We start from the raw sequence: 144,179 nt of genomic DNA on the forward strand, positions 1-144,179 counted from the left end.
ACTCTGCCCCATCTGTGTCCAGCACTCTGCCCCATCTGTGTCCAATCCTGCCCCATCTGTGTCCAGCACTCTGCCCCATCTGTGTCCAGCACTCTGCCCCATCTGTGTCCAGCACTCTGCCCCATCTGTGTCCAGCACTCTGCCCCATCTGTTTCCAATCCTGCCCCATCTGTGTCCAGCACTCTGCCCCATCTGTGTCCAGCACTCTGCCCCATCTGTGTCCAGCACTCTGCCCCATCTGTGTCCAGCACTCTGCCCCATCTGTTTCTAATCCTGCCCCATCTGTGTCCAGCACTCTGCCCCATCTGTGTCCAGCACTCTGCCCCATCTGTGTCCAATCCTGCCCCATCTGTGTCCAGCACTCTGCCCCATCTGTTTCCAATCCTGCCCCATCTGTGTCCAGCACTCTGCCCCATCTGTTTCCATTCCTGCCCCATCTGTGTCCAGCACTCTGCCCCATCTGTTTCCAATCCTGCCCCGTCTGTGTCCAGCACTCTGCCCCATCTGTTTCCAGCACTCTGCCCCATCTGTGTCCAGCACTCTGTCCCATCTGTTTCCAGCACTCTGCCCCATCTGTGTCCAATCCTGCCCCATCTGTGTCCAGCACTCTGCCCCATCTGTTTCCAATCCTGCCCCATCTGTGTCCAGCACTCTGCCCCATCTGTGTCCAGCACTCTGCCCCATCTGTGTCCAATCCTGCCCCATCTGTGTCCAGCACTCTGCCCCATCTGTGTCCAGCACTCTGCCCCATCTGTGTCCAGCACTCTGCCCCATCTGTGTCCAGCGTTCTTCCCTGGGCCCTCCAGATCGCCGCTCTCAAGAAAAAAAAAAAAAAAGTTCTTCCTTCCTGGCCGTGCTCATGCGGCGGGCGAAGTTCTCCGTCTCCACGCAGCTGCAGCGTGCACTCGCCGGCGACTGACAATGATGTCAGACACCGGCGACATGCACGCACGCTGCGGCTGACGTCAGCTGCCAGCCTCAGATTGGCTGGCGGCTGTTAACTATTGATGTGCAGGCCCGCGCCCGCACGTCAATAGCTTTAAACAGCTGCAGCGTCGGCGCTAAGGGCCCGGTTAGCCTGCGGCTGCCGGTAGGGACCCGGTGAGCAGGTAAGAGGGGGCCCGATGCGGGCCCCCTCTGCCCACCGGGCCCCATACGCCATTCACGGCCGTCATGCCCTGATGGCGGCCCTGTAAAATGCTCACATATATACATACAGTATACCAGTATATGACGTCTTCTCACGCATTATAGGTGAGGTGTGTTATTAAAGATAATTCATAAAAATACACACATGCATTGTGTGCTGGCATTAGGGTACTGAGTGCAGCAGTCCTCTGCAGACATGGCATGTCTACACTGATAGAACTATAATATATATACATACACATATATACACACACACACACTGTACACTATACATTATGTACAATATATACTACAGATACAAGGATCATATATATATATATATATATATATACACACTGTACGCTATACATTAACTACACTATATACTGCAGATACACTATTACATATACAAGGATCATCTCCAGTATATCCATACACTTATTTACAAACAAGAAAATACATATACTGCACACTATATATTGCATACACTATATACACATAGTATCATACGCACACTATTATATATACTTACCTATGCTGCAGGGCCTTCACCACCTGGACCATTATCCCAGGCCAGCAGACAGCCAGGGCAGAAGTCAATAGGAGCCCCCAGCACAGCAGGAGACTATAATAAGAGCGGCTGCTGTCTCTTCCAGTGCACACTCTTGGTCACCCCCTCCCCCCCGTCCCGTCCCGACTGCAAGTGATGAGTACAGGGAGACTTCCTACACAGCAGTTTCCTAGCACTGGTGTTATGGAGGGACAGTGTAGTGTAGCCTAGTGCACTAGTGCCGGCAGCTTGATCCCACAGGAATAGTGGGGCCCCGGGGTCCCTCCGGCAGCCCAGTGAGAAGCCCTAGTTCTGGAGCCACTAGGAGGCAGCATCACAGAATTGCTGACCTTTACTGGCTTCAATCTCTTCCTGCAGACTCAGAGCTCCGGTCACTGCTGCTGTTATGTTCTGGAGTAGGTGAGGGTGAGAGATGATGGAGGCTGCACCGAGCTCTGCACAGAGCAAAAGCCCAGGTCCTTGTGCAGCGTCTGCTGCAGTGAGTGCGGCCACATCAGGCAGGAGCGATGCAATCACCTCATAATGCCTCCAGACCGGCAGGAAAAGAGGTGGGGCCCAAAGTGTATGAGAGTGCTGACTGCGTGTCTGGTCAGTCCGGGCCATCCCTCCTTGCCTTTCCTCACCGGGCCCCTTACACATGTAATGGTTGTAATGCCCTGATGGCGGCCCTGACCACGTAGCTTGACAGACAGGTGTATCTTTCTTTCAAAAAGATTTTTTTACCGGTGTGAGGATGATAAAAAAATTCACCTTTAAGCATGTTATTATAACAGGCACAGCCCAAACATGGAAAATTACAATGTCTGGCTGTGCTCAAAGTCCGTTGAACTAAAGTCTTCTCTGTATCAATATCCGATTTCACTAATTTATCTTTCAAATTCTGTCCCCTCCTAAATGACATCATTGGATATGATCTAAAACCTAGGACAGACGGTAGCCCCCGTTGCAAAAAAGCCCAATGTTTTTTTAAAACCCTGCCAATCTGATTACTAGCAGAATTATAAGTTGACACAAAGGGGATGCGTTCACATGGCTGTCTAATAGACGTCTTGTTACGAATACTCGCACGTGACAAATTGCGAGCCCTTGTTTTGTACCTTTCCACTTACGCTCTCGGATAACCTCTCGTCATGAATTTAGTACAGATCTCATCTAATCGTAGATCGACCCTCCCCTCATCCGATACTATCCGCCGGACCCTTAATAGCTGACTCCTGGGTAAAGAACTAACCATCTTCCTTGGATGATTACTATCAAACAACAGAAGGTTATTTCTATCAGTTTCCTTTATGTAAATATCAGTCTTCAATTCCATCCCATCCTTATACACCAAAGTATCCCAAGAATTGTATTTGAGTTGTCTAATAGGTCAGAGTAAATTGTAATTCTGGGTATATACTATTAAGTTCTCCCCAAAATTCCTCCAGTGCCTTAGGGTACCGTCACACTATAACATTTCGATCGCTACGACGGTACGATTCGTGACGTTCCAGCGATATCGTTACGATATCGCTGTGTCTGACACGCAGCAGCGATCAGGGATCCTGCTGAGAATCGTACGTCGTAGCAGATCGTATGGAACTTTCTTTCATCGCTGGATCTCCCGCTGTCATCGCTAGATCGGTGTGTGTGACACCGATCTAGCGATGCGATCCAGCGATGCGTTCGCTTGTAACCAGGGTAAACATCGGGTAACTAAGCGCAGGACCGTGCTTAGTTACCCGATGTTTACCCTGGTTACAAGCGTTAAACTAAAAAAAAACAAACAGCACATACTTACATTCTGGTGTCCGTCAGGTCCCTTGCCGTCTGCTTCCCGCACTGTGACTGCCGGCCGTAAAGTGAAAGTGAAAGCACAGCGGCTGTGCTTTCACTTTCACTTTACGGCCGGCAGTCAGTGAGTGCGGGAAGCAGACTGCAAGGGACCTGACGGACACCAGATGTAAGTATGTGCTGTTTGTTTTTTTTTAGTTTAACGCTTGTAACCAGGGTAAACATCGGGTAACTAAGCGCGGTCCTGCGCTTAGTTACCCGATGTTTACCCTGGTTACCCAGGGACCTCGGCATAGTTGGTCGCTGGAGAGCTGTCTGTGTGACAGCTCCCCAGCGACCACACTACGATTTACCTACGATCACGGCCAGGTCATATCGCTGGTCGTGATCGTAGGTAAATCGTATAGTGTGACGGTACCCTTAGGGACACCCTCCCATATCAAGAAAACATTGTCAATATAGCGCCACCAGGCTCTGACGTGGCGCCAGAGGATGGAATTGTACACAAACCTGTCCTCGAATACCGCCATGTAGATGTTGGCATACGTGGGGGCCACTTTGGACCCCATGGCGGTACCCCTTAACTGCAGGAAATATTCATCCCCAAAGAGGAAATAATTCCTCCTGAGGATGAATTCCAACAGTGCGAGGACAAGCTGTGCACACTCGGGGGCCACGTAAGAGCCCGATAGCACACAAGACACAGCCTCAAGGCCCTTATCGTGCTCAATCGATGTGTATAACGATACCACATCGAATGAGGCCAAAATAGTAGATTCAGTAATTGTTACATCATTGATTTTGTCAAGAAAGTCATTGGTATCCCTGATATATGATCGTGCCGCTACAGTATAGGGACGCAGCACCTTATCCAAAAAGATGGCAGTCTTATTAAAAAGGGAACCCCTACCAGACACAATTGGTCTACCCGGAGGGTTAAACAAGTCTTTATGAATCTTGGGTAATACATATATCACAGGAACAATTGATACGTCCACAATCAAATATTCAGACAACTTATGGTCATTGAGTCCCATAGTCAGGGAGTCACTGACCATAAGTTGTAGCTCCTTCTGAAAGCGAGGAGTTGGATTACATGACAGTTTTTCATATATTAAATGATCCCCCAACTGCCGCTGAATTTCAGCCTTATACTTAAGGGTGTCCATCACCACCAACGCCCCACCCTTGTCGGCAGGTTTAATAGTTAAAGCAGTATTATTTGCCAGTACATCCAAAACTAATCTCTCCGTTGCCGTCATATTACAACTCGACCTAGGTTTAAAGGTAGTTTTTATTTTGTCAATATCTCTCTGGACTAATTCAATATAGGGCTCCACAAAGTGGTTCCTATTCGGTGGTTGAAATTTACTCCTATTATAAAGTCCAACCTTCTGTAGAGAAAAACCACATGTTGATTCTCCAACCTCAACACTGCTATCAGCAACCTTGTCAGAAAAATAAGATGACAGCCTTGACCTCCTATAGAATGACTGTAAATCAATCTCAACACCGAACCAGTCTGAGTTGTTGGAAGGACAAAAAAGATAAACCCTTTGATAGAACCCTAAGTTCAACTTCTGCAGTGATCCTCAACCTACTGAACCGCCGCACAACCAGCTCTACCCTCTCCTAGTGTATCCTCACCCATCCCCTGCAGACTGTGAGCCCTCACGGGCAGGCTCCTCCCTCCTTATGTGCCTGTCTGCCTTGTTTTTTTGCTCATTGTGACGGGGTGTACGGCAGAGCAAGAAGGGACTACAGGCCGAGGGATGATTCCACAGATTTATTATCAAGAACGCTGGAACAACACATGCAGGTAGATCTACAGAGTCCACAATTAGTCCAATGGAACAGGTTCGGGGGCACCTCCCGATAATCCTTGTGCCAGGTAACAAAGCAATAGTCCACAATTAGTCCAATGGATTGGATCCCAAAACAATCTCACGAACGACGAGATATGTCCTCAGCTCAAGTCTCGCCCTGTTCGCTTCCGCAGTCACAGCTGGACGTGGGGTCTTGCCTCAGCTAAGAATCCCCACTCTCCTTCAAGGAACAACTCACATCTGATCTCAAAATAAGAATGGATTGTCTGAGCTCCTGGGATCCGCCCATGAAGGGGGGTAGGGGTCACACCTTCTATTCAATGGTTGGGTCCACCAGAAGATTCTAGACTGGTCGGCTCCGCTTAGGCTATCTAGTATGTACATATGACTAGCCACCTGCTGTGAGGAAGAATGGCTATTCCTCCACTAGTGATGTTGACAAAGCTTAATTACATTAGAGCTTAGGGCTGCAAGTATTGGGGGAAGGAGACATATTGTTACAGGTGAACTCCCAGCCCAAGAAAATACATAAATTACAGCTAATAGAAACCAGAGAACAGTTACATACATCAAATGGCATATTATTCAAATACAGGACAGGGCAAAAGTACATATCATGACACTCATGTTTAATGTATTTGTCTAGATTTGCCCCGTATTCACATGTAAAGTGCCATGGAATAAAATGGCGCTATAAAAATGTATAATAATGATAATTGGTGCTAGACTGTGGGCAACGGTCCAAGAAGAACATGTTGCAGTGCTGGCTGGTCTGAGCCAGAGGAGTGAACGGTCTGACATCCGTGAGTAATACTGACCAGGGTCAGTGAGAACTGTTTGTGGAATACCTCTGAGGAGAAGAGGGATCCGAAAATGTGTGTGGCTGACACCAATAGGTAACGGACAGGAGTCCATGTTATGCTGACCGGTGTCAGTGAGAAACTGTGTTTAGGCTGTAAAGCTGAGTGTGTAACGGACAGGAGTCCGTGTCATGCTGACCGGGGTCAGTGAGAGACTGTTTTTTTACCTATAATGCACGTGTGCAGGTGTTTCTTTTCCTTCAAGTCATCTTGCTGTGGCTGGGCAGGGCCACGAAGACTAAAGGCATCTGGCGGTAACTCGGCGGGGTTACGAAGGTGGTCTATATCCTCAACGTAGAGTCGTGTGGAGGTCCGCAAAGCCGTCTGGAGGTTTGCAGAGCAGTTGCAGCAAAATGTTCTGCAGCCACAGGAGCTGCAGTATCAACCGCAGGAGCCTTGCTGTGAGGAGAGGAACTATTGGGGCCTGAGAGTGCCGTGGGGGAGTCCACGAGGTGTACCCCAGAGTGGGATGGTGTTCCTAAAGGGAGAGTCCCAAAACGGAGAGGTGACCCCAAATAATTATGGTTGGCCAAAAAGGGGCTGCATCCCAAAAAGGGGTAGTTTCCCAAATGGGGGTTGAGTCCCTAAAGGTGTGGTGGCCCTAAAGGAGAAAATGGCCCACAAGGGGGGCGGCGACCCAAAAGGGATGGAGTCCCCAAAGGTGGTGGAGCACCAAATGGGGATATTGCCCCAAAAAGGCAGAGCTTTCAAAAGGGGCGGCACCGGTTACCTCAGTGGACATGTCTGGGGAACAGCGGTGTTTGTGTTTTGCTTATTCCGAGTGCGGCATAGACTTCCCGATTGACAACAGGCCGCAGGTGTGTACTGTGATGTTACACCATGAAGGAGTCTCTGGATGGCTGGGCTCAAACAGGTGACTCTGACGGGAACTCCTCTCGTTCTGTGTCTGCCTGAGAAAAAGATCAAGGTTCGCGGCATCCATGGGGTCACTGTGGACTACACTTCCTGACAGAAGTTATGTCGCTTATCCATGTTATGTAAATAAAAGCTTATAACCTGATGTTAAATTCATCCGTTGTATAAATTATTCTTTTGAAAGCTGAAACCCTCTGAAATGTGGTTTAGATAAAGAAAATAAATTGGCATCAATGCAGAAATATTGATCAGTTAATGGACACAGAATGGTCTCAGGACCTGGTCTCCTGCTGCCTATGCAGCATCAATAGTAAAAAGATATAACGTTAACAAAAAAAATCTTGATATTCTCACCTTCCGGCGTCCCTCGCAGCCTTCCCGATGCTCGCGATGCTCCCGTTCCGAGTAATACCTTGCAAAATGACCCGATGACGTAGCAGTCTTGCGAGACCGCTACGTCATCACAGGTTCTAAATTATAAACATAGTAAAAAGAGAGAGAGTGTGAGAGAGAATTTCCCTGACTGGAAATTCTTCCACGCATGCTCAGTTTCAAAAGACAGAACCCGTCGCTGGATTCTTGCTTTCGACACACAGCGATGGATCCTGCGTCCATAGGCTTGCATTATAGCCATTGATGGATGGTGCAGGATCTGTCGCTGCCCGATTTTCCGACGTGCACAAAAAATGTTTCTATGTGCGTTGTCTCTGCCCGACAGACAGCAATTTTACGACTGATCCAGTGCACGACGGATGAAATGGAAGGCCATCCATCACAATCCATCGCTAATACAAGTCTATGAGAAAAAAACGGATCCAGCAGAAACATTTGCTGGATCTGTTTTTTTCACAAAACGACGCATTGTGATGGAAAAAGAAAGACAGAAGTTTGAAAGAGGCCTATGGAGGCATGCAGATTGCACGTTAAACTGCGTCCTTACTCCTCTGGAGATGAGGAGCAACAAGTAGGAATTGTTATTTCACTGTCGCAAGGGGAAACTCAGTCCTGGTCGTTTTCTCTACTACAGGATTCTATGTGTCCGCAGTCTGTGAAAGAGTTTTTTAGGACCCTAGCCCTCATCTATCATGATCCTGACCATATTTCTTTGGCTGAGTCCAGGCTGTGTCACATTCAGCAAGGAGATCGTTCAGTGGAGGCTTATAGCTCTGAATTCCGCAGGTGGTCAACTGATACCAGATGGATTGACCCGGCTCTCAGAAGCCCTGCAGGGCATCACTGAATGGTTAAAGGCCACTTTTGTAGTATGTGAAACTAAACTCCTGTGTCATTGGAGGCTGCGATGTCCTTAGCTATTTGGGTGGATAGACGCCTGCGAGACAGATGGGTAAGACGACCTACTTATCCCGCTGTTGGAGGAAAGGTCTGGGGGTGAATGTCTACTTGCTGAGTCAGAGGAACCCATGCAGTTGGGATGTACATTCCCCCGATATTTGCAAAAAGAAGGGACATTTTATTGGGGCATATCCTGCAATCCCAATGCAAAAAGAGATTTGATTAACCCTTGGGAGCCTTGAGCTTGATAATCAAGGGGTGTGTTCATTGTCAACCTGCAATTCTCATTGTTTCCTGACAGCAGAGGTGGTGTTAGAGGGCAGGTCTGAAAAAATATCTGTATTTGTAGACAGTGGAGTTGGAGTCAGTATGGTGGATGCTGAATTTGCTATAACTCATGGTTTTGTCTGCTCTAACTTGGCTAAGCCTATTCCTATTTGTGCCATTGACTCAGCACCACTTGCACAGAGAACACTGACACAAATTGTTCTTAACATAAGACTGAAGGTGGGGTCTTTTCATTATTAAGTAATCCCTTGTTATGTCCTGAAGGGTCTCCACACTCCAATGGTTCTGGGTTTGCCCTGGTTGGTGAAGCATAATCCAACTGTGGATTGGCAATCCAGAGAGATTGTGAACTGAGGAGATTATTGTCATGGTAGTTTCCTAAACATTTCCCCTTCTGTTATATCTACAGGGATCTTACCAACATTTTTGTCTGGCTTCGAGGAACCTGCCCCAATTTTGCAGAAGGGGGTAGGCATCGCGACCTTGTTCATTGACCTGGAGGGTGATGTGTTCGAGGCTCAGGGGGACGCCCCTGCCTCCTGCCCTTCAGGGAGGTTATTTGTGTCGTCTAAGTTGTGCCGCAATGTAATGAGAGAATTTTATAACTCTGTATTTGTTGGCCACGCAGGTGGTAAGGCAACCGTGGATCTCCATTCTCGGCGTTTTTGGTGGTGGGGGTTGCATTAGGATGGGGTAGAACAAGTGTCTACTTCCAATGTTTGCACAAAGAAAAGAAAAAGAGGCGCCAAAGATGTGTACACACAACTCCTAAGTAGTGAAAAAGGCTTTTATTGAAAAAACAAACTGCATAAAAACATTAACACAGATAAAAAGATACCCAAGAAACACCTTTTGTATATAAGGATGCACACAAGCAGGCTCAAAGGGGTTGAAATAGCCCCAAACAGTTTAGCTACTCCAGTGAATGAAAATTATCACATATATACAAAGCACAACCAGGAGCTGAAAATGCAGGAAAACCTATGAATATATAATAATCATATTGCACATAGAACTCAAATTTTTAGTGCATTTGAGGGCATTTAAGAGTATTTATAAATTAACAAGTTCTATAGATCTCTATGTAAAAAAAGGCATCAATACCCCACATCAAGCTTGTGGTGTGCACTAATAAGATAGAAAAAACTAAAAAATATATATATACACTTACCACTAAGGGCAGGTACGGACTGGGACTGAAATTCAGTCCTGGCATTTGAAATCACACAGGCCCATGTTGTCCCGTCCCCATGAGCCAGATGGGAAATATCACTAATATTACCCTGGATGGAGGAAAGGAAGATCTTCTACGAGATCAATATTTCTAATGATATCCATGGCCTGCTGGGGTAAGTGATGGAGTCAGCGACTTTGTGCTCCATCATAACTCTTAACAGTATAGGTGTCTTAAGAACACTGATTCTGTTAACAACGTAGCAGACAAGGCAGCCCATGACCAGAGAGGACCTTCTGGCATTTGCCAGAATTTCCAGATGGCCAGTCCGGCCCTGACTAAGGGTGTTTCTTGGGTATGTTTTTATATGTTTTTAAAGTTTTTATGATTGTATGCACTTTGTTTTTTCAATAAAAGCCTTTTTCACTACTTACGGGTTGTGTGTGCACATCTTTGGCGCCTCTTTTTCTTTTATGTTTAGGCACAACAGTAGCACCCCCCGTTATTTAGTATATAATTTATGGTGGTGCCCACTTTATTCTTTCTTCTACTACTCTGTTTTCCCATTGGCTTGGGTTCTTAATGGTGGCACGCCTGTATTTGTTTATAATATTGGGAATATTAATTAATTAACTTATTATTTGTTTATACTAGTTTATCTAGATAATGGCTTTTTGAACGCCCGTGAGGCGATGTAGAACAGCCATAATGGACACACGTTCTTTGAGGTGGCAGAAGTGGGCAGTACAGATTTTGATAGGCTTACCAGGGAACTCATCTATACACACAAATCCATCACCAGGGTGTGGTGGAATGTACGCTGTTTGGCAGAGTATCAGAAAGTATCTATTTTTACTTGGGGATTACGTGTACAAATTTTCCCTGCATGGGAGGTCACTCCAGCTTTTAAAACAACGTGGGAATCAGGCCTAGCCCAATGTTAAAGAATAATTATTAACCTCTTATTACAACATGATAATGAATTATTGACAACATTAAAACAAAAAATTAAGAACCTTGAGTCACAATTGGGGAATTATGATTCCGTGACCCAGGTTCAACCATTTCAGGAGAAACTTAAGGACATTATCACCAAATTTGAAAAAGATGTTGTTGAAGGAAAAAAGAAAAAACTTCAACCTGACAAACAAGATTTTGAAAAAGGTTTGGCCTGTAAGTGGAAACATACGGGTAATAGGAGGTTTACACCTACTCAACCTATGACTAGTGCTGGAGCTCAGGCTGACCATAGTCTGAGTGATTTTTTAGCATCAGACACAAGCGATACAGACACAGGACAAGGCGGGGTAAACGAAAGGCGAAATGCCAGACAACCACGCCAATATCATGTGCAGGGACCCAGGAAGAGTGCCAGCTGTCAGAAATAGTGGATAATCAATTGAAGATCATCAATCTTTCTACGCATACTTTAACAGTTGCTGAAACGTCAGTGCTCTAAAGGGGTCTTACTTTTTCTCCAATGTTAATAACAAGCTTGAGCGATTACTTGATAGGGCTTTTTCTGAGGGGAGTATAAAGAAACAGGAGAGGGATTACATCTTCATGAAAAAAACAGTGATACCAACTTTTTATCTTGTGCCAAAAGTCCACAAAGACCTTGTCTGTCCCCCTGAAAGGCCCATAGTATCTGGTATTGGTGGTCTTGGCAAGAGAGCCTGTACTTACATTGATTTTTATTTACAGCCATTAGTACATGATTTGCCATCCTTTATTAGGGATCCTACACATTTGATTCAAAAATTGGAGGGTCTGAAATTATCAGATAATGTGCTGCTGGTGACAGTTGATGTTGAATCACTGTACACCAGCATGATGTTGGCATTACAGCTGTTGAAATATTTATACAACATAGTGAATCTCAGGATCCTCCACACAATGCCTTTCTCTTGAGCCTGTTGAGATTTGTGCTTACACACAATTATTTTGTTTTTGATTTTCTTTTTATCGTCAGGTGTCTGGTACGGCGATGGGTGCCCGCTGTGCCCCCTACTTCTTCATGGGTTGGTGGGAGGAGACCTGCATGTACCCATCGCCAGACTTTAAGAGGCACATTTTACGTTGGTTTCGGTTTATCGACGATATTTTTTTAATTTGGACGGGCTCGGCATAGGGATGTGAGGAATTCCTTCGAATGCTAAATAGCAATTCACTTAACATCCGATTGACTTATATAGTAACATAGTAACATAGTAACATAGTTAGTAAGGCCGAAAAAAGACATTTGTCCATCCAGTTCAGCCTATATTCCATCATAATAAATCCCCAGATCTACGTCCTTCTACAGAACCTAATAATTGTATGATACAATATTGTTCTGCTCCAGGAAGACATCCAGGCCTCTCTTGAACCCCTCGACTGAGTTCGCCATCACCACCTCCTCAGGCAAGCAATTCCAGATTCTCACTGCCCTAACAGTAAAGAATCCTCTTCTATGTTGGTGGAAAAACCTTCTCTCCTCCAGACGCAAAGAATGCCCCCTTGTGCCCGTCACCTTCCTTGGTATAAACAGATCCTCAGCGAGATATTTGTATTGTCCCCTTATATACTTATACATGGTTATTAGATCGCCCCTCAGTCGCCTTTTTTCTAGACTAAATAATCCTAATTTCGCTAATCTATCTGGGTATTGTAGTTCTCCCATCCCCTTTATTAATTTTGTTGCCCTCCTTTGTACTCTCTCTAGTTCCATTATATCCTTCCTGAGCACCGGTGCCCAAAACTGGACACAGTACTCCATGTGCGGTCTAACTAGGGATTTGTACAGAGGCAGTATAATGCTCTCATCATGTGTATCCAGACCTCTTTTAATGCACCCCATGATCCTGTTTGCCTTGGCAGCTGCTGCCTGGCACTGGCTGCTCCAGGTAAGTTTATCATTAACTAGGATCCCCAAGTCCTTCTCCCTGTCAGATTTACCCAGTGGTTTCCCGTTCAGTGTGTAATGGTGATATTGATTCCCTCTTCCCATGTGTATAACCTTACATTTATCATTGTTAAACCTCATCTGCCACCTTTCAGCCCAAGTTTCCAACTTATCCAGATCCATCTGTAGCAGAATACTATCTTCTCTTGTATTAACTGCTTTACATAGTTTTGTATCATCTGCAAATATCGATATTTTACTGTGTAAACCTTCTACCAGATCATTAATGAATATGTTGAAGAGAACAGGTCCCAATACTGACCCCTGCAGTACCCCACTGGTCACAGCGACCCAGTTAGAGACTATACCATTTATAACCACCCTCTGCTTTCTATCACTAAGCCAGTTACTAACCCATTTACACACATTTTCCCCCAGACCAAGCATTCTCATTTTTTGTACCAACCTCTTGTGCGGCACGGTATCAAACGCTTTGGAAAAATCGAGATATACCACGTCCAATGACTCACCGTGGTCCAGTCTATAGCTTACCTCTTCATAAAAACTGATTAGATTGGTTTGACAGGAGCGATTTCTCATAAACCCATGCTGATATGGAGTTAAACAGTTATTCTCATTGAGATAATCCAGAATAACATCCCTCAGAAACCCTTCAAATATTTTACCAACAATAGAGGTTAGACTTACTGGCCTATAATTTCCAGGTTCACTTTTAGAGCCTTTTTTGAATATTGGCACCACATTTGCTATGCGCCAGTCCTGCGGAACAGACCCTGTCGCTATAGAGTCCCTAAAAATAAGAAATAATGGTTTATCTATTACATTACTTAGTTCTCTTAGTACTCGTGGGTGTATGCCATCCGGACCCGGAGATTTATCTATTTTAATCTTATTTAGCCGGTTTCGCACCTCTTCTTGGGTTAGATTGGTGACTCTTAATATAGGGTTTTCATTGTTTCTTGGGATTTCACCTAGCATTTCATTTTCCACCGTGAATACCGTGGAGAAGAAGGTGTTTAATATGTTAGCTTTTTCCTCGTCATCTACAACCATTCTTTCCTCACCTTTCCTTTCCTCTTTCCTTTATATGTCTGTGTCCACAACTGATTTTTTAGATCTCAGGCTCTCTCGCCAGGATGACCTTATTTACATAGATCTTTTCCGTAAAAACACGGCTACCAATGGTCTCCTGGACTTTAGGAGTTTTCATCTGCATCACCTGAGAAGAAATATACCAGTTGGGCAGTTCTACAGGCTTCTACGGAATTGCACTTGACCTTGTGATTTCCACTCTCAGGCCAAATTGCTCACTGGACGTTTACGTGCGAGGGGCTACCCGAGATCTGTTATTTCAAGAGCTTTCCAGCGTACGAATTCTATTTCAAGGGACACCCTGCTTAAGTCAACTTATAGATGTCCTGATGATAGCTTAAGATTTATTACTACGTACCATACTCATTGGAATCAAGTTTCTGATTTATTTAAACAACATTGGTGTATTTTGAAAACTGACCCCAAGGTGTCGGACTTGTTACCAGCATCTCCTCTTTTGACAGCAAGACGAGCACCGAATTTATGGGACTCCTTGTCTAGGAGCCCTTTTATAAGGCCAACCATTAGAACTGGCAGAAGTCTAACATTGTGCGGTATGCATCCTTGTGGTGATTATAGTATATGTGCCTTCTTGGAAAGTTGTTCTGCTTTCACCAATCCTGGGGATGCCACTGTTCATGTATTGAGAGACTAAATCAACTGTAAGACTGCCAATTTAGTTTATGCACTTGTGTGCCCCTGTGCAGGCGCACTGTTGTGAATTCTGCTTTTGAGCTCCCTCTGGTGGTAGCAGATGGTAATGCAGTTGTTCCTGGGCTGCAGTCTTGGACAGGTGTATCTGCTAATTGCAGTTCTGACTGGGGTATTTAGGCTTGCAGGACTCATTAGTCCTTGCCAGTTGTCAATGTTTTTTGGGATATGATGGATCTCTGCCTGGCTTCTCCTGCTTGGCTGCCATTTCAGCAAAGATAAGTGTCTGTTTCTTTTTCTGTGGCACACAGGCTGTGACGAGGTGTCTAGGATTGTTAGGTACACTCCACGGCTACTTCTAGTTGTGGTGTTAAGATCAGGATTTGCGGTCAGTATAGTGACCACCTACTCCAGTGAAAGTTTTCATGCTGCTCCAAGGTCACCGGATCATAACAGCGCACACAGCAACACATTGAACCCAAACAAAAAAAGAAGAAAAACTTTAGGCTATGTGCACATGTTGCGGATTAGCCTTAGGAATTTCTGGTGCGGATTCTGTCTCTCCTGGCAGAAAACGCACCTGCGGATTTGTCGCGTTTTTGCTGCGGTTTTCTTGCGGATTTGCTGCGTTTTTTACCCCTTCGGTTTTCTATAATGGAATGGGTACAAAAACGCTGCAGATTCACAAAAAATAAGTGACATGCTACTTCTTTTAAACTGCAGCGTTTCTGCAGTGGATTTTCCGCAAAGTATGCAGAGCATTTTTTTTTTTCTCGTTGCTCTCATGGCTCTCTACAGCAATCTGTTCATCGCATGTTGCATGCTATATTGCTTTCATGTCCATGTGTTTTGATATGCTATATGCAATTTCTTAATTATAATATGTACATCTGTTGATATAATATATGATTTTTAGCTATATGATTTACCACATTGTGTGTCATAATAAAATGCATCTCCTCTTTACATTGTTTTGGTGGTCAGTGTAACTCGACATGTTGATATATTATTATTATTATCGTTTATTATTTAATATGGTTACCATTTGCATGAGTGTTCGCTGACATACATATGTTATTTATAATAAATCTTGCCACATGTGTTCTCATGAGGTGTTACGTATATGCTATTCGTTCTATTGTATAATATGGACATCATTAAGAGAGAGCGTGAGATATATATATATATGTGGTTTTCCTCAATAATTGTATGATCTAGTCACATATTCTGCTACAATAAACATGTTCTCTTTTTTATATTCTTTACATTTTTGTGCCCAGTTTGTGATATCTATAGTTTTGATTATTGTTTGACTTGCACATAGGTTATTCATGGTTTTTGTTTTACATTTCGATAGTTGCGGGCACTTTCTTGTATTAAGATTGCTACATTGCGATCTGCATGGATGTGCCGCTTGTGTGTATGTCCTAGGCACTTATTTGCTTTCATATGTATGGGCACTTTGTTCCCTATACCAAGATGGCCGCGTCATGTTTTTTGCGCATGCGCAAACCGCTATGTGTGCCGGATCTCATTCTCTTCCGGCCGTCCTCTGACGCTTGGTTACATGGGCCCGTGTGTACCAGCGTCATCGGACGTGATCTAGCTGCGACTGCTGATTGGCACTCTTATAATCGCGGTAACTATAAAAGGATGGGACATTTTAACTTTGGCATGCCCCCCTTGAGGAAGGTTGATCCGAAACGCATGTCGGGAGGGTGGGAGACAGTGCGGCACATTGCTCATTACTACTAGGTATGTGATTTGATATACTAAATGTATGCCCTGTTGATATCTGGCTACTTATAATGTTGTTGACACGGGGTGGAATGTTCTTTAGACATTGCATACTGCTATTGTGTATTCAATATATGGCACCTGGGTTTTGGTATCTTACAATGTCTAATTATGATTGATTGGGTATTTGTGCCGCTCTGTTCCCCTACTGCAGCTTGCAGGTGGTTGCCGATTTTAGCCATTGCTGTTATTTAAGACTGGTTATATGTATATTTCCAATAAAAATTTATTTTGTCATGATTTTGGACTAGTACACTATTTTCTTGGTGGTTTTCTATTTTGAGCTCTTGGTTGTGCGCTGCAGATATGTAATAATTTTCACTCACTGAACCAGCTAAACTATTTGGGGCTGTTTTAACCGCTTTGAGCCTGCCTATGTGGGACCAGGTGGGCTCTCTTATCCCAGTGAGTGATAAGTGTATATATATTTTTTCTATCTTATTAGTGCAAACCACGAGCTTGATGTGGGGTATTGATACCTTTTTTACATAGAGATCTATAGAACTTGTTAATTTATAAATACTCTTAAATACCCTCAAATGCACTAAAAATTTGAGTTCTACGTGGAATATGATTATTATATATTCATTGGTTTTCCTGCATTTTGAGCTCATTTCATTCACTGGAGTAGCTAAACTGTTTGTTGCTATTTCAACCCCTTTGAGCCTGCTTGTGTGCGTCCTTATATACAAAGGGTTTTTCTTGGGTATGTTTTTATATGTTTTTATGATTGTATGCACTTTGTTTTTTTCAATAAAAGCCTTTTTCACTACTTACGGGTTGTGTGTGCACATCTTTGGCGCCTCTTTTTCTTTTCTTTGTGCATTCTATGTTTAGGCGCAACGCTAGCACCCCCCCCCCATTATTTAGTATATTATTTATGGTGGTGCCCACTTTATTCTTTCTTCTACTACCTACAATGTTTGTGCACGTTCTAAACTACCACATACCTGTCCATCTGGTCCTGTTTTGCCACTTCCTGTTCCTAACAAGGTCTTGGGAGACAGGTACAGTATAAACGTATCATTGTCAGTAAAGAGATATGTGGAACTTCTTGAGCCCTCATCCCTACCGACTCCCCGAATAATGGTTGATGGAAACCAGGAGTTTCACATTTTGAGGATTGTAGATTCTTGCCTCCGACATTGTTCCTTACAATACTTGGTGCATTGGAGGGGTAATGGCCCAGAGGAAAGGATGTGGGTTTCTGCATCAGAGCTGACTGTCCCCAGGCTGGTTCATTCATTCCACACCTCTTATCCTGAGAAACCTGGTCTTGAGTGTCCATAGGCCACTCAAAGAAAGGGTAATACTGTCACGGATATGTCAGAGGCTGTAGACCGTTGCACTGCATATTGCTGCCGAAGGTCTCAGCAGGTTGCTTTGCTGACTAGTAGCCACCTCCCCCGGCTGATGGTGTCACCTGGATCTGGGGGTTTATAACACCCAGCTTCCTGTTGGGAGTTGCAGTGTTATTTCTATTCCTCCCTTGTGAAGGCTTGGAGCTGCAGCTGTCGGTTACCTTCCTTTCTGGTGTCTGGAGGACACCTGCTGTTACCTTTATGAGTCTGCTAAAGATTAGAGTCCCCCCCCCTTCGTCTATCCCACTTGTCTGCAGTGTAGTGGGGATTGACTCATGCTCATGCCTATGCAGGGATTACTGCTAGGGCCTGACAGGGCTTAGGTATCCTGCTCGGCGATGGGTGCGGAACCTATTTAGGGTCTTAATGCAGACAGTGTGACGTTAGTTCTGCCTAGGGGTCTCCACTCCCTGCTTCCTTAGTGTTGGGCTCCCCTTCCCCTTATCACTTTGCATTGCATTTAGTCTGTCTAAGGGTATGTGCACACGTGGAAATGGTCCACTGCGGATTTTTCTGCAGCGGATTTGATAAATCTGCAGGGCAAAAACACTGCGGTTTTATCGTGGATTTACTGCGGTTTTTGTGCGGATTCCACTGTGGTTTTACACCTGCGGTTTTCTATTATAGAGCAGGTGCAAAACCGCTGCGGATTCTGCACAAAGAATTGACATGCTGCGGAATGTAAATCGCTGCGTTTCCGCGTGTTTTTTTCCGCAGCATGTGCACTGCGGATTGTGTTTCCCATAGGTTTACATTGTACTGTAAACGCATGGGAAACCACTGGGGACCCGCAGATGCGGATTCGCAGCAAAATCCGCAGCGTGTGCACATAGCCTTACACCTTGCGTGACAATGGCCGTATATGAGCCTTAGCCAGACTCCAAAAGGTGGTAAATAACCGAGATTTCAGCATTTTAGCTCCTGGTTTGAAGTCAATAGCACAATCATATGCCGCCATATAATAGACGTCCGGTAACTGGTGATAATTCCCTCATGTGTGGGGTCTATTTGTCTCCAGAGAAATCACACGTTACATTCCACACATAACACTGTGTAGAAAAGGCGGCGCGGGGTAATTGTGCCAGTTGTGAGGGGAAATGATGGCGGAAACGTCACTGACTGAGGAGAAGTTTCCATGTAGCGTCTTCACTGCGGATATCATTCCCTGAGGCCCCTGATCATGTGACCCCTGACTCCTCCCCTCCTGTGACCTCATCACAGGTCCTGTGCGCACAGAGCAGCCATATATGTGGAGTGCGGCTCTGCAGGTGGAGGTAGGTGGTGGAGATTCCCCATTACTAAGCGCGGGGGTCAGTAACCCCTTCAGCACTGAGACTCTTGGTGTTTTTGTTGGCACTTTATACGAATCATTATGTTTTTGTACTATTTCCTGTAATAGATACATAGGACCGAACTATGGAAGACAGGAAGTGAGGGAACGGATTGTTCTCATAGTACAGGGCCCCTTTCTTGGCCCCCACACAGTGTAATGCCCCCATTATGCCCCTGTAAGCAGGGTTCTGCCCCACAACCAGCTGCCTCTGGCACTTTACCATGAGCTGGTACCTCAGATTCTTCCCCGCACCCCTTTCCTTTGTTTGGCGCCAAATCTGTTCTGCCTTTGGGGCTATGGCCTTTATAATATCAGTAACTGCGTCATCAAGGTCTCCTGACCAGGTGCACCCTCTAGATTCTTCCTTCCTGAAACCTCCCTCTTCCCATTGATGTCACATGGTCCCGTCTGGACGGCAGATGGCAGTCTTTTTGTACAAATGCTGCACGTGATGCCCCTCACACAGTATAATGTTTCCGCAGTACTGTCATCTCACACAAAAGATATTTCCACACTACAACCATCCCAGCACACAGTATAATGTTTCCGCAGTACTGGCATCTCTCACACAAAATATATTTCCACGCTACAACCATCCCAGCACACAGTGTAATGTTTCCATCCCCCTCACTGACCACCAACAACTAATTAATAAATATTCAGCCTCATTCTTGGTGCAGATACTAATGGACTCAGGACCTATGAGATATTTACCATGCGATAGTTGGATGGGCAGGAGTGTATCATCCATAGCGGCAGCCCACTCAGTCACTATTATGCCTTTGAATTGAAAGGGTAGAAGAAAAAATACCGCACACTCGAAACTGGTATGATGCAAAAAGGTATATGCCAGATTTATTCACGAAAACAAGTCAACAATTGCCACTGTAATAATTCGTAGATAGAAACCCGACGTTTCGACCCTCCCGGGTCTTATTCATGGGGTTACTTAACTCTTTTGATACACAGACATAGGAGTGGCAGTGATAGAAGACAAGACAATGGTCCTTTTAAGGCATAACCTTATAGTGGGTCCAATAATTGCTCCTGTAGTGTAGGTAGAGGGGTCCTGTTTAGGGTGAGCCACAGCATATAAAGAAGTGCTTATAATGGGTCCAGTGAATGCTCCTGTGGCATAAATAGAGGGATCCTGCTTAGGGTGGGCCGCAGCATGTGGAGCTGTCCTGCTCTGTCCTGTGTCCGGGGGTCAGTGGCGCATCCCGCGCCCAGCTGTGTTGTCCTGTGTTGTCCTGTTGTCCTGGACAACACAGCTGGGCGCGGGATGCGCGGGGGAGAGTTTTTAGCATGGATGCGTCCAATTGAGTTGCCGCAGCCGCAATACCATGTAAGTGTTCCTTAATGCGTATCTTAAACTGTCGTGTGGTCAAACCCACATAGATTGTGTTACAAGGGCACCAGGCATGGTAGATCACATTTTTATCTGTACATGTAATACTCTTTTTAATTTCAAACTGACGAGATCCACTGGCATTCTCAAATGTATTGCAGCGGTCGATGTTAGGACACGCCACACACCGACCACAAGGGACGCAGCCATGTGCCCCCGCCATTGTATCCAAGAAAGTAGTTTTAGGCTCACTAACATAATGACTGTGGACCAAATGGTCCCGCAGATTTTTTGATCGCCTTGCTGTGACAGCTGCCCTCTCTGTAAGAAATCTTGAAATTATTTGGTCGGCTTTTAGAATATGCCAGGACCTGTCCAATGCCCTACTCATATGTAAGAAGTGGGAATGAAATTTTGTTACAAAACAGACTATATCCTGATTTTAATGACGCTTGCTCCGTATAATAGTGCGAGTCTAGATGAAAACCTCGCCCTATTAAAGGCTTTTTTTAATTTTACGGTTGCTGTACCCCCGCTCGATCAAACAACCCTTTAGGTCTTCAGCTTGTCTCATAAAGTCATCGTTGGTTGAGCAAAGCCTACGGAGCCACAAAAATTGTCCAGTAGGGATGTACTGAATCATATGTCCAGGTGGGAGGAATAGCATATAGGTTGAAGTGGGTTTATGGAAAATATCCGTTTGTAATTCATCACATTTGTCCCTCTTGAGTGTCACATCCAGGAATTCAACGGTGTCACTATGATATTTGTACGTGATGTAGATGTTCAAATCATTATCATAGAGTGACACCATGAAATCGTGGAGTCGTTCCTTAGGCCCCTGCCAGATCAGCAAAATGTTGTCAATGTACCGCGTCCATGAGAGGATGTGGCCCATTGATGACAACTGATCCGGCAGGGAGAGGACCCTTTCCCACAGCCCCAGGAACAGGTTGGCATAAGCTGGGGCAAAAGATGCCCCCATCGCTGTCCCCTGGAGCTGCAGGAAAAAGGACCCCTTAATTTTTTTGTTTTTATGTGTCAGAGTGAACCTAAGTAACTCGATCACCAGATCACTGATGTCCCTTGGTAAATTAGATGTAACCAGAAAAAATGTCACTGCTCTTAGGCCATCATCATGCCTGATGCTGGTATACAGGGACTCTATGTCCGCTGTCACCAGCATCGCATCCCTGTCAAAAATAGACCGCCCACCCGTCTTAATAAATCTCCTGTATATTTAATGAAGGATGGGAATGCTTCTACTAAGGGTTGTAATTTTCGAATCTATCCATTTGTTGATATTTTCCAAGAAGTTCCCCCAACCTGAGATGATAGGATGCCCGGGGGCTTCCGCGTGTCCTTATGGATTTTTGGCAATAAATAGAAGGTGAGGATGGTGGGTTCAGTCACCCCAAGGGCCGTGGCCAATTCCTTGGTGATCGTCCCCACCTCCCTAGTATTGTTAATGATGGTCTGTAACTGTGTGGAATAGGCGGAGAAGGGGTTAAAGGTGAGTTTTCTATAGCAAGTTGGGTTGTTTAATTGGTGGAGGGCCTCTTTTTCATAGAGGACCTTAGGCCACATTACAATATTACCCCCTTGTCCGCCGGTTTGAATTCCACATCAGATAACTCCTGAAGGGCGCGCAGACGCTCCCTTTCTTTTTTGGACAAACTGTCATGATGGATATAGCGTGGAATCTTAAGGAATTCCTTAGTCACAATTTTGGACAAACAGTTCCACATTTGGACATGAAGACAGGGGAGAGAACTTCTTGGACTTAGGGCGAATAGTTAGTTGCACCTTACCTCCCTCAGAGGTATTATGTTCGATGGCCAATTCCTCCAGAGCGCGTAGCGCTATCTGTTCTTACTCTGTAGGAAATAATTCAACAATTTTACCGTCAAAGAAATATTTTTAAAAAATCAATGAGCGTTCAAACATCTGTAGATCTTTTACAGCCGTAAAGGCATCAAATGGCACAGCTGGTGCAAAGGATGGACCCTTTTCAAGGAGTGCCAAATCCATATCCGTAAATCTATATTGACTAAGTGTATTACTTTATTGTCACGTCTTTGATATTCGGGTGAACGGTACTCATGCCGTCTATATGGGTGAAAGTTGTGATCTTTCTGCCTCCTCAGGGATATTCCTGACCTAGTAGTCATAGATGGACCAGATATTTCAGAATGGGCACTCACTGATGAGACAGACGACAGCGATATTGGGGCGGGATTTAAACATCGCTTCACTTTTTACTATTGATGCTGCCTATGCAGCCCTATGCTACGTGGGCTGTGTTAAATGCTATGTGGGCTGTGTGAAATGCTATGTGGGCTGTGTGAAATGCTACGTGGGCTGTGTAAAATGCTACGTGGGCTGTGTTAAATGCTACGTGGGCTGTGTTAAATGCTACGTGGGCTGTGTTAAATGCTACGTGGGCTGTGTTAAATGCTACGTGGGCTGTACTATATACTATTTGGCTGTGTTACATACTACTTGGCTGTGCTATATACTATGCAATATACTACGTGGCTGTGTTATATGCTATGTGGCTGTGTTATATGCTACGTGGCTGTGCTATATGCTACGTGGGCTCTGTTATATGCTATGTGGGCGTGCTATATGCTACGTGGGCTATGTTATATACTACTGGTGCGACCTATGCCAGCAGGGTATCTGATAACTGGCAGGGCGCATGTATTGATAGCGCATTATATTTTATTCTTAATATTGAGCTGGCTCTTCAGAACCTGTCTTACCCTTTAATGGTATTTGGATGTTGCTGCTTTGGTTGCCTCCTTATCATGGTTTTAGCATCTTGTTGGTTGTATTAGGATTTTCTGCATTGATGATTGTGTTATGAAAAAGCTGCAGAATTATGGTTCATTTGTAATAATTAGATTAAATATTTTACATATATGGGTGGGGCTACGTGCAGTGGGCGTGGCTTGATATACATGCATACATACACTGTTTTATATACAGCTCTGGCAAAAATTAAGAGACCACTGTACAATTTTATAAAAATCAGCTTCTCTACATGCCTGACAGCCATTCCATTCCAGTGTCAGTTGAATTCCAACCAGAATACATCTCATTCTACTTAATGTGCTTCTGATTAGGTGATCACCTGAACCAAATCTTATTTAACAACGGAAAGTATAAAAACAAAAAACACTAAAAAAACACTGCTGTGGAGTTCACAATCCTCTTGCAATAGGACAAGCTGGATGGCAAAACAAGTGCTAGAAATATCCCAAAAGTAATAGGAATGAAAAAATAACTTTTAACCATGCCAAAGGAGTTGAAAAGAAAAGTCTTTAGTGAGGAAAAGAAGGGCTCAATTCTGGCTTTACAAGCAGAGGGATACAGTAAACGTCATGTTGCATCCATCCTTAAAATTTCTAAGACGGAAGTCCATTACAACAAGGTCAAGCAGCAGACATTGGGGACAACAAAGCTACAGATCGGCAGAGGGCAAAAACAACTCTTCACTGACCGGGATGACCGTCATCTTATTCGAATGTCACTCACCAACCACAGGATGACATGGAGTGACCTACAAAAGGAATGGCAAATGGCAGCTGGGGTGAAGTGCACAGCAAGAACAGTTCATAACAGGCTCCTGGAGGCAGGCCTCAAGTCATGCAAAGCTAGAAAAAAGCCTTTCATCAATGAGAAGCAAAGGAGAGCCAGGCTGACGTTTGCCAAAGACCATAAGGATTGGACCATAGAGGTCTGGAGTAAGGTAATCTTCTCTGATGACAAACAAACTCTTTAGGACAGCATACATATTCATAGGGGTGGCCTCAGGCCTGAGTAACCCAACCACCACACGCAATAGCCATGGAACTACTCCCAACAGTATTGTATACAAACAAGTAAATATAGTACCAAAATCCCCCCAAAAAGAAGTAAAATCAAGATAATTTTATTTTACTAATAAATATAAGGCACCAAAATAACATAAAACATGGTCAAATCATAAACGTTTTTAGCAAGACAAAGATTCAGGTGCAGCAGAACACAAGAAGACAAACAGCACAACCAAGGAAGATCATTTAAGAAGATATACCATTTCTAGTAAAGTGACAATGCTTCAAGTATATCCAGAGTTAAATAGTGATAAGGGTAGCCATGTCATAATACAGTGTGGTCAGTTTAGCATATAGTTAAAATGTAAAGCCGATCATATTATCACATGGCATCCACTAATGCTCACATAAGTTGAATAATTCTTACCCATAGTTGTGATGCCTGTCACCTATAATTTGACATGGCTACCCCATCATCACTGTTTAACTCTGGATATCCTTGAAGCACTGTCACTTTACTAGAAGAGGTATATCTTCTTAAATGATCTTGCTTGGTTGTGCTGTTTGTCTGCATGTCTTCTGCTGCACCTGAATCTTTGTCTTGCTAAAAACTGTGTATGATTTGACCATGTTTTAGGTTATTTTGGTGCCTTATATTTATTAGTAAAATAAAAATTATCTTGATTTGACTTTTTTTGGATTTTGTTTGTATACAATCTTCTCTGATGAGTCTAATTTTCAGTTTTGCCCAACACCTGGTCCTCTAATGGTTAGATGGAGACCTGGAGAGGCATACAAGCCATAATGTCTTGCATCCACTGTGAAATTTGGTGGAGGATCGGTGATGATCTGGGGATGCTTCAGCAAGGCTGGAATTGAGCAGGTTAATCTTTGCGAAGCACGTATTAATCAAACCGCATCCAAGGTCATCCTGGAAAAACAGTTGATTGCTCCTGCTCAGGCAATGTTCTCCCAACTCTGTGGACTGTTTTTTTTCCAGCAGGACAATGCACCATGCCACACAGTTAGGTCAATCAATGTGTGGATGAAGGACCACCACATCAAGACTCTGTCATGGCCAGCCCAATCTCCAAACCTGAACCCCATTGAAAACCTCTGGAATGTAATCAAGGGAAAGATGGATAGTCACAAGCTATCAAACAAAGAAGAACAGCTTACATTTTTGTAACAGGAGTGGCATAAGGTCACCCAAAAGGAGTGTGAAAGACTGGTGGAAAGCATGCCAAGACGCATGAAAGCTGTGATTAAAAATCATGGTTATTCCAGAAAATATTGATTTCTGAACTCTTCCTGAGTTAAAACATTACAATTGTTGTTTATAAATGATTATGAACTTGTTTTCTTAGCATTATATTTGAGGTCTGCAAGCAATGCATTCTTTTTGTTATTTTGACCATTTCTCATTTTCTGAAAATAAATACAAAATGTATTGCTTGGAAATTCGGAGACATGTGGTCAGTAGTTTATAGAATAAAAGAGCAACTTACATTTTACTCAAAAATATACCTATAAAGAGATAAATCAGACAAAATGAAAATTTTTCAGTGGTCTCTTAATTTTTGCCAGATATGTACAGTGCAGACAAAGTTTGGACAAACCTTCTCATTTAAAGATTTTTCTGTATTTTCATGACAATGAAAATTGTAAATTCACACTGAAGGCATGCAAATTATGAATTAACACATGTGGAATTATATACTTAACAAAAAAGAGTGAAACAACTGAAAATATGTCTCATATTCTAGGTTCTTCAAAGTAGTCACCTTTTGCTTTGATGACTGCTTTGCACACTCTTGGCATTCTCTTGATGGGCTTCAAGAGGTAGTCACCGGAAATGGTCTTCCAACAATCTTGAAGGAGTTCCCAGAGATACTTAGCACTTGTTGGCCCTTTTGCCTTCACTCTTAGGTCCAGCTCACCCCAAACCATCTCGATTTGGTTCAGGTCTGGTGACTGTGGAGGCCAGGTCATCTGGCGTAGCACCCCATCACTCTCCTGCTTAATCAAATAGCCCTTACAGCGCCTGGAGGTGTGTTTGGGGTCATTTTCCTGTTGAAAAATAAATGATGGTCCAACTAAACGCAACTGGATGGAATAGCATGCCGCTGCAAGATGCTATGGTAGCCATGCTGGTTCAGTATGCCTTCAATTTTGAATAAATCCCCAACAGTGTCACCAGCAAAGCACCCCCACACCATCACACCTTCTCCTCCATGCTTCACGGTGGGAACCAGGCATGTAGAGTCCATCTGTTCACCTTTTCTGCATCACACAAAGACACGGTGGTTGGAAACAAAGATCTCAAATTTGGTCTCATCAGACCAAAGCACAGATTTCACTGGTCTAATGTCCATTCCTTGTGTCCTTTAGCCCAAACAAGTCTCTTCTGCTTGTTTCCTGTCCTTAGCAGTGGTTTCCTAGCAGCTATTTTACCATGAAGGCCTGCTGCACAAAGTCTCCTCTTAACAGTTGTTGTAGAGATGTATCTGCTGCTAGAATTCTGTGTGGCATTGACCTGGTCTCTAATCTGAGCTGCTGTTAACCTGCGATTTCTGAGGCTGGTGACACGGATAAACTTATCCTCAGAAGCAGAGGTGACTCTTGGTCTTCCTTTCCTGGGGCGGTCCTCATGTGAGCCAGTTTCTTTGTAGCGCTTGATGGTTTCTGCAACTGAACTTGGGGACACTTTGAAAGTTTTCACAATTTTTCGGACTGACTGACCTTCATTTCTTTAGTAATGATGGCCACTCGTTTTTCTTTACTTACCTTTACTTGCCTGCTTTTTTCTTGCCACATTACAAATTCTAACAGTCTATTCAGTAGGAATATCAGCTGTGTATCCACCAGACTTCTGCACAACACAACTGATGGTCCCAACCCCATTTATAAGGCAAGAAATCCCACTTATTAAACCTGACAGGGCACACCTGTGAAGTGAAAACCATTTCCGATGACTACCTCATGAAGCTCATCAAGAGAATGGCAAGATTGTGCAAAGCAGTCATCAAAGCAAAAGGTGGCTACTTTGAAGAACCTAGAATATAAGACATAATTTCAGTTGTTTCACACTTTTTTGTTAAGTATATAATTCCGCATGTTAATTCATAGTTTTGATGCCTTCAGTGTGAATGTACAATTTTCATAGTCATGAAAATACAGAAAAATCTTTAAATGAGAAAGTGTGTCCAAACTTTTGATCTGTACTGTATATACAATGTTTGATTTCATTATGTATTTTATGTGCATTATTTCTTTCCATTGTTAGACACTGATGAAGGTCAGGATACTGTACTACAGTTTTGACTGCATTAAAATTACCTCAAATCTTCAAAAGTTGAGTGCCAAGTTTCTTTATCACAGACACCATTATTAGGCATGTAAGTATCGTAGACTAGGCTGCCCCATTCTATTGAGTACTTGGGGGAGGAGGGGCATTCAGCAGCAAGTGGTTAAACTGACAGGTTTCTTGTTGCAGCTTCCCCTGCACCGTCCCTGCGGTGTACATCGATGTTCTAGGGCCCAAAAGAGTTATTTTTTTTAAAACAATTGTTTATTGTATGAAAAAATAAAATGTGTATTTTCTTTTTACAAGAATTGTTGGAGTCAATTTTTTTAGAAACATTTTAATATCTGTTTTTTTTCCTGGTGTTTTTCCTGTAATATAGGAAAGCTTAAGGCCAGAAATAAACCCCATAAATCACTGTACATGGAGACTTTGGGATCAGATCATTTCTGTCCGCGGTGTTTGTGCAAACAACAAAACCTTTTCTAAAAGCCTTAGGGTATGTGCACACGTCAGGATTTCTTGCAGAAATTTTCCTGACAAAAACCGGACATTTCTGCCAGAAATCCGCATGCATTTTTACCGCAATTTTACCACGTTTTTCACGCGTTTATGATGCATTATTGACGCGTTTTTGGTGCGTTTTTTTATGCGTTTTTTCCCAAATGCATAGAATAGCGGGAAAAGCGCAGAAAATCCGCAAGATTAATGAAGATGCTGCTTTTTTTACCGCAATGTGGTTTTTTCGCGGGAAAAAAAACGCATCATGTGCACAAAACTTGCAGAATGCATTCTAAATGATAGGATGCATAATGCATGCGTTTTTAATGAGTTTTTATAGCGTTTTTACCGTGAAAAAACTAAAAAAAAAAGTGAAAAAACCTGAACGTGTGCACATAGCTTAAAACTTCTGTGTGTGAATCAGACCTGAGATCTAACGTGATAGAAGATTACAGTGCGGGGAAGACGGGAAACCTTCATATAGACGGCCGGTGGTTATGAAGTCAATGACCGACTCTGGACAAATCTGTTTCTAGAGCCGTAGTAGAAGATGAAGATGTCGTCCTCATCATGAAGTAGTTATTTCTCCTGTCACGTGTAATGAATATCTCCTGCAATATTGCTAATGCCGATTCCAGTGTTGGTAAATGAGACGAGAATTAGCGTTATGGAAGATGAGTCTATGAGGAACGTATTCAGCTGCCGACTCCGAGGAAGAAACTGCTTGTTGTCTGTGGCCTAAAATATATGGGTTTTATTACTGGATGTAAAGAAGGAAACTAAATACTGTAAAATAATAAATCTCCTCATATGTTTCCCTTATTATCTCCAGTAATTGTATTATTACACAGGATTTTTATGATGTTACATCGGCTCATCTTCTTCTCATTCAGGTCTCTACAATATCGGATCCTCTCAATGAAGATCTTATACAAAATAGAATTTTCCTGATTTACCAATCAAAGATGGATTTTACCAGAGACAAGATGGCGGAGAGGATATTACACCTCACCCTAGAGATCCTCTTCCGGCTTACTGGAGAGGTGAGAGATTGTGATTTTGTCACATTACATCATTCTTATCTATGGGAATAACAGATGGACTGGAGAGGTGAGGACTAATGAGATCTAATGAGATTTATTAATGTGTCTCTCCATAACCAGGATTACACAGTAGTGAAGAAGACCTCTAGTGAACGCTGTCAGGACCCTGCGTCTGAAGAATGCAGAAGACCCCTGAGCCCAATCACGGGGCCTCCACCTCACCCCCTGATACATGAGGACATCAATGACCAGAAGATCCTAGAACTCACCTACAAGTTGATTGAGCTGCTGACTGGAGAGGTGACACTGCTGGGAATGCTGGGACATTATACAGTAATGCTATGAAGGGATCAGAGAATGACAGTATCATTGTATGTGTCAGGTTCCTATAAGGTGTCAGGATGTCGCTGTCTATTTCTCCATGGAGGAGTGGGAGTATTTAGAAGGACACAAAGATCTGTACAAGGACGTCATGATGGAGGTTCCCCAGCCCTTATCGCCAGGTAATAGACAGGACTAAATACACACGGCCTATAATTATCTATATGTAAATAATGAATTCAGTCCCTGTATGTGTTTCCTCCAGATCTATCCAGTAAGAGGACAACACCAAAGAGATGTCCCCGTCCTCTTCTTCCACAGGACTGTAACCAAGAAGATCCCATTGTTCCTCAGGATCATCAGGTAGATGCAGAGAAGGTGTCATGAGATCTCCCCTATGATGTGTAGACAGCTGTGAAGATCTTGTGCTCAGTTTTGTTTTATCCACCAGTATTATATGTTTTATACTTGAGTAATGAGAACGGTGGAGATGGCAGGATTAGAGCTGATGATAGATGTGACTTCTCCATCTGTCTGTGACTTTTACAATATTTGTTTCAGGGTGAAGATCTGACCCGTATTAATACTACAGAGACATATGCGAGGGGTGATGAGCGGTGTAAAGAGGAGATTCCTACATATGACTACCCAGGTGAGTAGTAATCACTAAATGCAGAGAAGTCACAGATTCTTCTCGGTCACCATCTGTGGCTGCTTTATTGGTGGTGTACATTTCAAAAACCTGACCGTCACATCCAAACATAGACTAAGTGTGAACAGGTGCTGAACCTAAAGTTGCCAACTCGTATATAGTTAAGTAAATAAGATAGCACACTGCAGCGCTAAAACATGCAAACATGAAACACAAAAATTGAACTGCATTACTGCACTAGAAATATGAAAAATGAGGGCGTTTAGCGCATAAAAATGGCCAATTTTATGTGTACCTGGTAGCCACATTAGGGCATCTCTCTTATACCAGGTCCTAAACTTGCCTTTCCTCGCTGACAATAAACGTCTCCATCTGAATGGGTACCTGTGAAACCTACTGAAGCCTCCGCCTCGAAAAACGAGAATCCAAAATCTTCTCAACCTCATATTCCAACTCTCCCTCAACCAACACCGGGGCAGGAGGGTCAACCGAGGGAACAACAGGCACCACATATCTCCGCAACAAAGATCTATGGAAAACATTATGAATGGAAAAAGAGGCAGGAAGAGCCAAACGAAAAGACACTGGATTAATAATTTCAGAAATTTTATAAGGACCAATAAACCGAGGCTTAAATTTAGGAGAAGAAACCTTCATAGGAACATGACGAGAAGACAACCAAACCAAATCCCCCACACGAAGCCGGGGACCAACACACCGACGGCAGTTAGCAAAACGTTGAGCCCTTTCCTGAGACAACGTCAAATTGTCCACCACATGAGTCCAAATCTGCTGCAGCCTGTCCACCACAGAATCAACACCAGGACAATCAGAAGGCTCAACCTGCCCAGAAGAAAAACGAGGATGAAAACCAAAATTACAAATGAAAGGTGAAACCAAAGTAGCCGAACTAGCCCTATTATTAAGGGCAAACTCGGCCAACTGCAAGAAAGACACCCAATCATCCTGATCAGCAGACACAAAGCATCTCAAATAGGTCTCCAAGGTCTGATTAGTTCGCTCAGTTTGGCCATTAGTCTGAGGATGAAACGCCGAAGAAAAAGACAAATCAATGCCCATCCTAGCACAAAAGGCCTGCCAAAATCTAGAGACAAACTGAGAACCTCTGTCAGACACAATATTCTCCGGAATGCCATGCAAACGAACCACATGCTGAAAAAATAATGGAACCAGATCTGAGGAGGAAGGCAACTTAGGCAGAGGTACCAGATGGACCATTTTAGAGAACCGGTCCCCAACCCAGATAACAGACATCTTCTGGGAAACAGGAAGATCCTAAATAAAATCCATGGAAATATGCGTCCAGGGCCTCTCAGGGACCGGCAAAGGCAAAAGCAACCCACTAGCGCGGGAACAGCAAGGCTTGGCCCGGGCGCAAGTCCCACAGGACTGCACAAAAGCACGCACATTGCGCGACAAGGAAGGCCACCAAAAGGACCTAGCAATCAAATCTCTGGTACCAAAAATCCCAGGATGACCAGCCAACACTGAACAATGAACCTCAGAAATTACCTTACTTGTCCATCTATCAGGAACAAACAGCTTCCCTACTGGACAGCGGTCAGGCCTATCAGCCTGAAATTCCTGAAGCACCCGCCGCAAATCAGGGGAGATAGCAGAAAGAATCACCCCCTCCTTAAGAATGCCAACCGGCTCAAGGACTCCAGGAGAATCAGGCGAAAAACTCCTAGAGAGGGCATCAGCCTTAACATTCTTAGATCCCGGAAGATACGAGACCACGAAATCAAAACGGGAGAAAAACAGGGACCATCGAGCCTGTCTAGGATTCAGCCGCTTGGCCGACTCGAGGTAAATCAGATTCTTATGATCGGTCAGGACCACAACACGGTGTTTAGCTCCCTCAAGCCAATGTCGCCACTCCTCAAACGCCCACTTCATAGCCAACAACTCCTGATTGCCGACATCATAATTGCGTTCCGCAGGTGAAAACTTTCTGGTAAAAAAAGCACATGGTTTCATCAAAGAACCATCAGACTCCCTCTGAGACAAAACGGCCCCTGCCCCAATCTCAGAAGCGTCGACCTCAACCTGAAAAGGAAGAGAAACGTCCGGTTGACGCAACACAGGGGCAGAAGTAAATCGGCGCTTAAGCTCCTGAAAGGCCTCAACAGCCTCAGAGGACCAATTTGTCACATCAGCGCCTTTCTTCGTCAAATCAGTAAGGGGCTTAACCACACTGGAAAAGTTGGCAATGAAACGGCGATAGAAATTAGCAAAGCCCAAAAATTTTTGAAGACCCTTCACAGATGTGGGTTGGATCCAGTCATGAATAGCCTGGACCTTAACAGGATCCATTTCTATAGACGAGGGAGAAAAAATAAAACCCAAAAGAGAGACCTTCTGAACTCCGAATAGGCACTTAGACCCCTTCACAAATAAAGCATTATCACGAAGGATCTGGAACACCATCCTGACCTGCTTCACATGAGACTCCCAATCATCGGAAAAAATCAAAATATCATCCAAATATACGACCATGAATTTATCAAGATAATTGCGGAAAATATCATGCATGAAAGACTGGAACACAGATGGAGCATTAGAGAGCCCAAATGGCATCACAAGGTATTCAAAATGGCCTTCGGGCGTATTAAATGCAGTTTTCCGTTCGTCACCCTGTTTAATACGAACAAGATTATATGCCCCTTGGAGGTCAATCTTAGTAAACCAACTAGCCCCCTTAATCTGAGCAAACAAATCAGTAAGCAAAGGCAAGGGGTATTGGAATTTGACCGTGATCTTATTAAGCAGACGATAATCAATACAGGGTCTCAAGGAGCCATCCTTCTTAGCAACAAAAAGAAACCCGCTCCCAATGGTGACGAAGAGGGCCGAATATGCCCTTTCTCCAAAGATTCCTTAACATAGCTCCGCATGGCGGCATGCTCTGGCACAGACAGATTGAAAAGTCGGCCCTTAGGGAACTTAAAATCAGGAATCAAGTTAATAGCACAATCACAGTCCCTATGTGGAGGGAGGGAACTGGACTTGGGCTCATCAAATACATCCTGGAAATCCGACAAAAACTCAGGGACCTCAGAAGAGGGGGAAGAGGAAATTGACATCAAAGGAACGTCACTATGTACTCCTCGACAACCCCAACTAGTCACCGACATAGTTTTCCAATCCAGCACCGGATTATGTTCCTGTAACCATGGAAATCCCAGTACAACAACATCATGCAGGTTATGCAACACCAGAAAACGGCAATCTTCCTGATGTGCAGGAGCCATGTACATAGTCATCTGTGTCCAATACTGAGGTTTATCCTTGGCCAAGGGTGTAGCATCAATGCCCCTCAAAGGAATAGGGCTCTGCAAAGGCTGCAAGGAAAAACCACAGCGCCTGGCGAATTCTAAGTCCATTAAGTTCAGGGCAGCGCCTGAATCCACAAATGCCATGACAGAAAAGGACGACAATGAGCAAATCAGGGTCACAGATAAGAGAAATTTAGGCTGTATTGTACTAATGGTAACAGACCTAGCGACTCTCTTAGTACGCTTAGGGCAATCAGAGATAACATGAGCCGAATCACCACAGTAAAAACACAGCCTATTCTGACGTCTGAATTCCTGCCATTCTATTCTAGTCAAAATCCTATCACATTGCATAGGTTCAGGACTTTGCTCAGAGGATACTGCCATATGGTGCACAGCTTTGCGCTCGCGCAGACGCCGATCAATCTGAATGGCTAGAGACATAGATTCGCTCAAACCGGTAGGCGTAGGAAAGCCCACCATAACATCTTTAAGGGTTTCAGAAAGACCTTTTCTGAAAATAGCAGCCAGAGCCTCTTCATTCCATTTAGTGAGCACAGACCATTTTCTAAATTTCTGGCAGTATAACTCTGCCGCTTCTTGACCCTGACACAGGGCCAAAAGTGTTTTCTCAGCATGCTCTACAGAGATAGGTTCGTCATACAATAATCCGAGCGCTTGAAAAAATGCATCTACATTCAATAATGCCGGATCCCTGTTTCAAGAGCAAAAGCCCAGTCTTGAGGATCACCACGCAGCAAGGATATGATGATTTTTACTTGCTGAATGGGATCACCAGAAGAACGGGGTTTCAAAGCAAAAAACAATTTGCAGCTATTTTTAAAGTTCAAAAACTTGGATCTGTCCCCAAAAAACAAATCAGGAGTAGGAATTCTAGGCTCTAGAGCCGGAGTCTGGAGAACATAATCTTGGATACTCTGGACTCTTGCAGCAAGTTGATCCACATGAGAAAACAAACCCTGAACCTCCATGCCAGAGCATATATCCTGCACCACCCAGATATCAAGAGGAAAAAAAGACAGAACAGAGCACAGAAAAAAAAATGGTTCAGAACTTTTTTTTTTTCCTTCTTTTGAGATGCATTTAATTCATTTTTGGCCACTTGTACTGTTATGATGCGGTGGTTTAGGAGCAACATGGAACGAGCTCTGAAGGAAGTGGTATCTGTACTGACCGCAGTCCCTAAGCTCAACACCACACTAGAAGTAGCCGTGGGATGTACCTGTCACTCCCTAGACATCTCGACACAGCCTAAGAGCTAACTACCCCTAAAGATAGAAGCAGGAAAACTATCTTGCCTCAGAGAAAATCCCCAAAGGATAGATTAGCCCCCCACAAATAATGACTGAGTGGAGAGGGAAAAGACATACACAGAATGAAACCAGAATGAGCACAGGAGTCCAGTCTAGCTAAATAGATAGGACAGGATGGAATACTGTGCGGTCAGTATAAAACACTACAAAAATCCACGCAGAGTTTACTAAAAACTCCACACCTGACTAAAGGTGTGGAGGGTAAATCTGCTTCCCAGAGCTTCCAGCAAGACAGAATTAATTCATACTGATAAGCTGGACAAACATAGAAAACACAGAACGGATAAGTCCACAATCTGTGGACAGAAAAGCGCAAGCAAGAACTTAGCTTAGCTGAACTGGTCAGGATAACAGGGAAATCCAAAGAGATGTGAATCCAACCAGAAACAATTTACAAGTGGCACAAGCTGAAGGAAAAGCCAGGCTTAAATAGCCGAGCAGAAACGACGATCAGGTGGAAGCAGCTGAAGACAGCTAACTCCAAGGAGCAGCCATACCACTAGAAACCACAAGAGGGAGCCCAAGAGCAGAACTCACAAAAGTGCCACTTACAACCACAGGAGGGAGCCCAAGAGCGGAATTCACAACAGTCTATGTTTGGATGTGACGGGAGGGTGCCCAAGAGCGGAATTCACAACAGTCTATGTTTGGATGTGACGGTCAGGTTTTTGAAATGTATTCTTTAGCCTTCTGATTGAGCACTCCCGCCTCCTAGCCACATGTGTTTTAATTACAGCAGGTCCAATACCCCTCCACAGAGAGAGAGAATTTTAGTCTAGGAAGAGGTTTCACATGTACCCATTCAGATGGAGACATTTATTCTCAGCGAGGAAAGGCAAGTTTAGGACCTGGTATAAGAGAGATGCCCTAATGTGGCTACCAGGTACACATAAAATTGGCCATATTTATGCGCTAAACGCTCTCATTTTTCATATTTCTAGTGCAGTAATGCAGTTCAATTTTCGTGTTTCATGTTTGCATGTTTTAGTGCTGCAGTGTGCTGCCTTATTTATTGGTGGTGTAGTCCGGCAGTATCACAATCGTGCGATCACCATTTGGCCTCCCGACCACAACATTCTCCTCCACCCAAAACTGTTCAAATGACTTTGTGCATTGAAAGCCTTTTTATATAGAGCTTACAACCTGGAGGATCCACCTACCCCCTGAGATTAGAAGATGCTGGCCGTTACCTGCCCAGTTCTGTAAACTACAAAGCCAAATGACAACGTACAGTAGAATGTGCTGACAAGTTAGAAAATCACTTGAAGGAAAATATTATGAAGGGCCTGTAAGAGAAAGCAGAGCGCAATGATGCTGTTGGCTTCCTAGAATCCTGATATCTTATTGGATGAATCTACCTTCTCCCCCTTCTGTGCTGCTGAATGTGTTCATATGGTCCCTACAAGACCAGGTCCAGTCTTTCTGACCATAGTTACATAGTTACATAGTTATTAACGTTAAAGGAAGCCTATAAGTCCATCTAGTTCAACCCATAGCCTAACCTAACATGCCATAACATGTTGATCCAGAGGAAGGCAAAAAACCCCATGTGGCAAAGAGTAAGCTCCACATTGGGGAAAAAAATTCCTTCCCGACTCCACATACGGCAATCAGACTAGTTCCCTGGATCAACGTCCTATCAAGGAATCTAGTGTATATACCCTGTAACATTATACTTTTCCAGAAAGGTATCCAGTCCCCTCTTAAATTTAAGTTTAAATTTAAATTTACAACATCATACGGCAGAGAGTTCCATAGTCTCACTGCTCTTACAGTAAAGAATCCGCGTCTGTTATTATGCTTAAACTTTTTTCCCCCAAATGCAGAGGATGCCCCCTTGTCCCTGTTTCAGGTCTATGATTAAAAAGATCATCAGAAAGGTCTTTGTACTGTCCCCTCATATATTTATACATTAAAATAAGATCACCCCTTAGTCTTCGTTTTTCCAAACTACATAGCCCCAAGTGTAATAACCTATCTTGGTATTGCAGACCCCCCAGTCCTCTAATAACCTTGGTCGCTCTTCTCTGCACCCGCTCTAGTTCAGCTATGTCTTTCTTATACACCGGAGACCAGAACTGTACACCGTATTCTAAGTGTGGTCGAACTAGTGACTTGTATAGAGGAAAAATTATGTTCTCCTCATGAGCATCTATGCCCCTTTTAATGCATCCCATTATTTTATTTGCCTTTGTAGCAGCTGCCTGACCCTGGCCACTGAATATGAGTTTGTCATCCACCCATACACCCAGGTCTTTTTCATTGACGGTTTTGCCCAGAGTTTTAGAATTAAGCACATAATTATACATCTTATTACTTCTACCCAAGTGCATGACCTTACATTTATCCCCATTAAAGCTCATTTGCCATTTATCAGCCCAAGCTTCTAGTTTACATAAATCATCCTGTAATATAAAATTGTCCTCCTCTGTATTAATTACCCTGCAGAGTTTAGTGTCATCTGCAAATATTGAAATTCTACTCTGAATGCCCCCTACAAGGTCATTAATAAATATGTTAAAAAGAAGAGGGCCCAATACTGACCCCTGTGGTACCCCACTGCTAACCGCTACCCAGTCCGAGTGTGCTCCATTAATAACCACCCTTTGTTTCCTATCCCTGAGCCAGCTCTCAACCCACTTACACATATTTTCCCCTATCCCCATTATTCTCATTTTATGCATCAACCTTTTGTGTGGCACCGTATCAAAAGCTTTTGAAAAGTCCATATACACTACATTCACTGGGTTCCCTTGGTCCAATCCGGAACTTACCTCTTCATAGAAACTGATCAAATTAGTCTGACATGAACGGTCCCTAGTAAACCCATGCCGATACTGGGTCATGAGGTTTTTCCTCCTCAGATACTCCAGTATAGCATCCCTTAGAATTCCCTCCAGTATTTTACCCACAGTAGAGGTTAAGCTTACTGGCTGATAATTTCCGAGTTCAGTTTTTGTCCCCTTTTTGAATATTGGCACCACATTTGCTATACGCCAGTCCTGTGGTACAGACCCTGTTATTATGGAGTCTCTAAAGATTAAAAATAATGGTCTATCAATGACTGTACTTAATTCCTGCAGTACTCGAGGGTGTATCCCATCCGGGCCCAGAGATTTGCCAATTTTAGTGATTTTTAGACGCCGCCACACTTCCTGCTGGGTTAAGCCGGTGACATTTAATTGGGAATTTTTATCACTAGTCATTTTTTCTGCCATGGGATTTTCTTGTGTAAATACTGATGAAAAAAAGTCATTTAGCATATTGGCTTTTTCCTCATCCTCATCCACCATTTCATCCAGACTATTTTTAAGGGGGCCAACACTATCATTTTTAGTTTCTTACTATTTATGTAGTTAAAGAATATTTTAGGATTATTTTTACTCTCTCTGGCAATGAGCCTCTCTGTCTCAATCTTTGCTGCCTTGATTTGCTTTTTACAGAATTTATTTAATTTTCTGTATTTATTTAATGCCTCCTCACTACCTACTTCCTTTAATTTTCTAAATGCTTTCTTTTTGTCACTTATTGCGCCCCTTACAGCTCTATTTAGCCATATTGGGTTCCTCCTATTTCTAGTATGTTTATTCCCATACGGTATACACTGTGCACAGGTCCTATCCAGGATGCTAATAAACGTCTCCCATTTTCTTTGTGTATTTTTATGTCTCAGGATATCGTCCCAGTTAATTGCACCAAGATCCTCTCTCATCCGTTGGAAATTTGCCCTCCTGAAGTTTAGTGTCCGTGTAACCCCTCTACTACACATCTTATTAAAAGATACATTAAAACTTATTATTTTGTGATCGCTATTTCCCAAGTGACCCCCAACCCTTATATTTGATATGCGGTCTGGCCTGTTGGTTAATATTAGGTCTACTTTGTTTTTATCCTCAACACCATTAAATGTGCAGTGAGGCCAAGTGTGAATTTCCCTTTATCCTGATTTATCAATTTGTATTAAAACTAACTAGGAAAACTATTACGTTTGGGCCATGATCTATCTCTAAGCTGTGTGTGGCTGACGGCTGTAATATACATTTATTCACACCTGCAGGAGATGTGTTGCCTCGAGCCCTGGTTTCATGGATTCACATTGCGTCATAAATTCCATTATGTTTTCAATCCTAAGAAATTCAGATTACTGCACAATTTCTCCTGAAATGGGGACCAATATTATTTTCTCTAATCTTCTGTTCAGGATTCACAGTAGCTCCAATGGTCCACCATGAATGAATGTAACTCCGGTTTACTGTTGGAGTTCTCCCCTCGTGCATATGTTGTTGTTGCTGGGGATGTAACATAGAATCATTTTTTTGTTCATTCTGTATAATAATTTGATTGTGGTGGGATTGTCCTGCCTCACTTATGTGAGTCTATAACTCCCTGATAGTCCTGGTGATGAAATCTGTCTTGTGGTTGTTGTTTAATCTGTATTTGTAGTTTTCAGTTAATGAGATACTCGTGCTCAGGAGTCAAGGCTGTGGGCGGGGCTGCGGTGGTCTGTGGGCGGGGCTTTATGTGGTGTTCTGATTACATATACATCTGTATTGGTTTATGACAGGTCACTGATCCCTCACTGACCTGCCCCCTATTTTACATAATGCATATAATAGCGTTGATATTATTGTTGATAATGCCATTAATATTGTGGCTATTGTGAGGCTTAGAAAAAAAAATTACATCCAGCAAAATAACACCGGCAACACCTGTCTAGTATCGTCTATTTCTTATTATCGAGGATACTGCTCAGGTGCCGCCATCGCCGGTGACATTTTGCTGGATGTAATTTTTTTTCTAAGCTTCACAATAGCCACAATATAATAGGCATTATCAACAATAATATCAACGCTATTATATGCATTATGTAAAAGTGGGGGGCAGATGACTTAGGGATCAGTAACGTGTCTTAAGCCAATACAGATGAATATGTAATCAGTGCACCACATAAAGTCCCGCTCACAGCCCCTCCCCGAAGCAGGAGAATCTCATTAACTGAAAACTACATATACAGATTAAACAACCACAAAACAGATTCCATCTACCAAGGTATCATTGTAATCAGTATAATGGCGCCGACCTGTCAGTGTCTGTAGGTTACTGTGCACAGGTTCCCTGTAAGACATCTCAGCTCTGCAATATTGTACACAGTTCTCTTTAAATGCCTAATATTTCTTCTTGAAACTCATTTGGCAAAAAAATTGGATCTTATAATAGTTTAGATTGTTAAGTCACCACGACCCATACGCTAATTACACCAGACGTCTCACCACTAGTTACTCATTTATTACTGACTAGATGGTGGCCCGATTCTAACGCATCGGGTATTCTAGAATATGTATGTATGTGTGTATGTATATAGCAGCCACATAGTATATAGCACAGGCCACATAGTATATAGGAGCCATGTAGTATATAGCAGACAAATAGTACGTGTGCTATATACTATGTGGCTGCTATATACATACATACATATTGTAGAATACCCGATGCGTTAATACAGGCCACGCAATATACAACAGTGGCCACGCAGTATATAACACAGCCCAAACAGTATATAACACAGTCCACGTACTATATAACACAGCCCACGCAGTTTATAGCAGCCACGCAGTATATAACACAGGCGACGCAGTATATAACACAGCCCACGCAGTATATAACACTGGCCACGTAATATGTAGCACAGCCCATGCAGTATATAGCAGCCACGCAGTGTATAACACAGTCCACGAAGTATATAACACTGGCCACGTAATATATAGCACAGCCCACGCAGTACAAAACACAGCCCACATAGTATCTGACACTGGCCACGTAGTATATAGCAGCCACGCGGTATAAAACACAGTCCACGTAGTATACAGCAGTTGAGGGGTTCAAAAGAGGAATGGATGTCTTTTTGGAGCATAACAATATTGTATCTTACAGTTATTAGATTCTTTAGAAGGACGTAGATCTGGGATTTATTCTGAGTGAGTATAGGATGAACTGGATGGACAAATGTCTTTTTTTGGCCTTGCTAACTATGTTACTATGTAATTATCAAACTCAACAGTCTTCATCCATATAATTGTCTAAGGGGTACTTCCCTCTTTCTGTCTGCAACTTCCGTAACGGACATCCCGCGTCGCTGATTTGTTTCGCCAGCTGCCTGTCATGGCTGCCGCGATCAATCAGCGACAGACACAGTCCAATTAGTCCCTCCCTACTCCCCTGCAGTCAGTGCCCGGCGCCCGCATACTCCCCTCCAGTCACCGCTCACCCAGGGTTAATGCCAGCGGTAACGGACCGCGTTATGCCGCGGGTAACGAACTCCGCAATCGCTGCTATTAACCCTGTGTGTCCCCAACTTTTTACTATTGATGCTGCCTATGCAGCATCAATAATAAAAAGATGTCATGTTAAAAATAATAAAAAACCTGCTATTCTCACCTTCCGACGCAGCGCGCGCGGCTGCCACCAGCTTCCGTTCCCAGAGATGCATTGTGAAATTACCCAGAAGACTTAGCGGTCTCGCGAGACCGCTAAGTCATCTGGGTAATTTCGCAATGCATCTCTGGGAAGGGAACATGGCGGCAGCCGCGCGCGCATCACCAGAGCTTCGCTGGATCCCGGCGGGTGAGTATATATCTATTTTTTATATATCTATTTTTGGCACGCGCTAGCGATGTGCCGGTGTTTTGTGATGCGCCTCGGATGCTGCTTGCAGCGTCCGCGGCGCGCCCGAGGTCCGTTCCCCGCTCTCGCAGATCGGGGATCTGCGAGAGTGGGGACGTTAAACGCGACCCTGAAAAAGACATTGCGTTAGCGCAATCTGCTTAGCGCTAAACGGATTGCCCTAACGCAATCTGAACCTAGCCTTATAATCTATACACACGTGGTCAAAATTGTTGGTACCCCTTGTTTAATGACAGAAAAACCCACAATGTTCACAGAAATAACTTGAATCTGATAAAATTAATATTAAAAAATCTATGAAAATGAACAAATGAAACTCAGGCATGGCTTTTCAACTATGCTTCCACAGAATTAAAAAAAAATTTGTCATGAAATAGGCCTGGACAGAAATGATGGTACCCCTGAAAATAATGTGACAAAATGGACATGTTAAATCAAGGTGTGTTCACTAATTAGCATCACAGGTGTCTACAATCTTGGAATCAGTGACTGGGCCTATATATAGGGCGTCAGATGCTCACTATGCTGTTTGGTGACATGGTGTGTATCACACTCAACATGGACCAGAGGAAGCAAAGGAAAGAGTTGAAAATTATAGACAAACATGTTAATGGTAAAAGTTATAAGGCCATCTCCAAGCAGCTTAATGTTCTTGTGACTAGAGTTGCACATATTATTCAAAAATATATTATCCATGGGACTGTAGCCAACCTCCCTGGACATGGCCACAGGAGGAAAATTAATTACAAATCAAAGAGACTGGTAATACGAATGGTACAAAAAAAAAGAGCCCAGAAAAACTTCTAAACAGATTAAAGGTGAACTTCAAGCTCAAGGAACATCAGTGTCAGATCGCACCATCCGTCGTTGTATGAGCCAAAGTGGAATTCATGGGAGACAACCAAGGAGGACACTATTGTTGAAAAAAATTATAAAAAAGCCTGACTGGAATCTACATGTTGACAAGCCACAAAGCTTGGGAGAATGTCCTATGGACAGATGAGACAAAAATTGAACTTTTTGGCAAGGCACATCAGCTCTATGTTCAAAGAGTGGAAAAATGAAGCATATCAAGAAAAGAACACTGTCCCTACTGTAAAACATGGAGGAGGCTCTGTTACGTTCTAGGGCTGCTTTGGTGCATCTGGAACAGGGTGTCTAGAATCTGTGCAGGGTACAATGAAATCTCAAGACTATAAGGGGATTCTAGAGGGAAATGTGCTGCCCAGTGTTAGAAAGCTTGGTCACAGTCACAGGTCATGGGTCTTGCAATAGGATAATGACCCAAAACACACAGCTAAAAACACCTAAGAATGGCTAAGAGGAAAACACTGGACTATTCTGAAGTAACTTTCTATAGAGCACTGACTAAAATCCTATTGAGCATCTTTGGAAAGAGCTGAAATATGCCATCTGGAAAAGGCAACCTTCAAACACGAGACAACTGAAGCAGTTTGCTCTTGAGGAATGGGCCAAAATACCTGTCGAAAGGTGTGGAATTCTCATTTTCAGTTACAGAAATCGTTTGATTGCAGTGATTGCCTCAAAAGGTTGTGCAACAAAATATTACGTTTAGGGTACCATCATTTCTGTCCAGGCCTATTTCATGAGGTTTTTTTGTTAATATTTAACAATTCCCCCTTTTGAGGGTGACAGACATTAATTGGAACCATTAAAGTAGATAATTTAATCATTAGAATAATAAGATTTTTTTTCCTTTTCTTTTTCTTTGGCAAAATAATGTCCATAATAATAATATCAGATTATTATTATATGTACTCAATAACATAATGATGTGAATTCATGTTATGGTAAGCCGTGACCAATATATATATAAAATGTATAATTATACTCCCCTAAATCTAAATCGAAGCAACACAGGTCTGATCATCATCTGATGTCATCTGGTCTTCAGTCTTCTCCTTAGTTCTTTTAAAACACAGTCTTTTGATGATAATTCCTTAAAAAAATAAAATGTAACATGTAGATATTGTAGAGACCGTGTGTCATGTGTCAAAGTCCATAAATTCAAATGTTGATAAGAAAAGAAAGTAAGAAAAACAAAGAAAACTAATCTATCCAATAAACTTTATTAAACAAAATAAGGATAAAAGACTGACACAACACCCAGACCCCTCTAAATGGGGGTGGGTCAATTAAAAAACCTGGCCCAAAAAGATTATAAAGGGCAAAGGGTGGGAGGGACAACGGGGCCGATAGCAAAAACCCTACACGTCCCTACAAATATTCCCTGCCTGTCTGCGGAGGTTGGCACCCTCTTGGACGCAATATGGCGCCCCCGCTCACCGTCGACTCACCCTTAAGGCCCTATAAGTCCCTCTACATGTATAAAGATACTATACCACAAACAACACCCAATACATGGCCTAACCAAACTCGGGACCAAAAAAAGAGAAAAAACACCAGGTAGTGATTCACCAGTAAAGACAAACGGTCTGACCGTACCAATCCCTAATGCTAAAGTATAACGCCTGAAACTAAGGCTAATACACCCTAAGGAGTCCCTAACCGAGTCTCCCTACCTGTCAGCGGAGGTTGGCACCCTCTTGAACGCAAATGGCGCCCCCGCTCCTCGGCGGCTGCCCCTATTAACCCTGGCTGAATCCCTTGAGGCGAGACCTGAACACAGATAAGTGTTTCAGGCCTTTTAAGTTTATATGTTTTTCACCAGTTGTGTGTTTTTTTTTTCTTTTTTTTTTTTTTTCCCCGCAACCATTGTATTTGCATACGAGTACTTTACCAACTGTGATCATAATATAGTTGTATTCGTTAAGCTGTTATATACATCTTTCCTATTGCCGTGCAAGCATTGGTTTAAGTATTGTTGCTATTTGCTTTATCTTTAGGGTCTGACCGAGCTATAGGGACCTATTTATCTGGGTCACTAGTATAGCCCCTAAGGCACCACCCGTATTTAGTATCCCGATATATCTTCTTTTAGGGATTCAGCCAGGGTTAATAGGGGCAGCCGCCGAGGAGCGGGGGCGCCATTTGCGTTCAAGAGGGTGCCAACCTCCGCTGACAGGTAGGGAGACTCGGTTAGGGACTCCTTAGGGTGTATTAGCCTTAGTTTCAGGCGTTATACTTTAGCATTAGGGATTGGTACGGTCAGACCGTTTGTCTTTACTGGTGAATCACTACCTGGTGTTTTTTCTCTTTTTTTGGTCCCGAGTTTGGTTAGGCCATGTATTGGGTGTTGTTTGTGGTATAGTATCTTTATACATGTAGAGGGACTTATAGGGCCTTAAGGGTGAGTCGACGGTGAGCGGGGGCGCCATATTGCGTCCAAGAGGGTGCCAACCTCCGCAGACAGGCAGGGAATATTTGTAGGGACGTGTAGGGTTTTTGCTATCGGCCCCGTTGTCCCTCCCACCCTTTGCCCTTTATAATCTTTTTGGGCCAGGTTTTTTAATTGACCCACCCCCATTTAGAGGGGTCTGGGTGTTGTGTCAGTCTTTTATCCTTATTTTGTTTAATAAAGTTTATTGGATAGATTAGTTTTCTTTGTTTTTCTTGGTTTAATACTAATTTGGATTATCAGATATTATACTTTCTACTGTTTTAAGAAAAGAAAGTCCATAGATGAAATGTAGCTTTAAAGGGACACTGTCACCTTAATTTTGAGGGAACAATCTTCAGCCATGGAGGCGGGGTTTTGGGGTTTTTGATTCACCCTTTCCTTACCTGCTGGCTGCATGCTGGCTGCGATATTGGATTGAAGTTCATTCCCTGTCCTCCATAGTACACGCCTGCGCAAGGCAAGATTGCACTGTGCAGGCATGTACTACGGAGGACAGAGAATGAACTTCAATCCAATATTGCAGCCAGCATGCAGCCAGCAGGTAAGGAAAGGGTGAATCAAAAACCCCAAAACCCCGCCTCCATGGCTGAAGATTGTTCCCTCCAAATTCAGGTAACAGTGTCCCTTTAATATCTGTGAAGTGTCACCTTTAAAGACCTGTGTTATGAACTGGTGATTTAGAACCACAATGGACCTGGTGGTTAAGAGCACTGAAAATGACCTGATAGTTACTAGTAACATAGGACGAGCTCTGAGACGTGGGAACTCTGCTGACCGCAATCCCTAATCCTATCACACCACACTAGAGGTAGCCGTGGAGCGCTCCTGACCAGACCTAGGCGCCTCGGGCACAGCCTGAGAAACTAGCTAGCCCTGAAGATAGAAAAATAAGCCTACCTTGCCTCAGAGAAATTCCCCAAAGGAAAAGGCAGCCCCCCACATATAATGACTATGAGTAAAGATGAAAATACAAACACAGAGATGAAATAGATTTGAGCAAAGTGAGGCCCGACTTACTGAATAGACCGAGGATATGAAAGATAGCTTTGCGGTCAACACAAAAACCTACAAACAACCACGCAGAGGGCGCAAAAAGACCCTCCGCACCGACTAACGGTACGGAGGTGCTCCCTCTGCGTCCCAGAGCTTCCACGAAGCAAGACAAACCAATATAGCAAGCTGGACAGAAAAAATAGCAAACAAAAGTAACACAAGCAGAACTTAGCTTATGCAGGGCAGACAGGCCACAAGAACGATCCAGGAGAGAGCAAGACCAATACTGGAACATTGACTGGAGGCCAGGAACAAAGAACTAGGTGGAGTTAAATAGAGCAGCACCTAACGACTTAACCTCGTCACCTGAGGAAGGAAACTCAGAAGCCACAGCCCCACTCACATCCACCAAAGGAAGCTCATGGACAGAACCAGCCGAAGTACCACTTACGACCACAGGAGGGAGCCTGACCACAGAATTCACAACAGACCTGGACTTACATTGGCTCGCCTTGGATATTTCTGGAATCCTTCATGTCATCTGCACTGGTCTTGGAACAGGTGTGACATTTTTGGTCAACAAAGGAAGGGTTAAAATTAATCTTCCTTGCTAAACTTAGCACCAGGGTTGTAGCTTGCTGACAATTACCTTTGATTGCTCACCAGATTTCATCGAAACTTAATAGGTGATAGGAAATTACTGGAACTTGATAAAAACGTGATAACACAGTTCATCATAGCATCATAGGATCATCGTCCTCTGCAGTCGTGGTTGCCAGTTTAGATACTGCAGTTGTAGTTGTCAGTGATGGATACTGCAATCATGGTTGTCAGTGGTGACATGAATTGTATTTGACACAGTGTATTATTATTCAGAAATCATAGCTTTGTTACCTTCTGAGACTTCTGGATAGCGGCTTTTCCTCCTTGCAACTTTTGAGAATCCCTTGAATTTAGAAATATGAAAAGTTTTTATTAATGTAATTCCAGTATCTTGCTTGAAGTTCCCTATTCTGTATCAAATCTGGTAATTTTCCTGACCTATAATATCACAGCGTACCATAGCAATCAGTAATATCCATATTATTATTATTGTTATTATTATTATTATTATAGGATTAATGTTTGGAATAATAAAGCAATAATAAATTATAATACATTATTAATAGAGATGAGCGAGTATACTCCTTGCTCGGGTTTTATCGAGCGCGCTCAGGTGATGTCCGAGTATTTAAAAGTGCTCGGAGACTTAGTTTTTGTTGACACAGCTGCATGATTTACGGCTGCTAGACAGGCTGAATACATGTGAGGAATGCCTGGTTGCTAGGGAATCCCCACATGTATTCAAGCTGTGTAGCAGCTGTAAGGCCTCTTTCACACTTCCGTCTTTTTCCTCCTGTCAAAATCCCTCAAATTTTTCTGCAGGATCCTGTTTTTTCCCATAGACTTGTATTAGCGACGGATTGTGAGGGATGGCCATCCATTTCATCCATCGTGCACTGCATCCGTCGGAAAATAGCGGTCCATCATGCGGAGAAAACGTTCAGAGGCACGTTTTTTCTGCACGTCGGAAAATAGCTCAGCGACGGGTCCTGCGCTGTCCTTCGTTGGCTATAATGGAAGCTTATGGACGCATGATCCGTCGCTGACCGTCAAACACAGGAATCCAGCGACGTATCCCGTTTTTTCATTCTGAGCATACCCGGAAGGATTTTTTTATACCTGAAAATGCAGCCAGGAACTCATTCAATGCACCCGTCATAACACTGGATGCGTTGCATACATTTTACACTATTTTCACAAAATCTGTCAATACGTCGCTTCACTGCATTGTGACGCACCCTGAACGACGTAAGGTTGAAAGAAGCCTAAATCATTCAGGTGAGATGACGAAAACTAAATCTCCGAGTACTTACAAATACTCGGAGATCACCCGAGCAACGAGTATACTCGCTCATCACTAATTATTAACCATATTCTTCATATGATGGAACATTTTTATGTCATAGGTGTAATTACCTTTTCAACCCATAGGTGTCAGTGTGTTTTGTATGTAACAAGTGTTTTAATCTTAATTATTAAACTTTATTAAATAAGGTCACTTCCGTCTGTCCTTCTGTCTGTCTGTCTGTCACGGTTATTCATTCGCTGATTGGTCTCGCCAGCTGCCTGTCATGGCTGCCGCGACCAATCAGCGACAAGCACAGTCTGGAAGAAAATGGCCGCTCCTTACTCCCCGCAGTCAGAGCCTGTCGCCCGCATACTCCCCTCCGGTCACCGCTAACACAGGGTTAATGCCGGCGGTAATGGACCGCGTTATGCCGCGGGTAACGCACTCCGTTACCGCCGCTATTAACCCTGTGTGTCCCCAACTTTTTACTATTGATGCTGCCTATGCGGCATCAATAGTAAAAAATGTAATGTTAAAAATAATAATAAAAAAAAAACCTGCCATACTCACCCTCCGTAGTCACTCGTGCCGGCCGCCATCTTCCATTGCAGGTTCCGGTGGCAAAGATGGTATGGGAGAAGGACTTGCCATGACGTCACGGTCATGTGACCGCGACGTCATCACAGGCCCTGTGCGCCTGCGCTAGAAAGACCTGCCATGACGTCACAGTCATGTGACCGCGACGTCATCACAGGTCCTGTGCTCATACCAACCCTCAGACCGGAAGCTGCCGTGGACTACAAGGGGCCCTCGGAAAGGTGAGTATATGTTTATTTTTTATTTTTTAAACTGACAAACCTGGCTGGGCAATATACTACGTAGCTGGGCAATATACTACATGAGTGGCCAATATACTACGTGGCTCTGTGCTGTATACTACTTCACTGTGCAATATACTATGTGGCTCTATGCTGTATACTACGTGACTGGCCAATATACTACGTGGCTCTGTGCTGTATACTACTTCGTTGTGCAATATACTACGTGGCTCTGTGCTGTATGCTACGTCGCTGTGCAATATACTACATAACTGGGCAATATACTCCGTGGCCCTGTGCTGTATACTACGTAATTGGGCAATATTCTACATGACTGGGCAATATACTACGTCACTGGGCAATATACTACGTGGTTGGGCAATATACTATGTGACTGGCTAATATACTACGTGACTGGCTAATATACTACGTGGCTGGGCAATATACTACGTGGCTCTGTGCTGTATACTACTTCGCTGTGCAATATACTACGTGGCTCTGTGCTGTACACTAAGTCACTGGCCAATATACTACATGGCTGTGTGCTGTATTCTACATCGCTGTGCAATATACTACGTCACTGGGCAATATTCTACGTGACTGGGCAATATACTACGTGACTGGGCAATATACTACGTCACTGGGCAATATACTACGTGGTTGGGCAATATACTACGTGACTGCAATATACTACGTGGCTGGGCAATATACTAAGTGACTGGGCAATATACTACGTGACTGAGCAATATGCTACGTGGCTGGGCAATATGCTACATGGCTGGGCAATATACTATGTGGCTGGGCAATATACTACGTGGATGGGCAATATACTACGTGGTTGGGCAATATACTACGTGGCTGGGCAATATACTACGTGACTGGGCAATATACTACGTGACTGAGCAATATGCTACGTGGCTGGGCAATATGCTACGTGGCTGGGCAATATACTATGTGGCTGGGCAATATACTACGTGGTTGGGCAATATACTACGTGGTTGGGCAATATACTACGTGACTGTGCAATATACTACGTGACTGGGTAATATACTATGTGGTGGGCAATATACTACGTGACTGGGCAATATACTACGTGACTGGGCAATATACTACGTGACTGTGCAATATACTACGTGGCTGGGCAATATACTACGTGGTTGGGCAATATACTAGGTTGCTGGGCAATATACTACGTGGTTGGGCAATATACTACGTGGTTGGGCAATATACTACGTGGTTGGGCAATATACTACGTGGTTGGGCAATATACTACGTGGCTGGGCAATATACTATGTGGCTGGGCAAAATACCGTGAGGCTGGGCAAAATACTACGTGGACATGCATATTCTAGAATACCCGATGCGTAAGAATCGGGCCACCATCTAGTAATACATAATAATGTATAGCCATGAACCAAAATAAGAATGAGTGAGTAAAATAATGAATTGTTGTATATAACTCCGAATAGAAACATTTTCCGCTTACAATGGAACCATATCATCGCTATATTTAATGTAGCGATATTCTCGTACTAGACATTATTTTATTAAATATTGATATCTTTTTCTTGATTGAGAGAATAAAAATTAGGAATTAAAAATAAAGAATCAAAATTGAAAATGAAAAATAAAAAGAATAACTATAAGGCCTTTATATTTTGATAACAAATGCAGAGTAGTTTTTTCCATGTCTTCAGACATAAGGTCACCTTGAGTGGCCATTGCAAACACATTTCTGATATCTTGTAACTGTTTCTCCACATTACAGTCAATCTCGGGAACATCACTAGTATCTTCTGACAGTATTTCTACACAATAATTTTTGGATTTCTCTGACACAAACTTGTGAAATGCATCAACCAACTGTAAAATATTTTTCAATTTCTCTCTTTCTCTATTAAAGGACACCAGCTTAGAATCTATTTTCCATTTCACATTCTGCATATGAGCTGAGCCATAAAACTTCTAAGTTAGACTCGTCTACAGACATAATCTCAGTCTACTTTGCTTAGAAAAAGAAGTAATTACATCTATTTTTCTTAGGCCAGTCTCACACGTCCAGATAATTCCGGTACTGGAGAAAACGGTACTGGAGTTATCCGTGTCCGTGTGCTTACGTAGGCCATCCGTGTGGGATCCGTGTGATGTCCGTGAGTACGTTTTTAGGGTCCGTGTGCTGTCCGTGTATTGCAACAATTTTTGCAATTTTAACCCTATGACAGGAAAAATGCACACGGATGGCACATGGACAGCATCCGTGTGCGGTACGTGTTTACATGGACCCATTGACTTTAATGGGTCCGTGTGATCCGTGCGCTCCCACGAACACTGACATGTCTCCGTGTTTTGCAAATGGACACACGGTCCGTGAAAACACACTGACATGTGCAGAGACACATTTATTTTAATGTGTCTACTTGAGTCAGTGTCTCCTGTATGTGAGGAAACTGTCACCACACGTACCGGAGCCACTGACGTGTGAAACCGGCCTTACTTTGAAATATCTCAGCTTGTAGTTCCTTTGTTGGATAACGCTGGGCTCTGGTCATCAGCACGTCTATCTTCAGTATGTCTGGCACTCGTAGTGCTTCTGATACTTGTCAATCCATCTGGCTTAGTACTCACACGTAGGTTTTGTCGGATCCTTGCGATTTGAAGTATCATAGTAGAATTCCTGACAACTTGCCCAACAGGTGTTTTTAGCAGCGCTCTCCTCCCCGCCCTATGCAAGGGAAAGGAATCCACACAAAAATAGCACACAAAAAAAAATCAGATTTAGCTGAGCTCGCCAAAATGTTAAAAAATACTTATTTTGTATATTTATTCAAGACTCTCTATCAGATGTCATACTCTAAAGAAAATGTCACCATGTTTGTTATAAAAAAATGTAGTGGTTTATTGGATTGTCCACCAAAAAGAATAATTGCGACAGAACATTAAATAGGTGAAATAGTTACAAAGAGACTGTCCATTTGTCCATATCAAAGTTTGTTCCACATCGTTCCTAGGATCCTGAATGGTAAATGGCATCTGTCTCTGTCAAAAGTATGGGTACACCATCTGTCCATCTGATGTCTGTGTGAAATGTCAGCGAAGTGTGTTCCAAGACAGCAGAGAGAGAGAGAGAGTCCCCCCTCCTTCCTGTGGGTCATTTGGTTATATACATCCCACAGAGCACGTGTTCTCATATATATGGTGTTGACATTTACTATGAGCTAAATATACAGAAATAACATATGTAGTCAGCGAAAGGCAATGTGCTCGGTACAGAATTGAGAATAAGAATATAAATTAATAACCAATAATTATTATTTTTTCCAGAGGGTCTCAATTCTGTTTTTCTCCAGACATATCCATGGATTTGCGATGGTCCAGGGAGCAGATCTTTATTCTTCCAACCTGGGCCATGGTCCACTAAGCTGGCATCATGTAGAATAACAAATCTGTATCCCTCATGATGGAGCCATGATGTCTTGGCTGCTGTCCTGTCTCTGGCCTTTTGGATGTTTTGATGTCTTGGCTAAATCTCTGCGTCTCCTACAGAGACATAAAACCTCGTTTAAGGTTAGCAAGTGTCCTTCAATGCAACATTCACAAAAGAGGGGAAGAATGGTGACAACCAACTTGCATTGTTTGTTTAAAGGCAACCTGTCATCCCCAAAATCGAAGATGAGGTAAGCCCACCGGCATCAGGGGCTTATCTACAGCATTCTGTAATGCTGTAGATAAGCCCCCGATGTATCCTGAAAGATGAGAAAAAGAGGTTAGATTATACTCACCCAGGGGCGGTCCTGCTGCAGTCCGGACCGATGGGCGTCGCAGTCCGGTCCGGGGCCTCCCATCTTTTTCCGATTATGTCCTCTTCTTTTATTCATGCTCCGGCCCTGTTGAGAGCAGAGCAAAATACTGCAGTGTGCAGGCGCCGGGAAAGGTCAGAGAGGCCCAGTGCCTGCGTAATGCAGTACTTTGCTCTGCCCTCAACAGGGCAGACAAAGTACGCCAGAGCCGGAGCCGCAGCGTGAAGACAAGAAGAGGACGTCGTCGCAACGCCTATCGGACCGGACTGCCCCCCCAGGTGAGTATAATATAACCTCTTTTTCTCATATTTCAGGTTACATCGGGGGCTTATCTACAGCATTACAGAATGCTGTAGATAAGCCCCTGATGCCGGTGGGCTTAGCTCATCTTCGATTTTGGGGGTGACAGGTTCCCTTTGATTATGTAATCTATTTGCATAGTTTTTCTTCCTCTGTTTTGGAAGCCAACAAGCTAGCTTAATTGGACAATGTGTAATTTGCATATCAGCAAACATCGCTAGTCATCCAGGATAACAGCACAGTATGTTACATCAAATGTCAACTTGCAAAACAATATTACAGTCTTACACGAGCAAAAGTCTGTTTTGTTAACCAACCAGAAACACTTAAATTCAAAAGCCAACATAAAGATAAGTCTATTCTTCCAGACTTGCTGAAATTAGACATCTGGTTAATTAGGATACAATACTGTGTCCTCACACGCTCCCCTTTTTGATTGTCCTGCAATTGTTTGATATATTGACGTTCATGGAAAATTAAATTGTATTTGTTGCTGACCTATGTAATCTTGTCCATGACACATTTCTGAAATGTTTCATAAGAGTCTGCGTATTCATGGAGGGGGCAAAGTTAGATTTATTTTTCAACTAAGTGTGTTTATAACTGTGGGGTTTATTTTTAATTTTAAATAATGAAGGGACATACATTTAAAAACACACTTTCTGGTGAGAAAGTCACAGGTGTGTATATATATAGGTGTGTGTATATATATATTTCAATTAAAGTGCTAGTGCTTCATTAGTTTCAAAACAAGAATCACTTTTCCTTTTCTCCTGTATACTTTTCTATGTTTCTATTTTCTCAGGCGCACATATGACAAATGTTATCAGGCTGAACTACCTACTATTAATCTCCTGTGAGTTGATAAATTAGGCACATCCTCGTCTATTCAGCCTTATTATAGTGAAATCTGCTGCAATTGGCCTATATAGGTGCAATACACTAGTCATATGCAATCTAAAATAGAACAGCCATTAGCCTCCCCAACATGTTTTGCCTTGCGCGTCTACAGGGGAATGAGGCTATAATGAGCTGATGGGACAGAACCAGACCTTTTATCACCTCTGTTTGCCACATCACTTCCACAGGTCAGCCAATACTATTCTCTGTCTTCTACTACCAATGCCCATAATTCTCTCTTCTGACCAATAGGTACTCATGGTCTGCTGTATCAGATTGTCATCTGTCCTGTGATTGGTTTTCACTCATATAGAAGCCATCCCTACCCCCTCCTCATTGGGGGGGGAACCATGAGATCTAATCTTATCGCTTACTTTATTACCCATCTCACCCCATCTTGTAGTTTTTACTACTTACCTGGGTGAGATTAGTTCTGGGGGACTGCGGCATCATTTTTCCATGCCTCCTCTGTCTCCATTTTCCTGTAGACTGTTCAATCCATTCGAACTTCAGAAAACTGCGAACATGCGCTCGCTGTTACGGCCTTCGGGCTCGTCGGCTTTCAGTAAGCCCGCCTGCGTTCTATATCAGCGCATGCGCTGTGTCTCCGCCATGTGGTCCAATGTAATCTATACCACGCACCTTCCTTGCATCAAAGTCAACCTGAGTGGGTGCAAATAAGAAGATGTTTGGGGCTCAATATAATTATGCTGCTTGTTACCATTAGATCCATAGGATCATGTATATATTATGATCATTATTTTAAGGTACTAATCAGGTCCCAACACAAATTATATATGTCTCCTGCATTAGATTTGTTAAAAGCTATTCTGTACATCCACTGGGGGTTTATTTAACTGTCATTATTGATCCACAAACTTAGTTATATGGAACAAGAAAAGAGTAAGATAATAATTTTGAACATTTACATAGAGTCCTACTGTGCCTCATGGGGGCACCATCCATAAACTTAGAGTGCCCGTTGTTCTGCATTATATGTGGTTTAGAGAAGGTTACCGGTAGGACCTTATGGAAAGGATTTTACTCCTCAGTATTATTTCAACTGGGAGGATCTTATATAATGTAAGTCTGGCCATCCTACAAGAGGTGGTCATTAGCTTCATATGGTTAGATCTTTTACTGGGACTCAGAATATCAATTTCCTGTACTATTTAAATATTAATGACTTTCATGACAGTGCTTTCCCCTTTACAGGGTACACTTAATCTACAAGGAACATATATACTCATAGAAGGTCTGTATATTTTAAAAGGAAGGCAGTATATGTAAAGCCTTCGTTTATAACCGTAGGGCGTCTCGTATTAAAACGAAAAATGCAATTTGTCTCCAGTGGTAGCAACATTTTATCCAAGTCACCCTTTCTAGGGCCCAAAATGACATGTCTTATTCCCCATACCTTTATACTAAGGGGATTCTGATGATGGCAGGTTCTCATGTGGGTGGATAGGTGATTATCCAATTCTGAATTGATAGAACTATGATTCTGGGGAGTGGCAACTGAGTGTATATTCTCAACGTCTGATGTTAACTGGATAGAGAACATTTCCTCTGATATCGCAGTAGCTGATGGACTGCCTTCAATTTCATCTAAGGTTTCAAATATTACATCTGTCCTCCAGCATCCTAGTATTACGTCCCGTCCAATTTCTGATGTCTGTTTTGGACAATTTCTTTTTCCTTCCTGTGTGTTCTATCTAATATATAAAGCTGAATGTGTGTATGTGTGTGTGTATGTCTGGGATTTGCATCTGAACCGTCGCAGCTACAGCCACAAAATTTTGCACAGTCACACGTCTGGACTCCGAGAGCGTCATAGGCTATGTTGTGAGGTGAAATTTTAACCCCGCGCTTTCCAATTCGCCAAATAATTTTGCCCCTATCTACATAATGGGGGAAAAAGTGAAATGAAAAGGGTTGGAGGCAAATTGACAGCTGCCAGATGTGAACAAGGGGGACTTAAAGAGTGAGAGCGATGGTGCCAAAGAGTATATACCGTACAGTTGCTAAGGTGGGGCCCCGACATGGGATACTCACCACACACGGGGATATGAACACACACACAAAATGCGCCACACACTACCACGTGCTTGAACACATATACCACCCTCAGCACACATTTCACCACACATACACCAACCTCGCCACATAAAAGTCGAAACACAAAAGTCGCCGCTCAAAACTCGCAACGCGCAAAACTCGCCACATGCAAAACTAGGTTCACGCAAAACTTGCACTCGTGGAAAAATTGCCACATGCACAAAAGTTGCAACAAATCTTGCACATACTCAAAAGGCACCACACATAAAACTCGCCACGCGCAAAACTCGCCATGCACAAAACTTGCTGCACACAACTTGCTACACTAGCCTGTCACATGCAACTCGACACACAAAAAGTTGCTACACGCATGTCGCCACACAAAACTCATCTCACAAAAGTCGCCACATGCATGTCGCCACACGCAACTCAACACACACAACTTGACAAACAAAACTCGCCCTAAAACACACACAAGTCTGGTATTATCCTTCAAAAATAAAAATCTGATTAATAAGCAGACAAACTACAAGAGCAACAAATGTACCATATAGGAAATACGCCAGCTGTCAGTCACATGACCTGTCTATTATGTGTATGTGTGAGCTAATATATACTGCCAGGGGGAGGGCTTCCTGTTGGCGGGGTATTTATCAGGCTGCCAATTTAGCTTACAAATACGGAGGTTAAAATACTGACCAAATAACGTGTGAACGAGGTCTAATACAGGAGGAGATGACATACAGATATATACTATGTACAGGGGAGATAACACACAGGTATATACTATATACAGGAGAGATGACACACAGGTATATACTATATAGAGGAGGAGATGACATACAGGTACATACTATATACAGGAGGAGATGACATACAGGTATATACTATATACAAGAGATGACACACAGGTATATACTATATACAGGAGCAGATGACCTACAGGTATATACTATATGCAGGAGGAGATGACATACAGGTATATGCTATATATAGGAGGAGATGACATACAGGTATATACTATATACAGGAGGAGATGACACAGATATATACTATATACAGGGGAGATGACACACAGGTATATACTATATACAGGAGATGACATAAAGGTATATACTAGATATAGGAGACGACATACAGGTATATACTATATACAGGGGAGTTGACACACAGCAGGTATATACTATATACAGGGGAGATGACATACAGGTATATACTATATACAGGGGAGATAACACACAGCAGGTATATACTATATACAGGGGAGATGACATACAGGTATATACTATATACAGGAGATGACATACAGGTATATACTATATACAGGAGATGACATACAGGTGTATACTATATATAAGGGAGATGACAAACATGTATATACTGAGGGGAAAATGAGAGGTGTGAGGTGAAAATGAAAAGGTGTGAGTGCAAAATGAGAGGACTGAGGGAAAATAGTGGAGTGATCGGAAAATGAGAGATGTGAGGTCGAAATGACAAGTGTTAGGGGGAATGAGAGGTGTGAGGGAGAAAATGAGAGATGTGAGGGGGAAAATGAAAGATGTGATGGGGAAAATGAGAGGCGTGATGGGAAAATAAGAGAATTGAGGTGCTATAACTAAACACAGATATTTACTATGCCCAGGGCTCTTCAGCTAGTTTTTAATATTTCTGGATAAATTCATAATTTCAGGATGATTTTATATGGTCTTAATTTGCATATAGTTTAGATATCTTATTCTTACTATCCATCAATTGTTTTTTCCTTTTCTCAATGATAAAGGAAAGGTTTTAAACATAGCATCCCATTCAGCCAGGGTGACTTTATCACGTATATCTCCAGATAGGGATTTGTATACTGACAGCCCCTTTGGTATGCTATCTATCATAAGCAAAATAGCGTTTAAGAGTAGCAGTTTCTCATAGAACAAACACCACACTCCACTGGTTGATCTTATGAGGTTTTTTTATTAGACTGTGAATAGACTGTCCAATAACAAATCTGCCGGTCATCGGGCATCTAGGAAATAGCGACCACAATATTGTACATTTTCACTTGTCTTTCACTAGGGGGACTTGTCAGGGAGTCACAAAATAGTTAACTTTAGGAAGGCAAAGTTTGACCAGCTTAGCGATGCCCTTAATCTGGTTGACTGGAACAATGTCCTCAGAAATAAGAATACAGATAATAAATGGGAAATGTTTAAGAACATCCTAACTAGGCAGTGTAAGCGGTTTATACCTTGTGGGAATAAAAGGACTAGAAATAGGAAAAACCCAATGTGGCTAAACAAAGAAGTAAGAAGGGCATTTAACAAGAAAAAAAAAAGCATTTAAACCACTAAAGCAGGATGGCACCGTTGAAGCTCTAAAAAACTATAGGGAGAAAAATACTTTATCTAAAAAACTAATTAAAGCTGCCAAGGGGGCGTGCCCTGAACGGGATGTGAGCAATCGTCTGAGGCAGGAGCTCCTGCTCACCATCAGCTACTAAACTGATTGCAGCCTTAAAAATTGGGGTCAAATACCCACATTTATCAGGGGAAACTAGTGCGGTGCATACAAAGGCCCATACCTGCGGAGCAATGACGGGCAGAAAGAGCTCCAGACGGGCGGCGGGGGAGCCGGAGAGAAGGATCCAAGATGGCACCAACCGGGAAGAAACGCTGCCAGTGGAACTGGATGAGGCGGGGAAGAACTTCAAGGGAGCTGATGCCGCGGCTATGCTCCAAAGATTTGCATGACAGGTGGATGTGGCCCGGAGCCCGGCGATGATTAATGGGACCCAAAACAAGCATAAGCAGTATGTGGAACAGGAGGAGGAGGGAGCAGAAAGTGATGGAGGGAGCTGTGCTGACGTGAAGGAGGAAGATGAAGTGGATGGTGGAGGGACTGAGAGGGGCACGGCAACATGCATAAGTGGGCTTCAGATTCCCGAGGAGCCCACATTGCCCACAAGCGCTGTTTCGCCGTAGCTTCTTCCAGTGGGGCGAGGAAGAAGCTACGGCGAAACAGCGCTTGTCGGGTGCCGGGGATCCGCACCTGCTCTCCACCATCTGCGTTAGGCACCTCTGCATTCCCATCCACATCTCAGGTAATTGACCTATTTTGCCATCTTGCATGAGTGTTCCCTTTCGTTAGGAACCTTTTCCTTCTCTGACCTTTTAGGGAGTCATTTTCCAGTCTGTTAGCAACATATTTTTTGCACTGCTGGACATATATATGGACTCTCCGTGTCAGTAAATATTTTTTCATAGGATACTTTTTTACATTGGCAAGATTTTGGTTCATTTACAGGGGACATTCATATTTATATCAGTATTTTGTGCCTTCCTGTGCTGCCTTGTATATATATAACTGTGTCACCTTAAAATGACATCACATGTGATACTCTGGGTTTTTATGTATTACATTAAGACCCCTGGTGGTATGTAGCAGGTTCGTCTCCCCCTATTTTTGTCTGGTGGTAATAACCCCCCCCCCCCTTCCCCTGTTTTTTCTTCTCTCTTTTATTCCACTGTCCTATGTACATTGGTGTACTCTTTTAACTATTGCTAATAAATATAATACTTTTTAACACTACCCCCCTTTTCTCACTTCGTTTTTCCTTTGTGATATTTTTCACAAATGAATATGTTAGTTATTGAATGTTTGAAGTGACTTCAGCCTGTCTGATTCTGGACTATGGGAATCAATCTCAGTCGCAATTCTTAGACATGCCAGAGAGCATCCGGATCTCAAGATAAATGGCTCTAGGATTTCCATATTTCCTGACTTTTTCCATAGAAGTGCAGAAACAAATTGCCAAATTTGTGAATATCAAGAGGAGGCTAAGGGAGCTGGGTGTCACCTACTCGATGTTGTACCCGGCCAAATTGAGAGTGGTTACTGAGGGGGCAGTACATTTTTTTACGGAGGATAAGGAGGCACTCAGATGGCTGGACATATTTTTCGTAGTGATCCGATGGCTCTTAATTCCTCCTTGGTATCGATACTTTTATTTTCAGGTTTTTAGGATCGTGTTTATGAATCTCTGTTGGTTGTGAGTCTTTTTTGGAAGAATTGGAAACTGGTGATTTACTTGGCTGCAATCAACAAGTCACGTGGAAGTCCCAATAGATTGGGATAAGTGGCCGGACTGTTGAACGGGGTTAGCAGACTGTTTTGGATAAATTAAACTCTCTCCTCCATGTTAGGAGGAGATGGAAAGATGGGATTTGTTGGGGGAAGTTTTTTGTTGTTTATTTATATAATGTATGTCACTCTGATCACTTGTTATGGCTTCAGCTGTACTTGGATGAAAGAATGTGGGGCAATATGTATTGAGGAGGGAAAATGTTAGGAAGAATGAGAGTGGTGAGTTGGAATGTCAGGGGCTTTGCATCTGGTATGAAACGGCAAGCTGTGTTTAAATTTTTGTGTGATGCCAAGCCGTCAGTGATTTGCTTGCAGGAAACTCACATGGTTAAAGAGAGAACCTATTTTCTGTCTAAGAGATGGGTACAGGCGGGATATCATGCCACATATTCAACATATTCTAGGGGGGTCAGTATTCTCATTTGTGCTGGGGTACCTTTTGAGTACCATAGCGTGATTACAGACCAAACTGGTAGATTTGTATGCCTACTATGTAAATTGTATGGATCCTTGATATGGCTGGTCTCAATATATATCCCACCACCATACTGTGGGAGACTGACTGCTTTACAGAGTTCTAGAGATAATGGAAGAAACCCCTGGGGTACTATTTCTGATTATGGGTGATTTAAACAACATACCAGACACACATTGGAACGGGGCAGATGGGAGCCGTTGAGACCGGGAGGTAATTGTACACCATTGGGAGGAAACTGCTCTGCATGATTCAAGGAGGATTTCACATCCTGGTGTGTATAAGTATTTGTTAGATTGTAGTAGCATCGCACGCAGTGAAGAGGCAGTGACCCACAAAGTTCAAACACAAAAGTCTCTTTTACTGTGTTTCTTCACAGCATTAAAGTCCAATTCACATAAATGCATATATTATCAGTATTCAGTTTACACTAGTTCATAGCAATACAAATCATATGGCTTTAGATTGCGGTCCCTAAATAGGCCAGACTTCACTTGTCCAGTTTCCCTGGGCGACCACACGCCATATTACAGTCTCCATACACACAGCTTTACATGTCGCAGACACTACACATGCCAGCACTCCTCTGACTAGTTCTCGTGAGTGTCCTGCATCGCTGTATCACAGTCTCTTACACTCTTTACACACACAGTCGTACACAGTCCAGGATATCCTCCGGATAGCAGCCAGGCACCATATCCACCTGTTTGCAATTGTTACACATGCTAGTCCTCTTTCGGGCACAGGACATCCACCTCCGGGCACATGACTGTCCACATCCGCCTCCTTCGTGCATAGGACATCCACCTCTGGGCACGGGACTTGTCCACATCCGAGACCAGTACCATGGATGACTTGCATCAATGTATACGCTGCGGGTGCTACGCTATTCAGCTGCCCTGGGTGCTGGCTCTGCTGGCCTGTGCCTCCATGCACTTAGCCAGCGCTCTGCAGGCCTCTGTTCTGCACAGCAGCACACACCAGACTGACACTGACGTGCACCTCACACACCTAACCCACAAACCTGTGGCCTTGAGCCACATGGAAAACCCGGAATGGAAATCCATGACTCCCATACACACCTATCGACTTCATCCATCTGCATGCACATTCTGGGGAGCACAAACAGTGCATGCTAGCTGTAACAGAGGCCACAGCCTCACATATCCTCTCCCTGTTCATACCCGTGGGGTTGAACACTTGTTACCCCGTATGGTGTGAGATAGGACATCCTTATGACCTCGTGACATCCCCACTCAAAACAACATTTTCAGTTTCTCCTGCCAATTCCTCTAGGAGGAGCCTATCAGGATTACACTCTGACCCTAATTTGTTGACCCATTTATGGCAGGTATCTCAACATTTTTAGGTTCTATGCCCAGCAGAGTACATAAATACATTCTCTGCTGCAACTGCTGCGCTTCTAGCTGCTGCTGCCAGAACTGCAGCTCCTGCTGCACAGACTATGTGGACCCGCCGATCCACAGCAAATCTTCGTAACCCCACTGAGTTACTGCCAGAAGCCTTCAATCTTCGTGGCCCGCTGAGCCACAGCAAGCTGTCTTGAAAAAATGTTTCCAGCAGATTTTGCACAACGCTATGCAGCACACTTTGGGGTATGCCTCAGTTCACAATTCCCACATTCTTTCCACCATATGTAAGATTGTAGTGGCATCGTACGCAGTGAAGAGGCAGTGACCCACAAAGTTCAAACAAAAAAGACTCTTTTAATGTGTTTCTTCACAGCATTAATGTCCAATTCACATAAATGCATATAACTTCAGTGTATATTATCAGTATTCAGTTTACACCAGTTCATAGCAATACAAATCATATGGCTTTAGATTGCGGTCCCTAAATAGGCCAGACTTCACTTGTCCAGTTTCCCTGGGCGACCACACACCATATTACAGTCTCCATACACAGCTTTACATGTTGCAGACACTACACACACCAGCCTTCCTCTGACTAGTTCTCATGGGTGGCCTGCATCGCTGTATGACAGTCTCTTACAGTCTCTTTACTCACACAGTCGTACACAGTCCAGTATATCCTCTAGATAGCAGCCGGGCACCATATCCACCTGTTTGCAATCGTTACACATGCTAGTCCTCTTTCGGGCACAGGACATCCACCTCCGGGCACAGGACTGTCCACATCCGACTCCTTTGGGCACAGGACTTCCACCTCCAGGCAAAGGACTTGTCCACATCCAAGACCAGTACCATGGATGACTTGCATCACTGTATACGCTGCGGGTGCCAGGCTATTCAGTTGCCCTGGGTGCTGGCCTGTGCCTCCATGCACTTAGCCAGCGCTCTGCAGGCCTCTGTTCTGCACAGCAGCACACACCAGACTGACACTGACGTGCACCTCACACACCTAACCCACAAACCTGTGGCCTTCAGCCACATGGAAAACCCGGATCGGAAATCCTTGACTCCCATGCACACCTATGGACTTCATCCATCTGCATGCACATTCTGGGGAGCACAAACAGCACCCCCTAGCTGTAATAGAGGCCACAGCCTCACATATTCCTGTTTCTCATCCTCCTTTGCATCTTTGTGGAGGATTGACCTGGCATTGGGCAATACTCAGATGTTGGGCCTTATTGGAAAAGTAACATACGTGGCTAGAACGATATTGGATCATTCCCCCATGAGTGTGACACTTGAGGTAGTGGGATCTGTACCTGCTAGAGGGTGCATGTGGAGGCTGAATCCGTTTTGGATACAACTTATTGACCTGGATGGACATATAGGGGTAATATTAGAGAGTACTTTAGAATTAATGCTGGGACGGCGTCGGTTTCCATGGTTTGGGAAGCTATGAAGGCTTATTTTAGAGGGCTCTGCATGAAGGAGATATCCCGGGTAAAAGCAGAAACTGGCAGAAAGGATCAGATGTTGATTAGAGAATTTGAGGAAGCAGAGGAGGCATGATCAGTCCACGGAGGCACAGGGAAGGTTGAAAGAACCGCAGACTAGAGTGTGTCAGATGGCAGTGAAAGTGGCAGAACACAAGAGAATGTTTCGGAACATTAAATATTTTGAGGAGGGGGACAGGGCGGGCCATCTCCTTTCTTGGATAGTGGAAGCACAGAGGGATTCCACACATATAGCGGCTGTGAGGGGAAGGGATGGGCGTGATCATACTGGTAGCAAGGCAGTTCTGGAGGTGATGACTGAGTATTATTCGGATCTTTAGAAATCACAGGTGTGGCCAACGGAGGAGGAGATGGATGGTTATTTGGTGGAAATAAAGCTCCCCAGACTCTCGGCAAATGACCAGGGGCTTCTTGAGGAGCCATTTAATTTGGAGGAACTTGATGCCGCACTGGCATCTATGCCTAATATTAAAGCCCCAGGGGTAGATGGGATCCTGGGAGAGGCATAGAAAAAATAGAGATACGCTTCTTCCTGCTTTGCTGGAGCTGTCCAGTGCCGGTTTGGTAGAGGGGGAGCAGCCACGGTCCATGCGAAAGGCAATAATTGTTGTACTGCCAAAGCAGGGTAGGGATCCGGTAGATTCAGCCTCTTATCGTCCAATCTCGCTCTTAACGACAGATGTTAAAATCCTGGCTAAGATGTTGGCTAACCGCCTAAATAAAGTAATAACGACAATAATACATAGGGATCAATCCGGGTTTATGCCCAATAGTTCTACAGCATATAACCTCAGGCGATTGTTTCTTAATATGCAGACAAAGGCGGACAATGTGGGTCAGAGGGTTGCTGTGTCTCTGGATGCTGCTAAGGCGTTTGATAGTGTGGAGTGGAGGTATTTGTGGGCGGTTCTGAGGGCTATGGGTTTTGGCGAGAAATTCATAAGTTGGGTGTGTTGTTATACTCGCCTCCGAGAGCTAGGGTACGGGTGAATGGCCTTCTGTCTGGGGATTTTCCCTTGTATAGGGGAATGTGGCAGGGGTGCCCTTTGTCTCCTCTGCTGTTTGTGATTGCTATAGAGCCTCTGGCGGTGGCGATACAGAGGGATAAGGGTCTAAAGGGATAAAGATATGGAATCCATGAAGAGAAGATAGCCCTGTACATGGACGATGTATTATTATTTCTGGAAGATGCGCAGGAATCTTTGAGGGTGGTTGTGCATAGCATTACTAAATTTGGGGCTCTTTTGGGACTATCTATTAACTGGGACATGCCTGTGTTGCTCCCTTTGGACGTGGCGGCTCCTCTGACTGTGGATCCTGTGATTCCCTTATGGGTAGTTTCTGAGTTTAAATACTTAGGTATTATAATTTAGGCTAAGATAGAGGACTATATATGGCTCAACCTGACTCCATTGCTTGGGAAATTTCAGCAGAAGATTGGGGCCTGGAAGAAATTATTTCTGTAGGTGGCAGGGAGACTCAATCTGATCAAAATGATACTTATGCCTCAGATTCTCTATATACTGCATAATGCTAAAGTATGGTTGGCACAGAGCAAATTTTATAGAATTAATACTCTAATTAGGGATCTGATTTGGAAGGGTGGACGGGCATGCATCAAATTAGAGCATCTGTAGAGATCAAAGGACGAGGGTGGTTTGGCTGTCCCTAACCCCTGGATATATTATATAGTGTCTCAATGTCAGCATATGGTGGGCTAGCCAAAATACATCAGCAGGGATAATCACTGACTATATAGTGGGGAAGGGTCCATTGATAGCTAGTTTGTAAGCGGGTAGATTTAGATTGAAACAAGAAAAATTCACAACCATAGTTATGATGGGGAAAGTTTGGCAGAAAATTAAACAGTAGAGGGGGGTGACAGAATTTACGCGATATGCGCCAATTTTTTTGACCCTAGAATGACGGAGCTCATGAGATTGCGGGGGTTTGTTTAGTGGAGGCATATTGGCATTTGGTTCTTGTCTCAGTTTTTCGATGGTGGTGTTATTAAAACATTTGAAATCCTTACAAATGAGTTTCCTCTGAGCCATAATATGTTTTTCCAGTATCTGCAGCTGAGACATGCTCTAAATAAACAAAACGAAGTGTCACATATGGTTTTGCAGTCAGATAGTTTGTTGAATCTTATAGGACCTCGGAGGAATTACTGGGTAAAGGGGCTAGTTCATGTTAAATGAAAATGTATCAATCTGCTTGGTTACTTTGGTATCTGTCTAAAGTTTGTGTCAGACTATATTACGTTTTTGATATATGCCTCAATAAAAAGTACTTGATTTAAAAAAAAAAAAAAAAAAGCTGCCAAAAAGGAAACAGAGAAGCACATTGCTAAGGAAAGTAAAACTAATCCCAAACTGTTCTTCAACTATATCAATAGTAAAAGAATCAAAAATGAAAGTGTAGGCCCCTTAAAAAATTGTGAGGAAAGAATGGTTGGAGATGTCGAGGGAAAGGCTAGTATATTAAACACCTTCTTCTCTACGGTATTCACGGTGGAAAATGAAATGCTAGGTGAAATACTGAGAGACAAGGAAGCCCTATATTAACCCCTTCATGACCCAGCCTATTTTGACCTTAAAGACCTTGCCGTTTTTTGCAATTCTGACCAGTGTCCCTTTATGAGGTGATAACTCAGGAACGCTTCAACGGATCCTAGCGGTTCTGAGATTGTTTTTTCGTGACATATTGGGCTTCATGTTAGTGGTAAATTTAGGTCAATAAATTCTGCATTTATTTGTGATAAAAACTGAAAATTTCGCAATTTTCACATTTTGAATTTTTATTGTTAAACCAGAAAGTTATGTGACACAAAATAGTTAATAAATAACATTTCCCACATGTATACTTTACATCAGCACAATTTTGGAAACAAAATTTTTTTTTTGCTAGGAAGTTATAAGGGTTAAAATTTGACCAGCGATTTCTCATTTTTACAACGAAATTTACAAAACCATTTTTTTAGGGACCACCTCACATTTGAAGTCAGTTTGAGGGGTCTATATGGCTGAAAATACCCAAAAGTGACACCATTCTAAAAACTGCACCCCTCAAGGTACTCAAAACCACATTCAAGAATTTTATTAACCCTTCAGGTGCTTCACAGCAGCAGAAGCAACATGGAAGGAAAAAATGAACATTTAACTTTTTAGTCACAAAAATTATCTTTTATCAAAAATTTTTTTATTTTCCCAATGGTAAAAGGAGAAACTGAACCACGAAAGTTGTTGTCCAATTTGTCCTGAGTACGCTGATACCTCATATGTGGGGGTAAACCACTGTTTGGGCGCACGGCAGGGCTTGGAAGGGAAGGAGCGCCATTTGACTTTTTGAATAAAAAATTGGCTCCACTCTTTAGCGGACACCATGTCACGTTTGGAGAGCCCCCGTGTGCCTAAAAATTGGAGCTCTCCCACAAGTGACCCCATTTTGGAAACTAGACGCCCCAAGGAACTTATCTAGATGCATAGTGAGCACTTTGAACCCCCAGGTGCTTCACAAATTGATCTGTAAAAATGAAAAAGTACTTTTTTTTCACAAAAAAATTCTTTTCGCCTCAATTTTTTCATTTTCACATGGGCAGTAGGATAAAATGGATCATAAAATTTGTTGGGCAATTTCTCTCGAGTACGCCGATACCTCATATGTGGGGGTAAACCACTGTTTGTGCACATGGTAAGGCTCGGAAGGGAAGGAGCGCCATTTGACTTTTTGAATGGAAAATTAGCTCCAATTGTTAGCGGACACCATGTCGAGTTTGGAGAGCCCCTGTGTGCCTAAACATTGGAGATCCCCCACAAGTGACCCCATTTTGGAAACTAGACCCCCCAAGGAACTTATCTAGATGCATATTGAGCACTTTAAACCCCCAGGTGCTTCACAGAAGTTTATAACGCAGAGCCATGAAAATAAAAAATAATTTTTCTTTCCTCAAAAATGATTTTTTAGCCTGGAATTTCCTATTTTGCCAAGGGTAATAGGAGAAATTGGACCACAAATGTTGTTGTCCAGTTTGTCCTGAGTACGCTGATACCCCATATGTGGGGGTAAACCACTGTTTAGGCGCACGTTAGCTCCAATCATTAGCGGACACCATGTCACGTTTGGAGAGCCCCTGTGTGCCTAAACATTGGAGATCCCCCAGAAATGACCCCATTTTGGAAACTACACCCCCAAAGGAACTAATCTAGATGTGTGGTGAGGACTTTAAACCCCCAAGTGCTTCACAGAAGTTTATATCGCAGAGCCATGAAAATAAAAAATAAAAATATTTTCTCAAAAATGATCTTTTAGCCTGCAATTTTTTATTTTCCGAAGGGTAACAGGAGAAATTTGACCCCAAAAGTTGTTGTCCAGTTTCTCCTGAGTACACTGATACCCCATATGTGGGGGTAAACCACTGTTTGGGCACATGCCGGGGCTCGGAAGTGAAGTAGTGACGTTTTGAAATGCAGACTTTGATGGAATGCTCTGTGGGCGTCACGTTGCGTTTGCAGAGCCCCTGATGTGGCTAAACAGTAGAAACCCCCCACAAGTGACCCCATTTTGGAAACTAGACCCCAAAAGGAACTTATCTAGATGTGTGGTGAGCACTTTGAACCCCCAAGTGCTTCACAGAAGTTTATAATGCAGAGCCGTGAAAATAATAAATACGTTTTCTTTCCTCAAAAATAATTATTTAGCCCAGAATTTTTTAATTTTCCAAAGGGTAACAGGAGAAATTTGACCCCAATATTTGTTTTCCAGTTTCTCCTGAGTACGGTGATACCCCATATGTGGGGGTAAACTACTGTTTGGGCACATGCCGGGGCTCGGAATTGAAGTAGTGACGTTTTGAAATGCAGACTTTGATGGAATGCTCTGCGGGCGTCACGTTGCGTTTGCAGAGCCCCTGATGTGGCTAAACAGTAGAAACCCCCCACAAGTGACCCCATTTTAGAAACTAGACCCCCCAAGGAACTTATCTAGATATGTGGTGAGCACTTTGAACCCCCAAGTGCTTCACAGACGTTTACAACGCAGAGCCGTGAAAATAAAAAATCATTTTTCTTTCCTCAAAAATGATGTTTTAGCAAGCATTTTTTTATTTTCACAAGGGTAACAGGAGAAATTGGACCCCAGTAATTGTTGCGCAGTTTATCCTGAGTATGCTGGTACCCCATATGTGGGGGTAAACCACTGTTTGGGCACACGTCGGGGCTCGGAATTGAGGGAGCACCATTTCACTTTTTGAATACGAGATTGGCTGGAATCAATGGTGGCGCCATGTTGCGTTTGGAGACCCCTGATGTGCCTAAACAGTGGAAACCCCTCAATTCTAACTCCAACATTAACCCCCCCACACCCGTAACCCTAATCCCAACTGTAGCCATAACCCTAATCACAACCCTAATTCCAACCCTAACCCTAAGGCTATGTGCCCACGTTGCGGATTCGTGTGAGATTTTTCAGCATCATTTTTGAAAAATCCGCGGGTAAAAGGCACTGCGTTTTACCTGCGGATTTTCCGCGGATTTCCAGTGTTTTTTGTGCGGATTTCACCTGCGGATTCCTATTGAGGAACAGGTGTAAAACGCTGCGGAATCCGCACAAAGAATTGACATGCTGCGGAAAATACAACGCAGCGTTTCAGCGCGGTATTTTCCGCACCATGGGCACAGCGGATTTGGTTTTCCATAGGTTTACATGGTACTGTAAACTTGATGGAACACTGCTGCGAATCCGCAGCGGCCAATCCGCAGTGTGGGCACATAGCCTAATTCTAAAGGTATGTGCACACGCTGCGGAAAACACTGCGGATCCGCAGCAGTTTCCCATGAGTTTACAGTTCAATGCAAACCCATGGGAAACAAAAATCGCTGTACACATGCTGCGGAAAAACTGCACGGAAACGCAGCGGTTTACATTCCGCAGCATGTCACTTCTTTGTGCGGATTCCGCAGCGGTTTTACAACTGCTCCAATAGAAAATCGCAGTTGTAAAACTGCAGTGAAATGCGCAGAAAAAAGGCGGTAAATCAGCAGCGGTTTAGCACTGCGGATTTATCAAATCCGCAGCGGAAAAATCCGCAGAGGACCAGAATACGTGTGCACATACCGAAACCCTAACCCTAGCCCTAACCCTACCCCTAACCCTAACCCTAGCCCTAACCCTAGCCCTACCCCTAACCCTATTCTAACATTAGTGGAAAAAAAAAATTATTTATTTTTTTATTGTCCCTACCTATGGGGGTGACAAAGGGGGGGGGGTCATTTATTATTTTTTTATTTTGATCACTGAGATATAATCTATCTCAGTGATCAAAATGCACTTTGGAACGAATCTGCCGGCCGGCAGATTCGGCGGGCGCACTGCGCATGCGCCCGCCATTTTGGAAGATGGCGGCGCCCGGGGAGAAGACGGACGGACCCCGGCAGGATCGGTAAGTATGATGGGGTGTAGGGGGAGCACGGGGGGGGGGGATCGGAGCATGGGGGGGTGAATCAGAGCGCGGGAGGGGTGGAACAGAGCACCGGGGGGGTGGAACGGAGCACGGGGGGGTTGGAACGGAGCACGGGGGGGTGGAACGGAGTGCAGGGGGGGTGATTGGAGCACGGGGGGGTGATTGGAGCACGGGGGTGAGCGGACAAGAGCACGGGGGGGGGAGCGGAGCACAGGACGGAGGGGAGCGGGGCAGTGTACCGGGCAGATTGGAGGGCTGGGGGGGCGATCGGTGGGGTGGGGGCACATTAGTATTTCCAGCCATGGCCGATGATATTTCAGCATCGGCCATGGCTGGATTGTAATATTTCACCCGTTATAATAGGTGAAATATTACAAATCGCTCTGATTGGCAGTTTCACTTTCAACAGCCAATCAGAGCGATCGTAGCCACGAGGGGGTGAAGCCACCCCCCCTGGGCTAAACTACCACTCCCCCTGTCCCTGCAGATCGGGTGAAATGGGAGTTAACCCTTTCACCCGATCTGCAGGGACGCGATCTTTCCATGACGCCACATAGGCGTCATGGGTCGGATTGGCACCGACTTTCATGACGCCTACGTGGCGTCATGGGTCGGGAAGGGGTTAAGGGTCGCCAATCTAACCTAAGAAGAGGTGCAAAACTGGCTAAATAAGATTAAAATAGATAAATCTCCGGGTCCGGATGGCATACACCCAAGAGTACTAAGAGAACTAAGCAATGTAATAGACAAGCCATTATTTCTTATATTTAGGGACTCTATAGCGACGGGGTCTGTTCCACGGGACTGACGCATAGCAAATGTGGTGCCAATATTCAAAAAGGGCTCTAAAAGTGAACCTGGAAATGTTAGGCCAGTAAGTCTAACCTCTATTGTTGGTAAAATATTTGAAGGGTTTCTGAGGGATATTATTCTGGATTATCTCGGTGAGAATAATTGTTTAACTCCATATCAGCATAGGTTTATGAGGAATCACTCCTGTCAAACCAATTTACTGTATATACTCGTGTATAAGCTGACATTTTTTTGTGTTGACAATGCCCCTCTCAGCTTATACACGAGTCATTGTCCAGAAAGCCAGAGGGGGAGCAGTGGCAGAAACCAGCTAACAGAAGACATTATACTCTCTCTCCTTGTGGCGGCGCTGCATCTCCGTCCCGGTGCCGACAGCTCTTCCTGTACTCAGCGGTCACGTGGTATCACTCATTAAGGTAATGAATATGCATGTGTCTCCACTCCCATAGGTGTGGAGCGAATATTCATTACCTTAATGAGTGGTACCACGTGGCTGCTGAGCACAGGAGAGCTTCGGCGCCGGGACAATGGAGATGCAGTGACAGCATGAGGAGGGTGAGTAGGACGGGAGGGTGTGAGCCATGCATACAATGATGGGACGGGGTGAGCCATGCATACAAAAGGGGGAGCCACACATACCAGGACAGGATGGGGAGCCACACATAGCAGGACAGGACGGGGGGAGCCACACATACCAGGACAGGACGCAGGACAGGGGAGCCACACATACCAGGACAAAACGGGGGAGCCACATACCAGAAGAGGACGGGGGAGCCACGCATACCAGGACAGGATGGGGTGTCGCATACCAGGACAGAAAATGAAGGGAACAACGCATAGCAGGACAGACACAAAAGAGAATAGTAAAACCAAAAACACTCAGTTTGAAAAAATGTTGCAGTAATCTGCAAGTGCTAGTAAAAGATGTAAAAAACAGGGTATTTGGTTGATACGTTTTTTGCAAAAAATGTATACTAAGCTGCTCTACCAATCTTCACGGTATACCCTTATCAGAGCAGTCCTAACTAATGTATGCAATCCCTATCTGATGTATTTAAAAACCTGATCATCTGTATATAACCTGTGTGAACAGGGTTCAGAGAGGAAAAATCCATGTGTGCATACAGGGTAGAACAGCTTTTGTGCAGATAGCCCAAGAGGAGTGGTGGAACTCCCCAGTCTTGTAGACACAAGAGAACAATTATGGAAACATTTATGGAAACAGGAACACATGGGCTACTTGCACAGTGAACAAGTCTGTATGATCATGTTCACACACCACCAAGAAACCTGAAGACACAAAAGAGAATAGTAAAACCAAAAACACTCAGTTTGAAAAAATGTTGCAGTAATCTGCAAGTGCTAGTAAAAGATGTAAAAAACAGGGTATTTGGTTGATACGTTTTTTGCAAAAAATGTATACTAAGCTGCTCTACCAATCTTCACGGTATACCCTTATCAGAGCAGTCCTAACTAATGTATGCAATCCCTATCTAATGTATTTAAAAACCTGATCATCTGTATATAACCTGTGTGAACAGGGTTCAGAGAGGAAAAATCCATGTGTGCATACAGGGTAGAACAGCTTTTGTGCAGATAGCCCAAGAGGAGTGGTGGAACTCCCCAGTCTTGTAGACACAAGAGAACAATTATGGAAACAGGAACACATGGGCTACTTGCACAGTGAACAAGTCTGTATGATCATGTTCACACACCACCAAGAAACCTGAAGACACAAAAGAGAATAGTAAAACCAAAAACACTCAGTTTGAAAAAATGTTGCAGTAATCCGCAAGTGCTAGTAAAAGATGTAAAAAACAGGGTATTTGGTTGATACGTTTTTTGCAAAAAATGTATACTAAGCTGCTCTACCAATCTTCACGGTATACCCTTATCAGAGCAGTCCTAACTAATGTATGCAATCCCTATCTGATGTATTTAAAAACCTGATCATCTGTATATAACCTGTGTGAACAGGGTTCAGAGAGGAAAAATCCATGTGTGCATACAGGGTAGAACAGCTTTTGTGCAGATAGCCCAAGAGGAGTGGTGGAACTCCCCAGTCTTGTAGACACAAGAGAACAATTATGGAAACAGGAACACATGGGCTACTTGCACAGTGAACAAGTCTGTATGATCATGTTCACACACCACCAAGAAACCTGAAGACACAAAAGAGAATAGTAAAACCAAAAACACTCAGTTTGAAAAAACCAATCTTCACGGTATACCCTTATCAGAGCATTGGTAGAGCAGCTTAGTATACATTTTTTGCAAAAAACGTATCAACCAAATACCCTGTTTTTTACATCTTTTACTAGCACTTGCGGATTACTGCAACATTTTTTCAAACTGAGTGTTTTTGGTTTTACTATTCTCTTTTGTGTCTTCAGGTTTCTTGGTGGTGTGTGAACATGATCATACAGACTTGTTCACTGTGCAAGTAGCCCATGTGTTCCTGTTTCCATAATTGTTCTCTTGTGTCTACAAGACTGGGGAGTTCCACCACTCCTCTTGGGCTATCTGCACAAAAGCTGTTCTACCCTGTATGCACACATGGATTTTTCCTCTCTGAACCCTGTTCACACAGGTTATATACAGATGATCAGGTTTTTAAATACATCAGATAGGGATTGCATACATTAGTTAGGACTGCTCTGATAAGGGTATACCGTGAAGATTGGTAGAGCAGCTTAGTATACATTTTTTGCAAAAAACGTATCAACCAAATACCCTGTTTTTTACATCTTTTACTAGCACTTGCGGATTACTGCAACATTTTTTCAAACTGAGTGTTTTTGGTTTTACTATTCTCTTTTGTGTCTTCAGGTTTCTTGGTGGTGTGTGAACATGATCATACAGACTTGTTCACTGTGCAAGTAGCCCATGTGTTCCTGTTTCCATAATTGTTCTCTTGTGTCTACAAGACTGGGGAGTTCCACCACTCCTCTTGGGCTATCTGCACAAAAGCTGTTCTACCCTGTATGCACACATGGATTTTTCCTCTCTGAACCCTGTTCACACAGGTTATATACAGATGATCAGGTTTTTAAATACATCAGATAGTGATTGCATACATTAGTTAGGACTGCTCTGATAAGGGTATACCGTGAAGATTGGTAGAGCAGCTTAGTATACATTTTTTGCAAAAAACGTATCAACCAAATACCCTGTTTTTTACATCTTTTACTAGCACTTGCGGATTACTGCAACATTTTTTCAAACTGAGTGTTTTTGGTTTTACTATTCTCTTTTGTGTCTTCAGGTTTCTTGGTGGTGTGTGAACATGATCATACAGACTTGTTCACTGTGCAAGTAGCCCATGTGTTCCTGTTTCCATAATTGTTCTCTTGTGTCTACAAGACTGGGGAGTTCCACCACTCCTCTTGGGCTATCTGCACAAAAGCTGTTCTACCCTGTATGCACACATGGATTTTTCCTCTCTGAACCCTGTTCACACAGGTTATATACAGATGATCAGGTTTTTAAATACATCAGATAGGGATTGCATACATTAGTTAGGACTGCTCTGATAAGGGTATACCGTGAAGATTGGTAGAGCAGCTTAGTATACATTTTTTGCAAAAAACGTATCAACCAAATACCCTGTTTTTTACATCTTTTACTAGCACTTGCGGATTACTGCAACATTTTTTCAAACTGAGTGTTTTTGGTTTTACTATTCTCTTTTGTGTCTTCAGGTTTCTTGGTGGTGTGTGAACATGATCATACAGACTTGTTCACTGTGCAAGTAGCCCATGTGTTCCTGTTTGCATAGCAGGACAGGTATGAGGGGACAATGCATACCCGGCTTATCAATAAGCTTACCCAGCTTTCTGTGGCAAAATTAGGTGCCTCAGCTTATACTCGGGTTAGCTTATACTTGAGTATATACGGTAATCAGTTTTTATGAAGAGGTAAGCTATAGACTGGACCAAGGTGAGTCATTGGACATGGTATATCTTGATTTTTCCAAAGCGTTTGATACCGTGCCACACAAGAGGCTGGTACACAAAATGAGAATGCTGGGTCTAGTGGAAAATGTGTGTAAATGGGTAAGTAACTGGCTTAGTGATAGAAAGCAGAGGGTGGTTATAAATGGTATAATCTGTAACTGGGTCGTTGTATCTAGTGGGGTACCACAGGGGTCGGTGTTCAGACCTATTCTTTTCAACAAATTTAACGATCTGGTAGATCGGTAGAAGGTTTACACAGTAAAATATCGATATTTGCAGATGATACAAAACTATGTAAAATAGTAAATACAAGAGAAGATAGTATTCTGCTACAGATGGATCTGGATAAGTTGGAAACTTGGGCCGAGAGGTGGCAGATGAGGTTTAACAATGAAAAATGTAAGGTTATACACGTTGGAAGAAGGAATCAATATCACCATTACACACTGAACGGGAAACCACTGGGTAAATATGACATGGAGATGGACTTGGAGATCTTAGTTAATGATAAGCGTACCTGGAGCAGCCAGTGTCAGGCAGCGGCTGCCAAGGTAAACAGGATCATGGGGTGCATTAACCCCTTCATGACCCAGCCTATTTTGACCTTAAAGACCTTGCAGTTTTTTGCAATTCTGACCAGTGTCCCTTTATGAGGTAATAACTCAGGAACGCTTCAACGGATCCTAGCGGTTCTGAGAATGTTTTTTCGTGACATATTGGGCTTCATGTTAGTGGTAAATTTAGGTTAATAAATTCTGCGTTTATTTGTGATAAAAACGGAAATTTGGCGAAAATTTTGAAAATTTCGCATTTTTCACATTTTGAATTTTTATTCTGTTAAACCAGAGAGATATGTGACACAAAATAGTTAATAAATAACATTTACCACATGTTTACTTTACATCAGCACAATTTTGGAAACAAAATTTTTTTTTGTTAGGAAGTTATAAGGGTTAAAATTTGACCAGCGATTTGTCATTTTTACAACGAAATTTACAAAACCATTTTTTTTAGGGACCACCTCACATTTGAAGTCAGTTTGAGGGGTCTATATGGCTGAAAATACCCAAAAGTGACACCATTCTAAAAACTGCACCCCTCAAGGTACTCAAAACCACATTCAAGAAGTTTATTAACCCTTCAGGTGCTTCACAGCAGCAGAAGCAACATGGAAGGAAAAAATGAACATTTAACTTTTTAGTCACAAAAATTATATTTTAGCAACAATTTTTTTATTTTCCCAATGGTAAAAGGAGAAACTGAACCACGAAAGTTGTTGTCCAATTTGTCCTGAGTACGCTGATACCTCATATGTGGGAGTAAACCACTGTTTGGGCGCACGGCAGGGCTTGGAAGGGAAGGAGCGCCATTTGACTTTTTGAATCAAAAATTGGCTCCACTCTTTAGCGGACACCATGTCACGTTTGGAGAGTCCCCGTGTGCCTAAAAATTGGAGCTCCCCCACAAGTGACCCCATTTTAGAAACTAGACGCCCCAAGGAACTTATATAGATGCATAGTGAGCACTTTGAACCCCCAGGTGCTTCACAAATTGATCCGTAAAAATGAAAAAGTACTTTTTTTTCACAAAAAAATTCTTTTAGCCACAATTTTTTCATTTTCACATGGGCAACAGGATAAAATGGATCCTAAAATGTGTTGGGCAATTTCTCCTGAGTACACCAATACCTCACATGTGGGGGTAAACCACTGTTTGGGCACATGGTAAGGCTCGGAAGGGAAGGAGCGCCATTTGACTTTTTGAATGAAAAATTATTTCCATCGTTAGCGGACACCATGTCGCGTTTGGATAGCTCCTGTGTGCCTAAACATTGGCGCTCCCCCACAAGTGACCCCATTTTGGAAACTAGACCCCCCAAGGAACTTATCTAGATGCATATTGAGCACTTTAAACCCCCAGGTGCTTCACAGAAGTTTATAACGCAGAGCCATGAAAATAAAAAATAATTTTTCCTTCCTCAAAAATGATTTTTTAGCCTGGAATTTCCTATTTTGCCAAGGATAATAGGAGAAATTGGACCCCAAATATTGTTGTCCAGTTTGTCCTGAGTACGCTGATACCCCATATGTGGGGGTAAACCACTGTTTGGGCGCACGGCAGGGCTCGGAAGGGATGGCACGCCATTTGGCTTTTTAAATGGAAAATTAGCTCCAATCATTAGCGGACACCATGTCACGTTTGGAGAGCCCCTGTGTGCCTAAACATTGGAGATCCCCCAGAAATGACACCATTTTGGAAACTAGACCCCCAAAGGAACTAATCTAGATGTGTGGTGAGGACTTTGAACCCCCAAGTGCTTCACAGAAGTTTATAACGCAGAGCCATGAAAAAAAAAAAATTATTTTCTCAAAAATGATCTTTTAGCCTGCAATTTTTTATTTTCCCAAGGGTAACAGGAGAAATTTGACCCCAAAAGTTGTTGTCCAGTTTCTCCTGAGTACGCTGATACCCCATATGTGGGGGTAAACTACTGTTTGGGCACATGCCGGGGCTTGGAATTGAAGTAGTGACGTTTTGAAATGCAGACTTTGATGGAATGCTCTGCGGGCGTCACGTTGCGTTTGCAGAGCCCCTGATGTGCCTAAACAGTAGAAACCCCCCACAAGTGACCCCATTTTGGAAACTAGACCCCGAAAGGAACTTATCTAGATGTGTGGTGAGCACTTTGAACCCCCAAGCGCTTCATAGAAGTTTATAATGCAGAGCCGTGAAAATAATAAATACGTTTTCTTTCCTCAAAAATAATTATTTAGCCCAGAATTTTTTATTTTCCCAAGGGTTACAGGAGAAATTGGACCCCAACAGTTGTTGTCCAGTTTCTCCTGAGTACGCTGATACCCCATGAGTGGGGGTAAACCACTGTTTGGGCACATGTCGGGGCTCAGAAGGGAAGTAGTGACTTTTGAAATGCAGACTTTGATGGAATGGTCTGCGGGTGTCACGTTGCGTTTGCAGAGCCTCTGGTGTGCCTAAACAGTAGAAACCCCCACAAGTGACCCCATTTTAGAAACTAGACCCCCCAAGGAACTTATCTAGATATGTGGTGAACCCCCAAGTGCTTCACAGACGTTTACAACGCAGAGCCGTGAAAATAAAAAATCATTTTTCTTTCCTCAAAAATTATGTTTTAGCAAGCTTTTTTTAGATTCACAAGGGTAACAGGAGAAATTGGACCCCAGTAATTGTTGCGCAGTTTGTCCTGAGTATGCTGGTACCCAATATGTGGGGGTAAACCACTGTTTGGGCACACGTTAGGGCTCGGAAGTGAGGGAGCACCATTTGACTTTTTGAATACGAGATTGGCTGGAATCAATGGTGGCGCCATGTTGCATTTGGAGACCCCCTGATGTGCCTAAACAGTGGTAACCCCTCAATTCTAACTCCAACACTAACCCCCCCACACCCCTAACCCTAATCCCAACTGTAGCCATAACCCTAATCACAACCCTAACCACAACCCTAATTCCAACCCTAACCCTAAGGCTATGTGCCCACGTTGCGGATTCGTGTGAGATATTTCCGCACCATTTTTGAAAAATCCGCGGGTAAAAGGCACTGCGTTTTACCTGCGGATTTTCCGCGGATTTCCAGTGTTTTTTGTGCGGATTTCACCTGCGGATTCCTATTGAGGAACAGGTGTAAAACGCTGCGGAATCCGCACAAAGAATTGAGATGCTGCGGAAAATACAACGCAGCGTTTCCGCGCGGTATTTTCCGCACCATGGGCACAGCGGATTTGGTTTTTCATATGTTTACATGGTACTGTAAACCTGATGGAACACTGCTGCGAATCCGCAGCGGCCAATCCGGAGCCAAATCCGCACAGTGTGCACATAGCCTAATTCTAAAGGTATGTGCACACGCTGCGGAAAACGCTGCGGATCCGTAGCAGTTTCCCATGAGTTTACAGTTCAATGTAAACCTACGGGAAACAAAAATCGCTGTACACATGCTGCAGAAAAACTGCACGGAAACGCAGCGGTTTACATTCCGCAGCATGTCACTTCTTTGTGTGGATTCCGAAGCGGTTTTACAACTGCTCCAATAGAAAATCGCAGTTGTAAAACCGCAGTGAAATGCGCAGAAAAAAACGCGGTAAATCCGCCATAAATCCGCAGCGGTTTAGCACTGCGGATTTATCAAATCCGCAGTGGAAAAATCCGCAGAGGACCAGAATATGTGTGCACATACCGAAACCCTAACCCTAACCCTACCCCTAACCCTAGCCCTAACCCTACCCCTAACCCTACCCCTAACCCTAACCCTACCCCTAACCCTAACCCTACCCCTAACCCTACCCCTAACCCTACCCCTAACCCTACCCCTAACCCTACCCCTAACCCTACCCCTAACCCTAACCCTACCCCTAACCCTAACCCTATTCTAACATTAGTGGAAAAAAAAATTTCTTTATTTTTTTATTGTCCCTCCCTATGGGGGTGACAAAGGGGGGGGGGTCATTTATTATTTTTTTTATTTTGATGACTGAGATATAATCTATCTCAGTGATCAAAATGCACTTTGGAACGAATCTGCCGGCCAGCAGATTCGGCGGGCGCACTGCGCATGCGCCCGCCATTTTGGAAGATGGCGGCGCCCAGGGAGAAGACGGACGGGACCCCGGCTGGATCGGTAAGTATGATGGGGTGGGGGGGGACCACGGGGGGGGGATCGGAGGACGGGGGGGGAATCGGAGCGCGGGAGGGGTGGAACGGAGCACGGGGGGCGTGGAACGGAGCACGGGGGGGCTGGAACGGAGCACGGGGGGGTGGAACGGAGCATCGGGGGGGTGGATCGGAGTGCAGGGGGGGTGATTGGAGCACGGGGGGGTGATTGGAGCACGGGGGGAGCGGAGAAGAGCACGGGGGGGAGCGGAGCACTGGACGGAGGGGAGCCGGAGCAGTGTACCGGCCAGATCGGGGGGCTGGGGGGGCGATCGGTGGGGTGGGGGCACATTAGTATTTCCAGCCATGGCCGATGATATTTCAGCATCGGCCATGGCTGGATTGTAATATTTCACCCGTTATAATAGGTGAAATATTACAAATTGCTCTGATTGGCAGTTTCACTTTCAACAGCCAATCAGAGCGATCGTAGCCACGAGGGGGTGAAGCCACCCCCCCTGGGCTAAACTACCACTCCCCCTGTCCCTGCAGATCGGGTGAAATGGGAGTTAACCCTTTCACCGGATCTGCAGGGACGCGATCTTTCCATGACGCCACATAGGCGTCATGGGTCGGATTGGCACCGACTTTCATGACGCCTACGTGGCGTCATGGGTCGGGAAGGGGTTAAACCAGAGAGATATGTGACACAAAATAGTTAATAAATAACATTTCCCACATGTATACTTTACATCAGCACAGTTTTGGAAACAAAATTTTTTTTTTTTAGGAAGTTATAAGGGTTAAAATTTGACCAGCGATTTGTCATTTTTACAACGAAATTTACAAAACCATTTTTTTTAGGGACCACCTCACATTTGAAGTCAGTTTGAGGGGTCTATATGGCTGAAAATACCCAAAAGTGACACCATTCTAAAAACTGCACCCCTCAAGGTACTCAAAACCACATTCAAGAAGTTTATTAACCCTTCAGGTGCTTCACAGCAGCAGCAGCAACATGGAAGGAAAAAATGAACATTTAACTTTTTAGTCACAAAAATTATCTTTTAGCAACAATTTTTTTATTTTCCCAATGGTAAAAGGAGAAACTGAACCACGAAAGTTGTTGTCCAATTTGTCCTGAGTACGCGGATACCTCATATGTGGGGGTAAACCACTGTTTGGGCGCACGGCAGGGCTTGGAAGGGAAGGAGCGCCATTTGACTTTTTGAATCAAAAATTGGCTCCACTCTTTAGAGGACACCATGTCACGTTTGGAGAGCCCCCGTGTGCCTAAAAATTGGAGCTCCCCCACAAGTGACCCCATTTTGGAAACTAGATGCCCCAAGGAACTTATCTAGATGCATAGTGAGCACTTTGAACCCCCAGGTGCTTCACAAATTGATCCGTAAAAATGAAAAAGTACTTTTTTTTCACAAAAAAATTCTTTTAGCCTCAATTTTTTCATTTTCACATGGGCAACAGGATAAAATGGATCCTAAAATGTGTTGGGCAATTTCTCCTGAGTACGCCGATACCTCATATGTGGGGGTAAACCACTGTTTGGGCACATGGTAAGGCTCGGAAGGGAAGGAGCGCCATTTGACTTTTTGAATGAAAAATTATTTCCATCGTTAGCGGACACCATGTCGCGTTTGGAGAGCTCCTGTGTGCCTAAACATTGGCGCTCCCCCACAAGTGACCCCATTTTGGAAACTAGACCCCCCAAGGAACTTATTTAGATGCCTAGTGAGCACTTTAAACCCTCAGGTGCTTCACAAATTGATCTGTAAAAATGAAAAAGTACTTTTTTTCACAAAAAAATTCTTTTCGCCTCAATTTTTTCATTTTCACATGGGCAGTAGGATAAAATGGATCATAAAATTTGTTGGGCAATTTCTCCCGAGTACGCCGATACCTCATATGTGGGGGTAAACCACTGTTTGGGCACACGGCAGGGCTCGGAAGGGAAGGCGCGCCATTTGACTTTTTGAATGGAAAATTAGCTCCAATTGTTAGCGGACACCATGTCGCGTTTGGAGAGCCCCTGTGTGCCTATGCATTGGAGCTCCCCCACAAGTGACCCCATTTTGGAAACTAGACCCCCCAAGGAACTTATCTAGATGCATATTGAGCACTTTAAACCCCCAGGTGCTTCACAGAAGTTTATAACGCAGAGCCATGAAAATAAAAAATAAAAATTATTTTCTCAAAAATGATCTTTTAGCCTGGAATTTCCTATTTTGCCAAGGATAATAGGAGAAATTGGACCCCAAATATTGTTGTCCAGTTTGTCCTGAGTACGCTGATACCCCATATGTGGGGGTAAACCACTGTTTGGGCGCACGGCAGGGCTCGGAAGGGATGGCACGCCATTTGGCTTTTTAAATGGAAAATTAGCTCCAATCATTAGCGGACACCATGTCACGTTTGGAGAGCCCCTGTGTGCCTAAACATTGGAGATCCCCCAGAAATGACCCCATTTTGGAAACTAGACCCCCAAAGGAACTAATCTAGATGTGTGTTGAGGACTTTGAACCCCCAAGTGCTTCACAGAAGTTTATAACGCAGAGCCATGAAAATAAAAAATAAAAATTATTTTCTCAAAAATGATCTTTTAGCCTGCAATTTTTTATTTTCCAAAGGGTAACAGGAGAAATTTGACCCCAAAAGTTGTTGTCCAGTTTCTCCTGAGTACTCTGATACCCCATATGTGGGGGTAAACCACTGTTTGGGCACATGCCGAGGCTCGGAAGTGAAGTAGTGACGTTTTGAAATGCAGACTTTGATGGAATGCTCTGTGAGCGTCACGTTGCGTTTGCAGAGCCCCTGATGTGGCTTAACAGTAGAAACCCCCCACAAGTGACCCCATTTTGGAAACTAGACCCCGAAAAGAACTTATCTAGATGTGTGGTGAGCACTTTGAGCCCCCAAGTGCTTCACAGAAGTTTATAATGCAGAGCCGTGAAAATAATAAATACGTTTTCTTTCCTCAAAAATAATTATTTAGCCCAGAATTTTTTATTTTCCAAAGGGTAACAGGAGAAATTTGACCCCAAAAGTTGTTGTCCAGTTTCTCCTGAGTACGGTGATACCCCATATGTGGGGGTAAACTACTGTTTGGGCACATGCCGGGGCTCGGAATTGAAGTAGTGACGTTTTGAAATGCAGACTTTGATGGAATGCTCTGCGGGCGTCACATTGCGTTTGCAGAGCCCCTGGTGTGCCTAAACAGTAGAAACCCCCCACAAGTGACCCCATTTTAGAAACTAGACCCCCCAAGGAACTTATCTAGATATGTGGTGAGCACTTTGAACCCCCAAGTGCTTCACAGACATTTACAACGCAGAGCCGTGAAAATAAAAAATAATTTTTCTTTCCTCAAAAATGATGTTTTAGCAAGCATTTCTTTATTTTCACAAGGGTAACAGGAGAAACTGGACCCCAGTAATTGTTGCGCAGTTTATCCTGAGTATGGTGGTACCCCATATGTTGGGGAAAACCACTGTTTGGGCACATGTCAGGGCTCGGAATTGAGGGAGCACCATTTGACTTTTTGAATACGAGATTGGCTGGAATCAATGGTGGCGCCATGTTGCGTTTGGAGACCCCCTGATGTGCCTAAACAGTGGAAACCCCTCAATTCTAACTCCAACACTAACCCCCCCACACCCCTAACCCTAATCCCAACTGTAGCCATAACCCTAATCACAACCCTAACCACAACACACCCCTAACCCTAATCCCAACTGTAGCCATAACCCTAACCACAACCCTAATTCCAACCCAACCCTAACCCTAAGGCCATGTGCCCACGTTGCGGATTCGTGTGAGATTTTTCAGCATCATTTTTGAAAAATCCGCGGGTAAAAGGCACTGCGTTTTACCTGCGGATTTTCCGCGGATTTCCAGTGTTTTTTGTGCGGATTTCACCTGCGGATCCCTATTGAGGAACAGGTGTAAAACGCTGCGGAATCCGCACAAAGAATTGACATGCTGCGGAAAATGCAACGCAGCGTTTCCGCGCAGTATTTTCCGCACCATGGGCACAGCGGATTTGGTTTTTCATATGTTTACATGGTACTGTAAACCTGATGGAACACTGCTGCGAATCCGCAGCCAAATCCGCACCGTGTGCACATAGCCTAATTCTAAAGGTATGTGCACACGCTGCGGAAAACGCTGCGGATCCGCAGCAGTTTCCCATGAGTTTACAGTTCAATTTAAACCTACGGGAAACAAAAATCGCTGTACACATGCTGCGGAAAAACTGCACGGAAACGCAGCGGTTTACATTCCGCAGCATGTCACTTCTTTGTGCGGATTCCGCAGCGGTTTTACAACTGCTCCAATAGAAAATCGCAATTGTAAAACCGCAGTGAAATGCACAGAAAAAAACGCGGTAAATCCGCCATAAATCCGCAGCGGTTTAGCACTGCGGATTTATCAAATCCGCAGCGTAAAAATCCGCAGAGGACCAGAATACGTGTGCACATACCGAAACCCTAACCCTAGCCCTAAGCCTACCCCTAACCCTAACCCTACCCCTAACCCTACCCCTACCCCTAACCCTACCCCTAACCCTAACATTAGTGGGGAAAAAAAAAATTTCTTTATTTTTTTATTGTCCCTACCTATGGGGGTGACAAAGGGGGGGGGGTCATTTATTATTTTTTTTATTTTGATCACTGAGATATAATCTATCTCAGTGATCAAAATGCACTTTGGAATGAATCCGCCGGCCGGCAGATTCGGCGGGCGCACTGCCCATGCTCCCGCCATTTTGGAAGATGGCGGCGCCCAGGGAGAAGACGGACGGAGCCCGGCAGGATCGGTAAGTATGATGGCGTGGGGGGGGAGCACGGGGCGGGGATCGGAGCATGGGAGGGGGAATCGGAGCGCGGCAGGCGTGGAACGGAGCACGGGGGCGTGGAACGGAGCACGGGGGGGCTGGAACGGAGCACGGGGTAGTGGAACGGAGCACGGGGGGGTGGATCGGAGTGCAGGTGGGGTGATTGGAGCACGGGGAGGTGATTGGAGCACGGGGGGAGCGGACAAGAGCACGGGGGGGAGCGGAGCACTGGACGGAGGGGAGCCGGAGCAGTGTACCGGCCAGATAGGGGAGGTTGGGGGGGCGATCGGTGGGGTGGGGGCACATTAGTATTTCCAGCCATGGCCGATGATATTTCAGCATCGGCCATGGCTGGATTGTAATATTTCACCCGTTATAATAGGTGAAATATTACAAATCGCTCTGATTGGCAGTTTCACTTTTAACAGCCAATCAGAGCGATCGTAGCCACGAGGGGGTGAAGCCACCCCCCCCTGGGCTAAACTACCACTCCCCCTGTCCCTGCAGATCGGGTGAAATGGGAGTTAACCCTTTCACCGGATCTGCAGGGATGCGATCTTTCCATGACGCCACATAGGCGTCATGGGTCGGATTGGCACCGACTTTCATGACGCCTACGTGGCGTCATGGGTCGGGAAGGGGTTAAAAGAGGTCTGAATATGCATGATGAGAGCATTATACTGCCTCTGTACAAATCCCTGGTTAGACCGCACATGGAGTACTGTGTACAGTTTTGGGCCAGGACGGATATTATTATTTATTATGATACATTTTTTTTAGCACCATTTATTCCATGGCGCTTTGCATGTCAAAAAGGAGGCAAATATAGACAAATACAAAAGTCATGAGCAAAAAACAAGGCACTAACAGGTACAGAAGGAGGGAGGACCCTGCCCGCAAGGGCTCACAGTCTGTAGGAGATGGGTGAGGATACACTGGGAGAGGGTAGTGCTGGTTGTGCGGCAACTCAGTAGGTTGAGGATCACTGCAGGCTGTAAGCTTGTAAGATATAATAGAAGTAGAGCGAGTACAAAGGAGGGCAACAAAATTAGTAAAGGGGATGGGGGAACTACAATACCCAGTGAGATTAGCAAAATTAGGATTATTTAGTCTATAAAAAAGACGACTGAGGGGCGATTTAATAACCATGTTTAAGTATATAAGGGGACAATACAAATTTCTCTCCGAAGATCTGTTTATACCAAGGAAGGTAAAAAACTCGGCACTCTAACTTAAGTTTTGTTAGTGGTTTAATTGTGTCCACGTTAAACAACAGAAACGTTTCGGTCCTAACATTCGGACCTTCCTCAGTCACTATGGTACAAAATAAAATACATAAATAAAACTTATACATAGTAAAACAGTAAACATCGTGTCAAAAAATAAATAAATAAAATAATGATAATCCAATAATAGAACCAAAGTATATACAATATGCAAATGAGGTCAAATATAGTAACCTGAGAATCATTTTAGTAGCTGAGTATCATAAACATTCTAGATTAGGGAATGTGGTCGAAGAATCTATGCTTTTAGAGAGCATCACTGATCTTAACGAGTGGCTAGGGACGTACCAGTAGTAAGATATGGTCGACACCAGGCAGACCCCCAGGATTGTGAAATCTCAGATTCTGTGATTGAAGGAGAAAATGTGCTATGATGCTAAATGGTGCTGCTGGGTGCAAGAGGTGGAGTATCCAGCAGTGTTGTAACATACCATGGGAGATGGTGGACACAGACTGTGTCTCAGGACTGTATAAAATCCAGCAAGTGCCCTGAGCATAAGCACATAATAATACGCTGGTGAGTGGCCATGAGCTGTCGCTGGCAGTGCACGGGAACCCCACTCAACTGGTGGGTACTGCGCGTGTCCGTGAATGTGGCGTGCACAGATATCCGAGTGTCCATTAGAATGGGTGAAACGTTTTCAGCATTTAGTAGAGAAGACTCTGGGAGAAAAAAGGGAGAGAGTATATTAATATGAGGCATTCACAATAGGCATTGTTGCGTCCCATGTGCAAAGAGGACATGTTATAAATCGTCATATTTTAATGCATAAGAAAATTTGGCATGAAATGCAGGTTTTTAACAGTAGGTGCTATTGCACCAAACGTAATATGCTCATCTTATGGATAGTGACAACCCAGTAGCACAAAAGTGAAGTAATGATATACATCAGAAATGACATAGAATACAGGTATTTTAACGGTATGTACCAACTTATACTTGTAAAGTGGTATATCTTTATAGAAAAGACAGGATGTCATAGTCCCGATTTAACCCTTACTTCATTTTTGTGCTACTGGGTTGTCACTGTGCACGCGCTCATCTTTCTAATCTGATTCCCCATATACGTGGCATGCCTACTGGTTATGTCACTCTCAGCTCTTACCTTTTCGTACAATGCTGATGAGACCACTAATATTCTAGCGCAGACGAATGTGTCTAGCTCCTCCAAGGGAGACACGTGGGCGAGATTTAGAACGGGAGCTCCGTCACCATACCAACTTAGAACTACATTGCGCAACACTAACGGAGTATTTACGCGTCCAACGCATCCCACGCGGTTTACGCGTACCCCTCCGCCCCACTCTCTTCTCTGACTCTACAGAATTTTGCACTAAATACGAACAGATCTTAAATAAGTGTTCCTTTGATCTAATGCTTCTCACTGTAGAACATCTACAGCAAGCCATCAGTACCAGCTCGGAACGAATTGGATCCATAGAGACTCAACTATCTTCCACGGGCACTCCTGAGGAGGTCACAACACTTAAATCTCAAATCAACCACAACGTGAAACAGCATAGGAAAGATATAGAAGATTTCAAAAGGAACAAATTCGCCAGGGACCAGGAGGACTATGAATTAGACCAGGTCTACAAGTGGCGAAACAAACCCTCTTCATGGCGTACCTCGTCCAGAATGGGACACAGACCCTCAACGGACATCTCAACATCCGGTTCCGAACTAGACCACAGCGGCCCATCTGCCACTACAGCATCTTTTTTAGGTCAACGATTGAGACCCTGACAACAACAAAGAAGAGGATGAGGCGGGGGCACTGACCGAAGGGACAATCCACAACAAGTACGGACTACTCACTCTCAGGTATGAGCCCACTTGTAGTCAATATATCATCACGCACACTTAGTGTTGCAGAACACCAAGTCCTACAAAAGGGTTTATCCTTCTGCCCCTCTTACAAATATCGGACATTTGACCTGGAGATGGATCTCCAGCGTTTCTATCGGTCCCTAAGATTGAAGGTACACTTCTCAAAACCTATACCCTCTCTATCTTCATCCTCTGACACCCCGCATCGCCTTTCTGCCATCTCCCTGGGCCTTAGATCCAAAAGCCTATACAGACCACCCTTAGGGTCCAATGCCCTAGAAACCTTTATAGACTTTACACAGAATACATTTCATAAATTACAATCTGATATCGATAAAGGTAAACTACATTACCCACCAAATCTCACAGCAGTGGACCATCATGCTCTTAGGTCCCTACGGGATGACAACACCATCATTATTAAACCTGCGGATAAGGGGGGTGCTATCGTCATTATGGACCGATCCTACTACACAACAGAGGCCCTCCGACAACTCAATGATAACACTATCTATAAGAAACTACCGCGGGACTACACGAGCCACGTTAAAGACCACATCTTAGACCTCCTCCAACGGCATAGTGACATGGGCATCCTTGATAGGAAGACATGTGACTTTCTAACTTCTTCCAATCCGGTTACTCTGGTTTTTTATATCTTGCCAAAGATCCATAAGAACCCTAATCACTGACCCGGCAGACCCATTGTCGCTGCCACCGACTCCATACTCTCACCCATTGCCATATACCTAGAGAAGATTCTGACACCCCTCATTAAAAACAGTAAATCTTTTCTCTTGGACACAGGGTCATTCCTAGATGTGATTAAGACAATTGGACAGGTCCCCAGAGACTCTTTACTTGTCTCCTTTCAAGTAAAGGACCTCTATACCTCAATTCCGCATGAGACCGGGATACAGTGTGTCCGAAATTTACTTGAAGTATCCAACTTCAGAACGGACGAAACCGACCTATGCATAGATCTCCTGACAACAGTTCTCACCAAAAACTACTTTCTATTCCAAGATGACTACTACTTACAGATCCGTGGGACCGCGATGGGCACGAATGTAGCACCACCCTATGCAAATTGCTACATGGCCCATTTCGAGGAAACTGTCATCTACACATGTACCCTGTTCCAGAATAACGTCATCACATGGAAACGATACATAGACGACATCTTCTGCATATGGGGCGGTATGTTCGAGTCGCTTACTACCTTCCATGATTTCCTCAACAGGTCATGGCCAGGCTTGACCTTTACAATCTCACATGACCATTCTAAAATCAATTTCTTGGATACAATGGTCATGAAAGATGACGAGGGTAGACTGTCCACCGATCTATACGTTAAGAATATGGACCGAAACAGCCTATTGCATTTTATCAGTTTTCACCCCACCGCCATGAAACGCTCAATCCCAAAGTCTCAGTTTCACCGTGTCAATAAGATTGTTTCCGACACAGCTACCCACAAGGTCCGAATTGAGGAAATGTCTGCTAAATTTAGGGAGAGGGGTTATCCACAAAAGATACTAGACACATCATTAACACCTAATACTCGCAGGGACCCACAATCTGGTGGCAGGGTTGCTTTCGTACACATACCATCCATTTGTTTACATTGTCCATAGGTCTATACGCCAACACTGGCATCTTTTACAGACAGCTCACCCTGAGTTCCCAGAATTCTCCAAACCATTCTTACCATGTTTCAGACGGGCGCCAAATTTCAGGGACTCTCTGATACGAGCCGACCTGGGGCCTACCAAACCCACTGGCCCACAGCGATTTTCACAACGACCCAGGGTGGGCACATTCCCATGCTTAAGTTGCACCCAATGTAATAATGTACAAAAGGGTGAGGTAATTCATCACCCACACACGGGCAAAACCTACAAAATTAGGGGATATTTCACCTGCGATGTATATATCATTACTTCATTTTTGTGCTACTGGGTTGTCACTGTCCATAAGATGAGCATATTACATTCGGTGCAATAGCACCTACTGTTAAAAACCTGCATTTCATGCCAAATTTTCTTATGCTTTAAAATATGACGATTTTTAACATGTCCTCTTTGCACATGGGACGCAACAATGCCTATTGTGAATGCCTCATATTAATATACTCTCTCCCTTTTTTCTCTACTAAATGCAGGAAAACGTTTCACCCATTCTAATGGACACTCGGATATCTGTGCACGCCACATTCACGGACACGCGCAGTAACCTTATCATGGATTGAATGACAGCACTTAATCTGGCACCCAGAGCGCACCATGAGAATACTGACACGCACGGTCATTTTCTTCTGGTCTCAGACCACTCCTGGTCCTCACTGATAGGCTTTCAGCCCTATGAATCCCCACCCCCTTAGCTTTATTTAGTGTTGCCTGCCACATTTCCTGGTTGCATGGACTTACAGTGGATGCCGCGTCCCTTCAGACCACACACACAGGCTTCAGATCCTCTAAGGTCAGTACAGTTCAGTGGGGTTCCCGTGCACTGCCAGCGACAGCTCATGGCCACTCACCAGCGTATTATTATGTGCTTATGCTCAGGGCACTTGCCGGATCTCTATACAGTCCTGAGACACAGTCTGTGTCCACCATCTCCCATGGCATGTTACAACACTGCTGGATACTCCACCTCTTGCACCCAGCAGCACCATTTAGCATCATAGCACATTTTCTCCTTCAATCACAGAATCTACTGAGATTTCACAATCCTGGGGGTCTGCCTGGTGTCGACCATATCTTACTACTGGTATGTCCACAGCCATTCATTAAGATCATGGATGCTCTCTAAAAGCATATATTCTTCGACCACATTCCCTGATCTAGAATGTTTGACACTCAGCTACTAAAATGATTCTCAGGTTACTATATTTGACCTCATTTGCATATTGTATATACTTTGGTTCTATTATTAGATTATCATTATTTTATTTATTTTTTGACACGATGTTCACTGTTTTACTATGTATAAGTTTTATTTACATATTTTGTTTTGTACCATAGTGACTGAGGAAGGTCCGGATGTTAGGACCGAAACGTTTCTGTTGTTTAACGTGGACACAATTAAACCACTAACAAAACTTAAGTTAGAGTGCCGAGTTTTTTACTACAATTTATGGTATTGGAACCTACTCACTCACCTCACTATTAGGCTGTGCACGCGCTCATCTTTCTATACCAAGGAAGGTGACGGTCCCAAGGGGGCATTCTCTGCATCTGGAGGAGAGAAAGTTTTTCCACCAACATAGAAGAGGATTCTTTACTGTTAGGGCAGTGAGAATCTGGAATTCCTTGCCTAAGTAGGTGGTGATGGCGAACTCAGTCGAGGGGTTCAGAGAGGCCTGGATGTCTTCCTGGAGCATAACAATATTGTATCTTACAGTTATTAGGTTTTTTAGAATGCACGTAGATCTTGGAAATTATTCTGATGGAATATTGGTTGAACTGGATGGACAAATGTCTTTTTTTTCGACCTTGCTAATTATGTTACTATGTGAACTGTCATTGCCCTGGTGAATATTTAACCCCTTCACGCTGCAACCCTTTTTCGTTTTTGTGTTTTCATTTTTCGCTCCCCTTCTTCCCAGAGCCATAACTTTTTTTATTTTTCTGTCAGTATGGCCATGTGAGGGCTTGTTTTTTGTGGGATGAGTTTTCCTTGGAATGACACCATTGGTTTTACCGTGTCCTGTACTAGAAAACGGGAAAAAAATTCCAAGTGTGGAGAAATTGCAAAAAAAGTGCAATCCCAAACTTGTTTTTGTTTGGCTTTTTTGATAGGTTCAATAAATGCTAAATCTGACCTGCCTTTTGATTCTCCAGGTCATTACGAGTTCATAGACACCAAACATGTCTAGGTTATTTTTTAAGTGGTGAAAAAAAATTCCAAACTTTGGTAAAAAAACAAAACGCAATTTTCTGAGACCAGTAGCGTCTCCATTTTTTGGGATCTCGGGTCGGGTGAGGGCTTATTTTTTGAGTACCGAGTTGACGTTTTTAGTGATACCATTTTGATGCAGATATGTCCTTTTGATCACCCATTATTGCATTTTAATACAATGTCGCGGCGACCCAAAAAAAATGTAATTCTGGCACTTTTAATTTTTTTCTCGCTACGCCGTTTAGCGATCAGGTTATTTCTTTTTTTATTGATAGATTGGGCCATTCTGAACGCAGCGATACCAAATATGTGTAGGTTTGATTGTTTTATTGTAATATTTTGAATGGGGCGAAAGGCAGGTGATTTAAACATTTATACTTTTTTATTTTTTTATTTTTACTTTTGCCATGCTTCACTAGCCTTTTGCCATGCTCAGATCTCTCCTATGTAGTAGAATTACAGCATTGCTATGAGTGCCGCCAAAGGGTGGTGCTCACAGCAATCTGGCATCAACAATCATGGAGGTCTCCAGGAGACCTCTGGTTGTTATGCCAATGCACCGGTGACCCCCAATCACGTGACAGGGGCCAGCGGTGTGCGCATTTCCAGCCCAATGGCCAGAAGTGCTTGTTAGATGCCGCTGTCAGAGTTTGACAGCTGCATTTAACTAGATAATAGTGGCGGGTGTATCGCAAATCCACCCACCGCTATTGCGGGCACATGTCAGCTGTTCAAAACAGCTGACATGTCCGGCTTTGATGTGGGCTCCGGCGGGGAGACACAACATGCGCTGTACTAGTACAGCACATGTCGTGAAGGGGTTAAATATTTTTACATAACTTCCCATTTGTACAGACATTTTAAGTAGAAAAATTTTAAATTCAAGGATATTTTGTTCAAAAATAATAATTGGTTTTATTCTTGGCAGATAACTGTACCAGGAGATCAGAGGGACATCTGACATCTTCAGTTTTTAAATCAGATGATCCTAATATCCCACGGAATACAACTGAAGTGAATGCCATTACTCCAGATGTACCATCATCCCTTCACAGCAAAGATTTGTCATCTGATCCTATGAAATGGGTCCTATCTTCTGATTCATTACCGACTACTAAGGAAAATCAAAGTAACAAAATAAGCATTAAAAAACAAATAGTTCCTAAAGTAAAAAAGCCATGTTTGCGTTCAGAATATGGAAATAGTTTTCCCCTTGAAATGTCTTTTCTTAAACATAAAAAAACTCACCCAGCAGAGAAAAGATTTTCGTGCTCCATGTGTAGGAAATGTTTTAACCAGAAATCACAACTTGTTAGACACCAGAGAAGTCACATAGTGGAGAAGTCTTTTTCATGTTCAGAAAGTGGGAAATGTTTTACAGAAAAATCAACTCTTGTTACACATCAGAGAACTCACACAGGGGAGAAGACACTTTCATGTTCAGAATGTGGGAAATGTTTTACAGATAAATCAACTCTTCTTAGACATCAGAGAACTCACACAGGGGAGAAGCCATTTTCATGTTCAGAATGTGGGAAATATTATACTGATAAATCAACACTTGTTAGACATCAGAGAACTCACACAGGGGAGAAGCCATTTTCATGTTCAGAATGTGGGACATGTTTTACAAATAAAAGGGGTCTTATCAAACATCAGAGAACTCACACAGGGGAGAAGCCATTTTTATGTTCAGAATGTGGGAAATGTTTTACAGAGAAAGCAATACTTGTTATACATCAGAGAACTCACACAGGGGTGAAGCCATTTTCATGTTCAGAATGTGGGAAATGTTTTACAGAGAAAGTAATTCTTGTTACACATCAGAGAATTCACACAGGGGAGAAGCCATTTTCATGTTCAGACTGTGGGAAATGTTTTACAACAAAATCAAATGTTATTACACACCAAAGAACTCACACAGGGAAGAAGCCATTTTCATGTTCAGAATGTGGAAAATATTTTACACAGAAATCAACTCTTGTAACACATCAGAGAACTCACACAGGGGAGAAGATACTTTCATGTTTAGAATGTGGGAAATGTTTTACAGATAAATCAACTTTTGTTAGACATCAGAGAACTCACACAGGGGAGAAACCATTTTCATGTTCAGAATGTGGAAAATATTTTACAGATAAATCAACTCTTGTTAAACATGAGAGAACTCACACAGGGGAAAAGAAACTTTCATGTTCAGAATGTAGGAAATGTTTTTCAGAGAAATCAACTCTTGTTAGACATCAGAGAACTCACACAGGAGAGAAGCCATTTTCTTGTTCAGAATGTGGGAAATGTTTTAATCAGAAATCAAATTTTGTTAAACACCAGAGAACTCACACAGGGGAGAAGACAGTTTCGTGTTCAGAATGTGGGAAATGTTTTACAGAGAAATCATCTCTTGTTAGGCATCAAAGAACTCACACAGGAGAGAAGCCATTTTCTTGTTCAGAATGTGGGAAATGTTTTCATCAGAAATCAAATTTTGTTAAACACCAGAGAACTCACACAGGGGAGAAGACAGTTTCATGTTCAAAATGTGGGAAATGTTTTACAGAGAAATCATCTCTTGTTAGGCATCAAAGAACTCACACAGGAGAGAAGCCATTTTCTTGTTCAGAATGTGGGAAATGTTTTAATCAGAAATCAAATTTTGTTAAACACCAGAGAACTCACACAGGGGAGAAGCCATTTTCATTTTCAGAATGTGGGAAATGTTTTACAAATAAAAGGGGTCTTATCAAACATCAGAGAACTCACCCGTAGGAGAATCCGTTTTCATGTTCAGAATGTCGGTAATACCCTCTGATGGAGAATATAAGAAAAAGAAAAAAAGAGAAGTTATTCAGCTAACCATTATATGAATTTCTCTGGCTTTGGGTGTGGACTCCAAGATGGTGCTCTGAAAAAGCAGCTGTGGTAATCAAACAAAAAAGTTCCAGCAACAAACATCCAAAATCAAGTTACTGAGTGGACGTTAAAAACTTCATTGTATTGCAATTCCTTTAAAAACATGCCGGTAAAATAGTCATGATTAAAAACACTTTTGTTTGAAACGCGTAATCCCTCACTCACTATTTTAACATCATGCCTTTAAAGGAATTGCAATAAAATGAAGTTTTTAATGTCCACTTAATAACCTGATTTTGGATGTTTGTTGCTAGAACTTTTTTGTTTGATGACCTCGGATGAAGATGACAGCAGTATCTCAGTAACGCATAAGGGTTTGTATGACCCTTTGGGACTCCGTACACGAGTAACAAGTGAAGTTACATGTTGACTACTCCTACACGCGGCACAAGCCACATCTGATGAGTCACTTGCCGGGACTCCGTGCTTTGAGGTGTGCTGCAGTGAACTTTTGAGACTTCTTTCCACCAACTTGTACGAGTATCTTCCCTATACTAGTGGAAATGTGGATGTAAGGTATTTACCACAAGGATATCTATTTGTGTTACAAGTTTAACACCGTGCTTCATTATTTGCAAGCATCAATGTAAAGCCACTGACACATGATTTTTATAGTCCATGCTATAGAGAACTGATAGAAGATTAAATGCTACTTTATTTTGTTGTCTTGTAGCTAAAGCAACACAAAGATAAAAACTGTGCATGACTATTGAACTGTGTCTGTCAGCTGTGACTAATAACTATTAAAGAATTGTCCCTACGAAGGGTTTAATTAAAATCAACAAAAATTATTATATGGACAACTCCATTAACCATTTGTCTTAGTAAATAACAAACTGTGCCTGCCAACCATGGTATTCACTTTATCAACTATGGCTATTGGATAATGAATTTTTATTGTCTAATTTATGATGTTTAACTATATGTGTTTGTTGTTTTGAATATATCCTGTTTTATTGTAATTTGCTATGTGTAACTAACCATTCAATTTATCAAACAAGCATTGGCACAATTGATGGGAATTAGTGTGTATGGTATCTTAAAGAACTAAATACCGCACATGTTCACACTATATAGCGCAGAGATGTTTTTTAATTTTAATCTCATTAGTAGTGATGAGTGAACATGCTCGCCACTGCTCGTTACTCGCCCGAGTATCACTATGCTTGGTGTACTCGGCGAGCATCGAGCTTTTCCGGGATTATTCGGCAGTAACTGGTGTCTCCACCCAGCAGTTTTGGCGGACTTTAGAGACCCAATCATGCTGCAGTAATTGTCTGCCAGGCCATGAAATACCGCAGCCATCTTTGTTGTGGTCGTGCAGTAATTGGCTTGGCCGCACAGCATCATCCCGAGTATAAGAGACCTGGCGCCGCCCTAATTGCCGCATTCTGCTCCAGATTCAGCGAGAGTAGGGAGAGCTGCTGCCGATAGGGTTGGAATCGTGGTTTTTAGAGTTAGTGTAGGTCTGCAACTCTTACATCCACAACTCCTGAGAAACCAACGGTCCTTTTTAGGGCTAATTCGTGGGTCTCGATATTGCAGTGCTACGTAGGCAGGGCACAGCATATACACATCAGTGCAAGGCCTGAAGCCACTGTATGTGCATCCATTGCTCCCACTGCATCCCTCCCAAAGCTCCATAACTGCTGCTGCAGCTTTTTTACTATATACCTAGTTGCAATTCACCCCCCACCCCCACCCCCCAAAAAAATATACAGTCTGTTTTGTCAGACTGAGGCCTGTTTAAAAATAATAGTTTGTCAGGGATATGTAGCATAGTTGTGTGTGCTAGCCTTGTGCCACTTTTTTTTTGTTGGCGTTTTAAATTCACCAAAAAGGCCTCATATATCTGGGTGCTCCAAGTTTTTGCATTTTAGGCCATTTTGCCACTGTTTTTACTGTCTGTTACTCTAATTACATACAGCACTATTTGGCAAATATGCAGCCTGTTTTTTTTGTAAGTGCCAGTGTGGTATTTCCGTGACAGCCCTCATATATCTGCATGCTCCAAGTTTGGGCATTGTAGGCCGACAGACCACTTTTATAGCTGTCTGTTACTGTAATTATATACAGCACTGTTTAGCATAAAAAAATATAAAAAGGTCACATATTTGCCAGTGTGGTATTTCCGTGACAGCCCTCATATATCTGCGTGCTCCAAGTTTGGGCATTGTAGGTAGGTGTACCCCTTTTTTTTGCTGTCTGTTACTCTAATTATATACAGCACTATTTAGCATAAATTAACTTCACAAAAAAGCCCCCCAAAATTGAATACAGTCTGTTATATCAGGCTGAGGCCTGCCTGGTGTTTGGGTTTGAAAAATCATAGATTTGCAGGCATACTGATCAGATATTACTTTGCTACTAATAAATTTATTTGTGTTAAGCATTTGAAATAGTGCAGTAGTCCATTTAAAGTGGGCAAGGCAAGGAACAGGGAAGTAGACATGATGATGATGGTGCATGCAGAGGACGAGGCCATGGCCAAGGTGAAAGTGGGCAACAACAAAGAACCACATCTCGCGCGACCTTCCGGTCCCAGTTTCTAGGGGACTGCAACACACCACTATTGAAGCCAGAGCATTGTGAAATAGTTGTTGGTTGGATAGCCAATAATGCTTCCAGTCACTTAGCCATCACCACCACCACCGCCGCCATGTCTTCCACACAGTCAAGTCTTAGTAGCCGTGAGTGTGGCCAGGATATTCTTCACCCTGATCCTCCTTCCTCCCACTATGCTGAGTGCGCTGAGACAACTGATCCCACATTTGGACACTCTGAAGAGCTGTTCAGTTTTCTATTTCAAGATTCAGAACTCTCGTCCGGTCAACTTGAAGTTGGGACAGATGAGATCGCACGTAGAGATGCCCAAAGCTTTGACCAGCTCTGGTCATGCGAAGGCGATGGTGGGAAAGTGTCAGAAGAGGTGGACGATGATGAGACACAATTGCCAGAAAGTCAGGAGGAGGAGCAGGGTGCGGATGTGGAAGACGAGGTGGTGGATGACTATGTGACTGACCCAACCTGGCAGGAGGACATGCAGAGCGAGGGCAGCAGCACACATGGGGAATGAGGCATATCACCCCAACAGGCAGAAAGAAGCAGTGTGGTGGCCACAGGCAAATGGCGTGCATCAGATCCCTGTCACACCAACATGAGGGAAGTTGCCATTCCAACTGTTAGATCTTCCCAAGTCTGGTTATTTTTTAAAGACTCTGCCAATAACCCCAAACAGGCCATTTGCAGCACCTGCCATGCCCATTCAGCAGGGGTAGCAAAACAACCAGCCTGTCCACCACCAGCATGATCAGGCACATGGCAGCAAAGCACCCGACTTTGGGAGCCGAACCTCAGGCTCTAGGACACACCACTGCTTCTTCCACCGTTTTGCGTAGAAGCCAATCCCCAGTACACCGTGCATGTGAAGATGCCTCTAGCTCTGCACCTGTTGTGGCCCACAGTCAAGCAGCACCATCAACAAGCACGTCCTTGTCCCAGCACAGCCTTCAGTTGTCTATAACCCAGTCTTTGGAACGCAAGCGGAAATACCCAGCCAATGCCCCACAGGCCACAGTCCTAAATTCTAATATTTCTCTTCTGCTTGCGCTAAAAATGCTGCCTTTTAGGCTGGTTGAGACGGAAGCTTTCTGCAACCTGATGGCGGCCGTCTCAAGCTACTCGGTCTCCAGTCGCCACTATCTCCCGGTGTGCCATACCGGCATTACACCAGCATGTGTCCCACAACATTACCCATGTCCTCAACAATGCTGTTACAGGGAAAGTCCACCTAACCACTGATACATCGACAAGTGCTTGTGGGCAGTGACAGTACATCTCACTGATGGCACACTGGGTTAACAGTGAAAGCCAGGACCCAGTCGGACCTTGGGATGGAACACATTCTCCCCATGCCGAGGATTGCTGACCCTACGTCAGTCAGGGTTGCCCCCACAGTCTACAGCTCTGTACCTCCTCCTCACCTCCATCCTCCATCCCTGAAATTAACACATCAGTCAGAAGCTGGAAGCACTGCAGCACTGCCTCAGCCAAGCAGCAATAGGCTTTGCTGAAGCTAATCTGCATAGGTGACAAACCGCACAATGCAGAAGAGTTGTGGACAGCGCTGAAAGAGCAGTGAGATGTTTGGATGAGAGAAAGAAGGAAACACTGCACTGCTGCCACTTATAACCATGAAAGGCCACTGCTATGTGCCGCTGCTGAGTCTGTAAATGCCGAGAGGACAATCGGGTGCACCCAAAAACAGTGAAATATATGAATCCAAAGGGAAAAAATGAATGAAAGTGCAGTCACCGGTCCTTCTGAATTATCATCCTTTATTCAGAACATATACAGGTGACTTATGGGAGAATGTGGAAAAACAGACGACGGCTGTTTCATGCGACTGCACTTCTACGGGTCCCATAGAAGTGCAGTCGCACGAAACGGCCGTCGTCCATTTTTCCACGTTCTCCCATAAGTCACCTGTATATGTTCTGAATAAAGGATGATAATTCAGAAGGACCGGTGAGTGCACTTTCATTCATTTTTTTCCCTTTGGATTCAGATGTTTGGATGACACCGCTGAACGTACAGCCAGGCATGGTCGTGTAACATAGTAACATAGTTAGTAAGGCCGAAAAAAGACATTTGTCCATCCAGTTCAGCCTATATTCCATCATAATAAATCCCCAGATCTACGTCCTTCTACAGAACCTAATAATTGTATGATACAATATTGTTCTGCTCCAGGAAGACATCCAGGCCTCTTTTGAACCCCTCGACTGAGTTTGCCATCACCACCTCCTCAGGCAAGCAATTCCAGATTCTCACTGCCCTAACAGTAAAGAATCCTCTTCTATGTTGGTGGAAAAACCTTCTCTCCTCCAGACGCAAAGAATGCCCCCTTGTGCCCGTCACCTTCCTTGGTGTAAACAGATCCTCAGCGAGATATTTGTATTGTCCCCTTATATACTTATACATGGTTATTAGATCGCCCCTCAGTCGTCTTTTTTCTAGACTAAATAATCCTAATTTCGCTAATCTATCTGGGTATTGTAGTTCTCCCATCCCCTTTATTAATTTTGTTGCCCTCCTTTGTACTCTCTCTAGTTCCATTATATCCTTCCTGAGCACCGGTGCCCAAAACTGGACACAGTACTCCATGTGCGGTCTAACTAGGGATTTGTACAGAGGCAGTATAATGCTCTCATCATGTGTATCCAGACCTCTTTTAATGCACCCCATGATCCTGTTTGCCTTGGCAGCTGCTGCCTGGCACTGGCTGCTCCAGGTAAGTTTATCATTAACTAGGATCCCCAAGTCCTTCTCCCTGTCAGATTTACCCAGTGGTTTCCCATTCAGTGTATAATGGTGATATTGATTCCTTCTTCCCATGTGTATAACCTTACATTTATCATTGTTAAACCTCATCTGCCACCTTTCAGCCCAAGTTTCCAACTTATCCAGATCCATCTGTAGCAGAATACTATCTTCTCTTGTATTAACTGCTATACATAGTTTTGTATCATCTGCAAATATCGATATTTTACTGTGTAAACCTTCTACCAGATCATTAATGAATATGTTGAAGAGAACAGGTCCCAATACTGACCCCTGCGGTACCCCACTGGTCACAGTGACCCAGTTAGAGACTATACCATTTATAACCACCCTCTGCTTTCTATCACTAAGCCAGTTACTAACCCATTCACACACATTTTCCCCCAGACCAAGCATTCTCATTTTGTGTACCAACCTCTTGTGCGGCACGGTATCAAACGCTTTGGAAAAATCGAGATATACCACATCCAATGACTCACCGTGGTCCAGCCTATAGCTTACCTCTTCATAAAAACTGATTAGATTGGTTTGACAGGAGTGATTTCTCATAAACCCATGCTGATATGGAGTTAAACAGTTATTCTCATTGAGATAATCCAGAATAACATCCCTCAGAAACCCTTCAAATATTTTACCAACAATAGAGGTTAGACTTACTGGCCTATAATTTCCAGGTTGACTTTTAGAGCCCTTTTTGAATATTGGCACCACATTTGCTATGCGCCAGTCCTTCGGAACAGACCCTGTCGCTATAGAGTTCCTAAAAATAAGAAATAATGGTTTATCTATTACATTACTTAGTTCTCTCAGTACTCGTGGGTGTATGCCATCCGGACCCGGAGATTTATCTATTTTAATCTTATTTAGCCGGTTCCGCACCTCTTCTTGGGTTAGATTGGTGACCCTTAATATAGGGTTTTCATTGTTTCTTGGGATCTCACCTAGCATTTCATTTTCCACCGTGAATACCGTGGAGAAGAAGGTGTTTAATATGCTAGCTTTTTCCTCGTCATCTACAACCATTCTTTCCTCACTATTTTTTAAGGGGCCTACATTTTCAGTTTTTATTCTTTTACTATTGATATAGTTGAAGAACAGTTTGGGATTAGTTTTACTCTCCTTAGCAATGTGCTTCTCTGTTTCCTTTTTGGCAGCTTTAATTAGTTTTTTAGATAAAGTATTTTTCTCCCTATAGTTTTTTTAGAGCTTCAATGGTGCCATCCTGCTTTAGTAGTGCAAATGCTTTCTTTTTACTGTTAATTGCCTGTCTTACTTCTTTGTTTAGCCACATTGGGTTTTTCCTATTTCTAGTCCTTTTATTCCCACAAGGTATAAACCGCTTACACTGCCTATTTAGGATGTTCTTAAACATTTCCCATTTATTATCTGTATTCTTATTTCTGAGGATATTGTCCCAGTCTACCAGATTAAGGGCATCTCTAAGCTGGTCAAACTTTGCCTTCCTAAAGTTCAGTGTTTTTGTGACTCCCTGACAAGTCCCCCTAGTGAAAGACAGGTGAAACTGCACAATATTGTGGTCGCTATTTCCTAGATGCCCAACCACCTGCAGATTTGTTATTCTGTCAGGTCTATTAGATAGTATTAGGTCTAAAAGTGCTGCTCCTCTGGTTGGATTCTGCACCAATTGTGAAAGATAATTTTTCTTGGTTATTAGCAGAAACCTGTTGCCTTTATGGGTTTCACAGGTTTCTGTTTCCCAGTTAATATCCGGGTAGTTAAAGTCCCCCATAACCAGGACCTCATTATGGGTTGCAGCTTCATCTATCTGCTTTAGAAGTAGACTTTCCATGGTTTCTGTTATATTTGGTGGTTTGTAACAGACCCCAATGAGAATTTTGTTACCATTTTTCCCTCCATGAATTTCGACCCATATGGACTCGACATCCTCATTTCCTTCGCTAATATCCTCCCTTAAAGTGGACTTTAGACAAGACTTTACATAGAGTCAAACCCCTCCTCCTCTCCGATTTTTACGATCCTTTCTAAACAGACTGTAACCCTGTAAGTTAACTGCCCAGTCATAGCTTTCATCTAACCATGTCTCGGTTATTCCCACTATGTCAAAGTTACCTGTAGATATTTCTGCTTCTAGTTCTTCCATCTTGTTTGTCAGGCTTCTGGCGTTTGCGAGCATGCAGTTTAGAGGATTTTGTTTTGTTCCAATCTCCTCGCTGTGGATTGTTTTAGAAATGTTCTTACCTCCCTTCTGAGTACGGTATGTTTTCCTGGGTCTTCTTTGTTCAAGTCTAATGTTTTTCTTCCCGTCCCCTCTTCTTCTAGTTTAACGCCCTCCTGATGAGTGTAGCGAGTCTTCTGGCGAATGTGTGTTTCCCAGGTTTGTTTGAGGTGTAGTCCGTCTCTGGCGAGGAGTCCATCGTACAAGTAATTCACACCGTGGTCCAGGAATCCGAATCCTTGTTGTTTGCACCATCGTCTTAGCCAGTTGTTTGCATCAGGGATCCTGTTCCATCTCCTGGTGCCATGCCCGTCTACTGGAAGGATAGAAGAAAAAACTACCTGTGCATCCAGTTCCTTTACTTTCTTCCCCAACTCTTCAAAGTCCTTGCAGATTGTCTTTAGGTCCTTCCTTGCCGTGTCATTGGTGCCAACATGTATCAGAAGAAATGGGTGGACGTCTTGGAGCTGAAGAGCTTTGGTATCCTATCGGTCACATCCTTGATCATCGCACCTGGAAGGCAGCATACTTCTCTTGCGGTTATGTCCGGTCTGCAGATGGCTGCTTCTGTGCCTCTCAGTAGTGAGTCTCCCACCACCACCACTCTTCGTTGCTTTGGCTGTACTTTTTGCTGTCACTTGTTGCTGTGTGCCCTTTTCTTTTTTGCTTGCTGGTATTGCTTCATCCTTAGGTGTGCCATCTTCATCCTCTACAAAGATTTGATATCGGTTCTTCAGTTGTGTGTTTGGTGATTTCTCCATGGTCTTCTTGCTTCTTTTGGTCACATGCTTCCACTTATCTGCTTTTGGAGGTTCTCTGACACTTTTTTCACCTTCTGTGACCAGTAGAGATGCTTCTGTTCTGTCTAGAAAGTCTTCATTCTCTTTGATAAGTTTCAAAGTTGCTATTCTTTCTTCCAGACCCTGCACCTTTTGTTCTAAAAGGGCCACTAGTCTACACTTCTGACAGGTGAAATTTGATTCTTCTTCTGGTCGATCTGTGAACATGTAGCACATGCTGCAGCTGACCATGTAGGTTGTCACATCTGCCATGTTGCTCCTAGATCCTGCTGACTTGCTGTGTGTTTTCCTTCTTGTGTAATCTACTCAGCCAAGCTCTCTTGCAATAATGTCCTACAGGCTTGGTGATGCTTTCCAAGCAGCTGGTCCCGGCTGTACCCAACGATCTTCTAGCTTAGTGAAACTCCTTGCTTTTCCCAGAAGGCACCTGGAATATGCAAATTAGCCTCCTCAAGCTTGAATCCCTGTGTGTGACAATGGCCGTAACCTGGTGGCAGCTCTGAGGCAAGGTTAGCTCACACACGTACCTTGCTTGTTCCATGTGCTTAACTTTTGGTTCAACTTTTCTGAAAAGCTACCCAGAGCTGCCGGATCTGCTAGTTAAAGTACGCCATCTGTCTGCCCGTTTTAGAAAGTCAGCTCCAGCTTCAGCTACCCTTGCCGTGCTTCAGCATTGTTTGCAGCTTCCAGCTCACTGGCTGGTGTGTGATGTCCCCACGCGCTGGAACTCTACGCTGCATATGTTGGAAAGGATTTGTGAGCAGAAGAGGGCAGTTGTTGACTACCAACATCAACAAGGCCTTTGACATTCAGTTCAGAATCCACACATAAGACCTCAGGAGTAGACATGGATGTCCGACATATGTACCATCCTCCAAAACTTTGAGGACTGCACCAAGATGGTGAGCGGCGATGATGCCATAATGAGCATCACCATCCCGCTTCTCAGCATTCTGAAAACCTCTCTGCTCACAATTAAAGAGGATGCATTGCAAGCAGAGCACAAGGACATGGAGCAAGGAACCATACAGGGGGATTACACTCAGCCCAGCCTCATGTCTTCTCAACGTAGATTGGTACTCAATGAGGAGGAAGAACAGGAACTACTTTCATGTGCTATAGATGGTACTACAAAGGGGAAAGCCTGAGGACAGGGAGGAAGAGAAGGACAGCATGGTCAGTCGTCCTGTTGGTGAGGACACGGAAGTCTTTCCTGTTAGCAGTCTGGCACGCGTGGCTGACTTTATGTTGCGCTGCGTTTCACGTGACCCTCGCATTATAAAAAATTTTAGGTGACACATTCCTGGTTGGTGACTAGAGTTGAGTGACCTTGACCTTTTTAGAGTCGAGCCGGGTTTCGCGAAACCCGACTATCTCAAAAGTCGAGTCGAGAGGAATTGGCCGATTATCGCGAAAAGTCGGGTATCGACCGAAACACGAAACCCAATGCAAGTCAATGGGGGAGCATAGTCGGCAGTGAGTGGAGGCCAGGAAAACACCTACACTGCCCATTTTAATGGCAAAAACATCCATTCTTGTTACAGAAGCTTGTCAATCGTAATTTAGCTTATAATAATTGGAAGGCATTTGAAATTGGGGGTCATTTGGCTAAAGTTGTGGGGGGTAGGGCTGGTTCAAGTAATTAGTGGGCCCAGTAAATCTGGACCACATCACGGCAGTGGAGCAGGGAGAGGTAAGTATTTCAACTTTGCAAGTGCTGTGAACCTGAGCAAGCAGGGGGGGCCCACTCGTTGGCATTGGCACTGGCACAGGGCTCCTCAAAGTACAGCGGTGTGTTTGCACGGCGGGGGCGCCTCCCACCGGCAGCAACACTTTTGCGTACTATGAGAGGCCCTGTGCCAGTGACGTCGCCAACTAGTATTCCTCCCCCCACCTGATGAAGGAACCTGCACTTTCATCTGCACCTTCCTCTTTGTCCCCGTGTAAGGTGGTATGGTATGCGGGAAGAGGAACCTGACTTTCAGCAGGGTCACAATCTTGCTGTGTAGCGTGCACGGGGAATGTTGCGTTATGGGTCAATGTACCAGCAGACTCATCTATCACTGGCTGGGCAATGGGCAGGATGAGGAGGAAACACAGATATAGGCCCAAAGAATAAAGTGGGCTAAATGCAGTTCAAAATTGGTAACAAAGGACTAACCAGGGGGCATTGCAGTGGAGGACAACTGGAATGAGAGGCTGACACAGAGAGTAGGCCCAAATCAGTAAGTAGTCGAAATGCAGTTCAAAATTGGCAACAGTAGTAAACAGGCGGCACAGCTTTGTTCAGTGGAGGAGAACAGCAAGGAGTGGCAGACACCGATAGTAGGCCACAACCCAACTAGTAGGCCAAATGCAGTCTAACATTAACAACTACTTAACGAGAGCCTGAAAATGGAATTTCAGGACAGGAAACCAGGAGAACAGCAAGGAGCGGCAGACACTGTTAGTAGGCCCCAAACCAACTAGTACGCCAAATGCAGTTGTTCCATTTAACAACTATTTAACAAGAGCCTGAAGGTAGAAGCTCAGGAAAGGCAACCTGGAGAACACCTTGGAGAGGAAGACACCGTCTCTACAACCCAGACCCAACTTGTAGGCCTAATGCAGTGTTGTTTCAACAACTACTTAACGAGAGCTAGAAGATCGAAGCTATGGAGAGGCAACCTGGAGAACACCTTGGAGCGGAATACACAGTCTCTATGACCCAGACCCAACTTGTAGGCATAATGTAGTGTTGTTTCAACAACTACTTAACACGAGCATGAAGACTGAAGCAATGGAGAGGCAACCTGGAGAACACCTTGGAGCGGAGGACACCGTCTCTACAACCCAGACCCAACTTGTAGGCCTAATGCAGTGTAGTTTTCAACAACTACTAAACGAGAGTAGGAAGACCGAAGCAATGTGGACGAAACCTGGGGAACACCTTGGAGTGTAACACACCGTCTCTCTACACCCCATACCAAATTTGTAGGCCTAATGCAGTGTAGTTTGCAACAACTACTAAACGAGAGTAGGAAGATCGAAGCAATGTGGACGAAACCTGGGGAACACCTTGGAGTGTAACAAACCCTCTCTCTACACCCCATACCCAATTTGTAGGCCTAATGCAGTGTAGTTTTCACCAACTACTAAACGAGAGTAGGAAGATCGAAGCAATGTGGACGAAACCTGGGGAACACCTTGGAGTGTAACACACCGTCTCTCTACACCCCATACCAAATTTGTAGGCCTAATGCAGTGTAGTTTGCAACAACCACTAAACGAGAGTAGGAAGATCGAAGCAATGTGGACGAAACCTGGGGAACACCTTGGAGTGTAACACACCGTCTCTCTACACCCCATACCCAATTTGTAGGCCTAATGCAGTGTAGTTTGCAACAACTACTAAACGAGAGTAGGAAGATCGAAGGAATGTGGACGAAACCTGGGGAACACCTTGGAGTGTAACACACCGTCTCTCTACACCCCATACCCAATTTGTAGGCCTAATGCAGTGTAGTTTGCAACAACTACTAAACGAGAGTAGGAAGATCGAAGCAATGGAGAGGAAACCTGGGGCACACCTTGGGGCGGCAGACACCGTTAGTAGGCCCTACCAAAGTAGTAGCCCCAATGCAGTTTTAAAATTCCTAGAGGCTGAAAACAAGACTATTGACGCTCTGCTTTTTTCAAAGGAGGACAGCTGTATTGAGTGGCGCAGACAGACACAGGTAGTAGGCCTTAAACCAAAAATATGGCTCACTGCAGTTTAAAAAAGGTTACAGGGGTACACAGGCAGCATTGCTCTGGGCAGTGGAGGACAATTTCAATAGTGGACCGCAGACAGACTTTGTACGCCTACTATTAAAAAAAGGATGCTCTATGCAATTAAAAATAGGTTCCAGGGGTCCACGGGCAGCAGTGGTGTGGTCAGTGGACGAGTATTGGAAGGAGGGACCGCAGACAGGCGTAGTAGGCCTAACATAACAAAATTCGGTTGTAGGCACTTTAAAATTGGTTCCAGGGGTACACGTGCAGCAGTGGTGTGGTCAGCGGAGGACAATTTGAATTAGGGACTGCAGACAGACTTTGTAGGCGGTCCCCTGTGGACCATGCATCCAACACATTAACCCAGTGCTCCGTAATGGACACGTAACTTTTTGTGGACATGCCTACTGGTCCATGCGTCTCTTGTCAGGTGCACCTTTCTACTGTTTGATTGCCTGAGTGCTATGACAATGCAGACTTTTTCATGCTGGTGGAGGGTTGGGATGGCTTTTCTCGCAAAAGAAATGTTGACTGGGTAGCTTGAACCGTGGTACAGCGTAGTTCATCTAGGCTTTCTAAATATAAAACAAAGAAAAAAAGGAGGCTCCATGCACTTTCAGCTGGGTTCCAGGGGTACACGTCCAGCATTGGTCTGGTCAGTGGAGAACTATTGGAAGGAAGGACCGCAGACAGGCTTTGAAGGCCTAACATAATAAAATATGGCTGTAGGCACTTTAGAATTGGTTCCAGGGGTGCACGGGCAGCAGTAGACAGGTCAGTGGAGGCCTAGTGGAAGGAGGGACCGCAGACAGGCTTCGAAGGCCTAACATAAAAAAAATTGGGCTGTAGGCACTTTTACATAGGTTCCAGGGGTACACAGGCAGCAGTGGAGGAGTAGTAGAAAGAACGGCCCGCAGACAGGCTTCTAAGGCCTAACATAATAAAATTGGGCTGTAGGCACTTTATAATTGGTTCCAGGGGTACACGGGCAGCAGTAGACAGGTCAGTGGAGGCCTAGTGGAAGGAGGGACCGCAGACAGGCTTCGAAGGCCTAACATAAAAAAAAATTGGGCTGTAGTCACTTTTAAATAGGTTCCAGGGGTACACGGGCAGCAGTGGTCTGGTCAGTGGAGAACTATTGGAAGGAAGGACCGCAGACAGGCTTCGAAGGCCTAACATAATAAAATATGGCTGTAGGCACTTTATAATTGGTTCCAGGGTGCACGGGCAGTAGTAGACAGGTCAGTGGAGGCCTAGTGGAAGGAGGGACCGCAGACAGGCGTAGTAGGCCTAACATAACAAAATTCGGTTGTAGGCACTTTAAAATTGGTTCCAGGGGTACACGTGCAGCAGTGGTGTGGTCAGCGGAGGACAATTTGAATTAGGGACTGCAGACAGACTTTGTAGGCGGTCCCCTGTGGACCATGCATCCAACACATTAACCCAGTGCTCCGTAATGGACACGTAACTTTTTGTGGACATGCCTACTGGTCCATGCGTCTCTTGTCAGGTGCACCTTTCTACTGTTTGATTGCCTGAGTGCTATGACAATGCAGACTTTTTCATGCTGGTGGAGGGTTGGGATGGCTTTTCTCGCAAAAGAAATGTTGACTGGGTAGCTTGAACCGTGGTACAGCGTAGTTCATCTAGGCTTTCTAAATATAAAACAAAGAAAAAAAGGAGGCTCCATGCACTTTCAGCTGGGTTCCAGGGGTACACGTCCAGCATTGGTCTGGTCAGTGGAGAACTATTGGAAGGAAGGACCGCAGACAGGCTTTGAAGGCCTAACATAATAAAATATGGCTGTAGGCACTTTAGAATTGGTTCCAGGGGTGCACGGGCAGCAGTAGACAGGTCAGTGGAGGCCTAGTGGAAGGAGGGACCGCAGACAGGCTTCGAAGGCCTAACATAAAAAAAATTGGGCTGTAGGCACTTTTACATAGGTTCCAGGGGTACACAGGCAGCAGTGGAGGAGTAGTAGAAAGAACGGACCGCAGACAGGCTTCTAAGGCCTAACATAATAAAATTGGGCTGTAGGCACTTTATAATTGGTTCCAGGGGTACACGGGCAGCAGTAGACAGGTCAGTGGAGGCCTAGTGGAAGGAGGGACCGCAGACAGGCTTCAAAGGCCTAACATAAAAAAAAATTGGGCTGTAGTCACTTTTAAATAGGTTCCAGGGGTACACGGGCAGCAGTGGTCTGGTCAGTGGAGAACTATTGGAAGGAAGGACCGCAGACAGGCTTCGAAGGCCTAACATAATAAAATATGGCTGTAGGCACTTTAGAATTGGTTCCAGGGTGCACGGGCAGTAGTAGACAGGTCAGTGGAGGCCTAGTGGAAGGAGGGACCGCAGACAGGCTTCGAAGGCCTAACATAAAAAAAATTGGGCTGTAGGCACTTTTAAATAGCTTCCAGGGGTACACGGGCAGCAGTGGTCTGGTCAGTGGAGGAGTAGTAGAAAGAACGGACCGCAGACAGGCTTCGAAGGCCTAACATAATAACATATGGCTGTAGGCACTTTAGAATTGGTTCCAGGGGTGCACGGGCAGCAGTAGACAGGTCAGTGGAGGCCTAGTGGAAGGAGGGAGCGCAGACAGGCTTCGAAGGCCTAACATAATAAATTAGGGCTGTAGGCACATTAACATTTGTTCCAGGGGAACACGGGCAGCAGTAGACAGGTCAGTGGAGGCCTAGTGGAAGGAGGGACCGCAGACAGGCTTCGAAGGCCTAACATAATAAATTAGGGCTGTAGGCATTTTAACATTGGTTCCAGGGGTACACGGGCAGCAGTAGACAGGTCAGTGGAGGCCTAGTGGAAGGAGGGACCGCAGACAGGCTTCGAAGGCCTAACATAAAAAAATTGGGCTGTAGGCACTTTGAATTCTCTTGCAGGGGTACACAGGCAGTGGGCACCATTGGTGTTGTCAGCGGCGGCCGATTGTAATGAGTGTCTGCCAGTTAGTAGGCCCAAAAAAATCAATACATGTTAATGTCTCGCATTACAACAAAAAGAAAAACCAAAAGGGTACAATCATTAGGTACAGGGTTGGGCTCCTCTGCGTAGTTTCAGACCTAGTAATTTTGCACAAAGTATTTACTTGGGTAAATATAGGACACTGCCCCTGACTATGTTAAGTACCATCATACATGTCAACACAATGGTATTGTCAGTGGCAGTAATTTACGGATGTCAGCGCATAGACTAAACATAGGTGTACCTGTGAGAGATAATTGTGCAAGTGGTAGAGCAATGTTTGAGCTGGGGGTGGGTGAACTCTCTTGTGGCCGGCGGTACATGCCCAGGGCCCCTCATGTTACAACAGTGTGTCTGACGTTGGGTGCGCACCACCACCGCCAGAGACACTTTATTGTACTATGAGGGACCCAGTGGCAGTGCCGTAGACCAAAAGCGGGCACACCCACCTCTTCAGACAAACAGCACTTTCCCGGGTGCTTGCGCCAAGTGGCGATCCCACGGCCCCGTGTGGGGAGTTTGGCCATTTAGGGAGGTGTAAACATGTCGTATGCTGGACAATCAGCTGCTGCAAATTACGAGATTGGTAAAGTCATTCAGAGTAGTCCACAGGCAATACCTTTTCATAGGAAAGCTAGGTGTCGGCCGGGCAAGGTGGGGCAAAAGAATTCGAAATCCAGTTGTGGTTCATTTTAATGAAGGTTAGAACATCAACATTTTGGGTGGCCAGACGAGTCCTTTTTTCGGTTAATATTGAACCTGCAGCACTGAATACTCTTTCTGATAGGACACTAGCTGCCGGGCAAGCAAGCTCCTGCAATGCATATTCTGCCAATTCTGGCCAGGTGTCTAATTTGGATGCCCAGTAATCAAATGGGAATGATGGTTGAGGTAGAACATCGATAAGTGATGAAAAATAGTTAGTAACCATACTGGACAAATGTTGTCTCCTGTCACTTTGAATTGATGCAGCAGTACCTGTCCTGTCTGCGGTCATAGCAAAATCACTTCACAACCTGGTCAGAAAACCCCTCTGTCCAACGCCACTTCGGATTTCTGCACCTCTAACACTTCTGTTCTGCTGCCCCCTGCTGCTCGTGTGAGAACGATCACGGGCGCTGTGTGCTGGGAATGCCTGAAGCAAACGGTCAACAAGAGTTGATTGTTTGATTGCTAATATTAGTTCCAAGTTCTCATGTGGCATAATATTTTGCAATTTGCCTTTATAGCGAGGATCAAGGAGGCAGGCCAACCAGTAATCGTCATCGTTCATCATTTTAGTAATGCGTGTGTCCCTTTTGAGGATACGTAAGGCATAATCCGCCATGTGGGCCAAACTTCCAGTTGTCAAATCAGCGGTTGTGCTTGGTTGAGGGGCAGTTTCAGGCAAATCTACGTCACTTGTGTCCCTCAAAAAACCAGAACTCGGCCTTGCCACGCCACCAATTTCCAGTGGCCCCGGAAAAGCTTCATTAAAAATATACTCATCCCCATCATCCTCCTCGTCCTCCTCCTCCTCCTGTTCGCCCGCTACCTCGTCCTGTACAGTGCCCTGACCAGACAATGGCTGACTGTCATCAAGGCTTTCCTCTTCCTCTGCTGCAGACGCCTGATCCTTTATGTGCGTCAAACTTTGCATCAGCATAAATCAAGTGTAGTTCCCGACTGCCACAGTGTGACTGTTATGTATTTTATTATATGTTCACAAAGATGGTTATAGATTTGTTATATTTTGCTGCTCCGCGATCTGCACTTATGTATTGATTTGCCCATATGGGATTTAATTGGAATATATTGTGTATCGGTGATCTCTATATAATGTCTCCTGAATAAGCCTTATTATAAATACATCTTTCTTGAGCTCCTGACCTGCTAGTCGGTGCGGGATGTGGGTAGTGTAGGCGCAGTTGTGCTTTGCGTGTGGTTAGTTTCTGTCCACACGCACTGCGCTAGTGCCTGGACTCCTTCTCCGGGACTGACTGGGGAGGCGGGGCCGAGGGATGACGTGGTGATGTTTATCCACGTCTCCGTGGTGATCTGCCTGGCCTGGGGATGTGTGGAGGTGCGGCAATGGCTGTCGTCACTTCCGGGCGCGGCCTCTGTCGGATCATGTGATGAGGCGCGGCCCTGCTCTGACGTGGCTGTGCCTGCGCCCCACTGCCTTCAGACATGGTTAGTAATCATAGCGTTGGTGGATACCGGTAGTGATATGTGAGTATAAGAGATCATACGATTGGCTAATGTTAGATGCTTTATGTTAGACCAAATGAGATTGGCTATGCTAAGTGCGGTACGTGTGCTAGTCACATACAGGAAGTGTTGTTCACTATGGCAACGTATATAGGCGGTGAGATCGAGGAGAGCTAAAGTATAAACAAATATTGGGTTTTAGTGCTTTAAGTGATCGTTTTTCACTGGTATTGTGAAGGGAATGAATGTTACTTTATCTATATGTATATTATAATGCTTGATGTCTATTTTATATATGTTTACATAATGTTGATTTATATTGTGAGATGGGCGGTACTTGGTAGCGATTGGCTCCCTGTGTGGTGTCCACGATATTTAAGACCGCCTGTCAGCCATGTTTGTATGCTTGAAAAAGACCAGCATATGGTCGAAACGTCGCTTTTGTTCTATGGCTAAATAAAGGATTTATTTTTATCGATACACCCGGTGGAGCGCTGTTCCTTTGTGCAGACTGTGACGTGTTACCCAGGTGGGTTCCCTGGATATGGAACGAGCGCCCAAGTAAGGGAGTGCTGTCCGTCATCTACACTTGATTTATGCTGGACTGAACCCGGATGGACTTGCACCTCAACCACCATTAAGATGGAAGGTAATATGTTGTCAGAGATGGGTGACCCTGACATGGCCAGAACTTTTTCTTATACTGATGATGATGCAACACGGATATTGTCTGGTTCAATTGTGGACACTACGTTTTTAAATAAGCCAACTACTGATATGTTGAAAAAGCGGTGGGAGAATGAAAAGAGAAAATTAATTTCACATGAGCTCCATGCTGTTACATTGACGGAGTATTATAGAGTGAAAAGAATCCCACGGGGGTTACGCCCACATCTTAGGCCAACCCTTTTTCCTGAGAATACGCAATTCTGTGCAAAATTTGAGGCCATCTCCAACAAATTTGCATTTGATATGATACTATTGAACATTGAATTTTTGAATAAAGAAATGGAGACAACTAGAAAAAACATTGTTGAATGGGAAGACCAGCTTACCAAACAAATGGCAACACAGGATTGGAGCCTCCTTAAAACCAAAATGGAGGAAAATCTGGTTAAATTTAGATCAGATATAGAAACCACAAAAAGAACAAAGTGGTTTAGAGATATGGAGGACTATAAAGGAGGTCGGGTTTTTGCCTGGCAAATGAGATCCAATACATTTCCTAAGAATAACAAAGGAGCAAATATGCCATCGAGACGGAGAAGGAAACAACAAATACGTAAATATTCCAACTTCGGGTTCACCACGGCTGAATCCGATTCTACGGATGATTCCACTGCAGGGGGCAGTAGAGGAGCACATTTTTTAGAACCAGCCAAGATGGACAAAACCACTCCAGGAAACGGAGGCGGAGAGGGGGTCGGAAACACAGAAAACAAAGGACTTTCCAGGGAACAGAAATCAGGGAGGACAATGGCAATGAGAACAAGGAATACGAAGAATCCATGACAGATGGTCACGACCTAGTGGTAAATATTTCTTCGGTTGTTCTATCAGAGACTGAACTTAGTGTTATTTCTAAAGGACTGTCGTTCTGTCCATCCAATCATCCAGACTGGTTTGGTATTGAAATTGATTTACAGGCATTTTTTAGAAGGTTAAGGTTATCATCATATTTTTCCGATAAGACTGAGAACTATGATGTGGGTGAATCTATACAAGGTTTTTCGCTTAGAGAATTGGGTCTATATAATAAGAGTTCTTTCCAGCCACCTGCTAAAAATCACTTTGTAGAGTCCTATATAGAATTAGTACAGAAAGAAATTTACCACTTGAAAAATACATATAAACCTGCTACATATCATAATATGACCACATTAGAGAGGAAGGCTGTTAATGATCTAGCCAATAACACTGCAATAACCATCAAAAGGGCCGATAAAGGCGGAGCAGTGGTTATAATGGATAGCCTTAAATATAAAGCAGAAATATGTAGGCAACTGGGAGACCATCATGTGTATGAGAAATTAACATGTAATCCCACTGTACGTTTTCAGAAAGAGCTACAGCTTGTGATCAGTGATTCCCTGGCCATGGGATTGATTGATCACAAGCTGTCTGAGTTCCTGACCGTTGAAGCCCCGGTTATACCTGTGCTATATGTGTTGCCCAAAATCCATAAAGACCTGGAAAACCCCCCCGGGAGACCTATTGTCTCCGGGAGGGGTTCACTATATAGTAAAACTGCAGTATTCCTAGATAAGGTATTACGTTCTTTTGCAATGTCAGCACGGTCATTTGTGAGGGACACAGGTGACTTTCTTGAAAAAATTGAGAATTTGGTGATATCTGAATCAACCATTCTGGCATCGTTCGATGTGACGTCATTATATACGTCAATTGAGCATGATAAAGGACTAGAGGCTGTTCGATGTGCGTTGTCGGGCTCTGACGTGGCCCCAGAGTGTGCACAACTTGTCCTCACACTGTTGGAGCTCATCCTGAGGAGGAATTATTTCCTCTTTGGTGATGAGTTCTTCCTTCAGTTGAGAGGTACCGCCATGGGGTCCAATGTGGCCCCCACTTATGCCAACATTTATATGGCGGTATTTGAGGACAGGTTTGTGTACAATTCCAACCTTTGGCGCCACGTCAGAGCCTGGTGGCGCTACATCGATGATATTTTTGTTGTATGGGAGGGGAGTTTGGTCGACCTAGAGGGGTTTCATATTTATCTCAATGAGATTTATCCAGAATTGCAATTTACTTTGTCTTATTCGATATCACAGATTCAGTTTTTGGACACTTTGGTCTATAAGAATGGAGGTGGGTTAAAAACGGACATCTTTATTAAGGATACGGATAAAAATAGCTTGTTGTCATTCAACAGTAACCATCCCAGAAGAATGGTGGAGTCGCTCCCATGGAGCCAATTATTAAGGGTACGAAGAATTGTATCTGATGATAATTTAGTAGATCAACGGCTGGAGGACATGTGTTTAAAATTTGTGGCTAGGGGCTATCCAAGAAGAAATGTGGAGGCGTTTAAAACTAAAGCCCGAAACTCAACAAGGGATAGTGTCCGCAAGAAAGTCTCCTCCAAAAGCGGTTGTGACCGCATTCCTTTTGTTTCCACCTACAACTCTGTGAGTAATCGGATTGGTGGTGTAATAAAAAAACATTGGGCCCTCCTACAACGGGGTTTGCCACAGGTGTCAGGTTTTAAATTGCCCCCCATGATGTCATACAGGAGGGGTAAGAACCTAGGGGATAGACTGATGAGATCTGATTTTGGGTCCTCTAAAAAAGTGGTTCAGAGAACATTAAGTACACCGAAACATGGGAATTTCCCATGTCTCGGATGTGCTTGTTGCAATAACATGCTGAAGGGGGACCATTTTTGTCATCCTCATACTGGGAAGAAATTCTATCTAAAGGAGAGATACACATGTCTGTCCAGTTATGTTATCTATATGATCACCTGTCCCTGTGGACTCGCCTATATTGGCGAAACAACTATGGAGGTGAAAGCTCGCATCACCAAACATAAAAGTACTATAAGAACGGGAATCACCGAGTTGCCAGTCCCAAAACATTTCATTGATAGGAAACATTTAGTGAACCAGCTTAGATTTAGGGTTATAGACCATGTTCCTGTTTTGAGAAGGGGTGGGGATAGGCTGCAAATGCTTAAAACCAAAGAGATGAAATGGATCTATACATTAGGTTCGTTACAACCAGGGGGATTGAACATTGATTTCAGTCTTCATGGATGTACCTATTGATTGGACCCCCCTTAATGATATTATGGTTTTTTCCTTTTTCTTTCCATATGCGTTGCTCATCATGTTTTTAATATCTTGGGTGTTTGTTATGTTTTTATTGTAGCAAGCACACGTGTGACGGTCGGTGGATGGATATAGTTGAGGATGCTGGGAAATATTTAAATTGGATGATTTATATGGATAAAGGATATTTCTATCTTCAAGGAATAAGTTTCTTCAAGTTCCCGACTGCCACAGTGTGACTGTTATGTATTTTATTATATGTTCACAAAGATGGTTATAGATTTGTTATATTTTGCTGCTCCGCGATCTGCACTTATGTATTGATTTGCCCATATGGGATTTAATTGGAATATATTGTGTATCGGTGATCTCTATATAATGTCTCCTGAATAAGCCTTATTATAAATACATCTTTCTTGAGCTCCTGACCTGCTAGTCGGTGCGGGATGTGGGTAGTGTAGGCGCAGTTGTGCTTTGCGTGTGGTTAGTTTCTGTCCACACGCACTGCGCTAGTGCCTGGACTCCTTCTCCGGGACTGACTGGGGAGGCGGGGCCGAGGGATGACGTGGTGATGTTTATCCACATCTCCGTGGTGATCTGCCTGGCCTGGGGATGTGTGGAGGTGCGGCAATGGCTGTCGTCACTTCCGGGCGCGGCCTCTGTCGGATCATGTGATGAGGCGCGGCCCTGCTCTGACGTGGCTGTGCCTGCGCCCCACTGCCTTCAGACATGGTTAGTAATCATAGCGTTGGTGGATACCGGTAGTGATATGTGAGTATAAGAGATCATACGATTGGCTAATGTTAGATGCTTTATGTTAGACCAAATGAGATTGGCTATGCTAAGTGCGGTACGTGTGCTAGTCACATACAGGAAGTGTTGTTCACTATGGCAACGTATATAGGCGGTGAGATCGAGGAGAGCTAAAGTATAAACAAATATTGGGTTTTAGTGCTTTAAGTGATCGTTTTTCACTGGTATTGTGAAGGGAATGAATGTTACTTTATCTATATGTATATTATAATGCTTGATGTCTATTTTATATATGTTTACATAATGTTGATTTATATTGTGAGATGGGCGGTACTTGGTAGCGATTGGCTCCCTGTGTGGTGTCCACGATATTTAAGACCGCCTGTCAGCCATGTTTGTATGCTTGAAAAAGACCAGCATATGGTCGAAACGTCGCTTTTGTTCTATGGCTAAATAAAGGATTTATTTTTATCGATACACCCGGTGGAGCGCTGTTCCTTTGTGCAGACTGAAACTTTGCATCAGCAGACGCATTAGGGGGATGCTCATGCTTATTATGGCGTTGTCTGCACTAACCAGCCGTGTGCATTCCTCAAAACACTGAAGGACTTGACACATGTCTTGTATCTTCGACCACTGCACACCTGACAACTCCATGTCTGCCATCCTACTGCCTGCCCGTGTATGCGTATCCTCCCACAAAAACATTACAGCCCGCCTCTGTTCGCACAGTCTCTGAAGCATGTGCAGTGTTGAGTTCCACCTTGTTGCAACGTCTATGATTAGGCGATGCTGGGGAAGGTTCAAAGACCGCTGATAGGTCTGCATACGGCTGGAGTGTACGGGCGAACGGCGGATATGTGAGCAAAGTCCGCGCACTTTGAGGAGCAGGTTGGATAACCCCGGATAAGTTTTCAGGAAGCACTGCACCACTAGGTTTAAGGTGTGAGCCAGGCAAGGAATGTGTTTCAGTTGGGAAAGGGAGATGGCAGCCATGAAATTCCTTCCGTTATCACTCACTACCTTGCCTGCCTCAAGATCTACTGTGCCCAGCCACGACTGCGTTTCTTTCTGCAAGAACTCGGACAAAACTTCCGCGGTGTGTCTGTTGTCGCCCAAACACTTTATAGCCAATACAGCCTGCTGACGCATGCCAGTAGCTGCCCCATAATGGGACAACTGGTGTGCAACAGTGGCAGCTGCGGATGGAGTGATTGGGCGACTGCGATCTGTGGACGAGCTCTCGCTTCTGCAGGAGGACGAGGAGGAGGAGGGGGTGCGAACGCCTACAGCCAACTGTTTCTTAGACCGTGGGCTAGGCAGAACTGTCCCGAAATTGCTGTCCCCTGTGGACCCTGCATCCACCACATTCACCCAGTGTGCCGTGATGGACACGTAACGTCCCTGGCCATGCATCTGTTATCAGGTGCACCTTTGTACTCACAGATTGCCTGAGTGCATGGACGATGCGCTCTTTAACATGCTGGTGGAGGGCTGGGATGGCTTTTCTCGAAAAGAAGTGTCGACTGGGTAGCTCGTAGCGTGGTACAGCGTAGTCCATCAGGGCTTTGAAAGCTTCACTTTCAACTAACCGGTAGGGCATCATCTCTAACGAGATTAGTCTAGCTATGTGGGCGTTCAAACCCTGTGTACGCGGATGCGAGGATAAGTACTTCCTTTTTCTAACCAGAGTCTCATGTAGGGTGAGCTGGACTGGAGAGCTGGAGATCGTGGAACTAGCGGGTGTGCCGGTGGACATGGCAGACTGAGAGACGGTTGGAGACGGTATTGTTTCCGCCTGTGCCCTAGATGCAGTGTTTCCTACTACGAAACTGGTGATTCCCTGACCCTGACTGCTTTGGCCTGGCAAAGAAACCTGCACAGATACTGCAGGTGGTGCGGAAAATGGTGGGCTTACAGTGAGGGAAAGGATGTAGCGTTGCTGACTAGCTTCATTGGCCGAGGGTGCTACAACCTTAAGGGACGTTTGGTAGTTAGTCCAGGCTTGCAAATGCATGGTGGTTAAATGTCTATGCATGCAACTTGTATTCAGACTTTTCAGATTCTGACCTCTGCTTAAGGTAGTTGAAGATTTTTGACAGATGACTTTGTGCGGATCAATTGGATGTTGTTTAAAAAAATGCCAGACTGCACTCTTTCGAGCCTCGGATCCCTTTTCAGGCATTGCAGACTGAGCTTTAACCGGATGGACACGCTGTCCTCCAACAGTTTTTGGCTTTGCCACGCGTTTTGGGCCAGATATGGGCCCGGCAGATGGAACCTGTTGCGATGTTGATGCCTGCTGCGGTCCCTCCTCCTCCGCTTCAGAACTACTGCTGCCTGCACCCTGTTCCCCCAATGGCTGCCAATCGGGGTCAACAACTGAGTCATCTATAACCTCCTCTTCTAGCTCGTGTGCAACTTCGTCTGTGTCACCGTGTAAGTTGGTGCTAGAGCGTTCGTGACGGGGCAACATAGTCTCATCAGGGTCTGATTCTGGATCAGTACCCTGCGAGGGCAATGTTGTGGTCTGAGTCAAAGGACCAGCCTAGTAATCTGGCTGTGGCTGTGCATCAGTGCACTCCATGTCAGATTCAACTTGTAATGGGCATGGCCTGTTAACTGCTTCACTTTCTAAGCCAGGGACGGTATGTGTAAAGAGCTCCATGGAGTAACCCGTTGTGTCGCCTGCTGCATCCTTCTCTGTTGTTGTTTTTGCTGAAGAGGACAAGGAAGCGACTTGTCCCTGACCGTGAACATCCACTAACGACGCGCTGCTTTTACATTTACCAGTTTCAAAAGAGGAGGCAAAAGATCTAGAGGCTGAGTCAGCAAGGTAAGCCAAAACTTGCTCTTGCTGCTCCGGCTTTAAAAGCGGTTTTCCTACTCCCAGAAAAGGGAGCGTTCGAGGCCTTCTGTAGCCAGACGACGAACCTGGCTCCACAGCTCCAGGCTTAGGTGCAATATTTTTTTCCCCACGACCACCTGATGCTCCACTACCACTACCATCATTACCATTTGACAATGAACGCCCACGGGCACGACCTCTTCCACCAGACTTCCTCATTGTTTTAAAAACGTAACCAAAGTAATGGTATTTGTTGCTGTCAAACAACTTACACGGTGAGCTATAACTTCAGTATGATTTAGATATCCCTTTACAGGTGGGTGAGACCACAAGGAAAATCAGGCACAATGTTACACACTCTGTTTTCGGTGGCACCAAATGACAGAGATGCCACACACGCAGGACTGTCACTCAAGCAGAAATGTCAATATTGATCTCCCACTTTTTTTTTTTTATTTGTTCAGGGAGAATTTAGAAACCAAATAAAAAAAAAATAGGCTTTCTATGGCCCACTATTTGAGAGAGAGAGATGGCACACCCAGGAGTCAAGACTGTCACACAAGCAGAAAGGGCAATATTAATCTCCCACTGATTTTTTTTTTTTTTTTTCAGGGAGACTTTAGAAACAAAATAAAATAAAATGATTTTTTCAGGGAGAATTTAGAAACACAATTAAAAAAAAATAGGCTTTCTATGGCCAACTATTTGAGAGAGAGAGATGGCACACCCAGGAGTCAGGAGAGGCACACAAGCAGAAAGGGCAATATTAATCTCCCACTGATTTCTTTTTGATTTTTTCAGGGAGAATTTAGAAACACAATAAAAAAAAAGGCTTTCTATGGCCCAGTGCCCACTATTTGAGAGAGAGAGATGGCACACCCAGGAGTCAAGACTGGCACACAAGCAGAAAGGGCAATATTAATCTCCCACTGATTTTTTTTTTATTTTTTCTGGGAGTATTTAGAAACCCAATAAAAAAAAATTAATAGGCTTTCTATGGCCCACTATTTGAGAGAGAGATGGCACACTCAGGACTGGCACAGAAGCCCAAAGGCCAATATTAATCTCCCACTGTATTTTTTTTATCAGGGAGAATTTATAAACCCCACAAAAAAAAACAACAGAAAAATGAAAAGGCTTTCTATGGCCCACTATGTGAGAGAGATGGCACACACAGGGATGGCACTCTAGCAGAAATGCCAATCTTAATCTCCCACACAAAAAAAACAGGGACTGTCCTACAATTACTATCTCCCTGCAGTAATCTCAGCCAGGTATGGCAGGCAGCAATAAGGAGTGGACTGATGCACAAATGAAATAAAAAGTGTGGACAAACAAACAAGATAGCTGTGCAGAAAGGAAGGAACAGCAGGATTTGTGCTTTGAAAAAAGCAGTTGGTTTGCACAGCGGCGTACACACAGCAATGCAGCTATCAGGGAGCCTTCTAGGGCAGCCCAATGAGCTACAGCGCTGAGGAAAAAAAAATGTAGCTTCCACTGTCCCTGCAAACAAAAGGTGGTGTTGGACAGTGGAAATCGCTACAGCACAAGCGGTTTGGTGGTTAATGGACCCTGCCTAACGCTATCCCTGCTTCTGACGAAGCGGCAGCAACCTCTCCCTAGGCTCAGATCAGCAGCAGTAAGATGGCGGTCGGCGGGAACGCCCCTTTATAGCCCCTGTGATGCCGCAGACAGCAAGCCAATCACTGCAATGCCCTTCTCTAAGATGGTGGGGACCAGGACCTATGTCATCACGCTGCCCACACTCTGCGTCCACCTTCATTGGCTGAGAAATGGCGCTTTTCGCATCATTGAAACGTGACTTTGGCGCGAAAGTCGCGTACCGCATGGCCGACCCCACACAAGGGTCGGATCGGGTTTCATGAAACCCGACTTTGCCAAAAGTCTGCGACTTTTAAAAATGAACGATCCGTTTCGCTCAACCCTATTGGTGACACTTCTAGACCCACGCATAAAGGAGATCTTTCAATCTCTTCTACCAGAGGCAGAGAGGTGTAGTAAAATGTTGCAGTACCAGAAGGCCCTTGTAGCAGAATGACTTAGAAAATTCCAACGTGAGAACGCTGGCAGCAGATGTCAGAGTTTGTTGTACAATCAAGGAATCCAAGCGACAGAGACAGAAGTACAATCCATCTCAGGCAGGGGAACAATGGCAAAGTTTTCTCAGACCCTCCCATCGTGACGGCACAAAGACAAGGGGTGCGGTCACAAGACATGCAACGTTTGGGAAGATGGTGAGGGAGTACCTTGCAGATAGTGCAAACATTCTCCGTGATTCCTCTGTGCCTTTTAATTATTGGGTATCCAAGCTGGACATGTGGCAGGAACTGGCTGACTCTTATGCTGACAGGCTGACTTTTAAAAATGAACAAGGGCTGGATTGGGAAAGACTTCTGTACACCACCAAGTGAAAACAGCGAAACATAACCTCAAATACATTCTCTGTTTTGGGGAGGTGTATTCTCATGCACCTCTTCACAACCAGACATGGGTATACGCTTCCAGATTTGGTCTGTTATCCTCCTCCTTATCCTCATCATCCAGAACCACTAGATGACCAGGGCGAACATGCTCTGTACTGTTATAGGCCGATGAACTTTGGGCAAGGGGGCTGTGATGGCACTTTTTTATTTATTAAAAAAAAAGGACCTGACATTGGGGAATAGGGCACTACATTACATTGGACCTACTTCTTAATTATGTCTCCTGCAATGTTTCCTTTAACTTCCACTAGATCACTGTTAAATATTAATTTTAATTATTCTTATTCTGTACTGAGCATATTGCTTCTTGCGGACATTACAAAAGCTATTTCTGTGTATGTAGCTCAGAGCATAAGTTATCACCATATACAGGGAACACGTGATCTGTGTTGGACATATAAATAACGTCTCTAAGGAGGGTGGGGGGCCTTTTGTCACGTGGGACTGTCACCCCTGCCTTCACCATGGACGTCGGACAAAGAAGCAACAGCTGATAGTCATAATTCTACTCCATGCCATGATGACTTCAGACTTCACACAGACAGACGGTTTTACCATTCAGGACCTTGGGAAAGATGAGTAACAAGACAAGCGCTGATTTTTACACATGGACAATCTGTTCATAACTATTTATTCTACTTTTATGTTATTGCTGCAATGTGGTTTTCCTATGGACAGTTCAATAAACCACTATATTTTTCATGAGAATACCGTGACATTTTTCTTTTAAGAGTAAGCACCTGGTGAATAGTCCTGATTAAATATATGTGCGAAATAACCATTTTTAACAATCACCAGGGTGAACGTGCTCTGTACGGTGCATTTTGGGCAAGGGGGCTGTGATGGCACTATTTTATTTTGTAAAAAAAGGACCCCACATTGAGGAATTGGGCATGACATTAAATTGGGCCTAATTCTTAATTCTGTCTCCTGCAATGTGTTCTTTAACTGCCACTAGATCACCAGGGTGAACGTGCTCTGTACGGTGAATTTTGGGCAAGGGGGCTATGATGGCACAATTTTATTTAGTAAAGAAAGGACCCCACATTGGGGAACTGGGCGTGACATTACATTGGGCCTACTTCTTAACTCTGTTTCCTGCTATGTCTCTTCCTTATCTCCGACGACATGACCTGGATGAACGTGTTCTGTACTTTTATATGCCCCAGAATATTGAGCAAGGGGGGCTGTGATGGCAATAGTATATTTTTTAAAAATGTACCCTCCAATTGGTGAAACCATATCCTTGTTGGCAAAGACTTCATAGCATTTGTGTACCTTAAAGAGCTCACTTGAAAAGCTCTTTATTGTGTTGCCTGGTTGCTCACATTGGACACAATACACTTCATATAAATTTGATAAAGCAATGCTGTCAGTTTGGCTCAGTAGTTCATTACAAATATTTCTTTGTTGACTATATTAGTTTCTCTCCTTGAGAGCCATAACTTTGGCTGCCTCAAATGGCGAATATACAAATGGCGATTTGGAATCCAGATTAAAATACTGTATACCGAATGCATTCAGACAATCACATAGCTGCATTTCTTGTAAAACATTTACAGATGTGACAGACAATGCTCATAGTGACACAATCTTGAGAAATGTGTTTATTCACTTCACAAACAGTTCTAAGCGTCTATATGTTTGCTGTTTGATATTGTAAAACATTAAGGTTTACTGAAACTCTGCCTGTGGTGGTTTGATCTGAATAATTGTGGCTTTTATATTCTTGGGGTTAATGGCCCCTCATCTGATGACTCCATATCTCAGTTTCATACAACCTTGAAAGCTGGCCACTTGAAAGTCTGGGTGAAATTAGAGTTACTATATTGTGTAAATCACTATATAAGACCAGAGAAACATGACTAAGACAGATGCCAAAACTGGGGTACCTGTACATGTACAGTGTGCTGATACCTGCATAATTGGGGATGCCCATGCAGTGTACGTAATCTCCCAGGGGTTCTCTGCCTTGGTGTTGCTTCTCTGATATTGCAGACAGATGATGTTTAACCCCTTTATCTTATATGATGTACTATCCCGTCGAGTTGACCTGGATCTTAATTCCCAGTGACAGGATAGTTCGTCATGCTATTTAATGCAACATCGCAACTTAAGTCACGGTGATCGCATTAAATTTCCGATGCCATCTTACCTCACAGAAGACGGCCTCGGCATCCTGGGATATGGCACCGCCCCCCAAGCCTCCCGATAGCTGTGACTGGCTGCTCAATTCTGAACAGCCAATCACAGCGTTTCTCATTGTTTCAGCCAATCAGATTGGCTGAAACAATGAGGTCCCAGGCTAGGATTGAGTACTGATGTACTGATCGCACCAATCGCAGGGCGCAGCAGTGGTATTTCCGCATTGTGCCCTGCATGTACCGGCCTGGATCGCTGCTGTAATAGCTCCGATCCTAGGACAAGCCCAGCAGGGCCTGCAGGAGCTGATTGACACGATCGATGTTATCGACGATCACGATAATCACAGGGCAGAGCGGCGGTCAAGTGACCGCTGTGTGCCCTGCTGGTGACCTGGCTGTGTCCTGCCTAGGATCAGAGCGATCCTAGGCAGTTGACATGGTCACCAGGGCCTGCAGGGATTGGTGGGATCGATGTGATCATTTGATCCCACCAATGACAGCTCACAGCAGCGGTGTGACCGCTCTGTGACCTGTCACCTGCCTGTGAACTGTCTGACCGTGTTGCAGGGGTCCTCACTCTAGCTGAGGATTCTTGCAGAGCGGTCACACAGCCAAATCTCTTGCTGGGCCTTGTGCTACAGAAGCCTGTAACACCACAATCCCTGGTTTAGAAAAGACAGAAGAAAGAAGAGAGACTACAACCGTAAGTGTTATCCCTGATCCCTACCCGATCTCTCTTCATCCACCCCATCCCCCTCTTTTTACCCCCCTCTATCCCTCTTTGCGCTGCCTCCATACGCACGTTTAGCAGCCGCAGAGCGTTGATTGGTGACGCAGTTCACCAATCAACACTCGTGCTAGCTTTTTTTTCCCAGCCCCCTTTGCGCCATCTCCGTAAACACATCCCGCAGCTGCCAAACTTGTAAGTGACGCAGTTCACTTATCAGAGCTTGTGCCTGCCATTTTCCTTTTTTTTTCACCCCCCTTGCACCACACCTGTGCACACACCCAGAAGCCGCCGAACTTTGATAAGTGACACGGTTCACTTATCAAAGCTCTCGTGCCTGGCGTTTTCTTTTTTTTTTTTTCACATCCCAGTTCGCACACCCAGCAGCCGCCGAAGTTTGATAAGTGACGCGGTTCACTTATGAAAGCTCTCGTGCCTGCCGTTTTTTTTCCCACATCCTGTTGGTACACCCAGCAGCCGCTGAACTTTGATAAGTGACGCGGTTCATTTATCAGAGCTAGGGCCTGCTGTTTTAGTCTTTTCCTTTCACAGGTATTTTTTTCCCCTATTTGCTTTTTTTCCTTTAGTTTTTTTATTTTCAGAATAGTTTGCACCAAACACTATCCCCCCCCCACACGTACACAGTTACCAATAAAGTACACCCAAGCACAAAATATAATGTCCCGCCCGTCCCAACAGCGCTATTCATTGGAGGAGGCATATTCTTTCCTTGCCTCTGACACTGATAGCGAGGGAGAGGATCCCACTTTTCTTTATTTTTCTGATGCTTCCTCATCCTCTTCCTCCTCCGGTCCTGCGGAACCGCCACGCAGACGCCGCAGGACAGATGATGAGGCAGTGCCTATCATTGATGAAGATGACAATGAAGATGAAACAGCGCCCACCATTGCCGAAGATGAACCAGCGCCCCCCACTGCGGACGCCATATGGACCTCGTCGCCCGAAAACTACGAGCCACTGATTCCTGATTTTGTGGCAGAATCAGGAATCAAGTTTGACACCACCGGCCCCACAGAACTAGACTTTATCAAAGTCTTTTTCTCTGAGGCTTTTGTTAACCTCATGGTGGAGCAAACTAATTTGCATGCTCGTCAATTTTTGGAACAAAACCCAGGTTCATCATATTCTAACTGGTCTCCTGTAGACGCAGTTGAAATGATGCAGTTTTGGGGCATGGTCCTCCACATGGGGATCCTGAAGAAGCCAGAACTTTGGCAATATTGGAGTGTTGATATTTTATATAACACTCCAGTATTCCCAATGGTTATGACCCGGACACGTTTTGAGGCCATCCATAAGTTCCTGCATTATAATGATAATGCACAGTGTTCCGCATGAGATGATCCCAACTTTGACCGTCTGTTCAAAGTTCGGCCGGTCATCAAAAACTTCAACAAAAAGTTTGCTGAAGTGTACTTGCCTCAAAGGGACATCTGCGTGGATGAGTTCTTAATTCATTTTAAGGGGCGGCTCGGATTCCATCAGTACCTGCCCAGCAAGAGGGCCAGGTACGGAATCAAACTCTACAAGCTGTGAGAGTACCTCAGGGCACACCTACAGCTTTAGAGTCTACGAAAGGAAGGACACCAGGATTGAACTGCCTGAATGTCCTCCTGTCCTGGGAGTGAGTGGAAAAATTGTGTGGGATTTGGTGCACCCACTGCTGGATAAAGGTCATCACCTCTATACCAATAACTTTTACACCAGCATCCCACTCTACAAATCCCTCTGTGCGCGAGGTACCACAGCCTGCTGTACTGTCCGCAAAAATAAGAGGCCATCCGAAGACCCTACTTGGGCAGATGCTCAGGAAAGGTGAGACCAAAGCCCAATGTAGCGACCACCTGCTCGTGGTCAAGTACAAGAGGGATCTCCTTCTATTGACCACCATACACGGTGTTGGCAGCGCCCTCACCACTGTACGGGGTACCTCAGAGGTCTGCAAACCGACCTATGTACTGGGGTACAGCAAAAACATGGGGGGCGTTGATCTCTCCGATCAACTCCAACCGTACAGCGCTTTGAGAAAGGCCAGGGTGTGGTACAAAAAGCTGTCCGTGCACATTGTACAAATGGCAATGCTCAACGCTTTCCTGCTGTCACAATGTGCATGCCACACCGATACGTCGTACCTTCATTTCCAGGAGATAGTGGTTAAGGCCTTGATATTTAGCACTCCAGAAGGCGTGGACCCCAGTACCTCTGGAACTGAAGGTGCTCGTATCGTATCAGGTCAGCATTTTCCGGGCATGGTCCCGCCAACTGGAAGAAAGGGTAAGCCACAAAAAAGGTGCCAAGTGTGCTACAAAAGAGGAATACGCAAGGACACCATCTATCAATGTGACACCTGCCCCGACAAACCTGGCCTGTGTATGAAGGATTGCTTTAAATTGTACCACAACTCCATGCACTACTAATTTACTTTACAGGAAACAGATTAGTTCCAAAGGGGGCACATCTAGGTAAGTTCTTTGGGGGTCTACTTTCCAAAATAATGTCAATTGTGGGTTTTTTTCTGTTTAGGCACATCATGGGCTCTGCAAACGGAACATGACACCCGCAGACCATTCCATGAAAGTCTGCAATCCAAAATGTCAATACTTCCCTTTCGAGCCCAAACGTGTGCCCACTTTTTTCCCACATATAGGGTACCAGTGTACTCAGGACAAATTGGGCAACAACATTTGAGGTCCAATTTCTCCTGTCACACTTGGGAAAATAAAAAATTGGGGACTAAAATATCATTTTTGTAGGAAAAAAATAGTATTTTTTTTTTCAAGCTCGGGCATTATAAATTTTAGTGAAACACTTGGGGGCTCAAAGTACTCACCACACATCTATACAAGTTCCTTAGAGGGTCTAGTTTCCAAATTGGGGTCACTTGTGGGGGGGTTTCTTCTGTTTAGGCACATCAGGGGCTCGTGAAATGGAACATGAGAGCCGCAGATCATTCCATCAAAGCCTGCATTCCAAAATGTCACTACTTTCCTTCCGAGCCCTGCTGTGCGCCCAAACAGTAGTCTTCTTCCACATATGGGGTACCAGCGTACTGAGGACAAATTGGACAACAACATTGGAGGTCCAATTTCTCCTGTTACCCTTGGGAAAATAAAAAAATTGGGGACTAAAATATCATTTTTGCAGGAAAAAAATAGTATTTTTTTTTTCAAGCTCGGGCATTATAAATTTTAGTGAAACACTTGGGGGCTCAAAGTACTCACCACACATCTATACAAGTTCCTTAGAGGGTCTAGTTTCCAAATTGGGGTCACTTGTGGGGGTTTCTGTTATGGTCCCGGTGGTTAGGAGCACCCGGAAAGACCGGATAGTTAAACTGCACAGGACAAGCTCTGGGAAGTGGGAGCTCTGCTGACCGCAACCCCTAAACCTATCACACACACTAGAAATAGCCGTGGATTGCTCCTAACGCTCCCTATGCAACTCGTCCCAGCCTAAGAGCTAACTAGCCCTAAAGATAGAAAATAAAGCCTACCTTGCCTCAGAGAAATTCCCCAAAGGAAAAGGCAGCCCCCCACATATATTGACTGTGAGTAAGATGAAAGTCACAAACACAGAGATGAAATAGGTTTCAGCAAAGGGAGGCCCAACTTACTAAACAGACAGAGGATAGGAAAGGTAACTTTGCGGTCAGCACAAAAAACTACAAAAAACCACGCAGAGTGTGCAAAAAGACCTCCGCACCGACTCACGGTGCGGAGGTGCCACTCTGCATCCCAGAGCTACCAGCTAGCAAAGCAAAATCATATTAGCAAGCTGGACAAGAAAATAATGAACAAATAATTAACTAGCAGGGACTTAGCTTCTGCTGGAGTAGACAGGTAACCAGAAAGGTCCAGGAGCGAACTGAACCAGTACAAGGACATTGACAGCTGGCATGGAGTAACGATCTGAGTGGAGTTAAATAGAGCAGCCAGCTGAAGAAAAACTTAAGTCACCTGTGGAAGGAACCTCAGAAGCAGCAGCCCCACTCACAACCACCAGAGGGAGTCCATGGACAGAACTCGCTGAAGTACCATTCATGACCACAGGAGGGAGTTCAATAACAGAATTCACAACAGGTTTCCACTGTTTAGGCACATCAGGGGCTCGTGAAACAGAACATGATGGCCGCAGAACACTCCATCAAAGCCTGCATTTCAAAATGTCACTACTTCCCTTCTGAGCCCTGCCGTGTGCCCAAACAGTAGTTTTCTCCCACATGTAGGGTACCAACGTACTCAGGACAAATTGGACAACAACATTTGTGGTCAAACTTCTCCTGATACCCTTGGAAAAATAAAAAATTGGGGACTAGAAAAACATTTTTGTGGGGAAAAATAGAATTTTTTTTCACGCCCGGGCATTATAAACTTTAGTGAAGCCCCTAGGGGTTCAAAGTGGTCATCACACACCTAGATAAGTTCCTTCGGGGGTCTAGTTTCCAAAATGGGGTCACTTGTGGGGAATTTCCACCATTTAGGAACATCAGGGGCTCGTGAAACGCAACATGGCAATTCCAGCCAACTTTAGGTTAAAAAAATCAAACGGCGCTCCTTCTCTTCCGAGCCCTGCCATCGCCCAAACAGTGGTTCCCCCCACATATAGGGTATCAGCGTACTCAAGACAAACTGGACAACAATTTTTGCGGTCCAATTTCTCCTGTTACCTTTGGGAAAATAAAAAATTTCTGACCTAACGATCATGTTTGTGGATGGAAAAAATATGACGTTTTATTTTCACACCCAGGCGTTATAAACTTCTGTGAATCCCCTGGGGGTTCAAAGTGCTCATCACACATCTAGATAAGTTCCTTAGGGGGTCTAGTTTCCAAAATGGGGTAATTTGTAGGGGGTTTCTACTGTTTAGGCACATCAGGGGCTCGTCAAACGTGACATGGCGTCCAATTGCAATTCCAGTCAATTTTAGGTTGAAAAAAATCAAACAGTGCTCCTTTCCTTCCGAGCAGTGCCGTGCGCCCAAACAGTGGTTTCCCCTCACCTATGGGGTATTAACGTACTCAGGACAAATTGTACAACAACTTTCACGTCAAATCTCTACATTTACCCTGGGGAAAATAAAAAAATTGTTGAATTTTCGTGACTAAAAAGTTAAATTTTCATTTTTTCCTTCCACATTGCTTCTGCTCCTGTGAAGTACCTGAAGGGTCATAAACTTCTTGAATGTGGATTTGATCAGGTTGAGGGGTGCAGTTTTTAGAATGGTATCACTTTCGGGTATTTTCTGCCATATAGACCCCTAAATGTGACTTCAAATGTGAGGTGGTCCCTAAAAAAAATGGTTTTGTAAATTTTGTTGTAAAAATGAGAAATCGCTGGTCAACTTTTAACCCTTGTAACTTCCTAACAAAAAAAATTTCTTTAAAAAATTATGCTGATGTAAAGTAGACATTTGGGAAATGTTACTTATTAAGTATTTTGTGTGACATACAGTACAGACCAAAAGTTTGGACACAACTTCTCATTTAAAGATTTTTCTATATTTCCATGACTATGAAAATTGTACATTCACACTGAAGGCATCAAAACTATGAATTAACACATGTGGAATTATATACTTAACAAAAAAGTGTTAAACAACTGAAGAACCTAGAATATAAGACATAATTTCAGAGAATAGACTGAGGCGGAAAAATATCCGTATAATTGGATTGGCAGGAAGGGCAGAAGGAAATAACCCTAGCGACTTTGTGGAAAGATGGATCCGCAATCTATTTCCGGAAGCCACCTTCTCTGCCACGTATGTGGTGGAGAGGGCGCATCATGTACCTGGGAAACAGAATCCTCCAGGAGCTCCTCCTAGACCTCTACTGGCCAGATATCTCAACTGGAGAGACAGAGACTATATCCTGCAATTTGCACGAAAGGCCCAAGTAATTAAACATGAATGTTGTGAATTCTGTGGCAGAGCTCCCTCCTGTGGTCACAAGTGGTACTTCGGCTGATTCTCTCTGTGAGCTTCCGTTGGTGGAGGAAAGTGGTACTGCGGCTTCTGAGTTTCCTTCCTCAGGTGATGTGGTGAAGTCGTTAGGTGCTGCTCTATTTAACTCCACCTAGTTCTTTGATCCTGGCCTCCAGTCAATGTTCTAGTATTGGACCTGTTTCCTCCTGGATCGTTCCTGTGGCCTGCTGCTCTGCATAGCTAAGTTCTGCTTTGCTATTTCGCTTGCTGTTTTTTTTCTGTCCAGCTTGTCTATTTGTTTTTTCCTGCTTGCTGGAAGCTCTGGGACGCAGAGGGTGTACCTCCGTGCCGTTAGTTCGGTACGGAGGGTCTTTTTGCCCCCTTTGCGTGGTTTTTGTAGGGTTTTGTGTTGACCCCAAAGTTACCTCTCCTATCCTCGCTCTGTTAAGAAAGTCGGGCCTCACTTTGCTAAATCTATTTCATCTCTACGTTTGTCTTTTCATCTTAACTCACAGTCATTATATGTGGGGGCTGCCTTTTCCTTTGGGGTATTTCTCTGAGGCAAGGTAGGCTTATTTTCTATCTTCAGGCTAGCTAGTTTCTCAGGCTGTGCCGAGTTGCATAGGGAGCGTTAGGCGCAATCCATGGCTGCCTCTAGTGTGGTTGGAGAGGATTAGGGATTGCGGTCAGCAGAGTTCCCACGTCTCAGAGCTCGTTCTATGTTTTTGGGTTATTGTCAGGTCACTGTATGTGCTCTGACCTCTATGTCCATTGTGGTACTGAATTACCTTATCATAACACATGAAGGCATCACTGTAATGTTGTTTCCAGATTTTTCAGCAGATTTGGAGAAACGAAGAGCCTCATTTACTCTGATTAAGAGATGCCTGAAAAGTTCCAGCATGGTTTATTCAATGGCGTAGCCAGCCAGGCTTAGGGTGGTGGATGGTGAGAGGGTAATTTTCTTTCAGAACCTGACGGAAGCGGAGGAGTGGATCTACAAGAGAAAGACGCCAGAAGTAGTAATGATAATGCATGTCAATATGGGTTTTAAAAATATTATTTTGTGCACAGAAATGTTACACTCCTGATGGTAATATCCTGAGTATATTGCCATCTCAGCTCCTGTCCCTAAGTAAGTTAATAGGAAATCTGTAATGGAGGAGTGGTGGGACGCCCATCTCTGGGGCACTAGCATCATGCTTCCTAGTCCAAAAAACTGGTTACCCTTAGGGTCTAGTAAAAACTAGGGGATCGAACCAATAATTCTGTGAGTATCTTCCCCGGTATGAGAGGGAGAGATGATGGGGGAAGTTGAGGAAATTAAGGTATGCACTATAACCGATAATTTTGTTATTGGTGGTTCGGATTGATTGGAAAGAGTATCAGACTTCTAATTATGCCTGTGCTTCAGTTTGGAGAAGTTTACAGGCATCTCTTGTTGTACTTTCATGATCATTACTGGTCAATGTTTCTTTATTCAATTGAAAATTTAATTAATAACCAGCATTGCACTTATATGTTACCGTCCGGATGTGGTTTGTATGTGATGGATCTGATCATTCTAAAAGTGAATATTACTTTTGATAGGAATTTACTACAAAGTCTACATGGCGCCCGCGCACTATGTCCCGAAAGTATTTAGCTGTGTTTCGGGACATAGTGCGCGGGTGCATGCGTAGTAATGCTTTTCGGCTTTGCCCACAGTAGGGCAAAGCATGCTGCGTGTGCGCCACCGAAGACAACTATGGCACACGCATACTCTTATTCCCGAAATAATGCGGAAAACAGGGACAGACGGGGTGGAGAAATAAAGAGGATACGCCGCCCATCTGACTGGTAAGAAATCATTTTAATATCCCGCCAATTTGAGCTGAGTCCTTTCATGGAACATCAGACCCAAGAGGTTCTGCATGCACCCATTTTGATTGTCCCTTATAGGGGAACAAGATAGAATAGTAGACCAATTAGAGGTATTTATCACAGACCATGCTGATTTTCCTGATAAATTGATAGTATGGGAAATACTTAAAGCATATTTGAGAGGATGTGTCAAATCTACAATTTCATATATTAAAAGAGAATCCTGTATTAGGGAGCAGAGACTGGCTGAGGAATGTAAATTGTTGGAAGGTGAATATATCAACAACCCCTCTGATAATTCATTCCATGGATGGCTGGGTAAGGGGAGAGAGTACCTGACGCAGTTAAAGGAGAAAGCCCAGAGAGAACTTTTTTTTCTCTAAACAGGCATATTTTGAATTGGGAAACCAATCGAGTAAATTCTTGGCATACATGGTCCAACAAAATCAAATGTCCCCATCCATTCTATCAATACGGTGGAAGGCACCCCGCTGCTTAAGTCTAACCAAATTGCAAACAATTTGAAGAATACATACAGACCCTTTCTGAGGCACTTGCAGGACATTCTCTCCCCCAATCCTTTTATAATGCCACCATAGTGGTAATACCAAAGCCAGATAAACCTGCTGAGTGTAACTCTTACCACCCTATATTCTCTGCTCAATATAGACTGTAAAATACTCACTAAACTTATAGCTAACAGACTTAAAGCAGTAATACTTAAAGTACATGAAGATCAATCTGGCTTTATGCCGGGGAGATCCACCTCCTCTAATATCAGAAGGGTGCAGGTTCTAACTCAGATAGGACACAAGTATGAGAAGCCTTGGGCGATCGCCTCTCTAGATACTGCAAAGGCTTTTGATTCATTGGAGTGGAAGTTCTTGCAATGTGTTCTTCTGAAACTTGGTTTCTCAGTCAAATTTTGCAAGTGGATTCAACCACTTTATTTTATGCCCAGAGCTAGTATCCTTGTTAATGGTTTGTTGTCAGATTATTTAGCCCTGGTTAGGGCAACTAGATAGGGCTGCCCACTATCTCCAATGCTCTTTGCTCTTGCAATCGAGCCAATTGCACTTGGTGGAGGGAATCAATATCAACTCTAGAGTGGATAAGGTTGGATTATATGCTGATGATCTAGTGCATTTTCTGTATAAAGTAGAACAATCTCTTCCAAGGGCAATTGATCTTATTAATTGTTTTGGGGGACTATCTGGTCTTAAAATTAACTGAAGTCTGTGATTATGCCATTAGTAGATAACCTAAGTGTACCCATGCTATGTGGTTTACAGGTAGTACAAAAATTTTAATATTTAGGCATCGTAATTAATCAAAATCCGGTTAGAGACCTTAAAGATAATATTCACTCTTTGGAGGATATGATGAGGAATAAATTTGGGATATCGTCCCGACTTCCCCATCTGTGGTGGGAAGAGTTGGATTAATTAAATGATAATTCTTCCAAAATGCTTATATATGCTGGAACACATCATTAAAAGGTCCCTAAAAGTTTCTTTAGGAAAATGCATAGTATGACATTTATATGGGGTCCGTTGAGACCTAAATTAAGTATTGGATCCCTGCAGAGGCCCAAAAACCAAAGGTGGATACGCGGTCCCTGACTTATACTTGTATTATCTGGCTGGTCAACTACGCTACTTAAAACATTGGGTAAATCAGGGTGAACTTAATGCAGAAGCTCACCTTATGCATTTTTTGGGTGGTAATACACTGTGGGCAATATTGGAGGGTTCATACAGACCACCCCAGGGTTTGATATTTACACATAGTTTAGCAATACTGGTTTGGCGGGAAAGTAAACACATTTTGAAATTCACTGATCAAATTGGGGAAATTCAGATATGGGATAATCCCGAGTTCCCGCACCTTCAACATTTACAGGATCCGGTTTTCTGGAAACAAAATGGAATAACAACACAATCAGCTTTTTGAAAAATGAAACTTTATTATCGTTCGAACAAATCCATATCAGGTTTGGAATTCCCCATAGAGGCTTTTATAGATCTGCAATTAAGGCACGCCATAATAATGTACCAGTTTCCGTATCCTAGAATTAGAATATCTAAATACCAACTGATAGGAGTATTATCAACTCAAGGACCCACAGGTGTGATATCCTCTCTTTACACCTTTCTGTTAAACTCTAAAATCACATCCACAAAGCTTGCTGTGGAGAGTAAGGCTAGGTTCACATTGTGTTAGTGGGTATCCGCTAACAGAATCCGTTACATAGCGCCACTAACGCAATGTAACGGATCCGCAATGCAGCGCACCCATTGACCGCAATGTATGTAACGCATCCTAACGCAGACCATTTTTGGCATGCGTTAGCGATGCTCCGTTATTTTGTGATGGACCTCAAACGCTGTCTGCAGCGTTTTTGGGTCCGTTCTCGCTAGCGCAGATCGGGCATCTGCGCTAGCGCGATCGCTAAACGCGATCCCTTTTTGGACATTGCGTTAACGCAGTCCATTAGCGTATGCGCTAAACAGACTGCACTAACACAATGTGAACCTAGCCTAAAGGTACCGTCACACTCAGCGATGCTGCAGCGATATAGACAACGAGCCGATCGCTGGAGCGTCGCTGTTTAGGTCGCTGTAGAGACGTCAAACACAACAACTCCAGAACGATGCAGGAGTGATCCAGTGACGTAACAGGGACTCACTTATCGTTCTCGCTGGTTGTTAGCTCCATGTAAAACATTGCTGGCATCGTTGCTTTTGATGTCAAACATGACGATACACGCCGACCTGATGACCAAATAAAGTTCTGGACTTCTAGCTCCGACCAGCGATGGCACAGCGGGATCCAGATCACTGCTGCGTGTCAAACACAATGAGATCGCTATCCAGGACGCTGCAACGTCACGGATCGTTGTCCTCGTTGTAAAGTTGCTGATTGTGACGGTACCTTAAGTGGCGACACCTAATCCCCTCTATCACTGATGATCAGTGGAGCGATATCCTAGAAGCACATACGATGGTGTCACCTGCTGCAAATAAGTTAATACAGTTCTATATTCTTCACCAATCCTATATGACCCCAAGTAGACTACATAAATTTGGTAGAGGGGCGACTGATGACTGTCACAGATGTGGGGAATCCGGGGGTGATTTCTGGCACCTTATTTGGAACTGTAGGATTATTCGGAGATATTGGAGTAAGGTCGTAGATACATTGGAGCGGATAATAGGGATACCGATTGAATGGAGGCCAGAGTTGTGCATTCTGGGGGTCGTGGATGAGGAGATTTGGGTCCACCATGATAGAATATTTCTCCAGGAAGCTCTATTTATGGCAAGGAAAGCGATAGTATTGAGGTGGATGGGGAGAAATCTCCTTCGATCACAGAGTAGTGCTGAAAAGACGAAAAAAGATGTATAAATAAACAATATGTACAAAAATACAATAATGGACAAAATTATATACAATATGTACAACTCAATGAAGGTTCCCTGTGGAAAGGCAAACCACAGCAAAACCCAAAAGAGAAACGGGACCCATGTCAATACGAATAATGTAATAGGCAGGCAAAGGCTGTACCCATCCTGCAAGCGACGTCACACATAAGGCCATAGAGAAAAGGAAAAAGGGGTTTATTTTGGAGTTAGTAAAACCCTAGATCAAGCGCAAAAGAGAAAATGATCAAATAAAATAAAATAAAACAGCAGGACATGATGAAAAAAAACACAACATACCCTTAGTGGTAGTCCTAATGATATATGGTCAAATAGTATTCAAAGACAGATACGGCCCTGTGGTACCCTAATAAGGCAACAGGAAAACAAGAAAAAGTATTGGTATATGGATGGAATATGTGAAAGAAATCTTATATGGGTGTATAGATTAACTAGTATATCATGAGCGCTGGAATGGTATATGTGATGTGACACCCAGGTGGGATGTATGGGGATAAATAAATATACAAAAGAGATATTTACCCAAATGGATGTCAGCGGGCACTTAGTGCTAGGTGATATATAGTAGAAGTCCAATAGTCCAATATGGGCTTTAGCTGAAACACAGAACGCGTACATGTATCTATATACATCGTGTTGGGTAATAAAATAGCAGAAGAGAACTAGTATGTGTCTTATGGTATTCATATGGTATTCCATATGGTACTCCATAACACACAACTTTAATTTAACCCGCCGTACAGAGTTACCACTATACTCCATGATGTACATCTTTTTACAGAATTGGACGGTTTCTCCACATGGGCACATTTATGCTGCTTGCTCCCGCTTTCTACATGGAACTTGTGTTGCATTAGGACATTCGGTAGTCTAATTTTCTTATTTAAGACACATACTAGTTCTCTTCTGCTATTTTATTACCCAACACGATGTATATAGATACATGTACGCGTTCTGTGTTTCAGCTAAAGCCCATATTGGACTATTGGACTTCTACTATATATCACCTAGCACTAAGTGCCCGCTGACATCCATTTGGGTAAATATCTCTTTTGTATATTTATTTATCCCCATACATCCCACCTGGGTGTCACATCACATATACCATTCCAGCGCTCATGATATACTAGTTAATCTATACACCCATATAAGATTTCTTTCACATATTCCATCCATATACCAATACTTTTTCTTGTTTTCCTGTTGCCTTATTAGGGTACCACAGGGCCGTATCTGTCTTTGAATACTATTTGACCATATGATATCATTAGGACTACCACTAAGGGTATGTTGTGTTTTTTTCATCATGTCCTGCTGTTTTATTTTATTTGATCATTTTCTCTTTTGCGCTTGATCTAGGGTTTTACTAACTCCAAAATAAACCCCTTTTTCCTTTTCTCTATGGCCTTATGTGTGACGTCGCTTGCAGGATGGGTACAGCCTTTGCCTGCCTATTACATTATTCGTATTGACATGGGTCCCGTTTCTCTTTTGGATTTTGCTGTGGTTTGCCTTTCCACAGGGAACCTTCATTGAGTTGTACATATTGTATATAATTTTGTCCATTATTGTATTTTTGTACATATTGTTTATTTATACGTCTTTTTTCGTCTTTTCAGCACTACTCTGTGACCAAGGCCACTGTGTGGCCGAAACGTTAGAATTTGAACTGTTGCCTTGTTACGTCCTTGAACTTTCTTTTTGCACTATTGAATAAAAAATCTTCACTTCAGCAAAAATTGACTCATTCTGACGTGTGCAGTGATTCGTTCTTCTTCAAGTATTGGGGGTCATTTGACTCCATTCACTTGCACCGTCCACACCCCAGCTATAGTCGAGTGCTAGCTCTTTGTTTATTCTACTAATCAGTGGAAGAAACTAGGGAATGACATAATTCCTTATGAAAACATATTATACAGAAACAGAGGATGTCCCCAGAAATTTCAGAAGATTTGGGAAAGATTGTGTGACTTGCCATTGACACACCTGGCTCCTGGTGTTATGGTCTCTTCAATCTCGCGATATAATCACTGATGTCTATATCTACTCTGGACCACGAAAGAGATGATCTGTGTAGCAGGCGCGGTACTGTATAAGGAGCGCGTCTCTGACTGGGGAGCACACATAGAGAGCAGCACGAAAAGGATGTCAGTGCCAGTTCCCCCCTAGCATCACTCCCCCCTTAGTGATGCACTAATTAGAAGACTCCCAGCCAGCCAGTGATCACTACAGGGGAGGGGTCCTACGGCCACTCCTACAGGAGTTAAATCCAGGTGTCCGGCCGGGAACTTCCTCTTTTCCTCTCGGCGGACACCTGGAAGCTTTTGTCCCACCCTCCCTCCCTTTTAAGGGCTAATGTAACCTGTGGGATAATGTAAATTTGTAAATTCTATTGTAATATTGAAAAAAAAGAAAAAAAAAAATGTATATACGTATGTGATATAACTAACCCTAGTAACCTTTATTAAGTCACAGCGGAAAAAGCGGAGGAGGGCAAAGGTCGTAACCGCTCGTTGGGCCAATTCCCCTGTCGATCACGGACAAGAGCTCGGCGCGAGCCACCCGTTACGATATGTAATTGCTTTCTCTGCTTATTTAATTAATAAACTGTGACCGACCTGTTCAACCCACCTAGGACTGTGTGTGTTTCATTACGGGATTGATGGGAGGGGGGAAGGCACTGGTTACGACACCCAGGTCTCCACAGTCTAGGATTCATAACATGTATAAACTGTAACCTGATCTGGCACGAGCTTTAAAACATTTATAAAGAATCTGTTGCTTAGGAAGTGCAATGCCTGGTAGACTATATTATACTGAAGATTATGTTTTATTTGTATACTTAATTATTGAAGGTATGTTGTCAGATATATGTCAATGTTGATATACGGATTATTTTCACTTTATGCCATGTTACCATATGTTTGTCAACTTATTTTGTGGAATTTTTCAATACAAAGAGTTTAAAAAAAAAAAGTATTGTTTAAGTGTATCCCACATCACCAATTTATCGGGGAAATCAGCAAGGTCCGTTAGAATAACAGACCAACTGGAGGTATTTATATCTTGTTCCCCTATGAGAGACAGCCAGAATGGATGTATGCGGAACCTCTTAGGCCTGTGAGGACCCCCAGATGGAGGCATATCGCCAATGGAGCATGATCAGATACTACCCTAGGAAGGTAATCAATTTCACATAGATCTAATAGTACCGCATTATTCCCAAATGCATGATCAATTCTGAATAAACAGCGAACGGCTGACGTATAATGAGAGAACTCCTTCTTAAAAGGATGCTGCCGTCTCCACAAATCAACGCAGCCCATCTCCGTTATAAAAGCATGTAACACATTAGTGTCCTGGCTGTTAGGCCTAAGGTTTGCAGCACTCATTCTGTTCAAATCAGTGTTGAGAACCATATTAAAGTCACCCATGCATAGCATCTTAGCATCAGGGTATTGTGATACAAAAATGGCAGCTTGCTGGAGTATCTCCATTTTGGCCCGTGATGAGCTGTAGATATTAATCAGCACATAAGGGATCATATCTATAAATGCATATATAAAAATAAATCTACTCTCCGGGTTCCTCCTGACCATTTGAACTAACCATCTCAGTGATCTATTAACCATAATGACTACCCCTCTAGAATAGGACGCGTGTGTAGCATGTTTCTGCCATTGTATCCAAGGTTTACTCGTTCTGGATACAATGTCTGGTATCAAGTGGGTTTCTTGTGACATATTATCTGCGCTTGTGCTTTACGTATCTGGGAGAACACCACATTTCGTTTCCTAGCAGTCCACCCCAGTCCCCTAATGTTCCAAGAAAGGAGTTTAAGTGACGCCATATTGACTCCAAAGAACATTTCGACACAGAATAATATTTACTTCTGGAATGCTCAGCTCCACCACACACAGATCATCCCCGGATGGTAGAGTATAAGTGTAATGCCAATCCTTAACTGAATTTCCAATTAAACTATGAATCACTAACCTATAGTGGCCATAAAAATACAAGAGATTCCCATAAACTTCTCCAAACTGAAGCATAGGTAGAATCCTTATATTCTCTTCTATCAATCCGAACCACCAATAAGTTATACCGAATTTAATGCATACCTTTAAAGTAATTTCCCCAAACTCCCCCCTCCCCAGAGAGGTATCAGCAGAATTATTGGTCCGATCACCACTCTCCCTTTACAAATTATGAATAGTATCTATTGGCCTCTCCAAAGATCAAAAGCCTGGGCCGCGTATACTTAGGCATCAATTCCACCCCTCCAATGCACACCCCCATAATCCCGCAGGGTAGTACACTCAGAAGGAGGGGAGACGTACCAACATCAGATCAACCAATATATGAGCATTTTACCAAACTTACATGAAAATAAGATTTAGAAGAATAGTGCACAAATGTCAAGTCAATAATCACCATCAAAAGTATAAAGTTCAGCGCACACAAACTTTACCATATTAATATGTACTATCATTATTACTTCTGTCGCCTCTCTCTTGGAGAACCACTCCTCTGCTTCTATCGTATTCTGAAAGAAAGTTACCCGCTCACCATCTACTACCCTGAACCTGGCTGGGTGCGCCATTGAATAAATCACATTAGAGCTCTTCAGGCGCATTTTAACCGAAGTAAATGAGGCTCTTCGCTTCTGTAAGTCTGCCGAAAAATCCGGAAACAGTATCACAGTAGTATTTTCATACTTAATTTCTTGGGCCTTTCGCACCAATTGCAGGATATAATCTCTATCTATCCAGTTGAGAAATCTGGCCAGTAGGGGTCTTAGAGGCACCCCTGGAGGATACGGCCTCCCAGGTACCCGGTGTGCCCTCTCCACAGCATACGCAGTAGAGAAGGTTGTTTCCGGAAATAAAGTACAGATTCATCATTCCACAAAATCACTTGGATTATTTCCTTCAGCCGTCTCCGGCATTCCGATGATATGGATGTAATTGCTCCTCAGCCTATTTACTAGATCATCCTGCTTTTGTACGCAAGACTCCAAGTTTTGTTCTATCACTCTGATACGCTCAGGCAAAGGCGCCGTTTGTCCTCCAGACTCGAAATTCTATCCTCCGCACGACGGACTTTCACTCCTAAATTTGACATGTCATTATGGAGGAGTATCAGGTCAGTTTTAATCTCCTCAATTTTCCCCATTAGGAGGCTGTACTGTCCTGGATAGCAACCAGAAGTTGTGCGGACACCTGTTTCAGAGTGTGCTCTGTGTCCATATCCTCTGATTCCTGAGACATTGAAGTCTCTGCCTGGGCTGCTTTATTTGAGGATTTCTGCGTGGTCCTTAGATTATTGCCCCTGGCATAGGTCTTTAGCTTATCAGCTGCAGATTGCGACTTGGAAGGTCTCATGATGCCTACCCCGAGATATATGTATAAGGATAAGTCGTATACAAGATTTCTCTGGCGTATCACCCCTACTCTGGAACCCTCTACCACAACACATCAGACTCTCGCCTACCATCGAAACCTTCAAAAAGAACCTGAAGACCCACCTCTTCCGACAAGCCTACAACCTGCAGTAACCACCGATCGACCAAACCGCTGCATGACCAGCTCTATCCTCACACATCCCTTGTAGATTGTGAGCCTTCGTGGGCAGGGTCCTCACTCCTCCTGTACCAGTTATGACTTGTATGGTTTAAGATTATAAAATTATTGTACTTGTTTTTATTATGTGTACTCCTCCTCACATGTAAAGCGCCATGGAAAAAATGGCGCTAGAACAATAAATAATAATAATAAAGTCCTGTGGCTGATAAAATCACTATGCTTTTAAAAGATAGTGGTAGTGGCTCGGATGTTTACAGAAAAAAAAAGGATTACAGTAATTTCTCTATTTAATTTGATTGCAAAAAATGTGCAACAGGCACAATTTCCAGAAGGAGCACTAGGCGGCAGCAGTATGCCACAATTAGCGAGTCCACAGGATTTAGTGAGTTAGGCACTGTAGTCTTTTTCATAAAGATGGCCACTGGAGTGCCTCCCTTCCAGCTCCAAGCAATTCACAGCAGCACACGTGGACCGTTCTCGGAGGCTGCTGCTCTCCCTTCCTCCACACCTCCCCCATGGGGATCAGTCACCAGCCAGGAAGCACTCGCCTTGGCCCCCAAACAATCGGTGCAGGTATGTGGACTAAGAAGGGAGCGGAGGGAAAGGGAGCAGGAGAACACCCGGAGCACTGCAACTGCGCTATATCGAGACTCCACACCAGGGAATCCTCTCACCTCACACGTCCTCGCCGCTCTCCCACGATCCCCGGATCTCTGGGCAGTCCGAGCCTTCCGCTGCCCGCGATGGAGACGGCAATCCTCAGCCTCTCTTGCAACTTCAGTTAATGGTGTCTGCAGGTCCGTTCCGTGGGATCTACTGCCTCCTTTCCTCCGGTCCCTCTCTTCTACCGGCACAATTTCAGTGCTGTGGAAATCCCTTTGCCGGGAGGGTACTTTTGGGCCGCTTGGGCTATTTAAAATGATATATTTAAGATGAAATATTAACCCAGGAGCAGGAGCCACATGGGAACGCATCTGCCCTGCTAGGCATCTCCCACTGCGAGACTTTAAAGGGACTCTGTCACCTGAATTTGGAGGGAACAATTTTCAGCCATAGAGGCGCGGTTTTCGGGTGTTTGATTCACCCTTTCCTTACCCGCTATAGACTGGACCACGGTGAGTCATTGGACGTGGTATATCTCGATTTTTCCAAAGCGTTTGATACCGTGCCGCACAAGAGGTTGGTACACAAAATGAGAATGCTTGGTCTGGGGGAAAATGTGTGTAAATGGGTTAGTAACTGGCTTAGTGATAGAAAGCAGAGGGTGGTTATAAATGGTATAGTCTCTAACTGGGTCGCTGTGACCAGTGGGGTACCGCAGGGGTCAGTATTGGGACCTGTTCTCTTCAACATATTCATTAATGATCTGGTAGAAGGTTTACACAGTAAAATATCGATATTTGCAGATGATACAAAACTATGTAAAGCAGTTAATACAAGAGAAGATAGTATTCTGCTACAGATGGATCTGGATAAGTTGGAAACTTGGGCTGAAAGGTGGCAGATGAGGTTTAACAATGATAAATGTAAGGTTATACACATGGGAAGAGGGAATCAATATCACCATTACACACTGAACGGGAAACCACTGGGTAAATCTGACAGGGAGAAGGACTTGGGGATCCTAGTTAATGATAAACTTACCTGGAGCAGCCAGTGCCAGGCAGCAGCTGCCAAGGCAAACAGGATCATGGGGTGCATTAAAAGAGGTCTGGATACACATGATGAGAGCATTATACTGCCTCTGTACAAATCCCTAGTTAGACCGCACATGGAGTACTGTGTCCAGTTTTGGGCACCGGTGCTCAGGAAGGATATAATGGAACTAGAGAGAGTACAAAGGAGGGCAACAAAATTAATAAAGGGGATGGGAGAACTACAATACCCAGATAGATTAGCGAAATTAGGATTATTTAGTCTAGAAAAAAGACGACTGAGGGGCGATCTAATAACCATGTATAAGTATATAAGGGGACAATACAAATATCTCGCTGAGGATCTGTTTATACCAAGGAAGGTGACGGGCACAAGGGGGCATTCTTTGCGTCTGGAGGAGAGAAGGTTTTTCCACCAACATAGAAGAGGATTCTTTACTGTTAGGGCAGTGAGAATCTGGAATTGCTTGCCTGAGGAGGTGGTGATGGCGAACTCAGTCGAGGGGTTCAAGAGAGGCCTGGATGTCTTCCTGGAGCAGAACAATATTGTATCATACAATTATTATGTTCTGTAAAAGGATGTAGATCTGGGGATTTATTATGATGGAATATAGGCTGAACTGGATGGACAAATGTCTTTTTTCGGCCTTACTAACTATGTTACTATGTTACTATGTAACTAGGATGTCACTGCTTTCTGATGTCATTCATCTATTGACATGGCGTATACTATTTGCTTCTTGATGAACTTATATCATGGAAGGGAAACGCGTTGAGGCACTTTCTTCTATGGATCACAGATAAGATATATTTTCTGATTATACAGTGTTAAGCTGGGTATAGTGCAATAAGTTTGTTCTTTTTCAATGGGGAACCCACCACATGGGCAGTTTTGCCAAGGGGCTTGATTGAAATTGTTTGTATAGGCAAGAACCTTTTTGTCGCTGCTTTTTAGTGTGCATTAGAATCATCAAGATTATACTGTGACTGATTAATACAGGGGTTCCTTTTGCCTTTTTGGTCCATTTGTTTTGTTAAATATCCTGCGTACATTGTAATTTTGCGCATGTTGAACATTGCCCTTGGCTACATTTTATGCTGGTTTGATACCCATAGTTTATATGTGACACTATAGCACTTTGATTATTGTTGTTATCTATTCTTGCACACCATTTAAATCAGTTTTTTTTTGTAAAGACTGGACTCTTCATATTATCATACTGTGTCAGTTTTGAGCAGGTACTCCCTTAACCTTGCCCCTTCCACTGGCCCTTCTCTACTCTGGGTGTTAAAGGGCTGGGTCATTGTTGAGGGTAAGCGAGGGATAGTCGACGTCAAGCAGGGGCACCATATTGCGTATACTCCAGGGTGCCAACCTCTGCAGCGAGGTAGGGACATAGGACTAGGGCTTTGGAGGGTAACACTAACCCCGACGTTGGTTCCCTACGCAATAATTGTCTGGGAATATGTTGTTTAATGTATAAGGATTTTCATATTATGTCATCCAGATGGTATTGATTACTTGGATCCCTAAGGGTTTACTTGTGTTTGGACATTGAAGTTTTATTTGACTCCCCTCATTGAGGGTTATACTTCCACTTAGGTTCACTTAACATAGTAACATAGTAACATAGTAAGGCCGAAAAAAGACATTTGTCCATCCAGTTCAGCCTATATTCCATCATAATAAATCCCCAGATCTACGTCCATCTACAGAACCTAATAATTGTATGATACAATATTGTTCTGCTCCAGGAAGACATCGAGGCCTCTCTTGAAGCCCTCGACTGAATTCGCCATCACCACCTCCTCAGGCAAGCAATTCCAGATTCTCACTGCCCTAACAGTAAAGAATCCTCTTCTATGTTGGTGGAAAAACCTTCTCTCCTCCAGACGCAAAGAATGCCCCCTTGTGCCCGTCACCTTCCTTGGTATAAACAGATCCTCAGCGAGATATTTGTATTGTCCCCTTATATACTTATACATGGTTATTAGATCACCCCTCAGTCGTCTTTTTTCTAGACTAAATAATCCTAATTTCGCTAATCTATCTGGGTATTGTAGTTCTCCCATCCCCTTTATTAATTTTGTTGCCCTCCTTTGTACTCTCTCTAGTTCCATTATATCCTTCCTGAGCACCGGTGCCCAAAACTGGACACAGTACTCCATGTGCGGTCTAACTAGGGATTTGTACAGAGGCAGTATAATGCTCTCATCATGT

The 144,179-nt window shown here is 43.9% G+C and overlaps 1 protein-coding gene across 1 annotated transcript; it reads left to right on the forward strand.

Annotated features, from left to right (window-relative positions):
- The first annotated feature begins 18,812 nt into the window (after positions 1–18,812).
- Positions 18,813–94,686, forward strand: LOC138663260 (zinc finger protein 605-like). Its single transcript, XM_069749432.1, has 7 exons — positions 18,813–18,869; positions 28,796–28,945; positions 29,066–29,245; positions 29,328–29,448; positions 29,532–29,629; positions 29,828–29,918; positions 91,465–94,686. Exons 1-7 carry the CDS (start codon positions 18,843–18,845, stop codon positions 93,300–93,302), a joined length of 2,505 nt encoding a protein of 834 aa, XP_069605533.1. The 5' UTR covers positions 18,813–18,842; the 3' UTR covers positions 93,303–94,686.
- Positions 94,687–144,179: the final 49,493 nt, after the last annotated feature.

This window comes from Ranitomeya imitator, chromosome 2, assembly GCF_032444005.1.
Source record: "Ranitomeya imitator isolate aRanImi1 chromosome 2, aRanImi1.pri, whole genome shotgun sequence".
Taxonomy (NCBI): domain Eukaryota; kingdom Metazoa; phylum Chordata; class Amphibia; order Anura; family Dendrobatidae; genus Ranitomeya; species Ranitomeya imitator.

Coding starts and splice junctions, on each gene's coding strand:
- LOC138663260 (XM_069749432.1), top strand. CDS start 18,843: ATGTGGAGTGCGGCTCTGCAGGTGGAG. Junction 18,870..28,795: donor GTGCGGCTCTGCAGGTGGAG/GTAGGTGGTGGA, acceptor CTTCTCATTCAG/GTCTCTACAATATCGGATCC. Junction 29,449..29,531: donor TCCCCAGCCCTTATCGCCAG/GTAATAGACAGG, acceptor TGTTTCCTCCAG/ATCTATCCAGTAAGAGGACA.